The sequence below is a fragment of the Eubalaena glacialis genome, chromosome 9 (assembly GCF_028564815.1).
Source record: "Eubalaena glacialis isolate mEubGla1 chromosome 9, mEubGla1.1.hap2.+ XY, whole genome shotgun sequence".
NCBI lineage: Eukaryota > Metazoa > Chordata > Mammalia > Artiodactyla > Balaenidae > Eubalaena > Eubalaena glacialis.
In genome coordinates, this window is record NC_083724.1 from 114,165,717 (window position 1) to 114,298,185 (window position 132,469).

At 48.4% G+C, this 132,469-nt stretch overlaps 1 protein-coding gene across 1 annotated transcript; it reads right to left on the bottom strand.

Annotated features, from left to right (window-relative positions):
* Positions 1–9,321: 9,321 nt before the first annotated feature.
* Positions 9,322–119,805, bottom strand: SCARA5 (scavenger receptor class A member 5). Its single transcript, XM_061199444.1, has 8 exons — positions 119,691–119,805; positions 99,678–99,806; positions 57,172–57,846; positions 46,934–47,014; positions 44,764–44,862; positions 42,797–42,853; positions 19,968–20,162; positions 9,322–9,673 (listed from the first exon to the last, which is right to left on the bottom strand). Exons 1-8 carry the CDS (start codon positions 119,803–119,805, stop codon positions 9,537–9,539), a joined length of 1,488 nt encoding a protein of 495 aa, XP_061055427.1. The 3' UTR covers positions 9,322–9,536.
* Positions 119,806–132,469: the final 12,664 nt, after the last annotated feature.

Sequence of the window (132,469 nt, forward strand, 5' to 3'; positions counted from 1 at the left end):
CAGCAATCTGGACTGGGCTCTTACCATCTGGAAAATATCAGTTTCATTTGGAAACCAAGAAGATCATCTACCTCATCTAGAACTAGTTACTTCCCCAGCCAGGAGCGCAAGGAGGTCAAGGAGAAACAGGAAAAAAAAAAAAAAAATTCAGTTGTACAAAACAGCCATTTGATGCCCAAGGCATTTGGTAATCAGATGAATCTTCGGGCACCTCTGCCATCCAACCTGATCTCTTGAGCTCATCAGAGGAGGCAGACTAGGCTCGCATTGCTCTATCTAAGCAGCGTGGCCTTGGGCAAGTGATGTCATCATTAAACGTAAGAGCTGGAAAGTCTGTCTGAGCTCAGGTAGTCTATTGTTACAGACCAGGAAGCCAGATGTAGAGAAATGAAACATCTTATATTACTTACATTTGTGGAGGTGCCCACCTTCTCTCTTTGCCCTCAGGCTTCCTCACCTGTAAAATAAGGAGGTTGAACAAGATGACCTCTAATACCCTCTCCACCTCTGGCATTCAATGCCCTGAAAGTTCCCGAGAGCCCTGCTACCCGGCAGGTGGAGTGGCCAAGCAGTCTTGGGCATTACCCGGGAAACAGACCTGTGGAATCTTGGGTCCCAACCAGACCTACTGAATGAGAATCCGCATCTGAACAAAATCCCCAGGCGATTCATATGCACGTTAGAGTCGTCTTTAGAAATCTGGTTGATTTTGGCCCTAGACGGTGTGTATTCTTTCCCTAAGGCTTTCAAGCCTCATTCTCTCATTAGCCTGCAGGTGTCACCAGAGAGCCGGCAGTGATCTTACTGGAGAGGCGGGAACTGTGTAAAGTTTTTATTCCCCTTTTCTTTTGTGTATTCTACCCTCCTGCCCTTCAAGTTCCCGTACACTCTTTGGCCTGTTATCCAGTAAGCTGGAGAAATGGGCTGCAAAGTGTATTTTGCAGCTGTTCACACTACAGATGCTTCAGTGTCTGCCCTTCCAGAAAAGAACTGGACCTAGGGGACCTCTTGTTTCATGAGCAGACTCCCATGGAGTGATTTTTTAAAAACCCCAATTCTGTGTTTCCTTGACAATTCAGGCAAATCTGTGGCTGATACTCTAACAATGTAATACTACAATGAAGTATACTTTATTTTGGTCCCAGAATTTATTTATTAAGGTATTTGAATTGTATTATATTATCGATCAATTCTTACAATTTTAAATTATAATGACCATCTTTCCAGTAAACCAAAGGCTGAAGTCTTCCATGTTATTATATAAATGTTATTATTCGTATAACCCTTTAGATCTTTTTAAAAACACTTTTAATTTAACATATTTTTAAAAAATCCTTGTAACATAAGGTGTGTAGGATACTTCAATTATAGATGATGATCTGGAGGCTGGCGTTTCATCTTGTACATTGTGGAAATAAGACTTGGATCCAGGTCTTCTGATTCCATATTCTATAATCTTTCTACTTTACCAAATGGCCTCCCCTAACTATAATCAAATTTCTGCTCAATGAATGATGTCAAACTACAGTTGCTCAACACTGAGGTGTTTAATTGGGGGGATGTAACATTTTTACCTACTGATTTTTGTTTTTTTTTTGGCCGTGCGGCATGTGGGATCTTCGTTCCCCACCAGGGATGGAACCCATGCCCCCTGCAGTGGAATTGCGGAGTCCTAACCACTCCACGGCCAGGGAATTCCCCTACTGATATTTTTCTGAGCTGTGTTAATTCACCAGCAATAACTGATTAGATAATGGAATTTCCAAAGATCTCCTTATGCCTGTGGTTGGGAAGCTGCTATTGGGAAAAATGTACTTTAGAAATAATAATATCCCAAGTACCGTGGGATGGGGTAACAAAGCCAATGCCCCCTTGTCTCCTCAACCATCCCTCTACCCACCCCTCAACATACAAGTTCTCTTTCTTCTCTCTCTAGTTTAGAAAGGAGAGGGTTTTTCTTCCTGCCTCTTGCTATTCCTTCTTTTCTCCGATATTAAGCACCTAATATTTATCAGACCTTCCAGCAGCTGCTGATGACACAGTGGAGAACCGGTTCCTGCCCTCATGAAGTTGACAGTCTATTGAGGAAATCAGATACCAGACAAATAGGAGTAGTGATGTGAAAAGGAAAGAGCAGGGTACCATGAGAGTTGGTAATAAGGAGACATACCCTAGAGTGGGGCTCAGGGAAGACTCCCCCATCAGCACTGATATTTAGGTGGAGAGCTGAAAGACAGCAACAGTAAGCAGTGGGAGTGGGGCCGTGGAAGGAGGAACTCTCTCTGCAGAGGAAATGGCACACGTGTCGGGGCTGTCAGGTAGACTGGAGTGAAGGGGCAGGAGAGGGGCAGTGGGACAAGATGTGGTCAGAGAGATGGCCTGGGTTCAGAGAGTTGGCCTGGGTTCAGAGAGTCAAGGGCTTCATGGGTCCAAACACGGTACTCCCTGCTCCAAAATTATTGGTGATGAGTCCACCTGTTTATATATTTCAGTGGGAGCATCCTGCTACTATTCATATCTTTTGAGGAGCTTTAAAATATACATTGGGGGAATTCCCTGGCGGTCCAGTGGTTAGGACCCTGCGCTTCCACTGCAGGGGGCACGGGTTCAATTACTGGTCGGGGAACTAAGATCCCGCATGCCGTGCGGTGCAGCCAAAAAATAAAATAAAATAAAATTAACATTGGGATATAATATTTCATGTTTTTAAACATCAGAATTAAGAGTGTACCTAAAAGTGATCAGACATCAGAATGAGAGACTGCATGTTTACATCTCTTTCTGTCTCATAGTTATTCGTGCATTTAACTCATACTAATTCTAATAGCTTGTTCATATTCTAAGTTTTCTGTGTGTATATATGATCATGTTTTCTATGTATATCACCTGCAAATGCTTAGTTTTGTTTCTTCCTTTCCAATCCTCACACTTTTAATTTCTTTTTCTTTTCTTATTGTGCAGGCCAAGATGTCTGGCACATTGCTGAAAGGTAGCAGAGATGGCTGGCATTTTTAATCTTGTTTCTGATGTTTGAAAGGAAAGTTGCTGATATTTACATGTAAGTACCTTTGCTACATGCTGATATTTACATGTAAGTATATTTGTTACATGTCTTGTAAGTATATTTGTTACATGTCTTGTAAGTATATTTGTTCATGAGGAATTCCTATCCTTATTTGCAAAGAGTTTTTATTAATGAATATTGAATTTTCATTTATTGAGATAACCATTTACTTTTTCTCCTTTAACCTGTTAATGATTTACATTAGTAGATTTTCTAATGTTAAACCAAGTTGCATTCCTAGGATAAATCCAACTTGGCATGTTGGACAATGCTTTTTATATTTTGCTGGATTCCATTCGCTAATACGATGTTTAGGGTTTTTGCATCTATGTTGATGGCTGAGATTGGCCTATAATTTTTCCTTTTTCATGTGTTTTTTCTTCTTTTGTTATGGAGGTCATTCACGTTTCATATAATGAGTTTCATAAAATTATCTTTTTCTATAATCAGGAAATATTTGTGTAAGATTTCCACACTCTGTTCTTTGAATGTTTGGTACAGCTTATCTGTTCAACCACCTGCAGAGTCTATTTCTTTAAATGTCATTGCAATATACACTACTATCTATAAAATAGATAACTAATGAGGACCTACTGTATAGCACAGGGAACTCTATTCAATGCTCTGTGGTGACCTAAATGGGAAGGAAATCCAAAAAATAGTGGATACATGTATACATATAACTGATTCACTTTGCTGTACAGCAGAAACTAACAAAACCTTGTAAAGCAACTATACTCCAATAAAATAAATAAATAAATAAAATTAAAAAAATAAATGTCATTGCACTAATTCAAGTTCTTGGTGCCATTTTGGCATTTAAAAATTACCTGTGATTTCACCTCGATTTTCATCTAAATTTCATCTAAGTTTTCAAAAAATTCATAGACATAAAGTTGTTTATAATATTCTCTTATTTGCTTTTTATTCTCTGCTACGTCTCTACTTTGTCCTTGTTTACATTCCTAACATATTATTTGTTTCACCTCTTTTTCTTCTTGATCAGTTTTGCCTCAGATCTATCAACATTATTTGTCTTTTTAAACTTCCAGCTTTGGCTTTGTTCATCCACAATTATGTCCATTGTTCACAATTTATCTATGCATTCACCTGTTGCTGGGCATTGATGGACACACACACAAAAAATACATTTTTGTGTATTAGAAATAAAGCTTCTATGAACATTAATATATCAAGTCTTTGTGTGAACACGTGCTTTTATTTCTCTTCCAGAAAAACCTAGGACTGAAATGGCTAGATTGTATGGCAGGTATATAAGTAACCTTATAGAATTCTAGTACTATCATTGCTTGTGTTACGTAGAGTGTAGTGTTTAAGACTTCTTGGATTCAAGTCCTAACTTCTTCATTTACTGTGTGATCTTCTCAGTGCCCGAGTCTCCCCCACAGAACTGGAATGATTAGAACAGAACCAGTGGTTGTAAAGATTCAAGGAGTTCATTCTTGTAAAGCCTGGAGAACCTGTCCCACGTTAAATGCTAAAGGGATGTTAGCTATTGTTTCTGCTTATCTACTGCTATTTGGAATGAATGGGCATATGTACTTAGTGTTCAATCATCCTCATTTCCTATTTGTTGATTATTTGCATAACCAGAGCTACCTATGCTGTTGTTAACTCATTAGCAATGAAGATGATTTTTTTTAAAAACAATTGAGCTATTTGTGTTTTGTATAAGTAGCATGGCAGGCAACCACTGTCCCCTCACCTGGGCATTTCCTGTTGTTAGATATTATTGTTCTTGTGTGGTTAATGTTATACTGAAAGCCTGTGAAAAGGATATAAGAGCTAGAATGTAAACTCCCTGAGGGCAGGGACCAAATCAGTCTGGTCCTATATCTCCTATACCTGGTCTGGGCCTCACACGTGGTAGAGACTCAATAATTATGGATTAAGTGAACATGCAGATGAAGGAAGGGCAAGAACTTTGTCAGAACCATTGCCCTGGGTTTCCACTGGGAGAGAAAGGTGATCCGTTGTGCCTGTTAGTGATCTGTATCCATCAGCAGCAGCAGGATGAGGTCTTCCCCGGGGCCCAGAATGAGCTCTCAGTGACTGCAGGTCCTGAAGGCAACAGGGCCAGTGCACTCTTTTCTGCTTGTTGAGGAGAACAAGATGGGAAATGAGAAAGCACCCATGATGTGGACACAGGCAGGGGCTGAGAGGGAAGCGGACCAGGCAAGGAGCCAGGACATTTTTACCAGCTCTTGGGGACCACAACTCAAGCAGTTATTGAAGGATCTAAGACTTCCGTTTTGGAGACTTGTCTGTTTTAAAGCTGTTTGTCTTTTTCTGAAATTACTTCCTCGTTGCTCATCCTTAGTTTAACTGGGCCAAGTACTGAGGAGAAACATGCAAGAGCCCCGGGGAGCTGACCCTCGGAAGGAGTCTGAGCGGTCGGGGGCCGTGAGAGAATGTAACAGGGAGGCCCTCTCCCCACCTGGAGAGCCTCTTTCCAGAACTAGTCTCCGCCAGATCCTCATGTTGTGCTGGGTTCTAACCACGAAGGCTCTTCCCTTATGATTCTCTCCCACCAGAAAATACCCACAGGGCAGACTTCCGCTTTGGGCCGTGAGAGAGTCCTTACCAGAATTATCCTCCTTCTGTCATAACTAGAAAATTGTCCAAAATACTTGACAAAATATTTTCAGACTTTGGACCACAGGTAGCACAAGTCTGTACTCCTTGTGGAAAAGACAGCAAGTGAGGTGAGCCTCCCCTGGCCTAGGTTCCCTGCTGACTGCGGCCAAGTGGCAAACTCGCTGAGGTGAGGAGAAAGAGATAGGAGATTGGGCAGGCCAAGGTGGCTGGAATTTGCAGGGCACAGTATCTGAGAGTAGGGAGCTACACAGAGAAATTTCCAGAAAGGTGCATAGGGTTCCCTTGAGTTGTCCGCTGAATACCAATCTGTGTGAAGCCCAGGAGGCCAGCTAGAACAACTTCTGAGGAAAGCATCATTACCAGAGCTCATGCAGAGCTGGGAATCGTTTAAGTTCCCTCCAGCCAGGGTGGGAGGGTGACCTGGGGGACTGAGGGTCCTCCCAGAAAGCTCCTTAGCCTATTCTAACTGGGGGGTGAGCTGGTGGAGAGGATTCGATAACAAAGCTCCAGTCAGTCAGAACCCATCTCAGCTCCCAGAAGCAAAAGGTGGAGGAGAAGGAGAGGAAAAGGAATGGAAAGATGTTCTATGGAGGGTTGAAGGGAGAGCGCTTCTAAGAAGAGAAAGACAAGTGATTCACACAGCTGACATCTTACAGAAATGTTAGAGTAACTGTCAGAAAACAATGCAGCTGAAGAAACCACGGTGCCTATGGTGGAGAACGGTGTAACTCCTTTCCATAATTCAAACCCACTAGAGTGGTTGGCTTGACCACAACACACGAAGGAGCCAAAGGTCAGTTCTCAGGTATCTGAGACCAGGGAAAAGCAGTGCCTTGTAGACATTAGAGTGGAGAAGAAGAAAGGCCACCGCCCTTCTCCATGGGACTGAATATAGAACAGGAACCACAGTGATTTGGGGGTGGGTATCACCAGACTTTTTAGAGGAGAAAACCAGGATGCCTCCTTTGTGCATTTCCAGAAAGTCCACTTTTCTCTGTTGACTTCCTTTGGCAAATTTTTATGGCCTACAGGAAGCTGGGGCCATTAGGTTTTCCCACAGGTGCAGCTATGAGTTTGTGGCCAGCACTAGGCGGTGACGTGGGCCATCCCCACACTCGCCCCGGGTCCTGTGCCTGGGAGTTCATACCTCTCACTGGGTGATGAGGCCCAGTGACTTCACAGACCTTGTACCCAACTCTGGACGGTCTTCTTATCTGTGAATGGAACTCCGGATGAAAGCACATCCCCAAGTAAGAACTCTGGAGAAGTGAGGAAATAGGTGTTCTTTCCTTTAATGGCTATGAAAGCAATTCTCTTACAAGCTGGGCCGTGATTATTGTTCCGCTGCTTGGGACCCTTTCCTTAGGTTACCAAATAGGGCTTAAGACATCATGTGCCACCATGTTCTTGCTCTAGACTGTGTTTATTATTGTCCTCCGGAAGTATTAAGACAGCTTCTCATAAGCCACCCATTCTACCAATTCCCAATGAAAAATTATCAGACGATCCAATTTTCACCCGTCCTCCCCACGCTCACTGGGTTTTCATGAGAAAGAATATGAGGGGAAGCTTGTTAGCAACATGTTTTTAGCTTTATTGAAATTCTTTCTTATAAAAGGTCTGATGTATTTTAGGCCTGGCCTAATTTCCTTTAGTCCCTGAAATACAGGTCCATGGTTATTTCCATGTCCTCTTAAGTAGGAATGTAAACTAGTAGACTTTTATTTTAAGGTTCAAACACTTATCACCGTTGTTTTTCTTTGATGTAAAGCAAGACTTGTATTTTCCCGAATGAAAAGACCAAGTAAGAAAGTTATGTGGGTCTTCATTGGTAGGATAACTGGATTCTTTGCCAGAACAGACTTGGGAATTTATATCGTTCAACGTGACATCTTTCCACCTTGAGTATTTTCTTTTTTAATGCAAACTCTGTAGTGTGCTGAGCTATTTATAGTAAAGAGTGCTGTGTTCATATATGCGTACATATATTGGCTCTGGGAAAAGATGCATGAGTACGTGCGCGTTACGTAAACATAGCCATTAGCCAGAAGGAGAGTCTCTGATCATTAGGACATTAATGAATAACAAGCATATGGTAAGCAAAGAACAACCAATAGCACATATTGGTTTAGTTGTCAGCCAGGAACTTTGCTGGTCTTACACCCAGAGGGTCCCAGCTGTCACCTTCCCCAGGCAAGCGGTGCTCACCAGATAGGACAGGTGATTGTGTATCCAAGGCCTGACTGAGTTTGTGGCTCCCTCAAGGGGAGGGTCTGCACTCATTTGCTACCATGTAGGTCCCCAGGCCTAGAACACATATATGGCCCAATCTGACCTCCTCCTCGTGTCAAAAGTAGAATATGATCTCCCCATCACTAGGAAAGGGGTACAGATTGAGGACTTGCAAAGGCCCACGGCCTCTTCTTCCCCCAGAGATTGTAGGGAATCCTCATTTCCTTTCAATCTTTTTTTTTTTCTTTTAATATTTATTTATTTATTTATTTGGTTGCACTGGGTCTCAGTTGAGCCAGGCGGGCTCCTTAGTTGAGGCTCGCGGCCTCCTTAGTTGCGGCTCGCCGGCTCCTTAGTTGCGGCGCGTGGGCTCCTTAGTTGCGGCATGCATGTGGGATCTAGTTCCCTGACCAGGGATTGAACCCGGGCCCCCTGCATTGGGAGCACAGAGTCTTAACCACTGCGCCACCAGGGAAGTCCCCTCCTTTCACTCTTATAGGCTCCATCAGGACATGTGTTCTCCTGACCACAGGATGACACCCAAAGAGGCCTGGAAGGTTCAATATCATCACCTCCAAACAGCTCTGAGACACAGGCAACATAGCTTTAACCCTGACTGCCAGATAACTGAGGGTTGATCTTGGTTTAACCCAGACAGCCCCCATGTCACCCTCCAAATCAGCTTTCCTCCTGTGTGGATGGTTGCCCTGGAAGCCAGTCCTGTCTGACCTTGAACTCACACCCTGTGGGGTTTGGAGTATGTAACCTTCTAGTCACACCCGTCCTGCATCCAAGCTTCTTGCTTGAGCCTGGCGAAGTCACAGGAAAGTTCAGGTAGCGACAGCGGTCTCAGTCATTCTCGATCTGACTGATAGGCCAGGTGAAGGGGTCAGTTGAATGCTACCTGGAGGTGACATGGTACCCACACTAACATGACTTATAGGAATGCTGCAAAGTGATAAATGAATTTAGCACCCAAGATACTATGCAATAGCATATGTGGCAGTCACTCAGTAAATGTTCCTTTCACTCCTCTTCTCTGAATCCAGACTGGTTCCTGCAGGAGACTTGCATTTCCCTCTGGCTCCTACAGCTGGCCTCTCCTCTATGTCACTTCCCCCAACTAACAAACGCTGTGCAGAGGCAGAGTAAAGGGGGAAAATGAATCACTCAATATTGTCTCTGGCTGGTCAAAACTCTTGGCCTGAGGTTTGGGAATGATCTGCAGAGTAAACGATCTGGGATGCCTCCCTCCCATCTTCATGGATGCATTTGTGGCCAACATTTATCTGTAACTCACAGACCACAGAGAACATGGATACGGAGGCCTGATGCATGGTGTTTAGAAGACTCAGCAAAATGGCGATCCAGTTGACCAGGGCTCCATGCAGGAACCCTGGTGGAAGGGAGAGACAGGCAGTAGATCCCAGAGTTGTGCTTTGGAAAAGATGTCCAAGGGGAGGAGGATGACAGGCCACCATGGGTCCTGGGATGGGAATCCGGGGGTCTGGGGGTGCTGGGTGGGGAGGCATGGTCAGGGGAGCCCCGAGCAATGCCCCCACCCCAGGAATGCAGGAAGGAGGCTTGGCAGCTGGGTCCGGACCTTGGGCTGTGCCCACTGTCAGTGTCTCTTGCATGTCACTCCAGCATCCTCAGCGTGTCCGCAGTTTGTCACCCCCCATTTGGAGAAGCTGCAGTGGAAGATGCTTTCCTCCGTGCCCTTGCAGGCGACATCATCCATCCAAATCCTCCCTGTGCCTGTGGAGACAAGTCAACACGATTTCTTAGCAGAGATGCAGGAGGGCAGGACAGACAGGAACACTGCTGTCTGTCCTTGACCCGGCTGTCCCGAGCTCTGCTGTCAGTTCTCAAATCTAGTGGTTCCCATCTGCCTTCTGCATTCCACCAAGACCAAATACTTCTTTTCTAGGCTCAGTTTCTTGAGGGCAGAATAAGAATAATTGACAGTGGAGATGGTGGTATTTACTGAGTAGCACCTACATGTCAGCATCTCACACATACGATCTTCGTCCATTCTCACCATGGTGCTGTGAGATAGCCATGAATAAACCCTTTTCCTAGATGGGAAAACTGAGGTTCAGAAGGCTACTGGTGCAAGGTTGCTCAGCTTGTAAGTGGCAGAGTCTGAACTCAAGCCCAAGTCTTGCTGCATCCCAGGCCACGCTTTATATGAGACACTTCATAGCTTTTGAGATACGATATCTTGCGGCATTTGTTGATGAATATTCAGACAGGGCCTAATCAGAAGGACAATGTCAGACAGACCCTGGGTTGGACAGATCCAGTGCCCCATAAGTATCTCAAGTATGTCAGTACCAACATTACCTTCAATCTTCTGAAATTTAAAGCAGGTGGTCTATTTCTATGAGCTCAAAACAGTGGTACTTGGAATGACAGGGGATCCCAGAATTTAACATTATAACCAGACATCTATGTAATGACAGGCAGAAGCATCCCTAACCACAAGTAATTAGGTCAAGTTCCCAAAATACAAGGTCCCTAAGACAATCTAGCTGAGTTTTGCCTGTCTGTTCACTCAGCTCTTAAGGGGACCAGCCTACTGGTCTGAAGATGCCCATGCAGGAGAGCCTTTAGCTGGCTTTCCCAAGATTGTACCTGAGTCTCAAGAGACATAAACTCGGCACTGAGGTCCCTTACTGAATGTCAAGGGAATAGGGCAGCTGGGTGAGGCTCCAAGGGAATGGAGAGGGCTTATCTGGGGTCAGAGGGGTCAGTGGAGAGGGGAGAAGTCACCTAGAGCCCCCGCTGATGAACTGGCAGGGCCATCGCCCCTGGTTCAGGTGGGCCCTCTGGGCTGATGGCCAAGGAAGGTCTCCAATGGTGGGAGCTCACTTGGGAGCCCTCTGGAAGGATGCCTGAGCTTTAGGGCTCCCATCTCCCGTGGAAGCAGTAGCTCAGAGCTTCGCTACTCAAAGCGTGGTCCTGGCCCAGTAGCATCAGCATTCCCCAGAGCTTGTCAAAACTGCAGAACCTCAGGCCCCACCCAAGACCTACTGAATCAGAATCTACATTTGAAGCAAGTGGTTCTGCACTGAAGTTTGAGAAGCAGAAATAGGTACAGCAGAAATAGGGCTTTACAATAAGTAGAATAAATCTCAATTCAAGTCTCAGCCCCATCTAGGAAGACCATTTCAGTTGTAAAACCGGGAAGGGATTCCCGAAATATGAGACTTTTCGTGCTAAAGCTGGGTAGGTTCTGGGTAAACCAGGATGGTTGGTCACTCCAGCACCCTGACTTGTTAGGTCTACGAGCCAGCACCAAATATCATGGGGTCAAAGGTCATAAACTGGGTTCCAACATTACTGACTGGGTCAACCTGGGCAAATTCAATGAGGTAACTTGTATTCCTGTATTTTGTTTTTTGTGCTTTTTTGGCCACACTGCATGGCATGTGGGATCTGAGTTCCCCAGCCAGGGATGGAACCTGCGCCCCCTGCATTGGAAGGGCGGGGTCTTAACCACTGGACCACCAGGGACGTCCCAAGAGAATTTTTTTTTTTTTTTTTGGCCACACCATGTGGCTTGTGGGATCTTAGTTCCCCGACCAGGGATTGAACCCCGGCCCTCGGCAGTGAGAGCACAGAGTCCTAACCCCTGGACCACCAGGGAATTCCCAGTTCCTGTATTTTAAAGGGCTTTCAAATGCACCAAAACCCTATACAAATGGTAGCTCAGGGATTAGTACTGTACCCTGACTCTACCCCCATCTCCTCCCTGTCCCAACTCTCAGCAGCCAGACAACCTCTCCTTTTGGAGGAATTGTCAGGACTAATTATTAAAACCCTTCAAACTGGCACTCACCCTTGGATTGCATGGGAAATCCCTTTACAAAGAGCATCAAGGAACACCTAAACCATTTTGCTGCCCACGAAATCCACCGCACGAACCAAGCGGTTTGGACATATTTTTTATGCCGAGATTTTCAGCATCTGTTGTCATGGGAATACCAAGCAGTGAATTCAGGAACAGAGCTGGGAGGAGAGGCCTCCTTCTGCTGTCTTTCTGGATGTTATTTCTTCATCAGAGCCTCTTCCCTAGCCGGATACAGTGTGCCTCTTACACAATAAGCCTTTTGAGGCCGAGCACAAATTCTCAGATTAAATGTCTCCTGGAAAACACATCAGTTTACAAATTACCCTTCCTTGGGCTACAGGCCCAAGAGCTCTGTGGGATTAGTCACATCCAAAACAAATAAAGAAGCAAATGAAGGAGACCGACAAATACAGAACAGGCCCCAAGGTTACGAGCCCAAATGCATACATAGGATCACAAGACTCCAAACTCTAGCTGGTGTTTGGCTAGGGAGTTCTGGCTAACGTTCAGTCATGGAAAAGCTAATAAAATGAGAAAAGCGTTGTTAAATCAGCAGCACTGAATATCTACAGTTGCTGGGACATCGCTGAAGGGCCTATTAACCCGAAGACTGTTTCTGCTCCTTGCCATGTCAGAGGGGCTAGCACTGCCATGACTCCAGGTACCAATCATCCTTTTAGCTTTAGAGCTGACACCTGATACTCAACGTGTAGCCCAAGGACCAGGAAATCAGTATCACCTGGGAGGTTGTTAGCAACACAGAGTCTTGGGCCCACCCGGACCCGAATCAGAGTCTGCATCTTAACAAGATCTCCTAGATTCAGGCATGCATTCAGGTCTGAGAAGCCCTGCTCTAGGTTAGGTCTGCTGCTCTACACCAGTCTCTCTGTGAGCTCCATAACATGCCCCATCAGGTAAGCAGGGAAGGGGGTACTCTGCTCCCCACTGTACAGTCAGAAAAATGAAACAATAGGGTGAGGTTTTTACCTTGAGGAGGAAAACCTGGGACTAGAGGCCAGGTCTTCTGACACTTAGAGCTGTTGGAAGGTGATATTGTTGGGATACGTAAGTGGAGATTTTATTTTATCCTTATTCATTCATTCATTCAACAAGTATTTAAGAGTCTACTCCATGCTCAGCACTATTCTGGGTGTATGGACTACATCAATGAACAAAAAATGATTAAAGAAAAACACTGTTGGGGGGAATGTAAACTGGTGTAGTCACTGTGGAGAACAGTATGGAGACTTCTCAAAAAACTAAAAACAGAACTACCATATGACCCAGCAATCCCACTCCTGGGTACATATCTGAAAAAAAACAAAAACACTAATTTGAAAGATACACGCACCCCAATGTTCATAGCAGCATTATTTACAATTGCCAAGATACGGAAGCAACCTAAGTGTGCACCAACAGATGGATAGATAAAGAAGCTGTGGTATATATATACAATGGAATATTACGCAGCTATAAAAAAGAATGAAATTTTGCCATTTGCAGCAACATTAATGAACTTGGAGGGCATTATTCTAAGTGAAATAAGTCAGACAGAGACAGACAAATACTGTATGATATCACTTATAAGTGGAATCTAAAAACTGCAACAAACTAGTGAATATAACAAAAAAGAAGCAGACTCACAGATATAGAGAACAAATTAGTGGTTACCAGTGGGAGGGGAGGGGCAAAACAGGGGTGGGGAACTGGGAGGTACAAACTATTGGCTGTAAGATAAGCTGAAGGATGTATTACTGGGTTGGCCAAAAAGTTCGTTTGGTTAGTGAAAACGTTGTTCAATAAAGTTCTTTGTGAAAATGAAAAATGTGTCTTTTATTTTTTCTTAAAACTGAACGAATTTTTTGGCCAGCCCAATATGTAACATGGGGAGTAGAGCCAATATTTTCTTATAACTGTAAAGGGAAAGCAACCTTTCAAAATTGTATAAAAACAAAACAAAAATCTCTGCTTCATGGAACAAACACTTGAGCTGCTCCATGTTTATTTGAGTAATATTAATAGAAGGAATTGAGGTAGGAAGTAGATGGGCCCCTGGCCTGGACAGCTGGTGTTTGTCAAGGGCAGTAAAATTGAAGCTTTGTTTTCCCCCAGACACTCCAAGAACAAAGTTAGTGGCAAAAACTGAGCTCTGCTGAAGTAAAGAGATAAGATGACTACTCCTGAGGTTAAGAAAGACTCCCTGACTGCACAGGCACAGAAAGGCTCCTTGGGGGGTCAAAAAGGAGGGGGTGCCACCCCATAATAGGTGATGCCAAGACCCCCATAGGCCTCTGCAGTGGGATCCATCTTAGCAAAAAGTTAGCACGCATGTTGGGGAGAGTCCTAGGACAGGTCAGGTGTGGAATAAGAAACAAGAAATTGGCCAAAGGTAAACAAAGACCCGGAAGGACTGTCCTAAATAAATGATTTAAATCACCTTTTTCGTGCGCTCCTCATTAGAAGACGCCCACACCCTTTCTCTCCAGGTGTGTATTTCTGCCTTGCTTCAGTCTCTAGCAAACAAACTGTTTCTCTGTGTGCTCTCCCACTTGTGCTGTGTCTCTAATAATAAACTTTGTACCTGTTTTTACAGTTTTTGCCTCCTTGAAACATTCTTGCTTTCAAATGGGGGCAAGAGCCAGGGCCACTTAGCTTCTAGCCTCTGGCCCCTGGTGGTCTAGCGGCTAGGATTACTGGTTTTCATCCAGGCTACCCAGGTTCGGTTCCTGGGCAGGGAACTAAGATCCTGCTTCAAGCCACCAGTCACTGCTGTCTCTCTGAGATCAGAATGAGTTACGCTGATTCCTACAGGCTGCCATCTGAGCCTCACACGGGGACAGGCAGGATGGCTATCAAACAGATATTTAAGAGATAGGAAAACTAAGGCCCCAGAAAGGTTAAGTGACCTGTCCCACGACTATTAAGGGGATGAGATCATGACCCAGGCCTCTGACGTCCAGCCAGTCCAGTCCCCGTTCCTTATAGAACCACATACACGGCACACAGCACAGATCACTAAGCCAGGAGGCTGCAAACCCAATTCGACCTACTGCCTGCTTTTGTAAATAAAGTTTTATTGGAACACGGAGCCTCCCCGCCCCCAGTCTGATTACATTTTGTCTGTAGTTGCTTTTATGCTACAACTACAGAGCTGAGTAGTTGTGAGAGCGACCATCTGGCCCACAAAGCCCAAAATATTTACTCCCTGGCCCTTGAATGTTTGCTGACCCTTGCACTAAGCCACCTCCCAGTATTTGAATTTTATCTTAGAAAAAAAGGGCAAAAAGATGCTAATAATATAATTAAAAGAGAACACTCCCAATTCTGCCCACCCACTCCCACCTACAAATCTGTATGCGTTTGTACCCATCCTCAGCTCCTTTTGTCTGTCTCTCTGTCTCAAAGAAAGATTCTCTTGGCGGGTCCAGGACTAATTTCCCAGCGGTGCTATGGTGGTCTCACCCCCTCCATCTCCTCCTGGACCCTTGCGCCAGCCATCACCCTCCATCTTCCTGATCTGCACTCATTCCCTCTCCAACAGCTCTTGGACCAATTTAAAATTAAAAAAAAAAAATCTCCAAGTCTTTCTCATTTGGGTCTTTCCTTGCTTTTTTCCCAGGGAAACTGATAATTCAATTATTGAGCCCTGTCCAGGAAAACTTTTATGGTTCCAGACCACAGAGAGCACTGCCAGGGTGTGGCAGTTTCTTGTATGACTCTGGGGAGGACGCAGGTTTGGCAGGCACAGAAGTTCCTTCCTTCCTTCTTTCCTCGCCCCCTCCTCCTGTCCCTCCTCCCTCCCTCCCACATTTATCCAGTACCTATCACATCCCAGGCACAGTCCTGGGTTTTGGAGCTCTGCCCTCAAGGTGTCCCCACATACCTCAGCGATCAGGAGCGTGTGAGAGGTACGCACAGAAGATGCCATGGGAGCAGAGGGGGTACCTACATCACGGGCTGGGGTGGAGCGGCAAAGCTCCCCTCAGGAGGTGATCACTGAGCTGACTTTAAAAGCTGAGGGGGAATTAGCTAGGTGAAGAGGAGGGAAAGGCATTCCAGACCCAAGGAACAGCACGTGAGAGGATACGGAGCCGGGAAACAGCTGTGTGAGCTCAGAGACCACACGTGGGCGCACGCAGCTAACGGATGCGCCGCCAGAGGCGGGAGGCCTGTGAGGACTGGCCTTGGGCACTAAGCTAAGGAAACCAAATTTGATCCTGAGAGCAGGAAAGACCCACTGAGCATCGGGGAAGGGGAGTGACAGAGGCAGGAGCTCATTTTAGAAAGATCCCTGGCAGCCAGGAGGAGGAAGGCAAAGGAGGCAGCCTGGAGGGGGCCAGGGGCCAGCAGTGTGGGAAGCAGCTCATGGAGGACGCCCCCATCTCCACCCAACAAGCAGCAAATAAATGTGCACCGCAGGGCCTGCAATGTGCTAACTGCTCACCGTATGTGATCTCATTTCGAGTTTGCAATCATCCTGCAAAAGTGGAGGGACTGAAGCCTGGAGAGGTTAAGAAATCTGCGCCAGGTCACCAGCTAGTAAGTGGCACATATGGGATGCTAGCTTGGCTTTGACCCAGAGCTTGAGCTCCTAGCCACTGCTCTACCCAGCCCGAGCTCCTAAGGCAAGAGCAGGGGGAACAGAGAGGAGGGGACAGAGTCAAGGGACCAGAGACGTTGACACCGGTAGCATCTGTTAAGACTCAGGGACCCAGCAGATAAGGGACACGGGAGTGGGTGAGGGTGCGAGGAGGGACGAGTCTGCGGTCCTGGCTGGCAGGGCAGGAAGCACAGCCGGAAGAGAAACAGAATGGATGGAGAGCGGGGCCGGGGGCTTGGGACACTCCGTGAGGCTGAGGGTGAGCGGACCGGGATTGGGAATCGGGGCACCTGCATGACGGGAGGCTGTGGTCAGAGGGGCGTTGGGACCTGATGCAAACCCCACCAGCTGCCAGGAGAGGCGGGCTTCCCCTCCCTCTGCCCCCAGCTGCTAGGGCAGGATAGCCCTTCCAACAGTTTAGAATCTGTGAACATGTCTGCCTCCCCCTCTAAACTGAATGTGCTGAGGTCAGAAACTAGGTTGACTCAACTCTGTGCCCCAGCGCTGAGCCTAGTGCCTGCCCATGGAAAGTGCCAGAAGCTGCTGTGGGAAGAAGGGAGTGCAGCCGGGCTAGGAGGATGGGTGCCAGGCAAGCCCCATCCCTTCCCCAGCCCCCATTTCCCTCTGTGCACCCATGAGCAACACCTGGCCTGCCTACCTGTCCAGGTCTCGAATATCACGTGACCTAAGTTACTGGATGATGATGGAGAAGTACGGTGCAAATTTGATGCTGATGTGGAAGCGAGTCTGGCTTCCCACTGACTGGTGTAAAGACTTGAGTGGTGGGAATTCCCTAGGGGTCCAGTGGTTAGGACTCGGCACTTTCACTGCCGTGGACCCGGGTTCGATCCCTGGTCGGGGAACTAAGATCTCACAAGCCGTGCAGTGCGGCCAAAAAAAAAAAAAAAAAAAAATCCGGTGGCAATTGTAGAGCTTCCCTTCACACCATACAATACAAAAATCAAGGCAGGATGAAAGAGGTTTAGGCTAACCCTGCCCATGACATTCAAATGACCTAATGTGGCTTCACTAAAAGAGTTTATGATTTTTCCCCCCCAAAGGTTTACTTCCACTTATTAGGGAGAAGCCCTCATTGGAGCCAAAAAAGGAAAACGAGGACAGTTCCCACTGTTTCTCTTCCTCATGCAAACAGAAATGGCAGTTTTCCTTGAAGAAAACAGGCTGAGACCGAGCACAGAGCTTTAGATGCGAGGGAAGCGCTCTCCCCGAGTGGGCTGCCCTCCGTGGAGCTGGACCCTTTGAACTCCCCACGCGCTGGCCTTGAAGTCGAGAGGCCAGGACGCTGGGGTCAATCGGCCACTCTCCGCCAGCTGTCACAACACATTTCACAAGAGTCACTTCAGTGAGATTGTCTTGTCTGCTCAGACTGGGTGGCTTCTAAACAACAGACATTTATTTCTCACGGTTCTGGAGGCTGCAAGTCCAAGATCAGGGTGCTTGCATGTTCCGGTTCTAGGGGAGGACCCTCTTCCGGCTTGTAGGCTACCGTATGTCCTCACGGAAGCAGGAGGGAGCTCTCTGAGGTCCCTTTTATAAGGGCACCAGTCCCATTATGAGGGCTCTGCTCATGACATGATCACCCCGCAAAGGCCCCACCTTCTGATACCATCACATTGGGGCTGAGGATTCCAACATATGAATTTGGGGGGGCGGGCGACAAAACATTCAGTCTGCAACAGTGACTGAGGTCTAAGGGACAAGATTCTGAGCCAGGATTGTGGCAGTCCAAAGTGGGCGCGAGAAGAAAGGCAGCTGTGAGGAGCGGAGGGTTCCATGGCCAGTCGGGATGTGACCCGGCTCTATGTCCCCATCTGAAAAGGATGCCCCTCCTCTCACCATGAGGCCCTTTACCATTTAGCACAGTGGGCTGGGCCGCCATGGTCTCAGGTAGGACAGCAAACGCTCCATGACACAAGTAGCCTCCATAGAGGGGCCAGCGGTCCCTCCACAGGTCACCAGGGGACCTGGCAACTGAGTGTGAGTGGGTCAGTCCAAATCCCTCCCCGCACCTGCCAGAATGCAGGTCCTCGTGACAGGTGAGCAGTATTTCACATTCCAGGGGCCCAAGCTGGAAGGCACATCACAGAGTCTGTAAGCCCCTTTAAGTTATAGATGGGACACCAAGATCCAGGGTGGAGGGGCAATGAGATCACATAGCCGGGCGCAGCACATTATTATTATACAGGTGCAGGGAGCACAGCCTTCTAGCAGGTGGGACCATTGTTTTAGTTGTGAGTCAACACAGATTTCTCTGAGTTTGAGGTCCGATGAAGGACAAAGCATTTGTGACGGTGAGTATTTATATTTGAGTGTGAACGTGTGGTGTGCTGTGGATGTGTAGCTGAATTGTTATGGGCTAAATTGTGTCCCCCTAAAATTCCTATGTGGAAGTCCTAACCCCCAGGACCTCAGAATGTGCCTGTCTTCGGACACAGGGCCTTTAAAAAGGTGATTAAGGATAAATGAGGTCATTAGAGGGGCCCTAATCCAGCATGACTGGTGTTCTTCTAAGAGGAAGAGACACAGACCCACACAGAGGGATGACCATGTAAGGACGCAGGGGGAAGGTGTCCCTCTACAAGCCAAGGAGAGAGGCCTCAGGAGAAACCAGACCTGCCAACACCTTGACCTTGGACTTCTAGCCTCTAGAACTGTGAGAAAATAAATGTCTGCAGTTTAAGTCCTACAGTCTGTGGTATTTGTTACAGCAGCTGAGCAGACTAATACAGAGAACTAGCCTGAGGGGAAGACACAGTGCTGTGGATAGAGACCGGAGCTGGGGTAGAGCCAACCTCTTTGCAATAGGAAAGGGACAGATGGTTCAAGTCAGCCATCTGCCCAGGAAGGGTCTGCACCTCTCCCTCAAACTCTCTTGTACCGTCTAAGCCTGTCAAAGGAAAGCAACCAAAATGGTGAAGACTGCCGAAATCTTTTCCTCTGAGGATGAGATGAAGTGTTTGGAGATCTTCATTTGAAGAAGAAGAGACTCAAAGAGGAGCAGGGACAGCCAGCAGAGTGGATAAGAGAACGGACTCCCGAGCTACCTGCTTGGGTCTGAACCTGGGCTCTGCCATTTGCTAGCTGTGTGACCTTGGACAAGTTATCCAGCCTCTCTGTGCCACCGTTTCCGCATACAGAAAATAGGGATGATAGCTGTACCTGCTTCCTAGTGTGGTAAGGATTACATGAGTGAATATTTTTAACACGTTTAGAACCGAGCCTGGCACACAGGCAGTGCTATCTAAGCACTAAATAGTAACAAAAATGTAATCGGGACAAATGGGCGTGGGATTAGATAAGAGCCCTGAGATGCAGGGCTGAAAACGGGGGCCAGTAGGAGACCAAAAAAGAAAGGGAGTCAATTCAAGGGAAGGAAGAATGTTCTAATAAGCAGAGCTGTCTGAAGACAGACCAGCTCGCGTGGGGGCCGTGAGCATCCCGTGGTCATGGCGGGAAGGATCCAGGCAGAGCCCGGCTGACGCTGGCAGGACTGCCGTCAAGGGGATGCCGGACAGGAGGGCAGGCCTAGGCCTCCGGGACCCTCGCCCCACGTCCTCCCCCTCCGGGTGCCCTACCTTGTCCGAACTGAGCCGTCCGGTGCACGTCCTCGGCGCTGGGGAAGCCCAGCGTGCGGCACACCACGTCCCCATCCTTCTTGTCCCAGCCGTCATCGCACACGGTGCCCCAGCGCCGCTCGTGGTACACCTCCACGCGGCCCTGGTGTGGGCCCGAGCCGTTCACCAGCCGGACCATCAAGGCCTCCATGCCACCTGCCGGGAGCAGCGCAGGGTCAGGGGTCACTACCCGAGCTGGATACAGTGAGGCACCACCTAGGGACCCTCCCCGACTCCCCGCCACCACCCGGCATAGGAGAGGGGAGCTGGGGCTACAGCCGAGGCGGAGCCGGCGGCCAGCAGAAACCGTGGTGTCACCCCTGCCCGTTATCACTCCTGCCCGTCTTCTCTCCACCTTTTTTTTTTTAATAGACTTTATTTTTTTTTAATAGCAAAATTGAGAAGGAGGTACAAAGATTTCCCATAGACCCCCTACCCCCCCCATCCATGCACAGCCCCCTTAGCCACTATCCACACCTCCACCACAGCGGTAATCTGTGAACCCACAATGACACGTCATGATCACCCAGAGTCGACAGTTTACACTAGGGTTCACTCTTGGTGTTGTCCATTCTATGCTTTGGGCGAATGTCTAACGACATGTATCCATCATTACAGTATCATACAGAACAGTTTCACTGCCCTAAAAATCCCCTGTGCTCCGCCTATTCACCTGCCACCCCACCTCCTAACCCCTGTCAACCACTGATCTTTTTCCTGTCTCCATAGTTTCGCCCTTCCCAGAATGTCATATACTTGGAACCATACGGTATGTAGTCTTTTCAGATTGGCCTCTTTCACTTAGTCATATGCATTTAAGGTTCCTCCATGTCTTTTCATGGCTTGATAGCGCACTTCTTTCTAGCACTGAATAATATTCCGTTGCCTGGATGTACCACAGTTTAGTTATCCATTCACCCACTGAAGGACCTCTTGGAAGGAATTATGAATAAAGCCGTTACAAACAATCCTGTGCAGATTTCTGTGTAGACATAAGTTTTCAACTCATTTGGGTAAATACCAAGGAGCAGGATTGTTGGATTCCTCTCTACCTTTTGACACCTGGTGACCAGCAGTCAGGCCTGCCAGAGAGGAGGGTGAAGGGAAACAGAGGAAATCAAGGGATGGTCAAGGCTTTGTGAACAGGTGGCCCTGCTGCGTAGTTTAGTAGGTGGGGAGGTCCCCAAGGAGTGTCTCAGCCTTGCGCTGTCATCTGTGTCCACCTTCCCACTAGGCTGTCAGCACGAAAGTGTCTGAAGCCAGACAGACCTGGGTGTGAATTCTGGCTCTGCCCCTTACTACCTGTTAAGTGGGGGACAGTAATTCATCAAATTTAAAAAGCCGCTGTTTTGTAAGGCCCATCACTACTTTACATGCTACTAAGAAGGAAGAAGCTTTGCCAGTTACAGTGGCAGGCTATACATATTGCTACAGGCTTCCAGATTTCAGAGATGTTAAAATGTGTGTCACAGAATCAGTGAAATACAGCAATAGATGTAAAGAGCTTAGAACGGCGCCTGGCACATACAAGACTCTTCTTTCTACCTGAACGACCTTAAGAAAGCCTTCTAGACTCTCTGAGGGCATTGCCCCAACTGTGACATGGGGACAACGCATAGGGCTGTTTTGCAGACTAAGTGAAATGACCTGCATAAGGCTCCAAGCACGGTGCCTGGCACATAGTAGGAAATAAGCAAGTCCTGGTTTGCAACCCCCCATCCCCATCTCTGATGGCTGAAGCCCTGTCACGTTCATCTATAAACTCTGTTCAGCACAGAGCTTGGCTGCAGGAAATGTACAGTAAACATTTGCTACATCGATGAAAGAGTGAAGATTCATTCATTTGCATTACAAAGCAAGGCGTTACTTCTCCAAGGGGAGCAGCCGAAAAAAGCTTTTGGATCATCTCAAAGCCAGGGTTTGGCTGGAGAGTTACAGCGTCAGGGAGATACACACCATTAGTGCCAGAGCTGGGATGGCAGCTTGGGTCTACCGACGTGTCATCTAAGGTCCTTTCACCAACCTGCCTGCCATGCCATGAGTTGGGGGGGGCAGGTATCTTCGCCCCTCAGGGACCTGAGCTTCCTCTTGACAAGATATTGGAGTGGTCACTGAGTCTTAAGTCTGGCCACACATCAAAATCATTAGCAACGCCTGTGAAAAGGCAGATTCCTGGGCCCACTCAGACCTATTGGATCAGAATCTTGGTGGCAGGAGTTAGGGATCTGTATTTTTTACCAGTGTCCCAAATGACTGTGAGGTAATCTATGTTTGTGGAGTGGCCTCTGGGAGCGATGGGATTAGGTGATCTGTAAGGTTCCTTCCGGCTCCATGGCTCAGTGATTCCAAGACCAGGGACGAGGTCAAGGTTGCCACTTTTGCAGCCAGAAGCCGCCTGGACATGTGGGGTGGAGACGGGTACAACTGTGCTGTGACACAGTGACAAGTGGGTGATACGATGCAGGAAAACCCTTCCACGAACTGCCAGCGAAAATAGCAAACCTGGACTTCCCTGGTGGCGCAGTGGTTAAGAATCCGCCTGCCAATGCAGGGGACATGGGTCCAATCCCTGGTCCAGGAAGATCCCACATGGCAGGAGCTACTGAGCCTGTGCTCTAGAGCCCATGAGCCACAACTACTGAGTCTGCATGCCACAACTACTGAAGCCCGCATGCCTAGAGCCTGTGCTCTGCAACAAAGACAAGCCACCGTAATGAGAAGCACGTGCACCGCAACGAAGGGTAGCCCCCGCTCGCAGCAACTAGAAAAAGCCCGCGCACAGCAACAAAGACCCAACGCAGCCAAAAATAAATAGATTAATTAATTAATTTTTAAAAGTCCTTATCTTAAAAAAAAAAAAAAGAAAATAGCAAACCCAATCAAGTTCTGCTCCCAATAAGTACTGCACCCTTGGACTATGTTTTTGTCTTTCTTTTCCTGACCGGCTGGGCTAGGGGATTCCCCCTTCTAATGACTGTGACTTGGCAAAGACCTTTTTTTTTTTTAATAAATTTATTTTTTATTTATTTATTTTTGGCTGCGTTGGGTCTTCGTTGCTGCATGCGGGCTTTCTCTAGCTGCGGCGAGCGGGGGTTACTCTTCTTTGCGGCGTGTGGGCTTCTCATTGCGGTGGCTTCTCTTGTTGCAGCGCACGGGCTCTAGGCGCCCGGGCTTCAGTAGTTGTGGCTCGTGGGCTCTAGAGCTCAGGCTCAGGAGTTGTGGTGCACGAGCTTAGTTGCTCCGTGGCATGTGGGATTTTCCCGGACCAGGGCTCGAACCCGTGTCCCCTGCATTGGCAGGCGGATTCTTAACCACTGCGCCACCAGGGAAGTCCTGGCAAAGACCTTTATAGGCTCCTGGAGGAGGTGGCAGAATTGATAAACCCCACATCTGTGCCACATGGGAAAGGAGAGGAATTAGAACTAGCTGCGTGTCTGTTTTGAGTTGCCCAGGCTAGGAAAACCCCAGAATATTCTGCACAGGGGAACCAAAGAAGTCCCCAGGAGACCACACCATTCCCAAGATGCTGCAAGAGTACAGTGTGATGGCTGGAAAGGCCCCTGGAAAAGTTTAATGCCACTTTCTATGCATCCTTCATCCCTGACTATTCTCCCCACGTGGGTTTACAAGCTCCAGCCAGGTTATCAGAAAAGGCTGAGGATGAGCAAGAGAGTGCAGGAATCCTGGAGACAGAGAACACAGAGAGAAGCAGGATGCAGAGGCCAGGTCTGAGACAGGGACGCTCCCCTGGGAGCAGTCATGACAAGCTAACCTGGAGCCAGCAGCAGCAAAGGAGGCCTGGCCCCGAGTCAGGGGTTGGCCCTGGTGGGTTGGCCGAGGCTGAGATGTCAGCCTTGATTTCTCCCAGACCCGCCTCACCTCTGGCACCACCCTGTCACGGTGGCAGTGGGCCACGCCAGGCCAGGAGGCCTCCAACAGCAGCCTCCGTGTGGGGTCATCAGTAGAGGGAGAAGGGGCAGGAGGATGCTGTGTGGCCCAGAGCAGGCCAAGCAGAGTTCAGGGTCAAAATAACAGGAAGAAGCTGCGTGGAGTGTGGGCAAACAGGGCTTGATGTTCAGAGATTCCCCCTTAATCTCTCCACTCTGGCCAGCCTGAACTCACTCTGTTCACTTCTTTGTTTTGCCAAAAAAGTGATCATCTATTAGCGGCTTGGTCCTGTTCTAGGAACTATGGATACATCCATAAACAAAGTCTCTGCTCTCATGGACTAATATCGTAGTGGGAAAGACTAGCGATAAAGCTAGGAAACAAATAAAAATATAACTATGGCCACATAGTGATGCATAGATGGGAACAGAAGCACAGGAAGGGAATGGAGCTGGGAGGGGGCGCCATCTTGGACGGGGAGACAAGGAAGGGAACGGATCATGGCGGGGGCGCCATCTTGGACAGGGAGACAAGGAAGGGAATGGATCATGGCGGGGGGCGCCATCTTGGACGGGGAGACAAGGAAGGGAATGGATCATGGTGGGGGCGCCATCTTGGACGGGGAGACAAGGAAGGGAATGGATCATGGTGGGGGGCGCCATCCTGGACGGGGAGACAAGGAAGGGAATGGATCATGGCGGGGGGCGCCATCCTGGACGGGGAGACAAGGAAGGCCTTGAGTGGAGACCTGAATGAGCAGAGGGAGAACGTGGACCTCCCCCCACCCCCCAACTCAGAAGAACCCATGTCTGTACTCTGGCCTAAGATTTTCATGTCCTTTAAATCTCAGCTTGAATGTCACATCTCTCAGAAAGCCTTCTGTGGTTCCCCCATACCTGGCCACGGCCCCTTCTGTGGACATACTTATCACTCCATGTAATAATTGCCTGTTTACTCTTTTGGGACACTGTAAGCATTCTGAAGACAGGTCATGTGGCCTGATACAGTGCCTGGTACATCAAGATGCCCAAGCTGGGCTAAATGAAGGCATGCACGAATGAATGCACTCACATAGTACATACCCCAGTGGGCAAGTCCTGTCTAGTGGACACAGCTCCCCAGAGCCAATGGCTTCGGTGGGAGCCTGAGGAGAGTCAGCATCAGGGCTACCAGTGTTTCCAACACCCTCTTTACTACATCACACCCCCTTCTACTCAGTCCCCTCACTGATGGCTTCTTTCGGTGGGACGGTCCTGGATTCTGGACCCAGAATTCAAGCTATTGGTACAATGACCATACATTCCAAATGAGAAAATAAGGATGTGGTCTGTCATGTGATTATAGTGAGTGCTGAAGGAAGTCTGGAGAGCGTCACTTGGATGCTGAAATATTAGAATTCCCAGGAGGCTTCAATGTATATGGAAGTGGCAAAAGAATATTTGGAAACAGGTCAACTTCCAAAAATTAGAAACATATGGTAACCATAATTATGGAACTCACAGCGTCAATTTCAAGGATGTTCCTGGTCTATGCCCCATGCTCCCCACACATCAAGCAAGGTCATAGCCCCCATCAGTCCCGTGGCTATGTGTGTCCCCCGTGCCCCGCACACCCAGACCTCAGGGTTGGCTCATCAAGCACTACAGCCTGTTCCTTGTCACTTGTTCCCAGGTCCCCCCGATCCAGGGCTTCTCCCTGGATGGAGGCTGAGGACAGTTCCCTGCCCACGGGGTCGGCAGATGCTGCATGCCCCAAAAGAATCAATGAGGCATATCTTGGTCTAGCTCCATCTTACAGAACATGGCACGAAGCTGCAATTTTTTAATCCTTTCTTCCCCCTAACAAAAGCCCATCCCTGTGGATACCTCCCTTAGGAAATCCGTGGCTGAGATTTGACCTGATTATGACGCAAACTGCCCCAATTCAGGGAATCAGACAGTTTAAGGGGCTGTTCTAGGAACAGAATCTCTAGCCTGCTTTGCCCTGGAAAGCTACAAGGGGGCCTGGAGGCATCCTTTCCCAGGCTGAGCCATAATGCCACCTTCTGGAATGCACTTGCGGAATCACCCAGTGATGGCAACACTGACCCCCTCTCCAGCTGAGAAGGATGTCATGACTTGCTAAGAGGTTTGGGTTTCTGTGGGCAGAGGGTGTAAACTGTGCTTTTTCCCAGCAGTTTCTGCCCTAGAGCAAAGCTTTCCCACCAAGCAACCAACCACCTATGGGAAACGCTCTTACCCCACAGCTGTGTCAGCCCGACATAATCAGATGTGGTGTCTGGGAGGCTGCCTCAGCCTGGTACGTGCCCCCCACCCCCTTACACTTCTTGTAAGTCCAGGGAGCTTATTCCTTAGACACCCACCCAGAGTGCTCCCCAAGGAGTGTGCGGGGCTATTTGGGGTCAAGGAGATGCCTCTCTTTGCACATGACAGTAGAGGAAGATGGAAGGCAGGGGTTTTGATTGTACAAAGCCCAGGCACTCCCGGGCCAGTAGTCAGAGGGGATGGCCCAGGTGGGGGGCAGAGGACCTTAGGCTGTCACAACTGCATGTGACTTGCCCTAATAGCTGCCCTTGACCGACAGGCCTCTTTACTTCCTTCTTAACCTCCCACCTCGGTGAGCCCTGGGAAATCCTTCCCAAGCAAAATGTGGATCCACAACTCCACACAACCCAGTCCCCCAAGCGAAGCTCATGTGGATATCTGAGTTTGATTCATAAAGGGAACCCCCTGAGTGAAGAGAATATCAAACTCTTTCTCTTGCTCTGGGGTCCCTACTCTGCAGACTGGAATCTACCTGGACATGTGCCTACGGTTTGTAAGTGGAGAGGACAGTAGCGACCACTAGGCTGGCCCACACCCTGCTCTCTGCAGGAAGAGCCCTGCCCGCGTTCCATCTCTGGTCTGGGAGACCCAAGCTGAAGGGAAACACCAAACGCTGTTCCTCACCGAACACCTGGAGGATGAGTGGAGGGTTTCCTGACTTGATAGCTTGTCCCAAGTCCTAGCCCACTAAGTCCTGGGCACGAGTTTTTCCTCATACCTCCCATAGCAGGGACCCCCCGATGTTCTTTTTTCCCTGCTGCCCCAGATGTGGGGTCAGAGGTTCTCCCTTTTTATACAGAGAAGCAGAGAAGAGTCCCTTCCACCAAAGCCTCGACCAGCAGCATCACAGTAACTAACAGGGGAGGAAGCTGATGCGTGGAACTCAGGGCAAGAGACTGGTCCTTTCCAGCCGGGTAGCCTCCTTGCTCTTTCCCAGATCAAAGGGTTCAGTCATTTCACCAACAAGCTTCCCAGAGCATCAGTGGTTCTAATCCCTGCTTGGAGCTTCCTGCCTAGCTGCAGGGCCAGACCCCAGAAGCCACCTCCTCATTCCCTGACCTGCTCTGCTGACCCTGCCCATTACCCAGGCCACTCCTGGGACTGACCATGAGGCCCTCATCCACCCTCCTGCAGCAGGATCGCAGGTCTGCTCCAGTCCTGACCCGGCCCCTCAGTAAAGAGGGTGGGGCTGAGGCACAGAAGAGGTCAGATGGTGGAGAAGAACAAGACATTGTATCTGGATGAAGGAGCTTTGCATTTTCTGGAGATATCTCTAGCGACAACTTCCTCACGCTCAGTTGTAGGCTACAGGTGTCACCACTATTTGGTGCATGGAGCTACTTTTAGATAATCGTCACACAGTCTTTAGGCTTTTCTTTTTCCTTTTTTGCTGCACCGCGTGGCATGCGGGATCTTAGTGGTTCCCTGACCAGGGATTGAAGCCACTGCAGTGGAAGCGCAGAGTCTTAATCACTGGACGGCCAGGGAAGTCCCTGGGCTTTTCTAACCATCACAAATGATGGAGAAGCCTAGAATTTCCCAGCTGGCAGAGACTTGGAGATCATCATAATCCAAACTCTTCATGTGATACACAAGGGAACAGAGGCCCAGAGAGGTGCTGTGTTTGCCTAAGGTCATCCCACAGTCAGTAGTAGAAGAGCTGGGATTGAACTTGAGACTTCACATTGGAACCAGCTCTCCATCTATATCTTCCTTTCTCTCCAAGTCCTTCATTCTTTTTTTTTTTTTTTTTTTTGGCCACGTTGCGTGGCTTGTGGGATCTTAGTTCCCTGACCAGGGACTGAACCTGGGCCACAGCAATGAAAGCACTAAGTCCTAACCACTGGACCACCAGGGAATTCCCTGAGTCCTTCATTCTTCATGGGATCTCTGGGCTGGGTCCACTAAGTCGGCTTCACGACTTTGATGCAAGATGTCTTTGGATGGAGGAGTCCCCTTAAAAACAAATGACTTTAACTCTTGAATAGTAATGCTTCTACCCTAAATGCACAGAAACAATTTGTCTTCTCCTAAGTCTTCTGGGAGTTCCAAGATGGCAGGAATACCCTCGTGAAGCACAGCTACTGCTGAGTTTGTATATGAAAATGAAGATATTGCTGTTTCCAGTTGGGGAAAGGATAAACCTGTCTTAGCTTTCGAGAGAAGTGATCATATTCATTGACATCCAACGTGATTCTACTTCCATTGACGTCCAATGTGATTCTACTTCCTGTGCACAGATGCGGGGGACTGAAGATGCATTATCTTTATTAATTCTCTATACAATGTTATGTATTTCTTTTTTCAGTTACTCATTTACTTATCCATCCAGATGCGCTTATGAAATCCCTACGATATTCCAGAATTGTACTAGGTGCTAAGGATGCAAGGACGAATAAGTATTGTCTACCCTTGAGGCACTCAAATGAACTAACAGCCTAAAATGGATAAAACCACAGAATGTCAGAGCTGGTAGAGACCTCAGGGACTTCCCAGTCCAAACCCCTCGTCTAGAGATTAGGAAACTGATGTCCAGGGCTGGGACGCCAGATCCCTCTCTCTCTAGACCACTGCTCCTCCCAGCATTGGCATTTTCAGTACCCTCAATACTTAACATCATGCTTGGCCAGCTGAAGAAGCTAAGTCAATGTTTGATGGCTAGGTGGGATGAAGGGCAGATGGGTGGATGGATACATGACTTTGTCAGGGGGTCCGATCAGAATCCCCAGCTGAGTACCGCATGGTTCCTGTATCTCTCTGGTTCTAGTCTTAACCTTTGGTGCCCGGCTGTTCAGAATGGGTGCAGTGCCGACCCACTGAGCCCACCACACCAGAATGAAGACCGTGATGGGGGGCCCGGACCCCGGGTTGTATCTATTTGTGCTGATTTTCTGTAGATCATTCGAGACTCCCTATTACTGGTTGATTTCTAAACATGGATTGACCCAGCCATGGGGACACAGAGGGTTGGAACCTGCTTCTTCTCTGGACACAAAAATGCTACAAGGCAATTCCAAACTGCCCCTGCTAAGTGCCACCAGAGGGGATCTGGGGTGGGCAGTGTGGGGTAGGGAGGAGGGCGGTGAGCCAGGAGGAGGCGACTGGCAGGGGCCAGGCAGGGCACGTTGCCAGCATTCTTCTTAAGCCTTAGAGGCACTAGGACACTCTCTCTTCCTCCTTTCTTCACCTGTCACTCACTTCCCAGGGTGCTTGAGGGGATCAGTGACAAAGACCCTCTCCTTGACCAAACCCACAGTTTCTAACAGCTCCAAGCTGCATCCCTAGGATGACCCTAGCCCCCCGCTTAAAGTGCCTGCCTGAGAACACTCAAGGCTGCTAAAAGAATTTACTGTTTGTTCCAGCCACCATCTGAAGACAGCGCCCTGTCTCCCAGCCTCTGTGGGAGGGGAGGGGCTTAACTTGAACCAGTCCCAGTTAGCAACCCAGATGGGTTTCACAGGGACCAACCCCCTCCTGCTTTTAGTAATTTTTCACGTCCCTGACTCCACTGAGTCCCCACTCACCCCTCACCCCCTCACTCTCCCATTAAAATGCCCAGTCACCTCTGTACGAATCACAGTTGAATTCAATTCCCCTTGACCTCTTTGCCCCACTACATATAGTATATTACTGATTAAGATCTGTCCTGACCACTTTAGCACCCAGCTTTGCTTATCTTTGACATCAGGTGTGATAAGACTGGCATTAGATAAGCTAGTCAACATGTATGCCATGCTCACAGCCCGTGGGCACTTCCTTTCCCATGTGTAAGGCCATGAGTGATGGATGGGTCTGGCTCAGGAGTTCGGTCCAAACCACTAGAATGATGCAGCGGGATCACCCAGATTGTCTTAGGAATCTGAGTGGGGGGAATATGCAGAGAGCTGAGAAGTAGCAGAAGCAAAAAGAGGCAGGGACAGTGGAATTAACAAGCCATGTTGGACATGAGACACTAGAGTGAAGACATGAACCCCAGTCCTGAAGCCCCCAGAACTGCCTGGGATTCTGAAAGAACTTCCCCTTCCAGGCTCTGCAAGGCCCACTTGTATTATGAGCCCCAGTCTTCCAAAGTCTTCCCAGGTGTCCTTACCATATGACCCCATTACTTGAAGTGACCCAGTGAGTCCCTGGTCCTTGCTACCAAAAATGCCCAAAGAGAGCACCTGTGAAGCCCACGCACCCATCTGAAAGCTGCTTAGCTACTTGCCTCTTCTGCGCTCGGTGGATTGGGGAATTCGGATGGAGGAAAACATGGTGGCGGTGATCCCTGTGGGAGGCACCAGGGGAGAGCGGAATGAGGCTGGCTCTGGACTCAGGAACAGGGTTTAAATTCTGGCTCCACTATAGGACCAGATAGGACCTCTCTACACCTACCCTCTTCTTAAAATGGGTAAAATGGCGCTGGTTGGGAGCAATCGCACATGTCAAAGACTTGGCACACCACGGGCTCCACCCCCGGTGCACTTCGCCCAGAAACATGTGGGTCAGCTCTGAGACGCCTTCATGAATTGCTGAGGATGGCGTGGATACCAGTAGCCCCATCGGGGTGTATCCTTGAAAGCCTCATTGCAAAGCAAGCCTGCTGCCTGGGGAGCGGGAGCAAGGGGGGGGCTCATCCCTCCAATTGGATTAATCTCCTCCTAACTTCCTCTGTTCTCCCCAGGGCTCAGTTCCTGGCTTCTTAGCATATTAGCGGAGGGGGACAGGGGCATCGGCAGAAGACTGGCTCCTGCTGTCAGCAAGTTTCTGCTCACTAATGCAAGCTGGATGTGATTCGTTAAGCAAGGCCATTCCGGAATGGTCCAGGAATGTGAAGCCAGGGCTGAGGCCACTCTGGGGCTCCCAGCACATATCTAATATGTGGGGATTCTTTTCTAAAAAACAAATATCTTTGCTCTCTTTGCCTTGTAAATGTAGACGTAGGAAAAGCAAGGTCTTAGACAAAGCAGGCTGGGTCTGCTCCAGATTCCCCTGCTTTGGCGTTGAAGGCCTGAGCCCCAGAGCTGGAAGGGACTCTGGATGTTGGCCTTGAACCCCCCCTCCCACTTCAAATACAGGATTCCTCTCCACTCTGTACCAGGCCTGACACCTGCCCATTCTGCCTCTGGGGATGGAAGGGAACTTGACAGTATCTCTTGGGAATCCATTCCAGGATTTTAAAACCAACATCTGGTTTCACTCACAGGGCGCTGGCGTCTCTGGAGGGCTCCAGTGTTCTTTTCATCCAATTACTCCCTACCTTATTTTACTCTATTTGCTTTGGGTTTCAGGGTTATAATTGGGGGGCGAGATGCAGAATATCTTCCTCTTTCTCCAGCATCTGGTGGGAGCACAGCCGAGGGAGTGGCTGCATTATTCAGCCCCTCAGTGGGTCCGGGAGGACAGCTTAATGACCAGTAGCCACCATCTCGGAACTGGTTTCCAGGGCTGGGGCAGCCTTAGAACTACCCACTGCCTATGGGGCTTGTCTGCACCTGGCTCAGAGCCGCCCCAAACCCAGCACAACAAAGGCAGGTCCTGGGTGCTGCGCGGGAGAGATTTCAAGTAAAGGGCGGACGGTGAAGGGAACCCGTGTACACTCAGTCCCCACGACATGTCAGGCCCCGTGCAGACTGCTCACGCACGCCTTTGCTCACTTACTGTTCACAATAGCTCCATGAGTTAGTCATCATGACCCTCACTTAACAGAGGAGAAATGGGCCCACAGAAGTCAAATAACTTGCCTAAGGTCACACAGCTGCTCCGAGGTGGAGCCAGGGAGAGCAAAGGCCTTTCATTTTCAAACCACAGACCCAACTGTCAGGCTGAACACTTAAGACAAATATTTAATAACAGCCCACCCCATATGTAAAGTACCTTTCATCTATCTCCCAGCAGCCCCCTGGGGCTGTAGGAATTCGTGTCTTTAGGAGTAAGGGAAAGAGCCTGGGACTTAAAGCAGTGGTTCTTGGCCCTGGGCTTCATGCAAGAATCACCGGGGTGCTTCAAAATCTACCAGCGGGGAATCGGGGGAGGGACATTTTTGAACAGTTGGCAGGTAGTGGAAATGCCCAGCCAGGGCTAGAAGCACTGTTGGAGAGGATGGATCTGGGATCAAGCCTGGGCTACACGACTTCACAGTAGTCAGGTCACCTCCTCCAGGAGGGCCTCCCTGACCTGTGGCCCCCATATGCGCTTCCCACAGATGAGAAATAGTCCAGCACCGCTCCCTCGGCCAGCCCGCATGCCCCACCATTGGAAGCTCCCAGGAAGTGACAGGTATTCAGCATCCTTGTGGTTCCCAGTCGCAGCCCCACTTGCAGGCAGAGACCTAGCACATCGCCATCAACAAATGGTACTAAATGAGTGAGTGGTTGAGGGGCTCTAGGAACAGAACTGATCCCTAAATACCCCAGAACCTGCTTGGTTGTGCATCAGAAGGGCCCAAAAGCCCAGGGAGCTTTGCTTCTCAAGAGAAGAGAGGAGGAGAAACCCAGCATAATACTGAAACCTCATAGCTCCTTTAGGTGTATTTATCCTGCCTTCCAGGCCCTGCCAAAGCAAAACAAGTTGAAAGAAAGGAGGTTGTGGGGAATAGAAATAAACACATGGGGCTGGGAAAACAGGCTCTGATTCTCTGCAGCTGCAGAGTAGAGACCCAGTGATAATCTAGACCAGCTGCCCTTTAAGGAAGTTGAACTTTTCTTCTCCTGTGAAGAAAGAACTCCCCATGCCCCCAGCCAGCCTGGAGCACAAGGGCTCTGTGCCTGCCTAGACGGGGCACTGCTCTTTCCCCTGACATCCACAGGAAATGTGGTCTGAATGGGAAGGACAGGAGTCATCCCACAAACCTAAAGAATTTCTGGTCAGGCTGGAAAAGCGATGCTGCAGGGCATCGCTTTTAAAATGTGGTCTGGCCTGTGGGTGCACTTTATAAAATGCTATTTCCTAATGGCAATCTGCTCTAAATATGGTGATGTATGCCTCTTCAAAGAACTTTTGTTAGACGGTCTTATTTGATCTTCACAGTCCTCCTCTGGGGTGGTGGGCGTGATACCCATTTTACAGATGAGAAAGCTGAGACTCAGAGAAGGAAGGTGACTTTCTCAAGGTCACAGGATAAAGTGGCCACATCTGGGTCTCCAGCCCCACAGGCCACTGTACTGTGTCTTTCATTGGGAGTCACATGGGGGTACTCGGGACTTTACTGGACAGAAGGAATAGCAGAAATATCTCCCAATTATCACTGTACTTTTTATGCTGGATTTTTTTCCTTAACTGTTGACTCTCCCATTGGTCTCCCCAACTCTATTGCATATTCCTTGGAAACCAGGAGTTTGTCTTGGCTGATTTTGTTCCTCTAATGCCCTAGCCATGGTCGCCTGGCTCCTAGCAGGTGTTCAATGAAAATGTGTCTGATCAAATAATAAACGAAGCACTTTCCCTGCCCAGTCCTGAAGCAGAGGCTCACCCCATCACAGTGGGAGGATGTCGCTAATGCCCAGAAGCTCTGCTTGGAGCTGGATTTGTAGGAATTTACTGGGCGGCCTGGGTGGAGAGGTGAGTCCTTTGCCTTGCTTTTGCTCCTGGGCCTCTCAAAGGGCAGTGAGGGGTCATAGAGGGTCAACAGGCCTTTAGGACTAGAAAGAAATGCTGTAGAGCCGGGAGAAAGGCCATGATCCTGAACCCTCATTTTGTCACGGGTATAGCTGAGAGGAAGTGCTGATGTTTACACAGCATCCCTCTAAAGCCTTCACGGACCACTGCCTTACCTCCAGGGCTCATGACCAAGACTGGTGGCCTTTCCTAAGAAGGCTCTTTCACACCCTCTGGCTTCGTTCACCGTGTCCCCGCCCTGCCCTGTTTCCTCTCTCTTGGTTCTGCTCTCTTCCAAGTTCAAGGTCTGAGACCCCTGGCTGGGATGCTTCCCCACCTGCATATTCTAAACCCTTGAAGACATACCTGCTTGTATACTGGGTCCACCACTTTCTAGCTCTCCGACCTTGGGCAAGTAATTTAACCTCTCAGAGTAGTTTCCTCATCTGTTTAAATGGGATAATGACACATACCTTCAAGAGTTCTGAAATACAAGGAGCTCGGGGACCGGGGTGGTCAGTTCTCAGTAAATAGTACTGAGCTCAGTATAATTCCCAAGGATGGTGCTGGCCACTGCAGCAAAGGACTCGCCCAGCCTTTGAGTCGGTGAAGCATCAGCCGTGACCTCCCCCGAGCATAGCATCCACAAGACCTCCCGGGATGTCCACAGGCTTTGCCTACCTCTTTGTTCCATCAGAATTCCACAATGGCACTCTTTAGAAGAGCGGCTGAAATCCAGCGCTAGGGGAAGTAAGTCCATCTAGACCACTGTTTCCAAGTACACCCCGCGGGGGTTTTCCACAGGCAAAGGACTCGAGAGGAAGTGGAGCCATGAAGTTAATGCAGTGGCAGCTAACTCTGATCCAGTTACATCAAAAAGACTCGGCAGCGGGGACCTCCCGGATTTCATCTAGTGCCTGCAGCACGTTTACCACCCAACCTAAAATGAGTGAGTGCAGGGTCACGGGGATTACGAACAATTCCTGAGTTGGTTGAGTTGCTTTCTCAATAAACAGTTCAATCATTCCTGGTTTTAACGTACGTCTCAAAACTTTCCTCGTACAAAACGCACATCAAAGGCCAAAACTTCCATTCTTCAGTGGTTCCAAGGCATTGTTTTTGTAGAAAATGCCTCTCTCGCCCTCGATCTGAGGTTTGTATTCCTACAAGTTTTCTTTAGGGCAGATCCCAGAAACCGACGCCTGTTGGCCAGGGAGTGGAGGATGCTGTGGTCCTGCGGCCCCCGGGAGGATGGGCTGAGCAGTGTCAGCTGAGTGTGGGTCACGCGAGACGCGCAGATGGTGCTGACACGCTCCCTGGCTCACTCATCATAAAAAGAACAGGTGCTCAGGGGATGGACTGGTTACCTCCACCTACAAGAGTAATGCCCACCAGCCTAACAGTTAAAAGCAGCAAACCTCTCCAAGTGCCGCCCCAGCACTTGGCCACTCACTTTCGACATAAACGCCAAACACTGGCTTGTTCATTTTTCTCCCCCTGGCCCTCAGCGGGCTCCTGCGTCCGTTCACTCAGCATCTCTGTATCTAGAGTACAAATACTAGCAGGCCTGTTAAGGACCTCCTAGCATCCTCTGCTACTCGATGAGAGCGTGGATTCTCCAAGGGGGCTGCGTTGCTCCAGGGCCCAAGCTGCAGCTCTTCTCTCTCCGTTTTACAAGCCGGGAGTGTCTGTGGATCTTAGACAGCACACCTCCCCTACCGCACTCTCCCACTTCGCCCCCTGGCTTCTTAAAGGAGCCAGCCCTTGTGTTTTTCCAGGCCTTCCTGGATCTATTTGAAGCCATCAAACCAAGGTCGGCTTGGGTTCAGCGGAACTGAGCTGCTTTCTGGGCAGAGCGATTTGAAGCTCTCCTGGAAGGGGTCACTAGGAAGCTTTCAGGAAACGTCACTGGATTGGTTTTTGGAAGGCTTAAGGTAGGCTCTTGGCGAAGCGGGGCCCGATCCCATCCTCTGCACAGAACGGGGGAGAAAAGAGGAAATTGTGGCTGGAGAGGCTCAGCGAGTGGCCTCAGGGCCACACGGCCGGGTCAGGAGGGGACTCGGATCTCAGGATGGCTGCTCCACAGCCCGCCGTCCCCGCTTCTTCTCAGGAAACGGGGGTTTCTGAAAAACAGGACTTTCTCAAAGCAGAGCAGCTTGGCCGAGCGCAGGAGCAGAGGCAGCGGGGAAGCCCGGACCTGAACGCGGACCTTCCCGTCGGGGGAAGGGCCAGCCTGCCAGGTGCCGGATTTGGCTGAAGGACTGAGGGCCATCAGGGATGCCTGGGACTCCACTGTCACGGTCTGGGTCCTGGCTCTAGTCTGGTTCTCCACTTGGCCGGTCACCTCCCACTGTTGCCATGTCACACCCTGCTTAGAGCCCGCCCGGGTCACCCAGAGACCAAGCCTGCGTTCCTGCGCACAGATCCCTGAATACCCCTCTGGCCTTAGTGTTTGTTCCTTGCCCCTCAAACCTCTGCTGTACCAAACGCTCTGGGTTTATCAGACAGTGCTCTGCCGTTCCATGCGCAGTTCCCTTTACCTGGAGTTTCTTCACCTTCTCCAGGCACCGGCTGCACACCAACTTGCCCTTTAAGACTTGGGTCAAAGACACCTCACTGAGTGACTCCCTTTGTATATTCGCCTCCTAAAACCCTCACCATGCTCTCCTAGGATTGTCACCTGCCAGCCTGTGAGCTCCTCAAGGTGAGGCCAGGCCTTCCTCATCTGGGCTCCCCAGCCTTCAGCCAGAGCCTGATCTCCAGCGAAGCCACAGTGAACGTTCGCTAAATAAGTGAATAACCGACGCTCTCTTGCCTAAACGTTTCCTTCCTGCCACACGTGTACCTTTTCTCCAGGACAAAACTGAGGGCGGCCCCCTCGCCTTCTCTTGCCTTGGCCCACTTCCAAAGCCAGCTCCGTGCTGTGCCGGCCCGGTTTCTGATCCGCAGGCTTCAGGCCCCGCCTGCCCCTGCTCAGTTTTCATGTGGTTCCCAGTCTCATTTTCCACATCCTTGGGCTCATTTCTCTCTCTGGGGCGTCCCCCACTCTGCTCCAGCCAGCACTGGAGACAGTGTTTGCTGTGGGACAATTTTTCTCAGTGAGTCTTGTGTGTCTGTGTGTTTTCAGTCACCAGGCATAAGCGTAGGGGGAGAAACATTTAAAAACCACTTTTCCATCTCCACCCACCCTGTGATGTTTGCATCTGTCAGAGATTCGCTATGTGAGGATGAAAGAAGGGACGAAGGAAGGCACAGTCCCATAGTCACGAAGAATGCGAAACGCCCGCGATGGGGGGAGGCTTCACTGGCAGAGGCAGAGACCCCCATCCCCGGTGTGAAAACTTTAGTCTGGCCTATCCCAGAGCCACCAAGGCAGGGGAGGCAGCAGGGGAGGCAGTTAAGGCTTGGTGAAAGAAAGAGCGAACTCTGAGACGGGGAAAAGTCTCTCAGAAGTAACTGAGCATCTAAAAAATACAGCAAACTAGTGAATATAACAAACAAGAAGCAGTCTCAATGATATAGAGAACAAACCAGTGGTTGCCAGTGGGGAGAGGGAAGGGGGAGCGGTAATACAGGGATAGAGGATGAAAAGGTATTAGGTATAAAATGGGCTACAGGGGGCTTCCCTGGTGGCACAGTGGTTGAGAATCCACCTGCCAATGCAGGGGACACGGGTTCGAGCCCTGGTCCAGGAAGATCCCACACGCCGTGGAGCAACTAAGCCCGTGCGCCACAACTACTGAGCCTGCGCTCTAGAGCCCGCAAGCCACAGCTACTGAGCCCACGTGCCACAACCACTGAAGCCCACGCGCCTAGAGCCCGTGCTCCGCAACAAGAGAAGCCACCTCAATGAGAGGCCCGCGCACCTCAACAAAGAGTAGTCCCCGCTCGCCGCAACTAGAGAAAGCCCGCGTGCAGCAATGAAGACCCAACGCAGCCAAAAATAAATAAATAAATTTATAAAAAAAAAAAAAAACTGGGCTACAGGGATGTATTGTACAGCACGGGGAACAGAGCCAATATTTTGTGATAACTGTAAATGGGGGATAACCTTTAAACATTGTGAATTGCTTTGTTGTACACCTATAACTTATATGATGTTTTCTATCAACTATACTGCAATTAAAAAATCAATTTAAAAAAAGGGAGCATTGCTAAGGAAGTAATTAGCACTTTCATATTAAACCCACTAAGGATGGTAGCCCATGAGGACCCCATGCTGACCCCCATGTCAAAGGCCAGAGAGAAAAAAAGAATAAAAGATAATCCAAGATGGTAGCAGAAGAACTGGTAGTAGGCTCCAGGGAGGACAGACCCGACTTGTGTCCTGGCTCTGCCCCTGATGAACGCCGGTGGCTCTGGGCGGGTTCCTTATCCTCTACCCTCAGCCTCCTCACCTCTCCAACAGGGACATCATTATGCCTCCTGAATAGGAAGGACTGGTGAATTAAGTGAAATGTCAGGCACAGAGACTTTACTCCCCAGAGTACCGGGTGCAAGTTGGTGAGCAGTCTTGTGTGAGTGGTTAGTTTTTCTTGGAAGTGTGGTTTACTTTTAAACCATGTTGTTGCTGGGGCATTAAAGTTGTATAAGGAATAAGATGTACACGCAGTTGAGTTCATAAAGAAATATGATTATACATAAAAGGTCCAGTAGCTCTGTCTCTCAGGCCTGAAAGAATGTTATCTTCTGGTGCTCAAACAGGTCCCCTGGGGCACCCAGTGCCGCCAATTCTAGGGACAGGGATGGGCGGAAGGGAATTCACGGACTCCAAAGGACTGTCTTTGCATCCCTTATTCTCAAACAGAGATAGAAGGAATTTCGTGGCAGTCCAGTGGTTAGGACTGCACGCTTCCACTGCAGGGGGCACGAGTTCGATCCCTCGTGTCGGGTAACTAAGATCCTGCATGCCACGCAGCACACCCCCCCCTCCCCCAAAGTGAGTACCTGTTAAAACAGAGACAGAGACATCTCAGTAGCAATGGAAAAAAAAAAAAAAACTGTCTAGAAACCACCATCCTGATCATTTATTTTGAGCTTATACTGCATGCTGGGGTGCCCACTGGCTCCCCTCCCCGCCAAACACACACAAACCTACTTCCCTAAATACTGAAAACACACACAAGGTGTTAAACATTTTTCAAGTTTTCTGAGATGCAACTGATAGCTATCAACAAGCACTGGCTTGGAATTTACCCCTGGGTCATTCTGCATACTTTTTTCCATGTGAAACCAAATTGAGGAAACGTATTTACACAATCTGAATTTATATCCTGCTTGAAATTCATGCTGTGGGGCTTAAACAAGACTGGATCCTTTACCCACCCCTTAGCTGCAAAAATACTATTCATTTTTCTTGCAAATGGACCATATATGAGGGTAAAACAAATGTCTTTCTGTCTTGAGATGTGTATATGTAACTTTTTTTTTTTCCCCTGGGGAAACTCTCAAATGCCAAACATCTAACAGAATGACTGATATCACCCTTGCCTGAAACAAACAACAACAAAAAACCTTTACCTCGTATATAGCACAGGGAACTCAATACTCTGTAATGGCCTATATGGGAAAAGAATCTAAAAAAGAGGGGATATATGTATATGTGTAACTGATTCACTTTGCTGTACCCCTGAAACTAACACAACATTGTAAATCAACCATGCTCCAATAAAAATTAAAAACAAACAAACACCTTTACTTCTCATCAAGCAGAAATCAAGAGCTCTGTATTCTAGCCCCAATTTGGCCATGACCTAGCTGGGGGACTGTGGGAATTCTCTCCAGCTCTCTGTTCAGAGGACCGGTTGGGTGGGCTCAGGGGTGGGAGAGGAGTTGGTCTGAAACACCATCCAAACCCTATGACTCTAAAACCCTATGACTCCAGGCCAAAACATGGGTAAACAATTACAAGATCTTGTTCTGAAAAATATTTTAATATTTACTTAAAACAGGGGTCCTGAGAAGTCTTTTCTGTAACTCCCTCTTCAAAGGAAAACGCCTAATTTCCAATTCTGACCTGAGGCGGGGGTCTTTGTTGTTTTTCTCATCAATCCCTTTAATGTAGTCACATCCCCACCTGCTGGAGCTTTAGGATTTTGCTGCTAAAGGTGGAAGGTGTTTGGTAAAGGTTCCAGGCCTTAGGTGCAAACTGGGTTCCCAGAGGAGGGTTCCTCCTCCACCATATCCTTTTCTGAAGGAGGGTGGAGCCCTGTGCTGAGAACTCCTTCTTCCCACCCACTGGATCTCACGGTGGGGCTGCCCTGGGCCCAGGGAATGACTAAGAACCCCCCAGAAGCGGGCACTCAGCCTGGGTCAGAATTTCCGCACTTTTCTGAAAGATGATCCCTGGCTCCCTCTCCAGAACCTCAGTCCCACGGATCCAGTGAAGGCCTCTGGGACCAGAGTTCCTTAGAAACCTAACCAGCAGTCTGACTACAGTGGGTTTGGCGTGCGCAGAGGCAGGCCGGGGGCGGAGGCCATGGGAAGGCCCAGGTCTCAGCCCTGAACTGCTTCAGCGGCCCCCCTTCAGCCTAGGCCCTTCCATCCATACCTCCAAGTGGAGGCATCTCAAGGGGGTTTAAGGAGCCCAACCCTCCTCTTCAAGACCAGGGGCCTGAGCTCTCATTCCAGAATCAGAGAAGGCCGAGGCCTGGGTTTTCCGTCCAGCCTCTGCCTTGGGTGTCTCCTCTCCCCATTCCAGGCCTCTGAGAATGGGAGATGGATGGATGGCCGTCCAGCCTGGTGGTTCTGCGATCCCCATATGTGTCCCTTGTGCCTCCCACGCTGTGTACGGCCGCCTGTCGATGGGGCCGTCCCTGTCCCCACTTTCCAGCTCCATCACCAATGGAGACATCTTGGGGTCTTGTCAGGGGGCTGTTACGTGAGCTCTGGCTCCAGGGAGGGCACAGCATCTTCAGGGCAGTCCCCGAGGAGGGGCCATCCAGAGCTGACACGGGCCTCTTGCGGTGCAGTCAATAGGCTCTGGGGTCAAGTGGATTAGCTGCCCTTCCCCAGGCTCCCCACCCGTGCCTGGGGGAGTGCCCCCAGGTGGCTCAGCTCCCACCCCCCATCCCCCCCACCCCCACGCACACACACACTGCCCCTAGCCTCAGAGCCCAATCCCAGTGCAAAGCCCACCCAGCTGGGCCCACAGAGGCAAGGTAAACAGTGACGCGAGCATCCCTGGGGTGAATGGTGCCTGACAACCATCACCTCTCCCAGGCTCGGCTAGCTCAGACCACCCCATCCTCTCGAGTCAGCTGGAGAACAGCTGTCAAAGAGTCCTGACAAGCACCCTTGGGTGTATGGGCAGCGTTTCTGATTCCCCTCTCAGAGGAACTTATCTTTCCACAGTCCCTCCCTTCCTGCCACCCCATCAGGAGTTATTTATTTCACGCAGCTAAATGGCACGGTCCTTCTCAGCTGCATTGGCAGCATTCCGTCAGAAGCCAGTCAACAAAGAGCAGAAGGGCAGCATTCAAGAGACAAAGCACTGGTGCCCAGCCCTTAGACAACTGTGAGTCACATCTATCTCAGACATCCTAATCAGATCTAGGCTCCCTTCCCTTGCCTTCGAAATTTTCTTTTGGCTCCTGCAGGGTCCAGCAGATCTCATCTAGCCAGGACGCTCCCAGTTAAGCCCTTGGCTATCCTTGGAAGGGACTCTACATAATGCTAGAAAAGACGGCGAAGCACATAGATTGCTTTGTGGATTACAGCATCTAAGGTAAGGTGGGCATGTGGAGTCTGGGTAGACACAGGCATACCTCCTCCTCAGGTACACCCGTCACTTTAGAGCGACAGAGAGCTGTCACGTACACTTTTCCTGTTTGATCCTTAATCACTGCCCTGGGAAAGGAAAGGGTAGAGGAAGTAGGAGGCAAGTTAAAGTTTCAGGGACCTTGGAGAAGGGCACTACTCAAGAGCAAGGTCTCCTGGTCCTGCATGGCTGGGATGGAAATGTCATTTTAAGGACCCACTGAAACCGAAGATCAGCCTTCAAGAAACCCTCAATCTGGGTCCAAAGTGTGCATCTACAGTGGTATCTGTCCCTTTCCCCAGGCCCAGGCTTCTTAGGCAGCCCCACACCGGAGCCCAGATGCCCTAGAAGTGGGTAAACTGCTTGAGCCTTCACCCAGATGGCAGCATTTCAGAGCCCAACAGATACTATATGGTGGTATTTTTTGGAATCTTGGCTAGGAGACTCTATTCATTGAAACTTGGCTGGGAGGTTCGCTCTTTTCTGGCACTCCCTCCAAGGTTCTACATGTAGCCCTTTGTAGGGGAAATAAACCCTGGAAAAGAGTGTCATAACTAGATAAGCTGGTTTCCCTTGTAAACATTTTAGGAAGGACCCTCGTTGGAAAGACGCCCGTTCCTGGCCTCGGTGGTCTTCCAAATAATGAGATTTCCAGCATCACTGCTCAGTTAGTGGCAGAGGAGGAAAACAAACAGGATTCTGCTTCGCCTCTACATCTTTCCCCATGAGGTCTTGCTGAATTTCAACAAGGTCAGTAACTGAATTTTAGCAAGCATCTCCAATGATGTAAGTCTGTCTAAATTGGTGTATTACATAGGATAATAATAATAAACACTTACTGAGTCCTAACCACGTGTCCTAACCACCTGTTACATGGATTAACTCATTTAATTCTCTACAATGACTCTATGACATAAGAATGCTTCTTCTCCCCATTCTATAGATGAGAAAACTGAGGCACACATTACATAGTGAGGCAGCCGGAAGGGAGCCCATGCAGTCTGCCTCCAGTCCCTCCCACACAACCACTGGGTTTATACCATGTCTGGAAACGTGGCCTGTGCTCCTGGGGTATAATTCTCTCTTGCTGGATCAGCTGAGCCCTGGAGTGGACAGGGAGCTCCTTTGACACGGGAGCCCCAGCCTATGGCTCCAGCCTCCAGCCGCCGAAACTTGGGTTGCTTGGGCAACAGCTACACCTGTGCTGACACAGAATCCAGTGACCCCCAACAGAATTTCCTTACTGGCATCCCCTGTTCTGTCTCCTTTCTCTCCTTTCTCTCCTTTTGGGCCTCGGTCACCTGAAACAGAGGAGGAAAAAGGGCATTAGAAATGGAAATAGATCCTAATTGTAAATAAAGTCTTACCTGCAGGAAACATTAACCCAAGACCAGAGAAATCCTCAGGGAGGAGCCCGCAGCCCTGGAGGGCATGCATGGCTGAAAGGGTAAGAGCTTGGGCCAATTATGTTGCCTATTCTGGTTCCCCTTGGAAGTAGGGTGGTGGGCACCAAGCTGAGAAGTTTCATTCCCTCCTAACTAAAGCACAGAAGAGCAGCACAGCACAGACTAAAGGAGCACATGGTATCCCACAGGAAGAAGACAAAGCAAAGATATTCCTATTAAACAGCCAAAGTTTCAGAAGTCCAAATCCAAGGTTGTTCTAATAAGCACGGAAAGAGAAAAGGAAGGAGGGAGGGTCTTCAGTTACAAAGGGAGAGACATAGGTTCTATGTCAGGCAGATTTATCAGTGGAGGAGGCTATAAAACACGAGCGAGAGTTTCCAGGGAATTGTGGAATTTCCTTCCCAGGATATGGTTAAAACAACAGAGCTTTTTTCTCAGCTAGCATCTCACTCTACAAAGAAGTAGAAGGGTCCTGACACCACTCAAGGGGACATTAAAATGACCAGGGAATTCCATCCAATTGCCTCCAGAAAGATATCTGCAAATCAAAAGCTTATGGCATATTCTCTCATGAAAAAAAGCAAGCCAGCAAGTTCCAGGGAAGGATGCCTCATGTGTTCCAAGTTTTGAAAAAAACAAAAGCAACCATATATGTAAATACGAATGTGCTTGGAAAAGGGTCTGGCAGGATGTACTCCAAAGTGTTTACAGTGGTTATTCTGAAGAATAAGCGCTTAAGAGACCTAGGGGGAAGGCACTCACTTTTTACTTTATACTTTATACATTTCTGTATCGTTAAATTGTTTTCAATAAGCATGTGCTGCTTTTGTAATGTGTTTTAAGATCGATGTTTTTAAATGTGGATCATAAAAGGAAGGAAAACCTCAGCCTGTTTAATCACCAACCAGAAAGTAGAATAAAAGTTCCCAGTGATCCTAGATTAAGAGGTCATCCTAGATGTGGGGTGGGAATGATTAATAGTACTTTTCTTTTTCTTAGTTTTCATTTTAACAAGTGAGAGAGCCTGGGGAAAGAGTGTCAGAGTTCCTCTTCTTCTTCTGCAATGGTGCTAAGAGGTCTGGACACTCTTGAAATGAATGTGGAAAGACGGGACTGACTATAAAGTGGGATTCCCTGAAAATGAACAAGATGACTATTAATGGGAAGGAAAAAAAGTCAGAAGAAACACTATTGGCAATGGAAATCTGAGAATTGATTAAAATTCTAAATATTTGGGGAATAAAAAGAATATGAGGAACTGTGAGGAATGTGGCAGTATTGGGGGGAGGGGGCCATCCTGGGTCTGTGTTTCTCCTGCAAGCCCGCTCTCCTGGCCTGGTTTCCTCTGGCTACATCACCAAGCTGCAACCAATAGTAACACTCCCTTGCATTTCTACAGCGCTTTGGAGTTGACCGTGTTTTCACTCATATACATTCCACGTAATCCTCGTGACAGCCCTGTGAAATATGGTGTCACGAGGCTCGCTAGTTTGGGGATGAAGAAACTGATGCTTAATGGGAATTCCCTGGGCAGTCCGGTGGTTAGGACGCGCGCTTCCACTGCAAGGGGTGCGAGTTCCATCCCTGGTCGGGGGAACTAAGATCCCGCAAGCCCTGCGGTGCGGCCAAAATAAAAAAAAAAAAAAAGAAAACAAACTGATGCCTAATGAGATTAAGTGACTTGCTCAAGGTCACTCAGCTTGTCAGTGGAAGAACTAGAATTTGAACCCGGTCCACACTCCAGTGCCCACATTGGTGCGCAGGGGCTGGCGGTGAGTGAGGGTGCGCAAGAGATGCGTTGTTACCTTTGAACCCACGCATGCCCATCGGTCCCATGGCTCCCAGCTTCCCTTCATCGCCCTTGGGGCCAGGCAGTCCTGGGGTCCCTCTCTCCCCTGGTAGACCTGGGGAGACAAGAAAGTTTTGGAGCCTCAGACTCAGAACTGGAAGGGCCCCCAGAGGCCATCGTCTGGCTCAGCCACAGACCTCAACCATGCATCCTCCTGCTGTCCCTGCTTCCTGATTCTTCTCAGTTAAAGATGTTGCAGAGACAGTGTCCAAAAGGTCAGCACAAACCCTCCCCGTCAGCACCTTTTATCCAGTGAGGCTGAACCCCCAAAAGGTCCAATTCTATTGTGAGTGATGGTGGAGGTGCCAACCTCATTTGGGAGCTGTCTCTATACCTCTAGCTTTGCTAGAGATTTAGACTTGCAAAATTTTTTTGAGCCTTTTGAATGTGGCAGGCACTGTTCTGGGTGCTTTCCATTACGTATCTTATTTAATCCTCCCCATAAACTGAGGTATTATTTCACCTGTGTTACCAATGAGAAAACTGAGGCCCAGAGAGGTTAGGTAACCTGCCCATGGTCACACAGCAGAGAGTGCTGGAGGCAGGGTCCTATCCCTGGTTGGCTGGCTTCATCTCAGCTGGATGAAAAGGGCTTACTGGTACTTGGGGTAGGAGGAAGATTAAATCACTCCCCATCCTATGTAAGACAAAACCAGAAAGGTCCCTTCCTTGGGGTAAACACAGGGAAGTATAGAGAAGGGGAAGGTAGGCTGAAGAGGAGGCAGGAAGTCTGCAAGCTCAGTAACTGGGGCAGACAGGCTGCTGTCACATCAGTCCCCAGGGCTCCTGGCCACAAGGCCCCATGGCACTGGCTGCATGTCACCATGGAAAGCCGGAGTCAACAAATGGTTTCGCCCAGTGAGGCCTCAGCCCTGGAGGCCTGACCTAAGCCCACAGTTACCTCTGCAAAGCAGGGTACTCTAATTAACTAATTAATTGTACTTTCCTGCTTCAAATGTTAGCTGGTTTCCTTTGGCCTTTTTCCGTGACATGGAGAAATCTGTCTCGCACTTATGATTCCTCCGCCTTAAACATCAAACGGCTGGAAGAGGATGGGGGCCCCAAGAGGGTGGTAGCACCTCAGACGAGGGCTTGATTTCTTTATTTTTTTCCCTAACGCAACATTCCTGGAGCCCAACAGCCCTGCTGCCACGGCATTGTATGTCTCCTGCAGGATATGCCCAGGGATCCTGCATCCTGTCATTGACTAAGGCAGAAAAGGAGGTTCCACAGCTCTGGGAGCCCCTGGGCATCCTTGATTCTGAGTTTAGGGAGCTGTGCTGAGAGGTGGAGGCCAGGAGTGGAGGCCAGGCCGTGGGTTCTGCCTCCACCAGCCTCTGCCTCTTCTCCTGTTCTCAGCCTCCTTAGAGATTTAGGAAGGGGGTGGTTTGGAGGTATAATTCCTGACATAAATAAGCCGACACCTTTCCCCCGATAAACCTCCCCTTTTCTTACATCACTTAGAAGATTCTACACTCCCTTAGAAAAACGCTGCTCACAGCAGAGGCTCGGGAATGGACAGGCTGGGATGCAAAATTTGGTAAGGTAACAGAACGGGAACTCCTGAGACGAGGCATTTAAGACAAACATACTCTTTCCAGAAGGCCCCAAAGTACCCTCCCCGCCAGCTATTGGACCTTCGGGGCTGTCACTAGTGCATGTAGCAGGGTGGAGAGGGCATGAGAGGGCGGGTATCTACTGACCGGGGCAGGTTCCGCAGGAGGTAGGGGGTCAGGTGCTGGGGACTCAGGAAACACTGAGGGGACAGAGCATACTTGATGGGTTGCTCTGGATCAGGGGACACCCTCAATACCTTCCAATGGCCCTGGTCACAGGGACCCTGACTCCTGGGGTGGGCAGTGGCTTCAAGGAGTTGTGAGCCTCGTGTGTACCTTTCTTCTTCAGGTCCTGGTCCTCTCTATGGAAAAGGATTTGCTCCATCCTATCGTTATACCAATAACCTCTTAGTCTCTTAACGGAACAGGGCATCTGAAGCTGAGTTGATTGGGCACTGTCCCAGGAGCCCCATCACCGATACCAAAGAGAAAATAGAGGGTCAGGGATGGATAGCAGAGCCCCTTCCCTTCCTGGTATGTCCAGGTCCCTCCCAGGGGCCTCCCCATTACCTCGAAGTCCAGGTAATCCAGGGATTCCAGGCTTGCCTTCTTTCCCTTCATCCCCCTGATCGCCTTTGGGGCCCGGTGGTCCTGAAAGGGTTACAAACAGCACTAAAGTTAGAGGATGGCTTTCTGGAGTAGGTCACCTGCGGAGGAAACTCCCTCCTAAAAAGAGGAAGGGTCAGCATTATGCTTTGGAGGCACACAGGGCTCCATCTAGTCCAGCCGTGTGTGTGCATGTGTGTGTGTGTTTGCACTGGGGAGGTGGGAATCAGGGAAAGCTTCCCGGAAGAAGTAACATCCAAAGTGAAATTGCAAGGAGGAACAGAAGGTGGCTAAGAGAGGAGTGGGAGTGTGTTATGGACTGAATGTCTGTGGCTCCCCTAACCCAACACCAAATCCGTATGTTGAAGCCCTAACGTCCAACGTGCTGGTATTTGGAGACGGGGCCTTTTTGGGAGATGATTAGGTTTAGATGAGGTCATGAGAGTGGGGCCCCCATGATGGGATTAGCGCCCTTAAAAGAAGAGACCCCAGAGAGCACTCTCCCTCCCTCCCTTCCTCACGCTGGCACTGATGAGCATGCTTTCTCTGCCATAGGGGGGCACAGCAAGAAGACAGCCATCTGCAGCCAGGAAGAAGGCTCTCATCTGAACCCAACCCTGATCTCAGACTTCTAGCCTCCAGAACTGTGAGAAAGGAATGCTGTGTAAGCCACCCAGTCTGTGGTATTGTTATAACAGCCTTAACTAAGAGGAAAAGGGGAAAGTTCCAGGTGGAGGGAACAATCCCTATAAGAGCTTAAAGATAAGAAAGAGATCTGTGAGTCATGATGGGATTAGAAACTGGGGGTGGGGGTCCCATGATGGGATAAGAAGGGTGAGAAAGTGGAGGGTCCTGCAGGCCTGGTGTAAGTGTGTTGAATTTGACCCTGAGGGCACCAGAAGCCACAGACGGGGCCTGAGAGAAGAGTGTGGTCATACCTGCACACATGGAAGACTGCTCAGGCTGCAGTGTTGGAAAGGGATTGGAACAGAGGGAAAGCAGAGGCAGGGAGGTCAAGGAGGAGGCTGCACCCCAGGTGAGAGGTGGCGGAGCCCTGTATTAAGGAAGTAGCTGTGGGGAGGGATGTGAGTGGCTGTTAGGAAGTAGAAGAGACAGACCTTGGCTAAATTAGGTGAAGGCAGGGGAGGCGGCCAGGATCAGGTTCAGATCTCTGGCTTGAGCACCTGGACGGAAGAAGAGGTTTCTAATTGCTCCTTAGCGGGGCTTCCTTCCAGGGCGAGGGTTCAGCATCATGGCAGGGATTCTAGCTTGTGTGATCAGATTCAGTCCCCACATGCTGGGTGTTGAGGCTACACAGCCAACTAGCGAGTGAGGGAGCCGTGGTTTCAGCTCAGGTCTGCCCGGCCCTGTCCACCCTGCCTTGCTCCTCATGCTGGACCTCCTGCCATTCCCAGAACGCACCCAAACCTTCCCACACGGCAGCCTGCTGTTCCCAGACTGGCGAGCCAGGGGGGCCCTCCCTGCCAATCTCCTATGGCTACCTGCCCCTCAAGGATGCTCATGACCACCTTCTTGGCCAAACATTCTCTGATCTATCATTCCTGCTGCAAGTGGGCACGGCCTGTTTGAATGCACGTCCTTGGTGCCACTTGACGTTTATCTCACACTGCCTGGTCTTACAGTCACAGGAGTACGTGTTCTCTTTTTCCTAAGAAAATGGCCAGCTCCCTGAGACAAGACCACTTCCTTGACATCCCTGTACTGGCTGTGAAGATCCAGACTCTAAATTGCCCTGCTCTGGCTGCTTGATGAGAGAAAAAAGAGGACCAAGGAAAATGCCCAAACTGTATTGCACTGGGTGGAAGCGTGTCCCCTCCAAGTTCACGTCCACCTGGAACCTCAAAATTCGACTTTCTTTGAAAACAGGGTCTTTGCAGATGTAATTAGTTAAGATGAGGTCAGACTGGAGTAGGGTGGGTTCTTACCCAATGACTGGCATCCTTATAAAAAGAGAAAGCACAGACAGCTGGGCAGAAGGCCAGGTGACCATGGAGACTGAGACTGGAGTGATGTGTCTACAGGCCAAGGAACGCCAAGGATGGCTGGCAACATCAGAAGTTAGAAAGAGGCCAAAAAGGATCCTCCCCTAGACCTTTTAGAGGGAGTATGGCCCTGTGGACACCTTGATTTCAGACTTCTGGCCTCCAGAACTGTAAGAGAATAAATTTCTGTTGTTTTAAGCCACTCAGCTTGTGGTGCTTTGTTATGGCAGCCCTAGGAAACCAAAACACGTATACTCGCAGCACAGCAGTCATGTCTTGCACAATAAATATTTGATGAATGAATGAGTATATGAGATCAGAGGGTGTAAATACACACAAAACAGCCAGGTGGCCAAGATCAAGATGTACCGATACATTCCCAAAGTTGACACTGTCCGCAGACCCTAACCCAAGTTGACAGCTGTTTAAGAATTCAATGGCCTGTGCACAGGGAAAAAAGTAATCAACAATGGAAAAATGCACAAACATTACACAATGACTTGTGAGTTACACAAATCATTTAAGGAGGACTGGGGTTTGTAGTCATCTTCCTCTTTCCTAGGAAGAAAAGCAAAGTAAGACTGGCCATGTTGACCTCAGTTTTTGAACAGTAACTGCTGGGAACACGCCTAAGATTATACAGCAAAGAAAGACAGAGTACAGAAGCAAATGAGCTTTAACAATGCCCATTCCAACAATCTCCTGCCCAGGTCAAAGCTGCAGCAAAGGGAGCTGAGAGCAGTTCCTGGATCTCTGTACGTCATGGGCTGTCACTGGGCTGTCACCCTCCCCCTGTCCCCAGTCCACTCCGTCCCTTTTCACTCTTCTCTGCTCCCTCCCGGCCTCCCCATGGGAAACCCAGCACTCTGGGAATCAAGCAGGTCAAGGATACCATGGACCATGCCCTCCATTTGTTTTATTCGCTCTGATGTGGGCATGACCCAACATATGGACCTTCCCGGGAGTCATTCTGGCAAAGAGAGGATGCTGCCCAGTGGCCTGACCCTGATGGTAAGGCATCAAGGTGGCAGAGATCATTTGGAAGGTGAGGTTTGAGGATGGATATGGAAGATCTTAGATTCAGGTCCTGGTTCTATAAAATCTAAGTAAAAATCCCTTCCTCTGGCGTTTGTAGTGAGGAATAAGCGAATTCAGTGACGTGGTGGATAGAAACAGGCTTGGGAAGATTTGAGTGGCAAGGCCATCCCTGACCATCTGTACCTCACTTTTCGTAATGCTTCATCAGAACTATTTGGAGATGGTTATTCCAGGCTCTGAAATCACCCTGCCAATTCAGGGAGAGCCAGATCCAAAAAACATCCTACACATGGAGAGTTCTTAAGACATAACTAAGTGGTTAGTGAAGACCTTTACTAGAGATTAACTGGGAAGAAGCTGGGGTAGACAGTTAAGGTGGATGCTGATTTCCAAGCCTTAGTCATGTCCTCAGGTGGTACTGGCCCGGCTGACTCAGAAGAGCCTGGAATGCGGCCAGTCTGAGTCTCATGGGGCCATGCTGCCTGGAGCTCTGAGGACCAAGTGCTTCTTTAAAGCAGTGCTGCCCATGAGTGATGCACTCTTGGGACCTGACTTTTTGTCATTTCCTCAGGAATCCAGGTTAACAATCTGGAGCTTTCTTGGACTCCTCCCTTTCCTCTGCCCAGCCCCCTTCAAGGCTGTCATCCAGGTGATTCCCATGTCATGTGTCTAATTCCTTCCTCACTGCCTCACTCATTGGGGTCCTCCCAGCCTCCCTCCTTGGCTCCAGCCTCTCTCTCCAGCCCACTGTTGCTGTCTGATTAATCTCATCAGAATCAAGTGAACTCAGAGCCCTTGGAAGCCCTTCACACCATGATGGGCAGCCCCCTCTGTTGGAGACCCCCTGAAAATCATTCCCAACCTGACCCCTTCTTCTGCAAACTCACAGCCTGATGCTTCTTGACACAAACTCTCTTCCACCTCAGCAAAAACGTTCTCCTTATGGTGTCCCCAAATACTAGCCAAATCTTTTCCTTTCTAAGAGGCCCATCACTCTCAGCCCTGAAGCTCACCTTCACACTCATCCCTCCCATCTCTGAGGGCATCAGGGCGGAACCCCCAGATCTCAGAACGGGAAGGACCCTCAGGCATCACCGTGTACAAACTCCTCAGGGGAGCACCAGAGCCTGGGCAGGCCGCCCTGTGCCCACACGCCAGCCACTGTCACTCTCCTCGGACTGTGGTCCCCAAGGAGGACAGGCCTATCTAAAGGGCTGGAGCCCCACTCTCTGTGGCCCTGGGCCTCACGTAGCACCTGGCACACAGGAGAGATTTCAAGGAATGACTTCCGGGCAGTCCTGGAAGCTGTTATGGTGTCAGTGGTCCCAGTGGTCCCCAGATGAGCATTTTTTAAAATTTTTATTAAAGCATAGTTGATTTACAATGTTGTGTTAATTTCTTCTGTACAGCAAAGTGACTCACTCATATATATATATATATATATAGATATATATACTCTTCTTCATATATGGCTTATCACAGGATATCGAATATAGTTCACTGTGCTATACAGTAGAACCTTGTTGTTTATCCATCCTAAATATAATAGTTTGCCTCTGCTAATCCCAAACTCCATCCCTCCCACATCCCCCTCTTGGCAACCACAAGTGTGTTCTCTGCAACTGTGAGTCTGGTTTTGTTTCATAGATACGTTGATTTGTATCATATTTCAGATTCCACATATAAGTGATATCTTATGATATTTGTCTTTCTCTGTCTGACTTATTTCACTTAGCATGATAATCTCTAGGTCCATCCATGTTACTGCAAATGGCATTATTTCATCTTTTTGATGACTGAGTAATATTCAGACGAGCTTCTGAGCTTCTCAGCTTACGCCATCATGTCTCACCTTTTCCGCCACTGGAGCAGGCCAGGGCAGAGGTGGGCTGGGACAAGGGGAAGCAGACTCCACTTCTCCTCAATCATGGAAACAGTCTAGAGCCCCTCTGCTGGGCTTCCGGTCCTGGGTGCCAGCCCCTCTCTCCCGCCACCTCCCACAGGGGGCACTGGGAGTGGGAGGAGGTGGGGAGGGAGCCTCCTGGCCCGGGGCCCGGGTCCCCCTCGGAGCCTGTCCACTGGTCTAGCCCACCCCCCACGCCGCCCCCAGCACAGCTCTGCCCTCGCTGGGCTGCCGTGAGCCGCTCCTGCTGGAAGCATCTCCAGCACAGAACAAAGGATTTGGGACCGAGCATTTGGGAGAAACACCAGGATTCTTCTGGGGACCAGCCAATGGGGAGGGGAAAGCAATCCGCTCTCCCTTCCCGGATCCTGGAACGAGAGACGGGGTGGGGGACTCATGTGTGCTGGAATCCAGACAGGGACCTGCCAAGAACAAATGATCATGACAGCTGATGCCTCGGGCCCGAAGCCAGCAGAACCGTGACCAAGCTCGTAATGTAAACACCACTGCGGAACCACGCTAATCCTGGGGTGGCTGCCAGAGGTCGGGTCCCTGCTTCCATTGCCCTGATGTCACTGGGGCTCTGCATTCTCAGTGCTATGACGTTTACAGTATCAAGAGCTCTCTCACTTCATTTCATGCATCCTCTCTGGGACCCTGAGCGCGTGCATGGGGCCGTGGCCCAGCCTGCAAAGCCAGCTTTCTTCTGAGCCTCAGAGGCAGAGGGCTGGTGGGCAAGGCTGGGGGCAACTGCTAATTTCCACAGCAGGCGCTCCATTCCCCTCCCAGCAGAGCCCCCTGCAGCCTGCCCCGCGGTTGGGGAGGGCGGCACCAGTCCATGCTTCCTAGTCCGTGGTGGGATAGAAACACCTCCGTTCACAGAGGTGCCCACCACCTTCAAGGATGCACACCCCTGTGCACCAGAGACCAGGGCCCACCGTTCCAGCCTGGAACCCAAGACCCCATTCCCATTATGAACATTTGTTGAGTGGGACTCTCTACTCTACTAGATGGTGTTTTTTCTCAAAACAGCAGCCCACAGATAAGTTTGCTTTGTCAATTTGCTTTCATGAATTGAGAGATGAATCTTCTAGCCCAGCCGAGGCACTGGCTGGGGATTTGATGTAGGTAAGTCATTTCCCCTCTCTGAGCCTCAAGGGCCTCAACTACAAAATGAGGGGAGTGGACTAGGTGATTTCAGAGCCCTATTGTCACTCTAACCTTCTGTGAATCTATAAACACCCGTGTAGCGAACTGAGGCACCTGCATGTGGCTGGGGAGTCGTGCCTTCAGGCCTTTGCTCACACACTGCCCCCTCCTGGGATGCCTCCCCTCTCTGGTTAGCTTTCCCCCTCCTGGGATGCCTCCCCTGTCTGATCATCTAAGTTCTCTGCTTCTTTCAGAGCCACAGAGAGATTTCAACAGACTTGATAAATGCTGAAAATCCAAAGCAGAAAACAGAAAGCCCCACTGTGAATGTACACAAAAGACAAACCCAGAGACAAAACTCATAGAAAACTGTGTAACAAAGTGAGAGAATGAAACCGTTTGGGGTCAAGCTCAAGAATAACATAAACAAGCTCATATTTGAAAAATATACATAGTGGGGTATTTGTGGATTCTGAGCCAGGAAAGGGCAAAGTGCGTGTGTGTGTGTGTGTGTGTGTGTTTAAAGACTAAGAGAGGAACTGAACAAAACTAGTAAAGAAAGGCCACTCAGACAGCAGTACAGAAATGCAGGAAAGCTTATCTGGTAAAACATCCCTTATCTAAAAGCCAGGGTAGAGTTTTGTGCTGTTGAAGTTGAATGGTAATTACATTCAGATATACCAAACAGAACTCTCTTTAATCATACCAATTGGGTCCCTAACATCCATGAGAGAGGGAAATGGGAAGGGGAGACACCAGCCACAGTGGTGGTCCTGGGAGATATAGGGGCCGAATGGTGTTTATCTCTGAAGAGCCAGCAACCCATCAATAATGCCAAGCCTGACGACTGGAAGGCAGGTCTGGGCAGAACCGAGATGAAACTTCAGTTCAAGGGAACCAAGTGTGAAACTTAGTTTCAGAACCAAAGAAAGACTGCTTAGAGGATTCCACCGGAAGAACCATGGCAAATGCATGACCCAGAGCCGCTTCAGCCCAAGCCAAGGAGAGGGACTCAGAAATTAAAGAATCAGGATGCGAAATGTTCGGTGAGGCCAAAGAGGCTGCACCAGCAGGAAGCCTGGTGATGTGTGTTGACCACAAGAAGAAGGAAGGGAGAGCGCCTGGTAGGGCCTACCCCCCAAATACAGGAATAGACCCGAGGGACCACGCTCCCTTCTCACTTCATGGCTGCCAGCTGGTCTCTCCACCCCAGAAAGCACCACGGTCAGTGAAAAAACATGGTTTCTGAGCCAGAAAGACCCACTTTAAATCTTGGCTTTGTCACTTGCCAATTGTGTAAGAAATATTGGGAAAGTTATTCGAGTTTCTCAGCTATAAAATGGGTTCAATAATACCTTTTTTGCAGGATGTGAGGATTAGCACTCTTTAATGTCTACTTAGAGAATAAATGTCGACAAAATGTCTGGCTTGTGGTAGGTTATGATGCGGTGTCGCTGCTATTATTAAGTACTGAACAGACTGGGCAGGTCAAGGAAATGAAAAGATGGGAAAAGCTAAGACCCCAGGGGTGTGGATTTGGAAGAAGACACGCTACCGCCTGCTCTCCTTTGATTTCTGAGACATGAAACCAAAGTGACCCAGGACAAGAAAACTGATCCTCTGATGGCACGGGTTCAAAAGATGTAACAGCTGTTCCACAAACATTCCTCGAGTTCCACTCACATGTATCACACTGTTAGGTGCTGGGGGACACAGGGATGGACAGCTGAGGGTGACTGGCTGTGAGAGATTGAGCACTGGCATTGGGTTGAAAGTCGTGGGCTGGCGACCGAATGGCACATTTAAAATGGGTGAATCCGACAGCATGTAAATTACACCTTATTAAAGCTGTTGAATACAAAAGCCCTGGGTTGGATCATTTCTAACTGTGTGTCCTGGAGTAAGCCTGGTATTTTCTCCTGCAGCCTCAGTTGCTTTTCTGCAGGAATCCTACACGCTTTCCATAGTGAAACCTGCCTTCAACCAAGCTCATAGCTGGTGATGGGGACCCACTTTAAAACAAAATAATGTTCTATTATTATTAACTGGATCTGGAAAGTACCATGCAAATATAAGTCTCCATCATGACTATCTTCTGCTCTGATAAATACAGAATCCCAGAGAAGGGAGACTTCAGTGAGCTAGAGAGGCCAGCGGGTTCCTGGAGGAGGTGGGTTTGACTGAGATGGGAAGGATCAGTGGGATTTGGATCACGAGGAGGAAAAAGGAGGTTTTGCAGTGGAAGGAACCGCTGGAGTAAAGCTAAGGCAGTGGGAAAGGTGGGCTGTGTCTCTGGGGCAGGGACAAGACGTGTCCCACTGGACTGGATGCTTCACATAGGGCAGGGGATGCAAGATGGCCATCTGTGGACCATGTATGACCCACAGATGTGTTGTATTTGGCTCACAGAGTTAAATAATTAAAAATTTCTAGAACATTCCATGTTTCCAGTTTCTCTGGAAAAAATGGGAAGACCTTATTATCAATGCCAAGCCAAAACGGGCTGGACCTGCCATAGCCCCTACTATTCCCCTGACACCAAAGTCATTTTAGGCATTGACATTGCTCGACTGCCCCTGCAGACAGTTCTGTTTGTAACCCCTGGTACGGGGGACCAGTTAGAGGAGAAGGCAGGAAAGACAGGATGGGGCCAGGGATGCGATGGAAGGCACATCAGCTCTGGGATCAGAAGAGCTAGGGTTCAAGTCCTGGCCCCATCACCTCCTAGCCCGCAACTTCCTGAGCAGCTTCCTGAATCTCAGCACATTCATGGTTGTTTTTAAAAGACACCCTGTGAGATACACTTGGCACGGTACCTGACATAGTTGGTGTTCAAAATGGTATTATCATTGTCTACTGTCAGCCTAAGGAGTTTTTGGTGAACCTGGCAGACCTGGGTTCTGAGCAGGGGTTCATGCAGGAAGAGCACATTTCATGAACACTCTGACAGTGACACGCAGGGCAGACAGCAGGCGGAAGGAATGGGGGAGAGAGGAGCGGGGGAGTGGGCAGTCAGGGGTGCAAGAGAGGAAGGTTGGCTGTAAAGGTGCTGATGTTTGTGGACCCCGAGCGAGAGACCGAATGGAGGCCCGTGCATTTTTGCCATTATATGCAAGAGTGATAAGTGAAGCCAACACATTGTTAAAGAAAATAAAACATGTTCTTCTACCTGGATGAATATAGCTTTATAACAGCCTGGAAGGCCAGGTTCAAATTTGGAATTTTCCAACTTTTTGTGGCTCCACCATGTGTACGGTCAGGCCACCCAAGATGGCTGTTCTCTTGCTCTCTGTACATCCCCTGCCCAACGAGTGTCTGCTTCACCTACACCCTAATCACATGACTCATCTTCCTACATACTTGCCTCCACCCCAGCTAGTGACTGTTCTTATCAAAGGGGCCTTGATGGGCGTGACCCTCTGCTAGTTTCCCTGGTAACCGATGAGCCCACCTGACATCAATTCCCAACTGGCAATCTCCCCTTCCCCCCCACCACCGCCCCACAGAGAAGACTGCCGCCTTGTCCTGCCCGCCCGTCCGACGCACACGGTGGGGTCACTCCAGGACCTTGCTTCAGACGTGTAAATTCCCCAATCCATTAAACCACTGATGTCTCTGTTGCTGACTCCAGGCTCTTTCTTCTGTCTTAAAGCTGGGCAAGTGCAGGCCTTGCAGGCCTGCGGGGTGCAGCCCAACATCATGGAACACCATGCAAGGACCAGGACACTGGGGGAGCGCCTCCCTGTCTGGCCTGAGCCCCAGCTTTCCTCCCCAGCCCCAAACTCTTGGAGGCTCCCGCTGGCACATCCAAGCTCTGACCACCCAGGTCCCCAGCAGCCATCTTGGCCATTCTCATGCCCAGGGGTGCAGACAGAGTGCACTGTCTGGGGCGGGGGGCAGCAGGGAGGAGGTTTATCCTGTGCGGGCCTGGAAATGGGCACAGTCCGTTTGGGCAGAACACTCCAGGGTCCTGGAGGGCAAGACTTCATGAAGCGGGAGCGGGTTCCGGGAGGGAGGGGGGCTCCCGGACCTTGGGGAGGCAGGTGCGGGAAGAAGGCCTGAGCGGGAGGGCCCAAGCAGCCCCCGGGGTCCCGGGCGGGCGGGGGTACCTTTGGCCAGGGAGATGTTGCGCAGCGCGATGGAGTGCTCCCAGTCCTTGAGGCGCAGGTCCTCGGTGACGCTGTTGAGCACGGCCAGCTCCTGCTTGAGCTGCAGCTCCAGGCTCCGGTGCACGAGGCGCATGCGGCGCGCGTCCTCGCTGGCGTTGCTCACCAGCACCTGCAGGTCCCGCAGCCGCGTGCCCTGCAGGGCCACGTCGTAGGACAGGCTGAGGTTGAGGCCGCGCAGGGCGCCGCCCACGTCGGCCAGCTCGTCGCCCAGGGCGCCCACCCGGCGCGCCAGCCCGTCCAGCAGGCCGGCGTGGCGCCGCAGCAGCCCCTGGCTGCGGTTGCTCTCCACCTGCAGCTGGTAGAGCTCCAGCTGCGCCGCGTCGCTCTGCTGGGCCGTGCGGTCGCGCAGCAGGGCCACCGCCTGCTCGCTCTGCGTCGCCTGCGCCTGGAGTCCCCAGAGCGCGCCCTCCAGCCGCTGCACCGCGCCCGCCAGCGCCAGCAGCCAGTGCGACTGGTTCTGCAGGGCGTCCTGCGCCTTCCACACCTGCTCGCTCAGCTCGGCCTGCAGCGGAGCCTGCGACAGCCGCAGCTGCAAGTCCCGGAAGCTCTCGTTCAGCCGGTTCACGTTCCGAGTCAGCGCCTTCAGGTCGTCTGGCGAGCTCCGGGGCCTGGACACTGCGGAGGAGGGGGAGGAGGAGGAGGGGGGGGAGGGAGAGATGAGGCGGCTGCGCAGGCCCCCGGGGCCCAAGAGGCAGGCCCGGACAGAGCCCGGCAGGCCGGAGGTGCTCAATAAACGACAGATGAAGGGAAATCAGAGGTGGCCAAGGCTGAGCGCCTCAATACGTCCCCGGCACTGTGCTCAGCCAGTGGTCCCCAAACGTGTCTGCCCATGAGAATCACCTGGCCAGGCATCCCACCTGTCGAAATTGTGATTGGATGGGTCTGGGAGGTGACCCGGGCTTTGGAATTTTAAAAAGAGCCCGAGATCATTCTAAGGTGCGGATGAGTTTGGGAACCGGGGGCTCATTATGGACGAGGTTGATCCATAAGACATTGTCTTTTTTGTATTTTGGAAATGACCAGACATCAGCGGTTCCACGTGGCTCACCCTACAGTATTGCGTGTCATCCTCTCCACTTTAGGAGGGAGGTACCCTTATTTATCCCCTTTTAGGGCAAGAGCTGTTAAAGTTGCCCCAGGCAGAACAGCGAGTAAGAGGTGGAGCCAGGATTCCAACCCAGAGGGCTTGCTTGCGCCCGAACCCAGACGCCCCCCTACAGGTCTGCTAGGGAACTGCCTGAAGGGACCACGGCAGCGGCAGACTCAGCCAGGCTCTGGGCAACACTGGTAATTCCCACTCCTGAATTCTGGGTCCCATTCCCTCTGGGCCGGTGGAGAGGCTTTTACATCCATACCCTCCCTTCTCTGCCTCTGACTTCTTCTGGATCTCCTATTTCCCTCCTCAGGCAAACAACCCATCTCAGTGATTTCCCACCCTTTCCTCTTGGCGAGGTTTCCTTTTCTTGGTTATAAGAAAAGCTATTTCACAATACGAAGGGGAGGGGTGTGCATCTTAATCATTATAAGCTAGCATCCGGTGTCTCCTGGAAGCTGGTGGACTGCACTCAGGTACACTACAAACCCTGGTGCATCCTGGGATGTCTAGGGATGCTTGTTTGTTTGCTGTGCACTATCCGCAGCTGTCTCCCGCTCTGCTCTGCAAACCAGAGAAATGGAAACTAGTAGTGGGGGGGAGGGGGGGAGGGTAGGAGGCGGGGCAAATGAGGCACAGAGGGAGTTGTGCCTTGGAAATCTTGGAATGGAGAGAGCCGGGGAATTTGGTACACAGCTTGTTCAAGCAATGAGAAGATTTGGAAGGGGAAGGTAGTTTGGGAGGGTGCTGGGGCTGATGCTTCCGGAAGTGCACAGCATTGATGGTGGCCACTCTGGAGGAGATAAGTCATTTCAGATTAGATTCAGAGGCTCACAGTGCTAGCTGGGCATTGGAACCCCACTTCACATTCTCCCTCGGGACTTCCCTGGTGGTCCAGTGCTCCCACTGCAGGGGGCAAGGGTTCGATTCCTGGTCGGGGAACTAAGAGCCCACATGCCGCGCAGCATGGCCAAAAAACCCCCCCAAAACAAAAAAAAAACCGAAAACCAAACAACAACAACAACAACAGAAAAACAAATTCTCCCTCACTCAGCGCTTTAATCTCCAAGAAAAGCATATGCCCAGCCTCTGCATATACCCATCTCTCCACCTTCAGTTAGTTCTAACTGTTCAAATGTTCTACATTCCGTCCAGACTTGAAAGTTGCCTCCCTGTAATTTCTATCCACTGATCCTGCCCTCTGAGATCACATAAAGCAAGTGAATTTTTTTTTTTTTTCCCACAAGACAGCTCTTCAGCATCTCAAAGACAGTTATCACATCCCTGCTACGTAACAATGTTTCTGGTTTAAATCTGTAGTTCCTTCATCTGCTGTCTCACAACGAGCTTCTAAGCCTCCATGTATCCTGGCTAACCTCTTTTGCACATACTCAGTGTGTCAACATCCCCTTACAGGGTGGGGCTTGATCTAAATTTGGTTTTTCCATGGTGTGGAAAGACTGGGCAAAGCATGGTAGAAGGATCGTCAACTTCATTCTGGGCATAAGACTCTCTCTAATATGGCCCAAAGTGGGTTTTTCAGACTTGCATCATAGAATTTAGGTCTACGCAGTCATCTGTAAAAAGTTTCCCCAATTTACAGATAAAAAGACTGAGGCCGGGAGAGTATTCATGATCTGCCTAATGGCATGCTTCCTGACTCCTGGTCCAGTGGTTCCCTCCATTGCTCCGCTACTCTGGAAAATCAGCTAAAGAGTTGTCAATACAAGGAAAGGTTCTGGGGAAATGAATCCATGAACCAGTCACAACCCAAGTAACCACAGGAACTGTCTACCTAAGAAATCATTGCAGGCCAGGATTAGATCATGTGTTTGTCCAATATTCGACCCAGATTGCTTGACAAGTATTAGAGACAGGGCAGTTGGAAAACAGAAAGCCCAGTATTTTAGTGGCAGTCTCTGCTCTTGATGCTGCAAAGTTCAAAGGGATACCGCAGCTTATCAGAAGTAGTAAAACACTGTGAGTCTTGTTAATTCTGGTTTTAAAATTGGGATTGTGAGTGCCTAAGAGTAACAGTGCAACTACTTGATTTAAGACTCCATTAGCTCAGGCCGGCCAGAGGCAATGCCATGAAGGAGGCAATTTCCCTTAAACTCACTCTCTGCCAGCTCCCACCAGCCCCTCCTTCTCTCTTCAGGTGGTCCCCACGCCCAACTGGTGCCCTGTGCCCTTGGAGGCTCCTGGCCTTGCCCATCAGCCCCCTCCTTTCAGAACCTACCAGCTTTAAGACCCCTTCTCTCTGTCCAGAAAACTGGACTGAAACTTGCCCGCATGGTAAAGGCTGACAATCAGCTACCCCTTCCAGGAGGGTTCATTTGGGTCTTTAATTATTGTTTATTGCACAACCAATTTTAGCATAAATTGAAATAAAAGAAAAAATTCTTCCACCATCCCACAACCTCCAACAAAGCCCACTGGTTTTCCTTCCATTTTCTTCTTCTAGTTCCATCCATGTGCATACCCAATCTTTACAATTTGATTTCTGGGTTTTTTAAATTTGTGAATGATTATTTTACAAATATTCTCCCATCTGTCATTTATAATTATACTTTTGATGGCTGCCTAAGAGTCTGTCAGGGAGATGTCTTGTAATTTACCCATTCTCAATCATGGAAAATAAACACAGAAAGGTCCCTCCTTCTTTTGAAATTTTTCCTACCAGTAAATTCCCAGAAGGTGGATTAGTAGAGGCAAAGTTATAGACCTTTTTATGACTCTTGAAAATTCCAACCCAATCACAAGAAGAAAAAAAAAAAAAGAATAAAAAAATTCCAGCCAAATCGCATCCCCAAAAGTTATACCTATTTATAGGTATATTATAGATTTTTAAATGTGCCAGTTTCAGTGAAACCTCAGTGAACTCTTACAATTTTCATATTGTTAATTTCACAGATACAAAACGATACCTTGTTATTTTATGTTAGTATATTTGCATTTAAGAAATGGCTTTTTCAAGGCAATGCATTAGCTCAAAGGAATGTTAACAGGCATTTTAGGTACTCCAGCTAATCAGAACAAAATTATTTTGAGGGGTTAATACTCTTCAGGCATCCAATCATGCCGTAGAAGCCCAGAGCAGCCTCCCCCTTTGGGGATCACTTACCTACCTCAGAAGTGAATTATCTCCTTCCAACAGTCACAGCGTGTTCTTAGCTCACACTACCCCCACCCCCTCTCATCCGCCATTTAATTCCTTCCAGATGTTCGCTGTCCTCAACAGGGAACAATTCTTCCTTGAGTGTGACTCTCTTAATTCATGTTTATGCAAACAGTTCATTTATCTCTCTGCCTGCTGTATTTACGTTTAATGTGCTTTAACTATGCTTCAACGTTCATACTTTCACAAGGGGAAAATAAATTACAGAGTAACAATAATAACTGGCATTTCCTGAGTCCTATGTGCCAGGCACTGTTCTAAGTGCTTCCCGTATTAATACGCTTAATTCCATAACAAGCCTATGAGATAAGCGTTGTTATGACCCTTATATTCCAAACGAAGAAACTGAGGCACACAGAGGTTGAGTAACTCACAAGGTCACCCACTGGTTGACGGAGGGAGGAGACTGACTTTGGGCTCAGGCAGTTTGGGTCCAGAGTTGCCCTTGCGATACTGCCAAGACGGTGGAAGGCACAGAACAAACTTTTTAACAGAGACACACAAATATGGAATAAACCTTGAAGGTAATGAGTTCCCCATCATTAAACCCAAGCGGGAGTCAGGCTGCTTGGCAGGAATCATGGATTCTAACTGGGATTCTGATTCAGTATTAATTGCTGAATACTAATGAATGTGTTAATATACACTTTATAATAATATATGATTAATGTATTAATGTCTGTCTCAGGCCATGCCCGGGGCTAGGTGGTTCGCACAGACACGTCTCCTGCAGCCTTCCTACCCACACCCCAGCCCTGAGATGTCTCCCTGTTCCGTAACTGTCTTCTATGTTCATTAAAAAATGATCACATGCTGGTTAAGTCAAGGTGCTCCAGATGTCACTGACCAGAGAGGCTGTCTTCCACCAAAACATCAGGCACACCCACAGTGCCAGCGAGGAAGGGGACGTATGTATGAGTTGGGAGGAAGAAAGCTAAGTGTTCTGTTTGAGGTTTGGTCACCTAAACCTTGGGCATTGGTGTTAATAACCCTTTATCTCTGTATAAAATTTCACATCCATTACCTCCCTTCATTTTCACTATAACTTATTTCGGGAGGTAGGAAGGGCAGGTATTCCTAATCTCATCGAAGGGTGAAAAAAAGAGGCTCAGAGAAGGCAAGAGATGCCAGAAGCATGAAATAAGGATGTGATGGGGTCATCTGTCCTTCAATCCAGTCTTCTGTCCTCCACACCTGCTGCAGGGAAGGTCAGTCCCATACTGAACTCCAAAGTCTACATGGGGAAGCAGGGCAGGAGATGACATTTATTAAGCACCTACTGTATACCAGACTCGGTTCTAGTTTCTTGCTAGAAGTGGCTTCCTTTCCTCTTCCCAGCACACTTGTGAAGTAGGAATTCTGCCTGTGTTCAGATGAGGAAGCGCGAGAAGGTGGCAGAGCATGAAAGGAAGCTCAGGCTGCTCGGTCTCTGAAGGCCCTGCTGGCCCCCCCTTACCCCCCAACCCCCTTACACAAAACAGCAGAAGGCATCTGCCTCCCTTTCTTTCCAGACCACCTGGGCAGAGGCCCTGCACCGGCCCAAGAAGCAGGAGGGACTTGTTAGAGACTTGGGGAGGGGGGTGGCACAAAGAAATAGCATCCAAGTTTGATGGAGGCCCTTGGGCAGGTAGATGCTAGAACACTGCCAAGGGCCTTACAATTCTCCTGTGGTCCTCCCAAGCCTACGGGCAGACGGTATCACCATTTCACAGATGAAAAATGGAAACTCAAGCGATGAAGTAAGTAACTCAAGGCCATCTGTGAGTAGGAGGTGGACCTTCCTGGCTCTTTCACTGCCCCATGCAGCGGTCCTGCCTTGTCTTCATTTAGGCTGACAGAAGGAAGGCGGGTACCAGAATTCATAGAGCATCACATTAAGGGCAGAGATGGGAAAGGATGGGGCTGAAATGAAACTGCACGGTAAGCACCTCAATTTAAGCACCAAGAAAAAGACAGAGGCTTTCTTTCAGGAGGTCTGCAACACAGGGATGGATTTCCTGAGATCTGGACACATGTGACTTTAATAGAAAATTAATTTAAAAGTGGAGCATAATATTCATTCAGAATTGCATAACGAAGAGGTTATCAGTAGACCTTTAGCACTTAAAGTGATGCACATTTTCACTAGGGCCCCCCTGTTTGCAAGAGGTAGGAGGAAACCAGGGCCAGCCTCGTGGTGGTGTTGGGGCTTACTGCTCTGCGGTCACTCTCTTGAAATTTTGCATAATTTTATCTTCGAATGCGTGTTTTGTAAGTGAAGGGCTGAGGCAGGGGAAATGAAGCAGATTGGGGAGGGAGGGTATTAGGGGACACTCATAAGGACCCAAAGAGGAGGGCAGCAGATTGGTACATTTGGGGTGAGCTTATTTCCTTATTTGTTTTTAAGAACCACATGCCCTCGTTCCTAGCTCAGCAGGATGTCCAGGATAAACATTTATAGTCTGGAGACTGACTTCTCCTTTGTCTGTGGCCTCACCAGCCCCTGCACTCACACAGGAGGGGGCCGGGAGCTTGCAGCCGCAGCTCAGAGCATCAGGAGGCCCTTTGAGAAGGAAGCCAGACAGACGATCCGTCTTTGCACAGGTGGTCTGAGCTTTTTGATGCCCGGTCCATCTGAAGACTCATCAACCAGTGGCTCCCAGGGCCACAGGCTTTGGCCACATAGGTGTGCCCTCCTGAGTGCCTACCTGCAGTGGCCTTTGTCAGTTCAGAGGCTGGTAGGGCTCCCTAAGTAAGCAAGCACAGGTGGCCAATTCTCGGTCTTACAGGCAGGATCCAACAAACAGGCATGAAGGATGCAGACTACCTGCCCCCTGGAATGGTGGGTTGGCTGCAGCCCAGATACCCATCCTTTACACATAGACCCTGACTCTGGCCCATGGATGAGCACAGACTGGTAGCTGGAGGGTGCGTGGAGCGCAAGCGGACGGGAAGCCAGCGGACAGCCGTGGATATCCACATTAGGATGGCCTGGTACAACCTCAGAGGAAGAAAGACCCCACCAACATGTTGATTACTTTCCTCAGAGGTGTGGCTGGATATTCCGCGCTCCTGGCATAAGCATTCCCTTTGGTGGTCCAAGCAGATGTAGTCTCTGATAATTCACTGTTGATTACTGTGCAAATGGGATCCAAGACAAATTATAACTCAGAAGGCTCCTCTTGGAGAACCTATCCCCAGGATTCCCATTTCAGAGGCTAAAGGATCTGAAATCATTACCAGCAATGTCAGGAAACCCAGCATTTTGATGGGGTGCATACGTCTAATAGGAAAGAGACCAATTCTTTGTGAATTCGCAAATGGAATTAGGGACTTGTTATTTAGACTAACATAGTGCCTAGTGCAGAATCTTGCAACCTGGTAGCTGGTCAGTAAATAGCTATCAGATGAATAAGTGAATGATTGATAATGGAGAGTGGTAGGAGGCACAGAAGTGCCCGCATCTCTTCTTAGAAGAGCTTGGAGGACTTCCCTGGTGGTCCAGTGGTTAAGCTTCTACTGCAAGGGGCGCAGGTTCGATCCCGCAGGCCATGCAGTGCACCAAAAAAAAAAAAAAAAAAAAAAAATGCCTGGACCAGCGGAGGAGACGGGGGCAGCCCTTGGGCCCAGCCTCGCTCTCTCTCAGCCCACCTTTTACTCTGGCCAGGGCTACAATGACCAACTTCAGGTGGGTGTAACCCGGCAACACTGCACTTCATCCGCACCTCCGATCTCTAGCTGTCTGCCCCCAGGGCTTCTGTGATTTCTCAGAACCATGGGAACCATCTGGACCTCATCCAATGCATGGCCTTGCCACTCAGGGTAACCCCGACCTATGCAGGAAACAGCTGGTGGATAAACACTCTCCACGGACAGACAAGTCTGCAGCTTTTACTACATAGCCCCTTGGAAAGTCCTGGAAGGACTGAGCTCTAGCAGCCACAGCAGAGACCGGCTCAAGAACACATCCTTGTAATTGTTTTCCCTCCTTCCTGATCCCTCTGGTCCCCAACTCCTGCTTCCCAGGATCACTTTTCACAATAAACTACCAAGCCCGTGTCTCTGGCTCTGATTTCCCAAGAAATTCCATGCTAAGACAAGAAGCATCCCTTCTTCCCTAAGCATAAAGAGGCCAGCTCTCGTCCCATCTCCCTTTTTTCAGATTCCCAGTTCACATCCTGATTCCCTGTTGTCCTAAGAGCTCACAAATAAGTTTGAATTGGGGACATTCATTTGTTCATTCATGCATTAAGTCATTCAATACATGTCTGTGAGGTACCAACTCACTATAAGGGTTTGGGCAGCAGTAAATACACAGAAGTCTAAAATGTAAGCTTTCCTATCAAGAAATTTATCATTTACTTAGGGAGAAAAGTACACACAAAAGAAACCTGTTTTCAAACTCTTCTAATGTGTTTCCAAATGTTCTTTGGGAAAAGAAAACCCAAACTCAAGATTATCTGAAGAAGCTGAATGCAATGAGTGTAATCTCTGCCAGCGGTGCAGAGAGTGAACTGCAAAGAACAGGACCTGGAGGAGGTTTGGAAATGCAGTAGGAGGCTGTGGTCCTGGTGACAGGGGAGGGCCTTGGAGCAGGGCCACACCTGTTAGGACAGAGAAGAGGGACATACAAGACACGATAGAGAAGTAACATTGTTAGGACTCAGTGGCCTCTTGGAACTGGAGGTTGAAGAATAGGAAGGCTGTAGTACTGTTGAATGATATGGTATCATCCTGGAGGAATCAAAATGCTATTTTGTGGGAGGCGGGAGGGGGTCCACTTTTTTAAAAATTGAAGTATAGTTGATTTACAATGTTGTGTTAGTTTCTATATAGTTTCTGAAACTATATGGTCTTTTTCAGATTCTTTTCTGTTATCGTATATGACAGGATATTGAATATAGTTCCCTGTGCTATACAGTAGGTCCTTGTTGTTTATCAATTTATATATAATAGTTTATATCTGCTAATCCCAAACTCCTAATTTATCCTTCTCCCACCACCTCTTCCCTTTGGTAACCATAAGTCTGCTCTCTATGTCTGTAAGTCTGTTTCTGTTTCATAAATAAGTTCCTTTGTGTCCTATTTTAGATTCCACCATATGATAAGTCATAGCATATAGTATTTGTCTTCCGCTGTCTGACTTACTTCACTTAATATGATAGTCTCTAGCTCTATCCATGTTGCTTCAAAATGGCATTATTTCATTCCTTTTTTATGGCTGAGTAATATTCCATTGTATATATGTACCATGTCTTCTATATCCACTCATCTGTCGATGGACATTTAGGTTGTTTCCATATCTTGGCTATTGTAAATAGTGCTGCTATGAACATGGGGGTGCATGTATCTTTTCGAATTAGTGTTTTTGTTTTGTTTTTTTAAGATATATACCCAGGAGTAAATTGCTATTGTTCTATTTTTAGCGTTCTGAGGAACAACCAGACTGTTTTCCACAGTGGCTGCACCAACTTACATTCCCACCAACAGTGTGGGAGGGTTCCCTTTTCTCCACACCCTCTCCAGCATCTGTTATTTGTAGACTTTTTTATGATGGCCATTATGACTAGTGTGAGATGGTACCTCACTGCAGTTTTGATTTGCATTTCTCTAATAATTAGCAACGTTGAGCATCTTTTCATGTGCCTATTGGCCATGTGTATGTCTTCTTTGGAGAAATGTCCGTTTAGGTCCTCTGCCTATTTTTTGATTAAGTTGTTTTTTTGTTATTGAGTTGTATGAGCTATTTGTATATTTTGGAAAGTGAGCCCTTGTAGGTTGCATCATTCGCAAATATTTTCTCCCAGTCCATAGGTCTGTCTTTCTGTTTTGTTTATGGTTTCCTTTGCTGTGCAAAAGCTTATAAGTTTGATTAGGTCCCATTTGTTTATTTTTGCTTTTATTTCTATTCCCTTGGGAGACTGACCTAAGAAAACATTGGTACAACTTATGTCAGAGAATGTTTTGCCTACGTTCTTTTCTAGGAGTTTTATGGTGTCATGTCTTATATTTAAGTCTTCAAGCCATTTTGAATCAAATTGCTGTAGATAACCAACAGCCGATGCAAAGCTGGCAAGAGTAATATTGTAGATGACAAAATCAAAACTCAAAATTATCTTAACTGATGTGAAATCTCAGCTGAAAGCAAGAGGATTCCATATAAAAGGGATAAATGTGGTATATTGCATTTACAATCAGACTCTCAAAGCGATCCCTGGATTCAACATTAGTTAGCTCACCCTTGTCAAATTCTTACCGACACCTCAGACATTCCATGTACCTGTGCTACTTAATCCTCAGAACGACCTGTGAAGTAGGCATTATTTATTATCCCTGTTTTAAAGTGAGGAGAGCTAAAGCTCAGAGAAATTAAGTATATTTCAGAGGTCTTATAGCTAAGAAGGGGCAAGCCAGAGTTGGGAGCTAGGTGTTCTGATGCCAACTGCAGAGGCTCTCCATCAGACTCCTCTTGGCTTCACATCATTGTGGGGAAAAAAAAAGCACTCACCATGAAAACAAAGTGGTGTGATATTATAATCAGGGGCTGTAAATAAGATGATTTCTTGTGGTTATTCTAAGCTGTACCTGTAATCACCCTGCCAAGCTTCAGTGGGCCGTCCAGGGAGAGGCAGGTCTAAAAACCATTCTACTCATGGATATGCTTGTTGTTATCATTGTTTCTTTCCTTTTTTTGGTCTTTATTTTTTATTTCATTTTTTCCTTCTTCTATTTATGCATTTTTTAAAAGACAAATAAGTGGTATATTAGTTTGCTTGGGCTGCCATAGGAAAATACCACACACTGGCTTCCCTGGTGGCACAGTGGTTGAGAGTCCGCCTGCCAATGCAGGGGACACAGGTTCGAGCCCTGGTCCGGGAAGATCCCACATGCCACAGAGCAACTAAGCCCGTGCGCCACAACTACTGAGCCTGTGCCCTAGAGCCCGTGAGCCACAGCTACTTAGCCTGCATGCTGCAACTACGGAAGCCCACACGCCTAGAGCCCGTGCTCCGCAACAAGAGAAGCCACCGCAATGAGAAGCCCGCGCGTTGCAAAGAAGAGTAGTCCCCGCTCGCCACAACTAGAGAAAGCCCACGCACAGCAATGAAGACCCGACACAGCCAAAAATAAATAAATAAAATAAATTAATTTAAAAAAATACCACAGACTGCATGACTTAAACAACAGACATTAGAAATTAATTGTCTCATAGTTCTGGAGGCTGGAAGTCCAAAATCAAGGTGTTGGCAGGTTTGATTTCTCCTGAGGCCTTTCTCCTTGGCTTGTAGATGGCTGTGTTCATCCTGTGTCTTCATGGCCTTCCCTCTGTGCATGTCTGTGTCCTAAAATCCTTTTCTTATAAGGACACTAATCATACCGATTTAGGGCCCAACATGGTGACCTCATCTGACTTTAATCACCTCTTTAAAAGCCCTGTCTCCAAATACGGTCACATTCTGAGCTACTAGGGGTTAGGGCTTCAAATTATCAATTTTGAGGGGTACACAATTTAACCCATAATAAGTGAGGGCCTTTACTAGAGATTAACTGGGAAGAAGCTGGGGTGGAGAGTAAAGGTGGGTGCTGATTTCCAAGCCTTAGTCACATCCTTAGGTGGTACTATCCTGGCCAACTCAGAAGAGCCTAGAATGTAACCAGTCTGAGTCTCACAGAGCCAGACTGCCTGGAGGTTTGAGGACCAAGCCCCTCTTCAAATCACTGCTGCCTTTGGGTGATGATGCACTCTTGGGATGTGACAGTTTCATTTTGAAACAAAAATCTAGTGGGGAATCTTCTCTATACTTTAATGGGGCTTGTTGGTCCTTTATTGCAGTTATTTCTACAAAGTAGGCCTCAAAGACTTACTAATGGAATATAGTTATAAATAAATAAAAACCTCTCCTGACAAATTTAGACCCTTATTCTCAAACCACACATGGAAAGGAGAGTCCCATTTAGAGAAAAGTGACTTGCCCCATGGTACATGCTCAGTGATTTTCCCAGGCACCTTTCTTTGGCATTTAAGCTGGAGTCCCACTTGATATACAATATAATAAAACCCCTAAGCTATAATGAAGCAATCCATCAAGAAGAAGGGGTCGGGGTGTAAGTACTGCTCTTTTAGAGCCCAGAGTTGATCTTATCTCCAGCAGTTTTCATTCTATTTGAAAAGGAAAGTAAAACAACAACAACACGAAAGAAAATGAAAAAAACCTAAAACCTAACTTGCTGGATTTCACTTAATGCACGGCCCTTCTATATACATGGTACCCACCCATCATAGAGCATAAACTCCTCTCTAGACTCTCATGTCATCACTGGGCTAGCAAATGGACCATTCACATTTTTTAAAAGATACAAATAAGTGTTTGAATGTTATTAAGACATGAGACAGTTTCATTGGGTCATGAATAATTCACAAGAGAGGAAACTTTCATATTCAGCACTTATTGATTGCTGGACACTTGACCACGTGTGGAATATCGGATACCCATCCCAATCTTTTTTTTTTTTTTATAGCAGTCCTCAGAGTTAGATGCTGTGGGGAAACTTAGGGCTTTGGTCTACAGGCAAGATACTTACATCAGTGTGGAAATTAAATGTATGTGGTGGAATAGGTACTTTTGTGCTTCACCACCTCATATGCACTGTCCCTGCTCCCTGGCTCACCAAGGCTGGGCCCATGGTTGGTTACTGGGGAGATTAACTGTGTGGGCTCTAAAGAGATGGCCCAGCGTGGGCCATCAGAGCTGGGCTCTGTGCTCAAGGGTGTGGACAATCTCTTTTTCAATCTGGCATCACGGTTTCAACCTCCAAGGCTGCCTTTTCCATGCCCCGCAGTGGGACCTCTTGTCCCGTCCTTCCATCCCACAAAAGTGCACTTCCAATCTCAGCAGGAATCAGACAAGAAAGTGGCAACATCGGGCCTTAAAGGTACCTTGGCGACCATGTGGATGCCCCTCCCTCTTTCACAGATATGAAAACAGAGTCCTTGACAGAAGGACCCTCTTGCCCCAGGTCACACAGGTAGACAGAGGTGTAGATGGGATGACTAATCCCATGGTCCTTCCACTTAACTGAACAGAAGAAGAGAGAAAACTAATATTAATGACTGTCCACTCAGTATCAGATAGTGGGCTGGGTGTCATGTATTTTATCTCATGTGATCCTTTGAGATCGTCGTTCGTATGTCCAGTTTCACAGATGAGATGTGTTCTGTATTGTATCTGTGAGTATACATACAGGTATGCCTTGTTTTATCATACTTTGCTTTATTACACTTTGCAGACACTGTGTCTTTTACAAATTCAAGGTTTGTGGCAACCCTGCATCAAGCAAGTCTATTGGCACCATTTTCCCAGCAGCGTTCGCTCATTTTGTGTCTCTGTGTCACTTTTTGGTAATTCTTGCAATATTTCAATCCTCCACCTCCCGGCAAAAAAGATTACAACTCTCTGAAGTCTCAGATGATGGTTAGCATTTTTTAGCATTGGAGTATTTTTAAATTAAGGTATGTACATTGTTTATTTAGACATAATGTTATTGCCCACTTAATAGACTATAGGATAGTGTAAACATAACTTTTATATACACTGGGAAACCAAACAATTCGTGAGACTTGCTTTATTGCAATATTCACTTTATTGTGGTGGTCTGGACCCAGACCCACACGATCTCTGAGGTATGCCTGTATACATAATTATTTTCTGTATATTATGATGTTTTGACTTCTTAAGAAACCTTTTTTGGCTGGGGAGAGACAGCTCTTTCTGAAGCTAGCCAATTCTTAGAGATGCAAAGGATCCAGCGGAGAGCATCCTTTACTATCCAATCTGGAGCCATACCTCCTCTCTCTGGCCCCAAGAGGCAATATTCCTCTGCCTTAATCATCCCAGGGCCAGGTAAAAGGCAACTAGAGACCACCTCTATAGCCCAACGTCCACTAAAATTATTCAAACTAGCTAATCCTAAATTGTTTACCCTGCCCTGCCTTGTCTTTCTCACAGAAACCCCGAGAAAGGCCGTGGCCTGTTCCCCTCACTCCTGTCTTCTGCTTCCTGATGCCCCTGATGCTTCCCCATGTGGCCCTGTGTGGCCTTCGTGCCTCCCGTCTCTGGGACCTGTGAGTACAATACACTTTGCCTGAGCCTCTGTCTCCTCTTGTGGCCACACGTGCCTGGCCATTTCATGAAAGAATATATGACATGTTCGTATCCCCAGTTCTACAGATGAAGCTCAGAGAGACTGAGCCGCTTGCTCAAGAAAACACTATGTGCAAATGGCAAATCCAGATTTAAACCCCGGACTATGTGACTTTTTGCTCTACCCCATGTGCGGTCCATCCCTCTGGTGCCAGCAAGAGCCTCCTGATGCTGGGTTAGAGGGGCCCCCTCCATCTCTCCAGTCCGCCTCCCAGCCACAGTCACATGAGGCCATAATCTGAAATCAGGGAGGGCAGCGAGCATGTTTCTGTGTTTCTATCTTTCTGGACAATTTGTTCCATAAGTGCTTGTTTTCAAACAGCTCAATATCAGGCCCCTAGGGCTTCCATGCAGCTTTTGGTTGGAGTTCTGTGAGCTCTCCCCATTGGCTGATTTTCTCAGCTCCATCTTTCTTCATTTCTTGAGTCTGTCATAAAGTATTCTGAGGAGGTTGGAAATTATTCTCACCAATAAACATGTGAGGAATCTGAGCCAGACTTGCCAGGAGTCTTGGCACTTACTGAGTTTCTCCTTTTGGAACACGAGGTTTGCAGCCAATGTGTCAAATCTCTTATATCTTTGTTCTTCAGAACTCGGACTCGTGGTGCAGTTAGATCATGGATGCTTTGAGCTAAAAGTGACCTTAATAATCATTTACTCCTCAATTTCAGATGAGGAAATGAAGGCTGAGAAAGGTGATATGAAAATGTCCCAGGTCATCTAACCATTGGTGGCAGAATCAGGGCTAGTACTCATATATCTTGAGACCCAGTTCGCATCTCTTTCTACTATACCACACTGTTGTCCAGGAAATCAGAATAAGGTATCCACCCATCCATCCATCCATCCATCCATCCATCCATGTGAATCATTATCAACAATAATGCAAAAGCATTTTCACCCAAACAGGCAGAGTTTTTCGAACTAAAAACATTTACACCAAGAGTAAGAGTTACTTTGAAATATTAATTGGTCCCCAGAGTATCTTGCATTATTAGATTGGATATTGTTAGTATTACAAAAATATTTACTACTGCAAAAGAGTCATATGAAATTGTGCCAGTGACAATCAACAATCACGATGTGGTATTATGTGGGTTCAGCGCCTTTTCTACAAAAGGGAAAAATTTAATGACGACTTTTAACATACTGTAATTAAAAAAACAAAACAAAACACTGCATGTATCTCACGTGTACAATTGTTCAAAAACTGACATCTTGGTGTGAAGTGCAGATTATATAAAGGAAGTGGATTTGAGAATGTCATAGACTCTGAAAATTGGATGGGTCCTTACACGTAGATTAGAAAGGAAGGAATATCGAACTTAGAGTCCAAAGATCTGAGTTCAAGTCCTACCCACCACTTCACTTGCTGCTCTTGGACAAGGGAATTCATCATTCTGAGTCTCTCCCTTTTCATCTAAAAACAGAATTAACAACATCTATCTTGGGGGGGGGGAGGGGGGCATTGTGAGGACTAAAGAAAAGAGTAAACTCTAATTGAGCACTTATTATGGGCCAGGCACTGTGTTGTGTTTTATGTAGATGTTATCTCATTTGAGGAAATCAAACATGTGGGAAGAAAACCCCAGCTCTGTCTCGAAGGCCTATTCAAATTCAAACTATTGGTGTTCAGGTAACCCTCTACTCTAGGTGCCTTCCCTTCCTTCATTGATTATCGGATTAGTTGACATGAATATTCATAATGGTACATCGAAGAGTTATATAGAGCTTTACATAATTGTATACTTTTCACCAGCACTTAATCACCATTTACATTAGAGGAAGAACTGAGGGCAGGGAAAAGAAATGGTTTTTCCACCATCAGCCAGTGACAGCCAGGCCTTGAGATGCAGTCCCACACACATTTATCCCTCATCTTCCTCCCGTTTGTGACTCTCTGGGGTCCCTGGGGGTGAAGAGGGTGAAGACCACCCCCCACCCCACTCCTTCCCCTGGGACCTGGTATCATTGGGTACTTTCCAAAGAGACCCAAACACTGATTCCCCTCTTTTCTACCACCGCTACCAAGCTTGTCGGCTCTCCCATCAGGAGGGGACCTGCCACTGTCTTCAATGGGCAGGTTGATCCTAGTAACTCGACCTCCTCCGTGAGCCCTCCTCTGGTTACGCCTGAATCACTGCTGTGCCCGGATTCAGACCTGCTTTCAAATGCCCAGGCCTCTGGGGAGTTTTCCTACTTTATACTCATCAGTGACAAACCCCGGGTAGCTGCATCCCCCTCCTTTCCTTGCTTTACTTCTTGGACCCCGTAGAAGAAGAATTGTGCTGACTTGGCTCACCCTTGTGCTGTTGGAATACACCTGGAGTTGAACTGCCTTGAGTGGGATGGTAAGCTGGAAAAAATCCCCTTAGCTGCTATTCAAAACTTTCTTCATGCTCCTTGACGCCCAAGCCTACTTTATCCCTCATTCTTAGAAGTAACTCTGTACGTACTTTACCAAGGATATGAAAGCCATGAACTCTATGTCCTCTGCACCTCACAGCCCTGCATGCACATTGTTTCCTCTAAGATCAGGGAATTCCCTGGTGGCCCAGTGGTTAGGGCTCCACTCTGAGGGCCCGGGTTCAATCCCTGGTCAGGGAACTAAGATCCCATAGGCCATTCGGTGCAGCCAAAAAACAGAAAACACATTGTTTCCTGTAAGATCAGAGTGAGAAGCATCCCTTTCCCTTCCCAAGGTGACCCGCTGCCTCTGCCCTCCGTGCCACACCCCTCAGCTCCACACAGGAAGGTCAGTGGTGGGGACGGAACGTAGAGTGCCTGTGATTCCTTCAAGGGCTCAGGCACGGCTGGAGCACCAAGTGGGGAGAGAGGTGTTCATGGATTTCCTCCTAAATAACGAAGAATCCGCACAAGGTAGTCATTTTAATATTTGAAGACAGATCCCCTTTCCTTAAAGTTTCAAGGCCCATCACTACCAAAACCATTCTCCTTTGAATGTGTTTCAGCTTGTCTGCAATTAGCAGTAAATGTTTAACAACTGGTTCTCCAAGGGAAAACCAAAAATCCCTCTTTGTAGCACTTGCCAATTTCTGAGGTGTAAATACTCCCGCTATGGCCGACATCAAGCTACCGAGAGGACATCACAGTTCGGAGCTGGGGAAAGACACCTGTAATTGAAGTCGGCCTCAGCACTCCAGGGTCTGTGTCCACCTGTAACTCTAGTGTCACTGAGGTGGGCTAGGAAAAAACACCATTTTATGACCAGCTTTGTGATAACTGATTCAGGCAATAATTATCAGTGGATGATAAAAATCACTGAGTGAGAGACTGTTGGGAAACAGTATATCTACACAGTATCAAAGAGTCTCCCACAGATCACTTCTTAATTAGAAAGGAAATGAAAGGTACCTTTACAGTAGATGAAGACCTCAACCAAGTGATCACATTTAACATCATCAGTAAAGGAACAAAATGACATAATATGCCCCTGATGCGATTCACTGAGCAGGATTTATGAAATAATTCTGCCACAAATGTTTAACCGATATCTAATCACAGGGAAACAAACAAACTCAAATTGAGGGACATTATACCAAGCAACAGACTTGTGTTCTTCAAAAATATCGTGGTCATGAAAAACCATCAATGGCTAGGAGTTATTTTAGATAAAAGAATGACTAAAGAGACATGGTAACTGAATGCGTAATCCTGGCTTTGCAACTGTGTACAAGCCCCTGTGTCCTTGCCTTTTGAAGTAAAATGCTGACTCAAGAGTAATGATTGGGAAATGTGAAGATGGAGAAACAGAGACTAGCCGCTGGGCTGGGGAACCAGTAACAATTTAGACTATAAATCTGCCACATCGCAGAATCACTGAACTCCCAGTTCCCTGAAAGATACAGATAAAGGCCTGACACACATTCCTAAGTTGTTTGTACAGGAAGCCAACCCACCAGATGAAAACTGCTGACCACAGGAGCATGGACCCCCTAGACTGGTTGAAACCGGAGGGTTGATGATGCTTGAAACTTCACCTTGATGCCAACCAATCCGAGAATGGTCCACGAGCTGACCACGCCCTGCTCCTTGAACACTATAAAACTCCTCACTACCCCCCTCCAGGGTGGGTCACACAGTCTTGAGGGTATTAGCCCGCTGTGCTTCCCTGTGCCTGCTGGCAAAGCAATAAAAGCTACTCTTCTCAGGCTTCCTTGGTGGCGCAATGGTTAAGAAATCGCCTGCCAATGCAGGGGACACGGGTTCGAGCCCTGGTCCGGGAGGATCCCACATGCCGCGGAGCAACTGAGCCCGTGCACCACAACTACTGAGCCCGCGTGCCACAACTACTGAAGCCCGTGCACCTAGAGCCCGTGCTCAGCAACAAGAGAAGCCACCGCAATGAGAAGTCCGCACACCGCAACGAAGAGTAGCCCCTGCTCGCTGTAACTAGAGAAAGTCTGCGTGCAGCAACGAAGACCCAACGCAGCCAAAAATAAATAAAATAAATTAAAAAAAAAAAAAAACGCGTTTCTATTCAGCACCAGTGAACAGAGGCTGAGTTTCAGCAACAGCTTTGATCCTGCAGCAGGTTAAAAAAAAATGCTATGGAAGCAAGTTAATTATGGACGATATATTTACGATCGTATTGTACTACATTAAATTTCCAAATGTAAAAACTCTAAGTGGTGATATAAGAGAATTTCCTTGTTCTTGGAAATCCATACTAAAGTATTTAGGGGTGAAGTTTACAACTTACTTTCAAATGGTTCTACAACAACAACAACAAAAATAATACTAATAATGAGAGAGGATAGGAGAGAGAGAAAATGTAGCAAAATGTTAACAATTGAGGCACCAAGATGAAGGGTATATAGACACTCATTATACAATGTTTCCAACTTCTCTGTAGGTTTAAAATGTTTTTCAAAATAAAAAACTGAAAAGACAGGAAACAAGGACAAAGGGGAATTGCGGAGTTGTCTAAACTATGTGGACCCAGACAGTACTGTCACCTCCCTTATTCTACACACTGCACCGCTATTAACATGACTCTGATGGCAATAGCTTTTGGTGAGCAGCTGTATTATACAGTTACTCGTTCTGCCAACCTCAAACCCTGAATCTCCCTTTAAAATTCCTGTCAAGTGCACCTTCCCTGTGCTGGAACACAGGACCTCATGCTCATCCAAGGAAGATTCTCAGTTTTGGGCTATCTCTCTGGGTTTCAGGCTCATTTTGGATTCTGAGCCTGCATTCCTTTGAATGGAATACAGATCTCTGCGAACTTCAAGAAACAGAAACATGTTATCTGGGGTTGAACTACATGCAACAAAATTTACCGAGCACACAAAATGCGCAAAGCAGTGGACGGGGTACAGAGAAATCAGCAATAACTAAATAAGATGTGATTGTTGATTTCAGGCTTCTGCAAGGTAAGAACTAAGCCTTACGCACCCTTGGTCACCCTCTAGTATTCCCGGAGCATGTAGTAGATACTTGATAAATATCTGATGTGGCCTCACATAGGTAAGCAGGAAAAAGGCTTAAAGAGCCAGTTTCTTAAGAGGTGCTACAATTAATAATCAAATGTATGAAAAACTTTATGAGATGATTAGTTATCAGAGAAATGCAGAATAAAACAAAATGAAGTCTCTCTAAAAATAATGGGACGGTGCTACATCATGCTGGCAAAACTATGGTGAAAACTTGTGCGTTTATATATTGCTGATGACAATATCAAATACTTTTGGAAAGCAATTTGCCAAAATGTATCAAGAGCCATAAAAATGTTCACATCCTTTGTCCAATAATCTCACCCCTGGGAATTTACCCTAAGGAAACAGTCCAAAAGAAGGGAAATGGGATAGCACAAAGAAATTCATTGTATCCTTGTTTGTAGGGGTGAAAAACTGGGGAAAGTCATGACTGAACCATTTAGGAATAATTAAATGATCATACATCCACTTGGTAGACTTTTGATGAAGTCCTAAAAATGACAGCTATGAGGTCTATTATGTAACAATGTGGGAAATGCATATGCTTTAATATTAAGCAAACACACACACACAGATCAAGACTGGGATTCTTAAAAATAATTGATTTGGGGGGCTTCCCTGGTGGCGCAGTGGTTGGGAACCTGCCTGCCAACGCAGGGGACACGGGTTCGAGCCCTGGTCCGGGAGGATCCCACATGCCGCGGAGCAGCTAAGCCCGTGCGCCGCAACTACTGAGCCTGCGCTCTAGAGCCCACGAGCCACATGTAGTGGCTCTGAGCCACTACAACTACTGAGCCCACGTGACACAACTACTGAAGCCCGCGCACCTAGAGCCCGTGCTCCGCAACAAGAAAAGCCACCTCAACAAGAAGCCGGCGCACTGCAAACAAGAGTAGCCCCTGCTCGCCGCAACTAGAGAAAGCCTGTGCTCAGCAACAAAGACCCAATGCAGCCAAAAAAAAAATTGAATTTTTGTGGTGGAATTATGAGTAATTTTTATTCTATTTTCTGATGGTATTATATTTGAGCAAAAGAAATAATTTAAAATAATCATCTATTGAATAAAGGAGGAAACGATTGTGTTAGGGGCTAAATCGTGTCCTCCCGCCCAAAAGTCATGTGTTGAAGTCCCAACCCCCGGTACCTTAGAATGTTAACTGTATTTGGACGTAAGGCTTTTAAAGAGGTGATTAAGTTCAAATGAGGCCATTGGCCTTGATCCAATATGACTCGTGTCCTTATAAAAAGAGAAGACACCAAGGGCAGAAGAACACAGAGAGATGACCTGGTCAAGAGGCAGCAAGAGGGCAGCCATCTGCAAGCCAAGGAGAGAGACCTCAGGAGAAACCAACCCTGCTAACACCTTGATCCTGGACTTCCAGTCTCCAGAACTGTGAGAAAATAAATTTCTGTTGTTAAAGCCACCTGGTGTATGGTATTTTGTTATGGCAGCCTGAGCTAATACAGACTGTTGTAGACAACCCAGCCAGGCAGGGGTCACTGTGCTATGACAAGAATCATAGAATCTTGGCAAACAGAATCTGGCAAACAGAAGACCAGATGTGATGGACTGGTCATTATCGACACTCCAAGTGTACCCAGGACCACAGAGAATCTCACGAGGTCCCTTTTACCCACTTTAGCCCAGTGGGTAGAATGTGTAATTTGCAGGCAGTGGCTCTAAAACTTGCTGCGAATCAGAAGCACCCAAGTCACTCTGAGGTTATAGCCTGGAGATTCCGATTTAGGAATGGGCTGGGCCCTGGCAAGCTGCATTTCTAATAACAACCCTGTCCCATTTCTGTTTCAGTGACATTGCTGTGCTGAGAGCTGTGGGATGATGAAACTTTATTATCTCCTTAGCTTTTGGTTTTCTTCTCTAATTTCCTTCAACCTCTTCTCTCTCTCCCAGCAAACAGAGGGCCCAGGTGGTCAGAATGTCCTGCTGAACTTTCAAGTACAAAAATCCAAAGGGCAAGCAATTTGCACCTCTGGGGATACTCCCAATAGAATCGAAAACATGGACTCAAATAGATATTTGTACACCCATACTCATAGCAGCATTATTAACAACAGCCAAACGGTGGAAGCAGCCCAAGTGTCCACTGATGGATGAATGGATAAACAGAAAGCAGAATATATATAGACACACACAAAGGAATATTACTCAGCCTTAAAAAATGACAGCAGTCCTGTCACATGCTACAACATGGATGAGCCTGGAGGACATTAATTATGTTAAATGAAATAAGCCAGTCACAAAAGGACAAATACTGTCGATTCCACTTATATGAGCTTCCTAGAGTAGTCAGATTTGCAGAGACAGAAAGCAAAGGGTGGTTGCCAGGGGCTGGGGGGAGGGGAAATGGGGAGTTGGTGTGTAAAGGGCACAGAGTTTCAGTTTGAGAAGAAGAAAAGTGTTCTGGAGGTGGATGGTGGTGATGGTTGCACAATGCGAATGCACTTAATGCCACTGAACTGTACGCTCTAAAATGGCTAAGATGGGGACTTCTCTGGTGGTCCAGTAGTTAGGACTCTGAGCTTCCATTGCAGGGGGGCACGGGTTTGATCCCTGGTCGGGGAACTAAGATCCTGCAAGCTGCATGGTGAGGCCAAAAAAATTTAAAAATAAATAAATAAAATAAAATGGTTAAGATGTAAGTTTTACTTTATGTCTATTTTACCACATTTAAAAAAAAAATTCTAAAGGGGAGCTAAAGAGGAGAGCTGGGGTGGGGTAGATGAAGCCTCGCCTGGGTCTGGGGACTGATCCCCTAGGGTAAGGGCGGGGCTGAGGGGCGAGTCTGGCTGGGTCTAAGCATGCACCCCAGGCAAGCATTTCTCAGGCTCTGCCCAGTCCCACCCAAGGCCAGATGATAAATGGGCCAACAGGGAGCCACTGATGCAGCCCCAGCTCAGCTTTTACAACTGAAGTTTCAGGAACTGGCCTGGGGCCCATGGGCTGGAATCGTTTTCCCTTCCCCCATCTTCTCTGCCATCAAACGTAAAGGAGGAGGGGCCTGGGGCCGGCCCTGCTTTGGGGGAGGTCAGGACCCTGGGCCAGCTTTTTGGCTCATTGGGAGAAAGAGTGCAGCCTGGGGCCCGTGTGTTTGGGGTTTGTGTGCCTGGGGACTTGAAAGCTCTTCAAACTGCCTATTCCTCTGGGGTTTGGTGGGTAACCTTCCCAAGTCCCGCTCCAAGGAAGAAAAACAAACAGCTGAGAGCAGGCGGCTCCGGCTGTGGGACATTTTCCAAGATTGAGAGGAAAAAAAAAAAATTATTCCAGGCCAAACGCCTAATTAGATTGAAAGCAGTGGGCTGCGGAAAGGAAAAGGAACGTCTCCATCACACCCTGTTTTATCGAGAAAATTTAAAAATCCATCCTTGAGAATTCGTGCGTTTTACTTTCCCATTTGCGATGCTTTACAGCCCTTTTTGTAGATCTGTTTGTATAATGTGTGCTAGAAAAGCAGACATTATAAAAACCCGCATGGCCAGGCTGTGTGAACAGACACAAAGGGATGGAACGGTGGATTGGCTTGGAAGTAGCCTTCTTTGTGAAAAACCACCCCCCTTGTCCCTCACGACCAGGTGCCTCAGTTTCTCTACCTACCTCTTGCCCAGAGGCTGTGAGCTATGGGAACAGAGATGAGGACCTGAGCCCCAGGCCTGTTTTCATCCTGCCTGGCCCAGAGATCTGCTTCGAAGCTGAGCTGCATTCCCTTGCTGGGGGCCAGGTGGAAACCATGTGGACGCTGCGCAGGCGCGTGGGACGAGCTCTTGTCTGGAAAACCCGAGTCTGAGCCCAGCTCAGACCCCAACCATGGGTGCCAGTTAAACTTCATGAACACCTATTCACCTGTGGGAACCAGCAATCTCACTGGGCCTTGATTTTCTCATCTGTAAATGGGGATAATGGTATCTACCCCACCAAGTGAAATGGTGGATGGAAAATAGAATATGACTGTGATGTAATGGTGGCCGGGGTGGTGAAGGTAGCAGCTGCCATGTGGCAAAGTGGGGGACTCGGGCACCACCAACTGGGCAGCTGGGGCATCAGGCCGTAGTTGCCACGGGAGAGCTCAGAGAGCGCGGAAGGTGAGAAGAGGGCGTAGCAGTGATACGTTAACTCACCCCCAGCCGACCCGCTTCCGCCTTGACCACAGCCCCTTAGAGAGCTCTTCCTGGTGGAAACTGTTATGCTCATGGTGGCTGGAGCCAAGTGGGAGCACCCCTGCCTGAAGCCTGACCGTGTTGCAGGTCTGCATCCTCCACTGCAGGCGGCCTGGGCGAGGACGGCTGCTGGGCACAGGTATGGCTCCTGCAGAGGGGCTGGGGGCGGCGGCGGGGTGGGACACTGCCCCAGCCGAGGAGAGCAGAGCTGCTGCAGGAAGAACCAGAGCCGGAGGCAGCAGGCTGGTCCCGGGCAGGTCTGGGGGCACCAACGGGGTAGATACCAGGAAGGCGCAGCGAGTATGTCTGAGCATCCTTCCTCCCTGCGAGGCCTGGGCTGAGAGCAACCCCTCCACCCACCCACCGCTGGTTGCCTCTGAGCAGAGTCCCTGCAGCCAGGGGAGGTCCAGAACCCCCGAGGAGGGGACAGGCTTAGCACATGGCCACTGCCAACTGGAGGCCAGCCTTGAGGTCGGAGGTAGTGACACCAGCACATTCGCAGCCATTAAATCACCCATGTCTGGGCTTTGGTGAGAGCCAGAACTTGGAGGTGCCAGGAACACGTACGCCTCCCCAGAACCTGGTCCAGGCCCATGCCTGGTGAGAAGACCCTCACCCTCCCACCCCTGTGCGGTCCTGCACCACAGCGGGCCTCACACCCATGCCTGGGGTCACTCCAACATCCAAATTCCACCCTCCCATCCCCCCAACACCTGCAAACAGCTCCTGCTTTGCCACCCTCTGGCCAGCAATATGATTTGTCCTCAGCAAGACGGTCCAAAAGCCCTGGAAGAGAGCTGGGCCTTCAGGGCAGGAAATTCCCCAGCACCAGGTCCCTGGGGCAGGGCCCAGAGGGAGGGGTCAAGGGCTCCAGGTGGGTATGTTCTCTTAGTGCCGAAGACGTCTCGCCTTGTGGGATCGAATGTGGTGGGATGAGGGACTGAGTGGGTCCCTCTAAAGTATGGGGACAGGGCAGGGGCTCCAGTCCAGGTGCCTGGATCTCAAAGTGGCACTAACCTTGTCCATCTCAGCAATGCCCAGAAACCCCGATGCTGACTCTTTCCCTGGAATATAGGTTAAGAGATACCATGGGTGCACCCACTCAATCTATCCAGCTGAGATCTGTTACAAAACACCTATTTGAGTGCTCAGCTCCAAGAGAAAAAAATAGGTTAGCGTGCACTAAACAGCTTATTCTGTAGCCCACACCAAGAATTACCGTAATATATGGTGTACTGGGACTCCTTCCCAAGAGGAATGGTGGGCACTTAAACACACTGTCTCGTTCAAGGATCACCACATCACTCGGAGGATGGCACTAGAAGTGCCACTTACTGAGAAGAAAACTGCAGCTCCAAGAGGTTAAGTAATTTGCCAAAAGTCACAGAGTGAAAAAGAGCAGCTTGGGACCGGAGCCCAAGACCGTATAATTCCAAAATCTATGCCAATGTGGATGATACAAAGGTATTCGCATGTGGCCCCTGCCCTCACAGAGGGCACAGTTTAGTGGGGAGTCATAGAAACCACCAGCCTTAATACAAGAGTGAGATGAAAGATGGGCTAAATGGATGCAGAAGGGGGACACCAGGGGACCTTTTCTGAGCTGATGGGACGTCGAAGGTCTAGTCCAGAAATTATCAACCTGGAGTCCCTGATATAACCTCTAAAGAGCCTCAGAGTAGAAATGGGGTCTCTAGGTAGCCAACAACTGGTAACCATCCGTGTGCCAAATGATCAGGTCTCCAGGCTTCCAGGCCACACAGCTAGTGGCAGTGCTGAGGCCGAGAGCCAAGGGCCGGACCACCAGTGTGGAGACCTGTCGTCCTGGGGCAGCTGCTGACTTGCCCACGGTGTCCCGGTGAGGCGGAAGACAGAGCCCACTCTAGAATGTGAGTGCACCCCGCCAGCCCCCCGAGAATGCTGCACTGGTGTACATGAGCTGGGAGCAAGGAACCCAGGTCCTTCCTCTTTCCCACAGGAGGGTGTGTATTGTATATGTGTTTAATTTTCTGTATATTACAATGTTTTGACATCTCTTCCTGGCTGGGAAGCCCTCCCTGGCTAGCCAATGGGCTAGCCAATTCTTAGAGATGATAGCAAGAGCCCAGCCTGACGCACTCCTGTGATTTGCAGACTAACCAACCCAGAGCTACACCTCCTCTATCTGGCCTGTGCACCCCAGGAGTCAATTTTCCTCTGTCCTAATCATCCCAGGGCCAGGTACCAGGCAACTAGAGGCCACCCCGATAGCCCACAGCCCACTAGAATTATTCAAAGCAGCCAGTCTTAAACTTTTTACTCTGCCCTGTCTTTCCTTTCCTTGAACCCCAATACAGGTCATGACCAAAGTACTCCCCTCACTCCTGTCTTCTGCCTCCTGACCCCCCTGATGCTTCCCCATGTGGCTCTGTGTGGCATGTGTGCTTCCCGTCTCTGGGACCTGTGAGTACAATACATTATGTTTTCCTCAGCCTCTCTGTCCTTTCCTCTTGTGGCCGCACCTGACTGACCATATCATGAAAGAATATGAAATAGGGAGTTTCCCTGAGATTCAGCAGAAGAGGAAGCCCAAAATGTTTTCTTTCTTTCAATGCTTTTCACCAGCAATGACTTCAAATGTACTTCCATTCCCTGGTATACTGGATCGAATAGCATCATGTCTACCCAGAACCTGTGAGCTGGCCTTATTTGGAAAGTAGGTCTTCGCAGATATAATCAAGTTAAGGTCATACTGGATTAGAGTGGGCTCTAAATCCAATATGACTGATGTCCTTACAAGAAGAGGGAATTTGGACACAGAGACACAGGCACACAGGGAGAAGGCCACTTAAAGATGAGGCACATATTATAAGATGCAGCTACTAGCCAATAAATACTAAGGATTGCTGATAACCACCAGAAACTAGAAAAGACAAGGGAAGATTCTCCCCTAGAGCCTCCAGAGGGAGTACGGCCCTACCTGCACCTTGATTTTGGACTTCTAACCTCCAGAACTGTGAGAAAATAAATTTCTATTGTTCTAAGCCACCCAGTTTGTGGCACTTTGTTAGGACAGCCCTAGGAAACTGATAGACCCGGGGAGTCATTTTCTGATCAGCTCAAAGTTGGAATATGAGGGTCGGGGTAGAGATCCCAGTTTGTATGGACCAAGTCCTTGGAAAGGTGGAGGACAGTGGACTCTTTCTGCCTTCACTGCCATCACCTAAGGGCATGGGCTGCAGACCCAGCAAAGCACTGCTTCCCTTGGGTCCTGAGTCCTCAGCTGGTTACCCAAAGGGCAATTAAGCTACTTCCTCTATTTCTCACAAGTAACAAGACCTTTCTTGTAGACCCAACAGTGACAAACCATTTATACATAGTTAAGACAGAATAATTAAAAATCTTGTCCTTCCATGTAAATTGGTGCAATCTTTCCATAAAACCTTAAAAACATATATCCACTGTGACCCAGCAATACCACCATCAGGAATCTATCCAAAGGAAATCATTGGACCGTTATGATTTACTTGCTATATGGACAATGGCTTATGTGCCAGCATTATTTATTATAGCAAAAAACAGTGGGACAGAATGGATGTTTTTCCTTCTCCCTTCACCCTCTTCCTCATTATGACACACACCCAACTCCTTTTGGGACCAAGAAAAGGCCAAGCTTGGGTTAAAAAAGAAAAGGGGTCCTTTGTAAAAGGCCACAAAGAGAAAGAAAGGTGACAGGAGTTCCTTTTTAGCACAATAGTCCATGGGGAAATTGCTTAGAGTAGGTCATTTTTGCAGAAGGTCTGATACGCATAGATATCTGACCCTGAGGCAGATCCCGTGAGGGATGTTTTTCTTCATTCTTGTTTTGGACTGAATTGTGTCCCCTCCAAATTCATACGTTGAAGCCCTAACCACCACCACACCACCCCAACTGTGACTGTATTTGGAGATAGGACATTTAAGAAAGTAATGAAGGTTAAATGAGGTCATAAAGTGGAGGCCCTAGTTTAATAGGATTGTGGCCTTATAAAAAGAGAGAGACACACCAGGGATGTGCACATAGAGGGAGGACCATGTGAGGACACAGTGAGAAGTCGGCCGTCTGTAAGCCAAAGAGCGAGGCCTCAGAGAAAGCAAACCTGCCGCCACCTTGATCTTGGACTTCCAGCCTCCTATCCGTGAGAAAATAAATTTCTGTTGTTTAAGCCATTCAGTGTGTAGTATTTTGTTATGGCAACTTGAGCTGACTAATACAATCCCAGTCCCTCTTTCTGTAGTCTAGCCCAGAGGGAAGCCAGATGGCCTGAAGGCTGACATCCAGGACCAAAGGCTGTGAGAAAGTGGTAGGATGGGGTGGGGTGGGATGGCGGAGGAGGAGAGGCCCATTGGGCCAGGTCATCCGAGCAACCGAGCAACAGGGAGGCTCCTTGAAATGTCAGGAAAGGGATGCTTGGATGGCCCCAAAGTCCAGAGCGAATGGGCACAGGTGACATGCTGCAGAAGCCCTTTCCTCTCCCCACCTGGGGGAGGACCTGGTGGGCCATTGGACCCTGGGCTGAAAAGGGCAATCCCATGCCCTCGTGAACTCTGCCAGCCACAGAACAATGTCACCATTAATCAACTTTTGTGTCCTGTCCCTCATGCAGAGTTGGAGACATTAGCATCCAACAATGGGAATTTGGTTAAAGAAGTAATGGTACACCCATAAAATGGGCTTCACATCTTAGATGGTTATGTTATCAAGCAAGGTGAGGAATAAGGGAGGCTGGGATAAGGAGAAATGGTGAGTTTGGGTTTGGGACTATTGACTCTGAGGTGCCTGGGTGCCCTCCATGCGGAGCTCTTTAGAAGGCAGTTGCCTGTAAGGAAGGAATTAGGGGCTCAGGGTCCTCAGAATGTGCAGGAGGTGCTGGAGGCTGTGAAAGTGGACACATGTTAGGGGACACGGGTCACGGTGCTGAGGCCTGTTCCTGGCGTGGAAGGAGGTGGGCGTGCATGGGGGGGAGAAGTCACAGAGAAACAGATGACCTCATGCACTGCTGGTGGGAACGTAAAATGGTACTGCCGCTATGGAAAACAAGTAAGGAGATGCCTAAAAAAATTAAAAATAGAGCTACCTTGTGATCCAGCAATCCCACTTCTGGGCATATATTCAAAGGAAATGAAATCAGGATCTTGAAGAGATATCTGTTTATTGCAGCATTATTCACAATAGCCAAGACATGGAAACAACCTGAGTGTCTGTGGATGGATGAATGGATAAAGAAAATGTGGTATATACATACAATGGAATATTACTCAGCCATAAAAAAGAAGGAAATCCTGCCATTTTCAACAACATGGATGAACCTGGAGGACGTTACACTAAGTGAAATAAGTCAGAGTACTGTATGATCTTACTTATAGGTGGAATCTAAAAAAATTAAACTCATAACAGCAGAAAGTTAAAGAATGGTTGCCGGGGCTAGGGGTGTAGGGGACGTGGGGAGATGGCGGTCAAAGGGTACAAAGTTGCAGTTATGCACAATCTAAGGTCCAGCATGGTGACTATAGTTAACAATACTGTTACAATAGCCAAGACATGGAAGCAACCTAAATGTCCATCAAAAGTGGAATGGATAAAGAAGATGTGGTATATATATACAATGGAATACTACTCAGCCATAAAAAGGAATGAAATAATGCGATTTGCAGCAACATGGATGGACCTAGAGATTATCACACTAAGTGAAGTAAGTCAGACAGAGAAAGACAAATATCACATGCTATCACTCATATGTGGAATCTAATTTTTTAAAAAATGATACAAATGAACTTATTTACAAAACAGAAACAGACTCACAGATTTCGAATACAAACTTATGGTTACCAAAGGGGAAACATGGTGGGGAGGAGGGATAAATGAGGAGCTTGGAATGAACATGCACACACTACTATATATAAGATAGATAACCAACAAGGACCTACTGTATAGCACAGGGAACTCTACTCAATATTCTGTGATAACCTATATGAGAAAAGAATCCAAAAAGGAATGAATATATGTATAACTGAATCACTTTGCTGTACACCTGAAACACAATATTGTAAATCAACTATACTCCAATAAAATTGAAATAAATTAAAAAAACAATACTGTACTGTACACTGGAGATGTGCTAAGAGAGTAGGTCTTAAGTGTTCTCACCACACAAAAAAATCTTAACCATGTGAGGTGATGGATACATTAATGGCTTGATTGTGATGATAATTTCATAACATATATCAAAACATCACATTGTACACCTTAAATCTATATAATTTTTGTCAATTACACCTCGATAAAGCTGGGCGGTGGGGAAAGCTAAAAGCAAGAAAAAAGAAAGACAGTTTAAATGGAAACTTGGAGCATTTGATTTTATTCCCAAAGGAAGTAGAAGTTATAAACAAACAAACAAACAAAAGTTAGCCAAGCAGAGAGCTTTGAGAACAAAGGGAGGCACCAGAAAGCATGTGTCTGGCTCTGGATGAGAGCTGGCACCCCTGAGGAGGCTGCACGGGAAGACAGGGCTTCCTGGGGGACCAGGAGCTTGGGGGGATCTGGAGCCTTGGATGCAAGTCTGCACGGAGACACAGAGGCATGGGAAACCCTGAGCCAGACACCCCCTCCCTGGGCCTCGGTCTCATTTACAAAGCTGAGGTCAGGACTACCCCTTCCCAGCCCTGGTTTTATTAAATCACCAACAACATTAGAGGAAACTGAGAAAGAAGAATGTGTACCAATAAGCCTCACTCTACCACAGTTGTTTTCATTCCTCCAAGTTCCCTTCCACCCTTTCTCCTTGTATATGCACATCTGCTTGCACAACCACCCTGGAGCCTACACACGCAATTGGGCAGTCTTTTCTCCCTTGACATGATTTCATAAACATTTCCCCATGTTGCTTCATAGTTATCATTTGGAATGGCTGTGTAATATTCCTTTGTGTTGACTTACCAAAGTTTAGCTAAACAATCCCTTAAGGCTGGCATTTAGGCTTTTTTCCAGTTTTGAGTAACAATAACATTGTTAGGAGTTTTGAGTTTTTGTCTTCCTTTGTAATCATTGTATTGAGTCAAACGCAGTAGGATTTCTGAGCCAAAGGGTACTAACTGCTTTTATAGACCCTGAAAGGACACGATGACTTCCTCAAGGCAATCTGCTTGTTTATTCAGGCTGGAGGGCCACTAATGGTCAGGGGACAGGTGTTAACTGGTAAATCAGAGACACCTTTCCTCAATTCCTCCCAGAAACATGTGGTTTTTCCAAAACCTTGGCAGATGATATGCTGAAATGTTACACAGAGGACAACTGACCAGACCCTGTCGTCGTTGACAACAGCAAGAAGGAGAAACAAAGAGCTTTGCAGAAGGACTCCCTTCCAGAGTGACTCAGCACAGCTAGGGCTCTGGATGATTCCCCAGCTTCTCCACCCTCGGAACTGGCACCATCGCCTCCTAGAAGTCCCTTCGGACACCTTCACTGCCCTCCCTCATGTTCACGCAGGTGCTAAGTTGGGGTGGAGGTTCCAAAGACCCCACATAGAGATGGGGATCTTGTGAAAAGGAGGGCTGCCTCTGGGTAGCCCCCCTAGATGACAGCTGAGCCCAGAGTCATGCTCTCATCAGAGAGGAGTGCGGCGAGGGACCATTGGGAGAGGCCACCCATGTGCCCTGAGCTGGAGCAGAGCCTGGGCCTGCCTCTCTTCTGGGATTTCCTGAGGAGGGGAGGCTGTGGAATGAGACCACCCCAGCAGGATGAGCCGGGAACACGCCAAGGGGGCACACCCCACCCCCTGCCCCAGTTCCCCACATCCCTTGGTTTGCTCTGAAAAGGATTTTGGGGAACGTGGGGCTCCCACAACGGAGCACAGAAAAGGACAGGAGCCCAGGGATGCCTGCAGCCATCAGGCCATGCTGGGCTGCTCAGGTGGAAGGGCAGCTGAGGCCAAAACACTCGGTTTCCCAACTCTGAGGGACTTCTTAAGGATGGATGGCATGGACCCCCTGGTATAAACCAGGCATTGTGCAAGGCATTTTATGTGTTATCTCACTGAATCCTCATAATACTGATAAGTGATCATTATTATCCCCAGTTTAATGTTTTTTTAATGAGGGTTAAATAATTTCCCCAGATCACAATTCATAAATGATCAAGCTGATATTTGAACTCAGGTTTGCCTCGTTCCAAAACTTCTGTTTCTTTGCTCTATACTGTGTTTTATAGTTTATCTTTGCATATCTGCTCTTCCAGTTGCTACGATCTTTATGGCAGGGGCCTCTCTTCATTCCTCTTTGTATATTGCTGTGTCTAACACACTGCCAGGCACGTTGCTGGCACTCAACAAGCGTTTGTTGTTTTGGATTTGATGCGAGAGGGCTCCAAGCCCCTGGGCGGGGGCAGACGAGGCAAAATGCCTAGGATCATTGCAGAAATTCCAAGTTTATAACTTCTCTCCAAAAGAGCAAAGAATGAGAGCTTGTTAGTGGCTCAGCTTCAATCCCAGGCCACACTCAGAGCCATCAGTTAGTGATGAGATCTCTATGTGCCCTGATAGCTAAGGGCACATAGAGCAGAAGATAGAAAGCAGAAGGAAAGGTAGGTTTCACAGGTGCAAAGGCTGAGCCATGAAGAGGGAGTTGAAAGCTGCAGAAGGAAGCAAGAGCCTAACTCAAGCCCATTCCATCTTCTTTTCACTTAAATAAGAAAGCTCTTTTCTTAGCAAGACCTGGGTGCTGTGTCCACAGTGCCTCTAAAATTTCTTCCAATCCTGGCTTCTGGGAGAGAAATCAAAGCAATTGACAAGACTCTCTTGCTATTTTCTGTGTAGATATGGACGAATGAGGGCTGGATTGTGGTACGGTTGATGGGAGTTGTTTTTTGTTTGTTTTTTGTTTTGTTTTGTTTGGCCGTGCTGCACGGCTTGTGGGAGCTTAGTTCCCTGACCAGGGATCGAACCCAGGCCCTTAGCAGTGAGAGCACGGAGTCCTAACCACTGGACCGCCAGGGAATTCCCCAGTTGATGGGAGTTATCCTCGATTACAATCACCTAACAACACGGATGATACTTAACTACATGCCACGGACTACCGTAAGCAGTCCACACGGATGGATTAATGTAATTCTCACCGCAACACTTTGAACTGGAGAGTGTTATCACTTCCACTTTACAGACGGGAACACTAAGACTCAGGAAGCTTGAATAACTTGCCCAAGGTCACGCAGTACGTGGCAAAGCCAAGATCTGTACCCTGGCAGTCCGACTCTAGCTCCCATGCACTTAGACGGTGAGCGGTAGATAGTACCTCCAACTGGAGTCTGGGGTAAGAGAAGTCCCAGATTCACACATTCCCACGGTCCTGGTCCAGGCTCCCCCTGCCTCGCTGCGGGACCACAGGCGGGCACAGGCAACTCCCCCGAGCCTGTTTCCTCATCCAGATACTGTGAACTCTTTTCTGGAGTCCTTCGATTGTTAGAAGGATTAGATGACATCATGTATGTGAAAATTCTTTGAAAACTGTGAAGCACAACCCAGAGGTGAAAGATTAAAGGGTTAATTAGTGGTTAGTACAAGCCTGGAGGGGGAGCTCGGCAAACTTCTTCTGTAAAGGGCCAGGGAGTAACTATTTTAGGCTCTGCAGGCCATCTGGTCTATGTTATAACAACTCAGCTCTGCCCTTGTAGCAAGAAAGCAGCTGTAGACAATACACAAATGAACAGGCACGGCTGTGTGCCAATAAAACTTTATTGACAAAAACAGGCAGTGGCTGGATCTGGCACTTTGTCAAGAGGAAGGATTCTAGGGGATGTAGCTGAGATAGGTCCTCTGTCGTGTCCTATCTAATTATTGTAACAATTTGATTGAAGACCCAGAGAGCATATTGTCAAGTTTGCAGGTGACCTTCCCCCGTGCCCACTTTTCTCATTTCAGGGGTGGTTGGAAGCCTCCATCAGAGTCAGAGAGATATGAAATGTCTCCCATGCAGGGCAGTGGAATATTTTGTGGAGAAGTCAGGATGTCAAATTTCCTTCTTCCTTTTCCTCCCTCTGCCCTGGCGCTAAGGTGAGGCTGGGGGTACTTCTGGGGGAGCTCTTATTGGGGGGGGGGGAGGCCCACACAGCCAAGGTGGGTTGCAGGAGAAAGGTAGTTTCTTAGGTGGGGTTGGTCTAGGTTTAAGGAAGAAGGCTGGTGGGGGTCTGTGAGGTGTCCCCACCTCGCCTCACAGGACGGTAGAGCGTGTGCCTGAGCTGGCGTGCCTTTGGTCATGTCCTCCTGGGAACCGTCCACGTGGCGGCAGGCTGTGGGATGGGGATCGGGTTGGGATGCTGGCTCAGACACGATTGATGACACAAGACTGAGAGGAAAAGTTAAGTGACAGATGTCCGAGTCTGGATTCAAACTCATCCAACAGGCTGCAATACTTGGCAGAAACCTGTGTGATGACATGGAATTGGGATCACTAACAAGATCTGCGTTTAGGTGAAAGCAACAACAAAATCAACCAAAAGCCAGTTGTACTGATGTGGGACAAAGGAGCCGTCGCGAGGCAGTGTTTCTTTTGAGAGAAATCTGGGCTTGGGGTGGGTGGGCAGTGGACATGATTATCAATGGCTGCCTAGTATTCCATCATTTCGATGTGGTATCATGTGTTACTATGAGTCACTGCTGGGAAGGCTTATGAAAATTTAGGCTACATCTGGAGTGTCCAGATCAAAGTTCGTCTGGGAATTCCCTGGTGGTCCAGTGGTTAGGACTCCAAGCTTCCACTGCAGGAGGCACGGGTTCGATCCCTGGTTGGGGAAATAAGATCCCGGATGCCGCATGGTGCGGCCAAAACAAAAACAAAAAATGAAACAGATCAAAGTTGGTCACAGCCCAGCAAACCCCGTCCTGGCCAGGCTACACCAGCAGTCCTGTGTCTATTCTGTTTACCACTAAAACCTGGAGCTCATTGAGAGGGGCTGGGAGGATGTCCATTATGTTGAGGTGTTCAGTTTAGGCCACACATTAAATGAGCATCTACTATGTGTAGGACATCCCGTTAGGCACTGGGAGTACAAAGATGAACAAGACACGGTGCTTTATCGTGAAGAGCTTTCTTTTGGACTAGGAGGGGAGCAGGCACAGAAACCGATGACTTCAATAGAATGTGGCAAGATCAGGGCATCTCACAGAGGCCCCCAAACCAGGTCTCCCAAGCGACTGTTGCTGAGCCTGCTATTTTCAACTCACTGAAGAATAACCATGAGGATGAGGAGACAGCCTTGTTGTGAGCTGTTCCTGCCAGAGAAACTAGAAACAGCGTGTATGGGACAGTCAGGGATGATTAGGCAGGAGTTCCCGGTCACTCGTGGCTGTTCTTCCATAAGAGCACCATACCTCTTCTGTCTGGGGAGTCGGGAGGGAGGTTCCTGCCCTGGGAGGGAGGTTGTTCAAGGCGTCCCCTGAGGCCCCTTCCAAGGCTCAGCTCCCGAGTAGCACCGCAGAGCTGGCTCGCCCGCAGTGCTGGAAACACTGTCTTGTTTCTTGGCACCCTGTTCCCTGTGCTGCCACAGTAAGTGCAGGATCCCTCCGAGTCTCCAGGCTTCCCCTGTCCATTTATTGGAACCATGTGGGCTCTGAGCACATCCCCTCCCACTGCACCGAGCACGCCTAGTTCCCTCTGTTTATACACAAAACCACTGGGTACTCAGGCTAAATGAGCAGGTTTCTAATCCTTTGCTATTCTGACAGAATGTGCCGGGCACGAAGAGTTTTCATGCATGGATTAATTTCATCCTCACGACAACCCTAGGGGGCTAGGTACCATTGTCATCGCATGCAATAGGTGGGGAAACTGAGGATTTGAGAGGTTAAATGATTTGCCCCAAGATTACAGGAACATTCAGAGGCATAGCCAGGACTTGAACCCAGAAATTTACTCTCAAAACCCACAAGCCAAAGAGAACATAGCTACTCTCTTAGAATGTATGAAAGACACATAGAATAATAGAGCTATCATTTAGCCCACTGTATTTCAGACTTTGGTTTGTACCCCATTCGTGGATCATGAAAAAAATGTGTGGGTTGTGACCATTTTTTGTTAAATGAACAGAATAGAAAATCATCAGCATTCATCACACATTTAAGATTATTTCAGTTATGAGTATATGTGTGAAATAGTTGTCATGTAAAATGTATTTCTTAATGTAGGTCATGGTCAAAAAGTTTGAGAAACACTGATCTAATCCAACCTGCTCATTTTGTAAATGAGTGTACAAAGGTTCAGACAGCAAAGTGATTTCTCCCAAGATTACAGGGTGTTAATGGATGAAGTGGGACTATAGACCCAAGTTTTTCTGACTCTCAGTTTATGTTATCAAGCTTAACTGACTGCAAAGAAAACCAAGAAAAAGCAAAAGTCATAATACTGATAGTAGGCATAGTACTACTACTATAATAACAATAATAGCTACTACTTTTACCATGTTTAAGGTGTGCCAGGTATTTCTCTAAGCGCTTTAGATATATTAACTTATTTAACTCTCATAAGAACCCAAAGAGGCAAGTACAATTACTTCTCCCATTTTCAGATGAAGAAACTCAGGAAGAAAAAGTTCATGTCACTTGGTTAACATCACATAGCTGGTAACACAGAATGGGGAATTCAAACCCAAACAGGCTGGCTTCAGAGTCCGTGGTGTTAACCAGCATAAGGTACTACATGACCCTCTCTATCCTAATATTCTCCCTAAATGCTGTAATGCCAATACAGTAGATACCATGACGTGTGTGTCTTAATATAATTAATTACACACCTACTTCTTCTATTAGCCAAGGGTACCTGATGGTGAGTCCATAATTACCATGTCATTTAGATATTTGGCTAAAACTGAAATCATCATCTTTTTTCCACAACTAAGATCCCCTCTAAGGTACCTTGTCTCTATCATTCATTCATTCATTCATTCACATATTTAAAAAATCATGCACTTGCAGAATTGAATAGAGTAGGCAGAATTATTTTTAAAAGACAAAACTGGGCATAATACCCTTCCTTGTTCCAAAAAGGATTAAGGCAGTTTATGAGGATACATAAAATGTTCTAAAATAACAGTAGATGAGAACAAGATAAAGGAAGAACAAGTTAGAGACACTAAATGAAGGTAAGAATGAGATTAGCAGAAAAACATTTTCCTGGAGGTCAATACACTTGCTGTGGGTGGACCAGAGATGTCTCCAGGTTTCCATTTTAATTGCCTACAAATTCACACATCTTACAAAGGGATGACAACTCGCTCTCAGTTTGCATTAACTACCTTCCCGAAAGTGATTTTAATGACTTTCAGATCCACAGTCTCCTTCACGTGAAAACAAACTAATTCCTCAGGAACAGTATTTCTCCTTGTGAGACTAAGACAGAAAATACTTTCTCCACGGGTCCTCTTAGTTGACTTTATGTAACAGAACAAACAATGTCCTCAAGGGTACCCCCACAATAAGCACAGGATGACATCGCATGTGCTGTTTCTGACAGAGTGTCCCAGAAAAGGCTGAGGGCACCACGCTCTAAATTCCAAGACGCACGATGGTATCAGTAATCTGCCGTATCAAGGGATGTGGGCTCTGAGCACGCTGTTCCCTGATTGCAAAGTCGGCGACAGACCTCCTTGAAACAACGTGATCTAAAAAGGGGTGCTCAATTTAAACAACATTTGGGTCACTTGGTGTTCAGCTCTCCCAGGCTGAGGCTGCCCCGACCCCTCCAGCTCTTGAGAATCAGGCTCTCCTTTGCAGAATTTGGCACGGAGCCTTAGCTACATCACACTGTCCTAATGTGTACGTGTGTTAGGATTTTAAATCCTCCCAGAGCAGGAATTACATCTTTTATTCCGTAGCTATAGACTGAATGTTTTTGTTCCTCCCAAATTCATATGTTGAAATCCTAACCCCCAAAGGGATGGTATTAGGAGGTGGGGCCTTGGGGAGATAATTAAGTCATGAGGGTGGGGCCCTCAGGATGGGATTAGTGCCTTTATAAAAGAGACCCTTGAGAAATCCTTAGCCCTTTCTTCCATGTGAGGACACAGCAAAAAGACAGCCATCTATGAACCAGAAGTGGGCTCTCACCAGACATGGAGTCTGCCAGCGCCTTGATCTCAGACTTCCCAGCCTCCAGAACTGTGAGAAATAAATACTTGTTGTTTAAGCCACCCAGTCTGTGGTAGTTTGTCATAGCAGCCTGAACAGACTAAGACACCAGGGCTTGCTCTGTTGTCCTAAACCCACTAAGCACTCATGCACAAGTTAAGTACTTATTGAGAATGCTGATGGCAATGGCTGACTGCTATTAAGAAATGATTAAATTAAGGCATGATAGGAGCCCCTAGTTCACCAGGAGCTCTCCCTGGTCCAACTCTATAGTCTGGATTGCTGTAATGCTCCAGCTTTCTGCCAAATTAGATCCCCAGATGTTGATACGTCCCCTTTCTGCTGTTTCATGTCACAGTGGGAGTTCAAATTCTTCAATGGAGCCATGACAGGCAAGGGGAGGAAGAGGTAGTTCCTGATGACCACCTTTGTCACCACAGTGATGTCCCACAATAGTCATGGATAAGGTTGAACCTCCTCTAACCCTTGAACTCCATCACAGAGGACATCTTCCATAAAGTGCTAGATGGAGGACCTCCTGACCACATGACCATCCAATCTCAATTCTCCTGTTCATGAACTTAAGCCTGAGAGTCTTTACTGTCCCGCAATGAATGCTGGAACAGAACAAAAACATAATAGGAAACCATCAGTCCAGGTAAAATGGGTTGAAGACATAGAAAGGCTTAGAGGAATTTGGGAAGAATGGACCGATGCTGCCTTCTTGGGAGATGATGGAAGACTGTGGGCATAGAACCCAGTGATGGTGTGGGAATATCAGAGGAAAGCTCCCAAGAGGATGCTGGTCAGGAATGGAGAGTTAGGTGGTGGGTAGAAAGCCCAACTGAGTACATAGTTTGGGCAATGGCTGGATTAACCTGAGAGGGGATGCTGAGATGCTGCATAAACACAGATACAGTATTTGTCTTTTATTTTGAATACTTGGATAAAGAAAGGAATCAAGAGAAATCCCATGAGAAATTCTATGAGTAATATTTTTATGCAGTGAGACTATAGTTCGGTAATATTGAAGTAAGAGCAGGCATCTGTACCTCAATCAGATGTTACCAACCAGGTATTCAGACATGGCACTTGGTTGCAGTGGTTAATTTTGTCATCCAGTTGTCAGATGTATAAGCTTTGTGTTGACGAGGAGGTTTTGAAGTCTAAGAGTGGTTCATACAGAACTCCTCTTGTCTTAGCTAGGGCTGCTATAACAAGGCCCCACCCTCATGACCTAATTAGCTCCCTAGTGTCCCACCTCCAAATACCATAGGCCGGGTGGCTTAAACAACAGAAATTTATTTGTCACAGTTGTAGAGGCTGGGAAGTCCAAGATCAAAGTGCAGGCGGATTTGGTTGTTGGTGAGGACTCTCCTCCTGGCTTCAGATGGCCCTTTCTCCCTGTGTCCTCACATGGCAGAGATCTCTCTCTCTCTGTGTCTCTCTCTCCCCTCTTCTTATATGGCCACTAACCCCATCATAAGGGCCGCACCCTCATGACCTAATTAGCTCCCTAGGGCCCCACCTCCAAATAGCATCACACTGGGGGTTAGGGCTTCGTATATAAATTTTGGAGGGGACACAATTCAGACCATAGTACCTCCTATGAAAGGTGACCTCAGTAGGGCACTGGAGAGCAAGTTCTGCCCCAAATGAGGAAGCAGCCACAGCAGGACACCTAAGAAAAGGCCAGGCTAGCTCTGGTTTACACTGAACCATGCATCTCCCCACCATCTTGGTATTTTTGAAAAGGAGCATCCCTGGAGGTCTTCAATCAGGGTAATCTGAAGAAACGTCCTACCCAACGTCAGGCAGGGCCTCTTTGAAGAACCCTGGACTCATCCACCACATTCCTAAGTCCCCTCCCTAGGGAAGGGGCAGCCGGTTACGATAGTTTTTCATTGGCTACCCTCCTCAAACCTCTCCCAGAGGCCAACATGATTTTCCGGACAAGAAACTGGGAAGGTGACAGTGGCCAGGCCACAGAGCCAAGAGATAAAGTCTGATGCTCTGTTTCATCAGATCAGTTCCATTCCACCCCAAATTTTCATTCCACACAGGCAATCTGGTACTCATAAACTTCAGGTTCAAAGGTAATTATGATGATCAAAATCCTCCCCAGATTTCCACATGGAATAATAGGAAGCAAGGCAATGTTTCCATTAGATTAGGAAACCATGCTCCACCCTCCTTTCTGAAACTTCCAGAACATCATCATAAATCCCATTCGACCTCCAAGCCAGGAGAAAAGCCTCTCTGCATTGTGCTGGGTACCACTTCTTGTTAGAAAGTCTCCTCTATTTTGAATGGGAATTTGTCTCTTTACAAAATCCACCCATTCACTTAGTTCTACCCTCTGAGACCACACAGAATATGTCCGTCCTTTTCCCCATGGCAGCCCTTCAGACCGCGGAAGAGAACTTTCATTCCTCTGAAACCCAGGAGATGATGCCCTTCCAGGCCTTCCAGGCCTCCAGAGACCTTCCCCAGGGTCCCCACCAGCCTGGCTCTCTCCTCCAGACCCTCTTCTGTCACCTAAAAATTCTTGTTCAGCAGAGTAGTTGTAATACCATAGCCCAGCTTTCCTGCTGGGCCGAAACACTTTCCAAAAATTCTGGAAATTTGTTATGGTCGTGGCTGCCAAGCCCACAAAACCCAGATCCCAATCTCTCACTGAGCAGCCCAAGAACATGCTCAAAAAATCCTCTGGCTGGACATCATCCCTTGGACGAATCATTAGTTTCTCTCATTGTTGCTGTTGGCTGCCCCCCAACCAGGGTCAATGGTTGATGGGACAGACACCACCCCTAGTGATGCCCTTTGCCCCGAGTGTGGGAATCTGAGGGCAAAGGCAGCATTGAATATCCCATCACCGGGCCCAAGTGACTAGTCTCATTTGACAGAAAGTGACACAAGACCAGGGATTTCTAGTGAGGGGTCATCCGCAAGGACTTGGCCTCCATATTCCTAGAGTTAAGGGCAGGAATTAAGAGTTAAGTCAAGGACCCCACCCTCCGCACTCCAAGTCAGATCTGTCTGGCCAGCAGCCTTCCTCTGACTACATTCCCCGTACCCCACCCCGGCCCCTCCATGCAACAGCCACACTTGCTCTGTGTGCATCTCCTCTGGGTCACCACAGCACTTGTGTGTCAACATCAAAGGCCCCACCATAGTCCCTGTCACATTCTGCCTTGAGACAGGGCTCTACCTCTGTGTTCCCACCTCCTCCCCTAGACTGGAAGCTCCAGGAGGGGAGCCCCTGGGCCTTATTTAGCAGTGTCTCCAATCCTAGCATGGAACCCGGCACAAAGTAGGCACTCATGTAAGATGAGTGATGCTGAAATAAACTGATCCCTTGGCCTCACTTTGTCAAGCCTTATATACCTCCATCGAGATAGGTGGGGATTGAGCCTCTCTCCCTCTGGGTGGGAGTCAGGAGAGACCACCACGGTCTCTGTCCCTAGCTGCTCCACCATCTCCATCACGGTGGTCTGACCTGTGTGTGAGCTGGGCTGATCAAAGCATGGGATCTTCCATCTGATCCCTTCCTGGGTCCATGAGCTCTGCTTCTGGGCTAAAGGACATGGACCAAAGTCCAGCCTGTCACTAGCCTGTTCTACAGACAGAAACTGGGGAGAAGAGCCCGGCTGACCTGGGGCAAACTCATCCCACCCCCAGTAATCACAAAGGGGCAGCAGGTTTACCATGACCCTGATTAGCCTCAGCAACAAAGTGTCTCATAACTTTGAGACACATCCCAGGACAGGGGGCCCAGCCTGCTCAGTATTTTCATCACATCCCAGGACAGGGGGCCCAGCCTGCTCAGTATTTTCATCACATCCCAGGACAGGGGGCCCAGCCTGCTCAGTATGAACCATAGTGCAGAGCTCTAGGGAGGCCCAGTGTAATGCACAGCGTCACACTATGAGGCAGGACAAGGCAGAAGCCACCTGGAGCAGCTAGGTCTCTACTCCTGGACTCAAGAGATTTCCCATGCTCATATAGCCCCTGCCAGCTCCTCATCCCACACAAAACAGGCAATGCTGCTCAGAGTCATGCCTGGTTGGAAAGACCAGCCAGCTTCCTCCTTTGTGGTTTCCATGGTGAGAAAAGCAGTGTTTGGGTTCCTGACTGTGGGAAAGAAGAGCTCCAGCTCCCCAGTTTTCCCATCTGCTCTCACTTCTTGCTCACCTCCTTAAAGGCCAGGGTGGGAAAGGATGCTCTTACCTGCTAAGATGAAGATGCCCACGAGAATCAGGAAGACCAGCAGGTAGAGCCCAAGGACTGCGTGCTTCAGGGCCGACAGGGAGCCCAGCTGGGTGCAGCAGCCACCCGCCCGTCCTTTGTGGCACGGACCTAGACAATAAGGGTAAGAAGAAGAGGAAAAAAGACATTTGAAAATCCCCAAAGCCCTTTTTCTCTTTTGGTCTCATCTCTCCCTGATGCATGCAGATGTTCACATGGAACCTCTCACACAACTTCTGCACATCTGTAATGCACCTGGAATGGTGGGAAGCATTTCTGAATCGTGAGAAGTTTTTCTGCTTCTATCTCTCCTCCCACCCTCTGTGCTCACGAACTAGACAGACAGGCATGCCCACAGCTCACGAGGCCACGCAAACCCGCCTCCTAGAGCCAGTCCAAGTCACAGAGAAAGCTCAAATAGGCTGGAATATGTGTCCTTTATAAAGTGCTATTGTCCCATGTGATTAGGAGAAGATGGAGAGAATTTTAGAAAGAGGTTGCAAACTCCAGCTTCTAACAGTGGCCTGGAAGGGATGTGGGCCAGGTGGGCCTGGGGAAACCAACAGTGCATGCCCAGTCCAGAAGAGGTTGCCATGCAGGAAGAAGGGCCGGGCGTCGGCGGATCCAAAAATCACTTCTCCAAACCACTTCTGGCTTCAAGACAAGTCAGAAGTGATTTGGAGAAATCTCCCTTTTTTTAAGTGTTGACAACTAATTAGAGCAAAAAAAAAGAAACCACTAGGGAGCGTAAACAAAACAAAACACATTTACATGCCAGATCCAACCACCAGTTTACAACCTCGGGTTAAGATTTACAGGAAAACATAGTACCTAACTTCATCCTGTGAAATTACACAAGGCTCACCAGGTTCTGGCCAAAATGGAACAGCAAAATATCAGAGTTCAAATGGAACTTACGGATTGTCTAGTTCAACCCCTTCTGTTTACGGATGAAGGACATCAAATGTTAGTGACAAACCCTGGGTGAGGACCCAGGTGCCCTGACCCTCTGTCCTCTTTCCACTGGACTTCTCCTTCGAGGCAGCCTTCAGATGGCCCGTGCAGAGGCCAGCAAGCTCACCAATGTCCACTTGCTCTGTCAGCTGACAATGGAGAGGAAGGGATGCCGTCTCGCCCTGACCCCCAGCATGGCAGGTAAGAATCTATGGAGGGGGGACTTCTCTGGTGGCGCAGTGGTTAAGAATCCACCTGCCAATGCAGGCGACACGGGTTCAAGCCCTGGTCCGGGAAGATCCCCCATGCCGCGGAGCAACCAAGCCCGTGCGCCACAACTACCGAGCCTGCGCTCTAGAGCCCGCGAGCCACAACTACTGAGCCCGCACGAGCCTAGAGCCCGTGCTCCGCAGCAAGAGAAGCCACTGCAATGAGAAGCCCGCGCGCCGCAACAAAGAGTAGACCCCGCTCGCCGCAACTAGAGAAAGCCCACGCACAGCAATGAAGACCCAACACAGACAAAATATTAATTAATTAATTAATTTTTTAAAAAAAGAATCTATGGAGGGCAGTTTTTTTTTCAAAGGACGCATGTCCCTATCATGCTAATTCTCTGCCCCCTGCAATGTAGAGTATTGCCAACTGGAGAACATTGCGCATGGAGGCACGGGTGGGAACCGGAAAAGGCTGACAGCAGATGTTGAAATAATTGAGAGTCAGAAAACATTTGAGGTGCTTCGGGGGCTCCTTATCACCTCTCAGGTAACACTGCCAACTGCACGGCCTTCAGAAGGTTTGGTGACCACAAGGGAAATGGCGGTGACCACGCTGGTGCCCTGGCTCTCCAGAGGTATTGTTCAGTGAGGAACATTTTCCCACGCATTTACTCCATTTTATTGAAAATGTTGTTGTTAAAACAGCTAAGTTGGACTATTACATACTATTTCTGTAAAACATCGGGTACGATTTGGAACGAGTTGTCGAGAAATACAAATTCAGTTACCATTCTCATCAACACTTAAATGTTAGCAGATTTTCTAGACTTAACCTGATTTTCCACAAAGACTTGCACATCTTTCTAACTCACCCTAAATCTTCTTTTCCAGAATTTTCTATCTCTTTCCACACAGTAGGATCTATAACCTGTTTTGCTCCTACATACGCAAGCTTCTTGTAGCATTTTGTCTTTTTTTTTTTTTTCTCATGAGAGCCACTGGCTGTCGGGTTGCAGCTCTTAGAGAAAAGTTTTTTTCCCTCGAGAGTCAAAGCGGTAGGCATAGCATAGTGTATTATACAAATATTAGTATCTTTAGTTAGTACTTTACTTTTTGCAATGGTTGTTCCAGCTCTCCTCATCCCTGCTTTTCTTGACATAATGATGAGAATGATGGCAGCCTAGCTACTGGGAGGGGTCAGAAGATACCCAGGCTGAAATGCTATTGTCCTTATGTTTATCCCCAATCCACCTTGGGCTTCTTCATTTGTTGCCTTTGTTTGACCCTCTTCTTATTTCCCTTGAAGGTTTAATTAAGTTCAACCATATGCTGTTAACTGTTCCAGTTTCACTGAAATGTTCTATTTCTTGTTCATTACAAAAAGAAATCGTTCTCTCAAAAAGAAGTTGATGTAACTTTTTGCACGTAACTTTTTTATTGAGGCACAAGACATTATATTAATACTTTGCCTGAGCTTGAGGCAGTCTGTTTAGTAAGCCGAACATTAATACAGTAAGGGATTAAGTGCAAACAACACACATTCACGGATTGACTAGTGAGGCTACTTACGATGTATAAAGTGCTAGATTAGTGCTAATTGTCATTCAGTTTGAAATTTTTCACCTTGGGGAGGAAAACAAAGCAATCAGGACCCCTTCCTTCCTTTAGGAATGAAAACATTTTCCTAAACCAATCAGTCACAAGAGCAAGGGCTACTTTTCCTTTACTCCCACTAATTAGAGCATCATCCCTTTATTGTCAAGTCTGTACTAACTTTCAATAATTGGCAGAATGGGGGAGGAAAATCACACAGCCAAGAAGACTGCTAACTTGCATCTTGCCCTGTTGCTTGCACGTGTATTGCCAGCTCATTGTAACAGTGGGGCGAACTGCAATGATATAGTTCTATTTTTTCCCCATCAAAAAAGAGTAGTTCCCTTCTCCTCTACCTGAGGCTTCTGTCTAATAGCAAGCACCCCTGGTGACAGATCCCTTCATCAACTTACACATACAAAATAGACCTTCCTCTGAGAGAGCTCAGTTCTTTTAGCAAGACTCAATTACCTTGCACATTACACAAAATCCATTCTAGATAGAATATAACAAGGGTTTCAAATAGAGATTTTCCAGAAACATTCAGTGAAGTTCTGTTCCACAAGCGGAACTTCACTGAATGTTTCTGGCAAGATGGCTAGAGAATATGACTGTAAGGGAAAGAAGACAATTTAGGGAAAGACAAGTTACTAAGTCTGCCCAAAACACTTTTATTGACTTTTTAATATAACATAGCAGCAGCATGTTAGCTGAGTAGACCATTCAAATTACTTAAGCTTCGTGGAAGATTGGAAACACTCCAAAACAATGCAATCAGTAAAAACAGTATGCTCATTTATTTTTTAAAAAAAGTAAAAGAAATGAGCCATCAAGCCATGAAAAGACATGGAGGAAGCTTAAGTGCCGATTAGTAAGTAAAAGACACCAATCTGAAAAAGCTACTTACTGTATGATTCCAGATTTATGACATTCTGGAAAAGGCAAAACTATAGGGACAGTAATAAGATCAGTGGTTGCCAGGGGTTGGGAGTGGGGAGGGATGAACAGGTGGAGCACGGAGGACTTTCAGGGCAGTAAAACTCCTCTGTATGATACTGTAATGATGGATACATGTCATTATACATTTGTCTAAGCCCATACAATGCTCAACACCAAGAGTGAGCCCTAACGTAAACTATGGACTTTGCACGATAATGACATGTCAGTGTAGGTTCATCAGTTGTAACAAATGCCCCTCCCTGGTGGGGGATGTTGATGATAAGGGAAGCTGTGCACGTGTGGGGCAGGGGGTACATGGAAACTCTCTGTAATTTCCACTTAATTTTGTTGTAAACCTAAAACTGCTCTAAAAGTTAGTCTATTAAAAAAAAGTAAAGTTTTTATAAAAAAATATTTATTTATTTATTTGGCTGCATTGTGTCTTAGTTGAGGGATCTTTGTTGCAGCACTCAGGCTCCTCTCTAGTTGTGGCGTGGGCTCTAGAGCGCACGGGCTCAGTTGCCCCGAGGCATGTGGGATCTTAGTTCCCCAACCAGGGATCGAACCCACGTCCCCCGCAGTGGAGGGCAGATTCTTAACCACTGGACAACCAGGGAAGTCTCAGTAAAGGTTTTGACTTATGGATTGTTGGGGTAAAAACTCTAACAGACTTTTATTGAACACCCACTGTCCTACTGTGGTAGCCCTACTGTGGTAGCCAGCCTTCAAGATGGCCCCAGATGATCCCAACCCCTTGTATAGTCTTCTTCTGCATTGTACCAGGATTGGCTTGTGTGACCAGTAGAATATGGTAGAAGTGATGGTGGGTCACTTCTGAGATGAGAGAAAAGACACTGCAGCTTCCTTCTTGCTTACTCTTTCTCTCTCTTGAAATATTCATTTGGGGGGAAGCCAGCCACTATGTCATGAATACACTATGGAGAGTCTACATGGTAAGGAACAGAGGCCTTCAGCCAACAACCACATGAGTGAGTCTGGAAGCAGGTCCTCCAGCCAAATCAAGCCTTCAGATGACTACACCCTGGCTGAGATCTTGACAGCAGTCTCATGAGAGACCCTGAGCCAGAACAACCCAGCTAAGCTGCTCCCAGATTTCTGCCAGATTGGACTATCTGTATATACATATTTTCTGAGCAGAATTTTGGATCTGAAAAAATAAACAAAATCTTGGATTTCCTTGCACACCCATGGCTTCCTCAGAAATGGAGTGAGATAACAAATTTTGTTGTTTTAAGCTGCTAAGGTTTGGGGTCATTTGTTACGCAGTAGATAACTAATACACTATGGTAGACATTGGGAAATACAAAGATAACAAGCTGTGTGAGGGAGAGATTTTGTCAGTGTCATTCACGTCCAACTTTCCAGTTCCTAAACCAGTGCCTGGCACACAGCAGGCACTCAGAAAATATCTGTTGAATGAGAGATGAAGATACAATCACTGCCTTTCAGATGCTCACACCCGAGGGGAAGAAGACATATAAACTGGTAACTATCACACAGGTGTGAATGAAGCAGGTGTAGAGGGGCGATATGGCACAAGCAAAGCATGGCACTGCAGAGGCAGTGAGTCCTTCTGTGTTGCAGGTCATCTCAGGGTCTGCCTTGAAGAGGCAGCAACTCAGCAGGGCTTTGAAGGACAGGCTTTTGTAGATGGGCTGAAATCCATTATCTTTCTCTCGAGCTTTATCGTCTGATTTATAGCTATTAGAAATTTGAGAACTGTGACTTGAAGAAGAAAACTTTCTTCCTCCGTGTGAGAACTGTTCTGAGGAAAGTACCAGACCAAGCTGTTAGTTATTAAACATAGTCGTTGCTTGCAGACACGGTCACACACAAAACCAGATCGAGGGGGAGAATGACACCAAAAAAACAAAACAAAAACTCTTCCAAGATCTGGAAGAATCAAGGGAAAGGGTTTTCATCTTGCAGTGGCCTCCAGAAAGGCGGGTGACATCTCAGACGATCAGGAAGCCAAGAGAAGGAGGCTCAAGAGGCTTGGAGAGGATAGTGACTCCAGAAGGGCAAATAGGAACTAAAAAATAAATACAAAGTGACTTGCAGACTGGGTTCCGAAGGCCAGGCTGGGAGATGTTGTGTGGAGCCGTGCTTGCTGATGAATGGCTAGAAGCAGTCCGATGGGTGGTTTCCCCACCTCTAAACACCCATCTACACGTAGCTGCACAATTTTCCCATAGCTGAGTATCCCTGGGCTATTATTTTCTTTCTCACTCCACTTTTCTTTTTAAACTTAAATTTATGTAAGAAGGAAATTTTATATCATCCTCCTAAGTGGAAAATTAGTATCTTCCTATTCCATTATTATTAATGGAATAAATAAATGGTAGTTATTCCTTTAAAATAAATATCTAACTATTAAAATAACAAATTCACACCCATATGTCACCTTGAATACCACTGTCGTATATAGTCACATTCTGAGAATCATTGACTTTATTAAAAGTAATTAAATCACAGTTCAATGCAAGTTGTGGAGAAAAAGTTGATGCTCTCCGTAGAAGAATTCACTTATAGAGAAGCAAAACCAAACTTTTTAGATGTTCAAGATTAAGAATAATCTAGAAGGTAAAATGTTAAGGATTAAGTGCCATTGAAATAACCACGTCAGAACCTTGCCCTCATCTCTGATACTAACCTCATTATTCACAGTTGTCGATTTCCATCTCTCCCTGCCCTGCTTGTCTAAAGGTCCTCTGAGACTCACCCATTTCCCTACCCATCAACCAGCACACAGCAGAACTGCAATAAGGTTCTTTGCAAGAACAAAGATATGTGGGACTTCCCTGGTGGCAAAGTGGTTAAGAATCCACCTGCCAATGCAGGGGACACGGGTTCGAGCCCTGGTCTGGGAAGATCCCCCATGCCGCGGAGCAACTAAGCCCAGGCGCCACAACTACTGAGTCCACGTGCCACAACTACTGAAGCCCGTGCGCCTAGAGCCCGTGCTCCGCAACAAGAGAAGCCACCGCAGTGAGAAGCCGCACACCTTAACGAAGAGCAGCCCCCGCTCGCCACAACTAGAGAAAGCCCGCACACAGCAACAAAAACCCAACGCAGCCAAAAATTAAATAAGTAAATAAATAAATTTATTAAAAAAACAAAAGACATGTGTAAGTCATTTATTTTTGGTGCAAAGACTGGTTCTTACAGTTGTTGTATGCAAATAGTTGACACATTTTTGTTGGCTGAAAAACCAATTTTTGAGCAAAATTTTGGCCTGAAAAAATAAACAAAATCTTGGCTTTCCTTATTCACCCATGACTTGGAGTAGCCACTTAGTGCCCACGTAGGTGAACTGTGGGAGCAATTCATTGGAACTGAATTGGCACTTAATCCTAGCTGAGCACCATCATCACGCGTGGTGCTGATGATGACATCCAGAGGCCTAAGCCACAACCCTGGACATTCTTGTTCTGATTCAATGATGAAATCATGCACCTATGGCATCGAGGTACCCAGTTCTGGAGTAAGGCATTTGTCATATCAAAACAACATGAAGACACATTTTTGGAAAATCAATTAAAGTCTTTCTATTATCAGAGCTTCGTTTAATTTTTTTTAAACTTTGATTTCTCTTTAATAGGACACACACAAAAGGAGGTTGCCTCAAACTATTGTATTATTCCCAGAGGTTAAAATTGTGACGGGTTCCTTTTAATCATGGGAACAAGAGTACCCCCTAAAGAGCTTTTGCTAAAATACTGCTTACTGAGGGTGGTGAAGTGTTTGGGAGCAAGGGTTAAAGAACAGAAAAGGAAAGTTTATCTGAAAACCACTTGGTCCCAGACAGCTGAGCTGAGGCTGAGTCGTGAGATGGTCCCCCAGTGTTAGTGGGGGCATCAGAACCTCTGGGTCTTTGTTTCCCTGTACGATATTAGGCAGGTGAGGGTCCCTGACACTCTCACAGGGGGACAAGCATGGTTTTGGGGCTCTGTGCAGACAGATTCAAAGCCTGCCTCTGTCACATATTGGCTGGGAGACATGAGAAAGCATTCTGAGTTAGCCCTTGCATCAATTTAGCCTTTCTTTACAAAACTGATTTTTCAATTTCTTAACCATAATTTTAAGGCATTTGGGGAGTTATCTGTTTGAATTTATTTTCCTTCCATTTGAAAAAATACTCACAAATTGCATCATCTGATAAAAGTGGGTATCTACTTCTTTCCAAAGAACCTGGGTCTAAACAACATTAAAAATAAATAAATTAAAAAAAATAAAAATAAAAATAAAACAGGATGAAATGATTCAATTGTCACCTAATTGAGTTTTACCAACAACAAACACTCAGCCATATTTTTGTCGTTGTTGTGGTTCTCTGTGGTCCCATAGCTCATACACAGCAGGTGGAGATAAGGTTTTATGGCTGGGAGGGACCTTGGCGCTCATCCCATCCAAGGATCCTGTTAAACCCTCCCAAGGTTGACTTCATCATCCTCACTCTGGTTACTCATCACTCACATTGTTCACTGTAATAGGCAGCCCCAAATAACCTCTGTCTTTGAAGCTGCCACCACTTTCTGGCTTTCATGGAGACCTCTGTTTACTTTTCCTCAATAAAGGGAAGAGGAGGGTGTCAGGCAGGGACATTGCAGAGCAGTTTCATCTGACCTGAGTCTAGGAGGGTCCCAAACCACCAGCCGGGGTGGGGTGAGCACCAATCACCTCTGCCCTGTTGGACCACACACCTGAGTCTTCAAGGCAGACCACTGAGGGCGCCAGACAAAGGAGACTACAGTCCTCTGCATGATCCAATGGGATCCCATTTCTAAGAAAAGGAGAGGGAGGGATGGTGGAGCTAATTCAATCTAGATGTTATGATGACCTAGGACAGTTTCTCCAAGTACTTCTAGAGATATTTTGTAACTTCCCTGCAATACTTGTTATTTTTTCCGTCCCTATCTATTTCTCAAGTTACTCTGCATAAAAATTCTTGAGAACAATCAGGGGCTTGTGTGCTTATTTATCAGCAGTGGGAAGGGACTCTGGCTGGTGTGCATATAATTTTGCAGCTGGGGCCGAGAGATGAAGAGAGAAAGCCAGGTGGGAGGGGATAGAGGGCAGTCAAGGTGAGTTGGCTGATCACTCCAGCCCAGGAGGAGGGGAGAGGCCAGGGAGTCCCAGGAAGAAGAAGCAGGTCCTGGGGCTGGGGGAAGATGCCCATACTCTTACCCAACATGGGCAGTGCATGGATTGGAAGAAATGCTGTCTCAATGCAGAGAGACTCAAAACAACAGTGGGCTCAGGGTTCGGCCTAAATAGGGGCCAAAGACCCTCCTCCAATAGAGTGGCTCTGGCTCCCTTCCAGAAAGATTCCCAGTTCCTCTCCTGGCGCCTTGTCAGAGGAAATAAATCATCTGATGATGTGTTAGCCATGTGGAGGCCAGGGCTCAGCTATTTCCATGTTTAAATCATTACTCTTTCCAGGCTGCTAGACCAACCTCCCGCCCATGCCCTGGTCCACCTTGGTTGGATGAATTGGTTTATCCTCGGGGCAGGAATGGATAGGTTTAATACCCTCCGCCCCACCCCCGTCTCACTCCCCCAAATCCCACCGCCAATTGAGTTGGAAGGGCCACCTGGCTGTTTGGTTTTGAAGACAGGAAGGCTAAAGTCTCAGCCCATGCCACCTGTAAGGGAGGGAGCTGGGACTGTCCCTGAAGCCTCCAGGCTCAGAAGCCTCCAGCTCTGGCCTCTGCACGGGAAGCAGTGCAGGCTGGGCCACAGGTGGGAGTTCAGCAGATCTGAGCAAAGATGATGGTCCTCAGACCCACTGAACCTCTGTCACCTGCTAAGGCCTAGAACCAACAGCTGTCAGGTATAGAGCTTCATTGGGAAATCATGGCCAATAATGGGATAGTTCATAATGAGAACGGAATTGCACCCATCAATCAATGAATAAAAATACACATTTGTCGAGGGTCAGCTCCCAGAGAACAGGGTCTGTGATTCATCCCTGGATCCCACACGTCCTGGCATATAGCAGATACTCAATTAACATCAGTTGGCTGTTTGTAGATAAGTGAGACTAATAAACTGAACATAGATTTACTGGGCCTTCCAAGCCATCGTTTAGGCTTTTGTACTAACCATGTATTCTAGTTTCTGTATTTGATGCTTTGACATCTTGGAGCCTTGGGATAGGAAACATCCTCCTCTCCACCACTCAATTCACCTTGTATCCAGGCGTTGTGCTGTTTCCTTTGGTGATGGAGTTTTGCCCCTCCAAGAGAGGTTCATCAACTCCTAGAACCTAGGACCTAAACTAGATACAAAGAACTTCGGGGCTTTGAAAACTTACCTAGAAATAGTAGCTGGAACAACCATTTTTATATTCCTGGTCACAAACAGAACACTTTACCAGGAGGGCCTTTCTCAGAGGGCAGGGAAAGGACACACTCAACAAGCTGAGAGTCCTGGGGCTGCCCTGGACGTCCCGAGGTAGGCAGGCTTTTCTTACTTCCACCCACTGGCAAGACAGTGCCCTTTTCACCGTCAGTCTGTCAGCATCCAGGGACCACCCCCGCCCCCAATCCCCATAAACCTACATGTGAAAGGCAGCTCCCCCTGGACACACTGGAAATGCTTAGAATACTTAAGATGTCATATTTACATTTTAATAGATGCTCTTAGGTCAGGGTTGGGAGATCATCATAGCTCCAGAGGGAAGAAAGGAATTCCTACATAATATACTGAGGTCAGAATGGGACCAGAGAAGCAAGATGCCCAGATAGAACTTTCCGGGCAAAGGGACAAGATCAAGCTCACTGTTACCAGTGCACAAACTATGAGATCATTTGCAAACAGAGAAACTGTTAAGAGTGAATAGTGCTCTAGAATCAACACGCAGGGAGAGCCGAGCGCCATAAACCAAACGGTTCCTGCAAGCTTCAGACAGGACACTTGTCCCAGTCTCCCCTGCCCTCTTGATCCTTTTCAATCTGCCCCTCCCAACCTGATCGCTGCCATCTGCCGCCTTCAGGTCTCTGGTACGTTCTATCTTCCCAGTCCCTCCTCCATTAATTGGAGAAACTCATCCACACGGAGCGTCAGGAGAGGAGGCCAGTAGCCAGCCCCTCCCTGCAGCCCCCTCTCTTAACAGGACTTCCTAAACACATGGCTTCTTCTGCCCGCTATGAACATCTTGGGTTATCTTGACTTGAACTCAATCTCAAGCCAGATAGCAGGAAGTAGGAAGGTACCAGGGAACAGGTGGGCTTCAGGACACTGTGCGGAAGGCTGGAACCATCACGGGCCCCCATCGGCTCTGTGGCTGGGCCTTAGGTTAACCAGCATCTGCGTCTGCAGGGCAGGGTCCCGGCCAGCCCTACCCTGCTGGGCTCCCTCTTCATGGCCATGTTTATATCTTCCGAAACCTACTGCTGAACTCTGCATATGCAGTTTAGACTCCAGCCCAGAAGCCCCAGGAGATGGTGGGGGGAAGGGGGAGGATGCTGGGGAGAGAGGGGCATTTCTCTGACCTAATGTCTGTAGAGGATAGTGTCCCACCCAGGCTTCCCTCTGAAGCCATTTAAGACCCCGTCCTTGTGCTCTTGTCCAAACCTATTTGGGTTTATATCTATTTCCTCTTAGAATAATTCATTCCATCTCTCTCCTGCAACAGAGCCATTTATTCCCACGGCCCCGTCCTAGCTTTGTCATTGCCCAGGACGTCTCCACCTCTGAAACCTGAAACTCCAAGAATCCACTCTCAGCCCCTCACCACCAGCAGCCTAGCTCTTGAAAGTCCAGGGTCTCCGAGTCCTGGAACCGCAGTGAACAGGGTGAGCTACGCTGAGGGGCGGGGTTTAGGGACCAGGCAGATGTGGATTTGAATCCAGGCTCTGCCTCTGACTACATGGGTTACCTTGGGCAATTTGCTTCACCTAAGATGTTACCTTCTCAGCGACAAACTGGGAATAATAATATGTCCTGAGATACTTTTTTTAATTTACCTTAATTATTTTTTTTTATTGGAGTATAATTGCTTTACAGTGTTGTGTTAGTTTCTGCTATACCACGAAGTGAATCAGCTATACGTATACATATATTCCTTCCCCCTTGGACCTCCCTCCCATCCCTGGCCCCCACCATCCCACCCATCTAGGTCATCACAGAGCACCAAGCTGAGCTCCCTGTGCTTTGGAGACAATGTATTGAAGCCCTGAGCACAGCCTGGTGTTCCATCAAGGGCAACCACTGTATCATGATCGCTTGTATGTATCACATCGTATCATCACTGCTACAGGACCCCTGCCCCCTTCCCTCCACCTCTCTTGGCCTCCCCCGATCTCCCTGCCTCCACAAGAGCCAAAATGATCTCCAGAGCTCCTGGCGCTCCAGGACAAGGCCCCCCTCCACTGGCCCACACACCACAGTTGGGAAGGGGGCGCTGGTGCCCTAGGGCTGTGTGCTCCTGGCAAGACCCCTATCACCAACACTCAGTCTTGCCAGCAGTTCTGCCCTGAGACCAGTACCCCAACCTCACTGAGTCCTCGGTCCCGACTTCTATCAGCCCCACAGAAGCCCCAGGGCTCCCCATCACCCACCATAATCCCCAGACAGCCTTGTTTCTTCTCCTTTGACATCTCCATCCCCATCTGCTGAAACCTTCCCGCTGTGGCCCAAGATGTCCCAGCCAGTCATCCAAAAAACCCTGATTTCCCCAACCTCTGCTCGAACATTTCCTTTTCTTTCTTCTTCTAACTGAACCCTGCTTCCCTTGTCTTCTCAAGTATGGATTTCTCTCTCCCACATTCATGCAACTGACCTAAGGGTGCGGTAGGTGGTTTTCTTTGCTCCTCATTACTTCCAGAACCTTCTCTCTCTTCTCCCTAAAAATCCCAGCTTTCACATCACACGACTGTACACTTCTCCTTGTTGCTAAGGGACACCTGCTCCCCTCCCCATCTCTGCGCTCACTGTGGCTCTCTCTCAATCTCCAGTTCTGACTCTTCCTTATCTTCCCTCTCCTAATGGCACGTCCTCCCTGATGCACTCGAAATGTGGGCAAAAATGAGACGGGCTCGGAATGCAAAATACACACCGGATTTTGAAGGCTCAGCCCGAGTAAAAATGTATAAATATCTCCATCACTTTTACAGTGATTACATATCGAACTGATACTATTTTGAATAAACTGGATTAAATCAAATATATTCCTGTATTTAAATTCGGTTCATCTGTGTCTCTACCTTTTTGTGTGGCTACTAGAAAGTTTAAAATTGCACATGTGGCTCACATGACATTTTGATTGGCTCTACCAATAATCAAGGTCCTTTCTTAATCCCAATTTCACACGTCCCAGGTGAGAGCTACCTCTCAGGTTTTCCTGGTGCCCTCCATCCAGAACGCCAACTCGGCATTCCCTGACCTCACCAGGACCTACTTAACCATGGACCCCACCACCGTCTTTCCACCACCCTTCCCATCTCCCATCCAGCCTTCCCTTCTTGTCCGACTTGCATTCCATGATTTATGTTATCCACTCTCTCCCACAGCCTCCCCTCTCTCGTCCCTCTCTGGCTTCCTCTCACTGGGCGGCACTCGGACCCTGGTTAAACCTAACTCTGCAAGTGCACCGCATCCACAGAGCGGAGCATCGCTGGGAAGGGAAGGACACGCCTCCACGCTCCTGATTTTGCAGGAGAGAACTTCCTTCCTTCCCAAGGCAGACTGCGGAACTCTCCCCTCTAAACTGCACTTCCATTAGAAAATGAATCACATTATAATGCGGGGTCTGTGTCTTCTGGGGACTTTAAGCTCCTTGAGGGCAGGAACCAAGACCTATTATTTCTGCACTCACCAGCAGCACCGTAAAACCCCGTCCTCTTTAGATGAAGGAGGTCCCAGGTCCTTGTGTGGACTCAGGTGCCCGGGGCGAGTGAGGCTGTGTGTAGTCTGCACCAAATGCCATCCTCCACCAGGAACAATGAAATGCACCCCTCGACTCTTCTGGTAGCCAACCTCAGGGACCTACTGTCTCTGATGGGGGTCGGGGGGTGGACAGACTCACACCTGCCACCGAGCCAGGTGCCCTCGGGACCCAGAATATTTCTTACAGATCCTATTGTACTCTTTGGGGATTAGGACTAAAAGAACTTGCTTGGTTTCCTCTAGTATTTAGGCTTCACGAGGAAGTCCACTAACCAAAACTCTGCTTTCTTTAGCAGAAGGAGGAACCAGCCTTAAAACACTGTCCAGGGGCTTCCCTGGTGGCGCAGTGGTTAGGAATCCGCCTGCCAATGCAGGGGACACGGGTTCGAGCCCTGATCCGGGAAGATCCCACATGCCGTGGAGCAACTAAGCCCGTGCGCCACAAGTACTGAGCCTGCGCTCTACAGCCCGCTAGCCACAATTACTGAAGCCCGCATGCCTAGAGCCCGTGCTCCGCAACAAAGACAAGCCACTGTAATGAGAAGCACGTGCACCGCAATGAAGAGTAGCCCCCGCTCACCACAACTAAAGAAAGCCCGCACGCGGCAACGAAGACCCAACGCAGCCAAAAATTAATTAATTAAATAATAAATTTTTTAAAAAACAACAGAAAAAAACACTGTCCAGGCCAGGGGTCTCTGAGAAGTGGCGTGGGTGCTTCCTGGGAGACCCTGGGTGGCAGCAGCTGTCCCTGACCTCCCTGTCTCCCCCTGTCCTTCTCCATTTCCCCAACATGTGCAGGGGACTCCCCAAAGGGCAGGGAGGTGAAATCAGTGTGTATCGAGGGTGCACTGTGTCCAAGGTGCTCTACTCGGGTTATATCACCCGATTCCCCCATGGGTCCTGTGAGTTGAATAACATTATTCCCATTTTACAGATGGGAACACTGAGGATGAGAGGGTCAGGGCCTCAGTGAAACAGACGGCCCACTTAAATTAGGAAATGTCATAGAATTTAATAAAGGGAATATATGCAAAGGTGTGGCCAAGGGTGTAAGATGCCCACAAGGGCCAGAGTGGTGTCCTTGGGCTGTAACCACCTCGGTTACAAAGCCCAGGAAGGGAGCAGTTACTGGAGCCTAGAAGGAGAAAGCCCGAGCGGAGAGCGTGGCTTACAAGGGGCTGTGACCTCGGGTGGAAGGACGCAGTGGCCCAAGGTGACCCCATAGGGCAGGAGCTGGGGATAAACACGCAACCTCCCATCTTCCATCCTCCCCGTCCTGCCAGGGCGGCTCCCTCCCCACAAGGCAGAGAGCGGCGAGTGGCAGCGGGTGGGAATGGAGGGGCAACAGAAGACACCCCGCGCCGAGCCCAGACCTGCCAAAGTTCAACATCTTGGCACCTCCCTGGGCTGTCCCCCCTCTTGTGGAGGGACAGTCCCTGGGGCCCAAGAGATCCAGGATCCTTCCTGGCCACCAGCCCCCAGTGAGCTGGGGGAGCTGAGCGTACCACGGCACCGCATGAGTTAACATCTCTGCTATTCTCCTGCTTCAGTGCCGGATTCTCCAACCTGTAGAGGGCCGGACCCTCTGTGAGGCCCCAGCCAGACCCTCCCAGGAAATCCACTCCCACCCTTGGGCAGCTGCCCGGCAGTCCTCAGCTACGCCAGATGAACCAGGGAGATTTGATGGATGAGAAAGTAGATGTGGGGACTCCCTTAGGAGAATAATTTAGTTTTATGGGGCAGGGACGCAGGAATGGGGAGCTCAGGCCCTAAACTCAGCAAGCGGCCTGGCTTGCAGGCGTTGGGCGCGGCCAGGAGCATGTGTAACTCATTACCTCTGCGAGCCTCCCATTTGCAGACGATGGATGATGCTGGGAGCGTGGTGGAGGGCCCGAGGCCACGGGGTGAGCGTGACTGCAATATTTTTCTGACACTAACACCTCTCTCTGGCCCTTGGAGAGGGCCATGGAGGAGTCAGGCCCGGCTGAACACCACCCACGCCCACCCCTCCGCCTCTGGGCGCCAGACTGCAGAGGCTTCAGCTGTCCGGGCGGGAAGAGAAAGGCAGGACCGGGGAGGGGGAGGGGGAGGGGGAGGGGGAGGGGGAGGGGGAGGGGGAGGGGGAGGGAGGCACAGAGGAGGGGGGGTGAGGAGGGGTCGCAGGCCCAGACAGCCCGTTTGGGTTTCTGCTCCAAGGGAGGTGTTGGTGGGCCCTGAGGTCAGAGGGGGCTTGGCTGGAAGACCTTGCAGGTCGCGTTCTGCCACGAGCCCACCCAGCAATTCCAGCCACACAGGTGCTGGAGCCCGGGAGGTGAGGCGGCCCCTGCCTGGGCGTCTTCCCACCCACAGCGGGGCTCAGACACAGGAAGGAGGCGGCGGGGTCCTGAGAGGTGGTCCAGCCAAGGGGTGCAGAGGATGGAGAGGTCCCAAAGGTGTCACCATGGAGCAGGGGTGCGAGGGATAGAGCCCTGGAAGGATGTGGGTGGCACCATGCGGGAGAGGGGCAGGGTAGCCTGTCATGGCGGGCGCGTAATAGCCCCTCAGCTTCCTTCTCACCTGGCGCATGAACAGAAGGGAAGGGATGGGGGCAGGTAGGAGGAGAAGAGAAGACGACGGGAGGGGAGAGCAGAGGAGGGGAGGGGGGAGGGACCTGTAAATAACACCATGTTTACACCCTGTCTTTAAAGTCCCACCTGCGTTAAGGCCTGAGTCATACCTCAATATCTAGGCTGCAGTTTTGCAGCTTTGCTCTCCCTGATCCCAAGATCCCCGGGGCCAAGAGGAGGCACCACCTCGCCTCCCATCTCCCCGCTTCCAAGGGGAAAATCCTGGGAGGGACTTGCAGCTCCTACAAGGCCTAGCAGACAACACTGCTTTCATTTACTCAAGGCCCGGAGCGAGGGGGGGGGCGGGGGGGGGGTTGGCTGGCAGGGTCCCCACCTCTGTCCACCTCTGCTTTCCCATCAACCTCCCTCCGCCCCTACCAGCCCCACCCCTTCCCCCCTCTCCTGTTACTCTGCAGAGATGAGGATCAAAGCAGCAAAGTGCTGGGGAAACAGATCAAATCTGGCTTGAATTTCCCCAAGTCGGAGCTCACCATTTTCCTCTTAGAAATGAGAGGGAAGGGGAAAAAATCAAACCAGAAACCTAGGAGCCTTTAGGTGGTGATTTCATCTCAACACTCCAGTCTTTCCGGGGTCTTCACGGCCGCCCCTCCACCCCCGGCCCCATGTCTGGCGTCCAGGAATGAAGCGTGGAGGAGACCCAGACAATGTGGAAATGAGGTTTAGCATTTATTTGTTCTGCCACCTTTAGATTTCAAGGACCCCTGTGTTTGCTCAGCCACTAGTTCGCTCATTCAGTCATTCAACGAATATCGATACTTAGGAGCACCTGCTGTGCACCAGGCTGGGAGACACTGATGAACAAAACAGAGATGCCTGTGCTGGTCCAGCCTATGTTCTTCCCATGAGGAACAGAGAGTAAATGATAAACATGATAAATAAGAAAATGATATAGTGTGTTGAGGAGACTAGGACTAGGTGAAAAAGGAAAAAGAGAAGCAGGGAAATGGGTGTGCAGGGGAGGACAGGAAGCCCTGACACAGAGGTGAGATTTGAGCAAAGACCAGAAGGAGGTCAGGGGGACGCCTGGAGGGTCTGGGGGCAGTGTACGTCGGGTAGAGCGTGCCAGCAGGTCCACTGTGAGGGTCAGAGCCTCCTTGGCCACAGTCAGTGCCTGGATTTTTATTCCCTTCAACGTGGGAGCCTTTGCTGGGCTTTACTCCAACTTAAGTTTTAAAAGGACCACACCGCAAATACAACATCCAAGTCTGTTTCTGTGCACAGAATTTTAGGACTGGATGGGAGCTCAGAGACACCCCCTCTGCCCCTGTGGAGCACTGAGATGGAGACACTGAGGCCCAGAGAGGGGACGTGCCCATCAGGTCACATGCCCGGGGCGGGGACAGGGGAGGGAAGAGTCAGCCTCCAGCCTACATCTTCCGACCTCTGCTGTCCACACTTCATGGGGTGCTGTGGCTCAGGTGACCCCTGGGACACTTGCTGGCCTGGTTCTAAACTGCCCCCTGACCAGATCTCCCCATGGCTGGGGTTACTGTTATTTTTCAGTCCTTCTGGTCCAAATGGCCTTTTTTTAAATCTCAGGTTCAGAAAAGGGGAGGTAAGATGAGGTCAAGAGAAGGGGGGACCATGGCCCAATGACACTCCCCCAGGCCTCTCCCCACCCCTGGGGTCCCCCTGCCATGCCCTTCCCCACTGGCACCCCAGGATGGCCCTGGTGGTCCTGCAATTACCCCTCTGAGCTGTACCCCAGTTCTTTCTTGCCAAATCAGGCCTCTTTACTGATGGGCCAGTGGGGAGAGGGTGGATGAAGGATGTGAAAGCCAGCTTGGCTTTGCTGATGTACTGATGGGGAAGAGCTGAGCATTGGTAGTGACCCAGCTCCTTTCGGGCCTTCCTCTCTTCCCAGGTGTCATTAACTTAACAGAAACACTGGCCTGTCTGGTGCAACTCAGCTGGTAATACCTTTCCCCAACTACCTCTTCTCTTACAAAATTGTATTCAGTCTTTAAGGCCTTTACCAGAAAGCCTTCGCCCTGCTTGACTTTAATAATCACACATATTTTTACCTCCTTTACATGGTGGGTAATTGTCCCCATGCCAGTCCCTCCCACTGGGTTCAGAAGCTCTTGGAGGGCAAGGATGGTTTAATTTCTCTCTGGAGCATCTCTGGCACCTAACCCATAGCTTTACACATTGTGGGTCCTCAAAATGTGGTGGTCGACTGGAATTCAGAGGAAGGGCTCTGATGGTGGGTAGTTTACTAGGGCAGGTGAAGAGCCCAAACCTCCTGTCTCCTCTCCCTCCTGAGACAATCCCTAATCCCTGCCTTTCTGAGCCACCCAACTTCCCTTCCTACGCTCAGCACCTCATGGGAGGAAAGATGGGGTTGAATGAGGGGGAGTCATTTCTAATTTTGAGTAATTTCAAGACAAAGGCAGTTGGCAGAGTGGAGCACAATGAAACATGGTGCTTGAGAAAAAGGTTGCATAAAGGCATCTGGGATGGTTAATTTTATATGTCAACTTGGTTGGCCATAGGGTAACCAGATTAAACATCATTTCTGGGTGTCCATGAGGGTGTTCTGGATGAGATTAGCTTTTAAATTGGTGCAATCAGTAGAGCAGATTGTCCTCCCCAATGTGGGTGGGTCTCATCTAATCAGTTGAGGGCCTGAGTAGCACAAAAGGTGGGGGAATTCACTTTTTGCTTCCTGCCTGACAGCTGGAGCTGGGACATATCATCTCATCCTCTCCAGCCCTCAGACTGTGATCTACACCATTGGCTTCTCTGGTTCTCAGGCCTTCTGACTCAGACTGAACTATACCACCAGCTTCCCTGGGTCTCCACTCTATAGACAGCAGATCGTGGGACTTCTCAGCCTCCATAACCATGTGAGTCAATTCCTCATAATCAGTCTCTTTGTGTGTGTAGACATCCTCGTGCTTCTGTTTCTCTGGAGAACCCTAAGACAGCCTGTTTCCATCTCATTGACCATAAGTTTTTACAAAACTCTCCTGTGAGTTTCCTTCTACTCATCTTTGAAGTGGGGATGAAGCTCTCATCTCCTATACTCACTGCAAAGAGGAATGTATTCATTCAGGCAATAAGCATTTATTAAGCACCTACTAAGTATCGAGCTCTGTGCTGGATGCACAGGAGTTGGCTGTTAGCAAGGTGCTCTGAGCTCCTCTAGAGGAAACTGCATCCGTTGAATCTCCAGAGTTTTAGCAAATAACCAGCCCCCAAAGGTGCAGTGCTGTCTGGGTCACTAGGATGGGGCCCCTTCCTGTGCCATGACCTGAGGCCTCAGTCCCAGGGGAGGATGGGCACCTGGAGAGGTGCGTTCCCTCCTTGCAAACGCTTTAGGAAGTGCATTGGAGGTTCGTCACCCGAGAGGGTCTGGGCTTCTTGGTTCAGCTGCCTTTTGCATGACCCCAGCCTCATCCAGAGGAGAGGATGGCAGAGAGGCAAAAGGATTGCCCTAGGAGTCAGGAGACTCAGTGCTGGGGCCCCTCTATGACCGACGAGCTGTGTGATGCTTAATGCTTTTCTCAGTTTCCGCTAGCTCATCTGTAAAATGCATCTCATCTTGCTGGTCACACAGGTGTGTTGAGATGCATGAATGAGAAAACACACAGAAAAGACCTTTCCGAGCACGCATTTCAACCTATGCAGTATTATGTGTGTGTGTGAGTTGGGAGGGGGGGCGGTCACCAGCACCCTGGGGCAATGCCAGGATCGGGTGGAGGGGACAGGGCTGATCTCGCGCCTAAGACCGAGCCAGAGGCACTCACCGTCCTCACACAGGTTCAGCTTGGACAGGCTCCTGCCATCAAAGGGCTCCTCAAAGATGGAGCCAGAGTCACGGTCGCTCACGGTGGCGTGCAGGTACATGGCTTTGTTCTCCATCGCGTCCTGCAGCAGCAGCAGGAGAGGAAGGGAGGACGCAGGGGGGAGAGAAAGGACATAAGCTGTAGGTGGAGACACAGATGAGTGGTGACCCTGAGCCTGAACACTGGGAGCCTCCCTCATCAGCAGGCATCAGCCACCGGATCCTTAGGACCCCAATTCCCCCTCCTCAACTTCCTTGGCTTGGGGAGGCCAAGGCCCTTTGGACCTTTCTGACCATGGGATCCGTCCCCTCCCTTTCATAGGTCTTGGTGGGGCTGGAGCCCTGCGCTGGGGGACACCGAAGGCCATGCTGGGTGAGGCTGGGAGGAGCCAACCCTCTTGACCCAAGCAGAGTAGTTTCCAAGATTCTGGAGCCCTGGGCACATCAGGGAGACTTGGGCTTCTGCTCTGTGTTGGAAATGGGGGGAAACTAGACATAAAATGGGGTACAGGGACCACCAGCCAACACAGCTAAGACCAGAACTGCTCCCAAACCTGGCCGGGCTGGCATGGTTAGAAGGGCTGGGTTCAGGGGACCATAGCAGGGATTCACCCCCATGGGAGCCCAAGGGGCAGGTGGCCTCGGTGAGGTCCCCCAGACACTAAGTTCTGGGCAGCCTTAGACTGGGGAGGGCCCTGGTGTCCGATGGCCTCCTGAGGCTGGATCGCTGGGGCTTGGAGGGGACCCCATGGAATTCCAAGAATGTCCCATCAACATGGGGAAATGCTGTGTATGCTATTTGAAATGAACCAGCCCCGTTTACACAAGTGTGCACAATGTGATCCCATTTTGTAATATCTACGCATGTCCCAAGTATGTGATGGGAAAGATGATATTCAGAGATGTTCCGGGTTTCCCTGGGTGAGACATGTATTACAGGACTCTGGTTGGGATGGTGGGAATTTGTGCTTATTTTTGTTTGCTGGATTTTCTGGGTTTTCTATGATACGTTTGCATTCTTTGTGTAATAAGAAGAAATCATTTGCGGAGCCAGATCACAAAGTATTTATTTACATAAAATACTCAGTATCCTTTTCCCACATGTACGCTCGGTGACTTTGCAAGTGACTCTACACTTTCTACTCAGTTCTAGCCATTGATTTACGTTGACTTTCGGTTCTGATGCTCTTTGACTATCTGGATATTGAACCCCAAAATCCACTTTTAAAAAGTGAATTCTTTGGAAGATAAAAGCCCCCGGGGAGGATGGATGGGTCCCAGGCCCAGCGTGAAGCCAACTCAACCCTGAGGCCCAGAGAGCCAAGCCAGGCGTCTACCGCTGTGAGAAGGGGACAGGGCCTGGCAGGTGGCAGTGGGGGGACAGTGGCCACTGACTGAAGGGAAAGGAGGCACCCACCCTGTTCCAGTAAATAGGGACAATGGCCAGACCCCCCTGCCAGGCACAGCAAACGCAAATCCCCTATTTTCACAACCTGACTTTTCTCTCCAGAGACCTCTGACCTCAGGGCTGAGAGGAGGCCAGAGCTGACTAGGTGCCATCCCCCTGTCCTTCCGCTGGCCCAGGAGGGATGGCTGGGGCTTCTGCTCTTGACTTCAAGTAATGAGATGCCGTCTGCCCCGCACACATGGTCACGCATGCACACACACACACACAGGCACACACACTCAGGGTGTTCCCAGGCCCTGTGGGCCTTTCCTCCAGCCAGCGGGAGGGAAGGGTGGAGGGGAGCCCGCAGCCCTGCCAGCATCTCTCTTGCCTGCCCTCCGGGGTTCCTGGAGAGATGGCTCCCGGCCCCGCTTCTCCGGGCTGCAGTTGTGCCCAGTTTGCGAGTCTCCTGACGCTGGCCCTCCGTCTAAGTCCTCCACCCAGGGAGGGCCTCTAGGTGCGGCCCTGGGCAGCTCCACTGCTGCTAAGCTACGGGGGACCCTCCCTCGTTTCACAAGCGCTCGTGCGGCACCCCGCCCTCTGGCCTCAGTCCTGGGGAGCTGCAAAGCAGGAGGCCGGTGTCTCCTCTGAGAGAGAGAACCCTCTCTCTGCCAAAGGCAACAGCAGCTGCCGTCCAGAGCCCGTGGGGTCTCCGAGAACCAGGGGTGGAGGTGTGGAGCCGGGCTTGGACCAGCTTCCCTCTCTGCCCATCAGCTCCTGGATCAGAGCTGGAATGCCCAGCGCATTATCTGGAATGTGTCTGTAGGGCGGCCCCTCCCGACCCCTCAGCTGGTGGAGCAGGAGCCCTGGGGAGCCTGCTGGGGAAAGGGGCTGAGCTGGAGGCCAGATGCCAGCGCCATGAGATTGGAAGTGCTCAGCCGGCGCTGCTAATGTTTGCTACTTGGGAATGAAATCGAAGTATGTTCTGTCTGCCCCAGGTTTTATCTGGGGCTGCTTTTCTTTCTTGGGGAATGGCGGGCAGGAATTTGGACCTTCCCGGCATTGGTCTTATAGCCTTTGGGCCGAGCCTGTGCAACTAATTGCCAAGTGCGGTGACGACACAGCAATACCTCCCAGCCCCACACCCGTGTGCATGCGGCCCCCGCAGTACAGACCCTTTGCCTTTAGGATCTCTCTGCTTCCCAGGAGCCCTGTGAGGGAGGCAGGTGGCATCGGTCTGTCATATTCCCATTCTAAAGATAAGCCAACCGAGGCCCAGAGGGGAAGAACCGATGGGTGTCAGAGAGGGTGAGGCTTCCCACCCAGGGCCCTGGCTTAGCGCGAAGTTGCTCTGTCCAGGAAGCATGTGTCAGTCCCTTTTGGTGGCCCCCTTTCGGGCCCAAAGTGATGCAGTGAAGAGGGCCAGGTTAGGTGACCTGGAGCCAAGAAAGCTGGAAGGGAGGGGACCAGGGCCACAGAAACACGGGCAGGGTGCAGACACCAAAGGGACCTGTGGGGAATGTGGGCTCAGAGGACACGGGGTCCCATCCCGGCTCCACTTCTTATCGTTGGGGAACTTGGTCCAATCAGCTGAGCTCGTTCAGCCTCAGGCCGTCACCTCTGTGATGGGAAGAACACATCTGCTAGCCACTTGGTCCCAGCGAGCCTCATGTGGGACAGGGCATGTGGGAGGGCTGTATGGACAGGGGCATGCAGGGAGTTGGTGGTGGAGTCTGGTGAGAACCAACAGCCCCTCAGCATCTTCTCATCCTGCCAAGCAGCCAGGTACAGGGGTCCCTGGTCTCCTGAGGCCACCCTCCCGCCTAGCCAGTCCCACAAACAATGCCATTTGGATCCCTTTGCGAAAGGCAATCACGAATGCAGACCAGAGCTGAGAGCTGGAGCCTGATGCTAAAAGTTCCCCTCTGGGCAGCAGCAGGACACAATCAATTCTTCCTGCTGAGGGGGTGGCCCAAGCCTTGCTGCGTTCCAGCATCTAACTCTACAGGGCTCGTAACGCATCACAACTAAATAGAGATCACCCTGAATGTGGCCCTCTCTGGAGACAGAATCGCTAAGTCGGTTTTAAGCCCTTTCCTCCTCTAACGGTACTTAGTTCATCTAAATTGTAACCCAGACCTGGAGAGGCACAGATGGTTTATAAATAAGCTCTGCCTTCATACATTCCACCACTGGACACACCTGCAGGCACGCACACACACGTAAAGGGCCTGTCACCTGTCCCATCTGCTCCCTGAATAGGCTCTGGAGCTGTGACATGAGCCTGGCAGAGTTGCCACTAAAGCAATCGCTTCCTCTGGCTCCCAAATGCGGGCTCACACCCACCAGCCCAGGCAGCTGGATGAGGGCCCAGCAGATCCCCCAGGCTGACAGCTAGGACTTTCCCACCCAGCGCTAGCACCTCCATGCTCCACATCCTGGGGATGCTCAAACCCAGCGCCCTGTGTCCCCTGGCTGCCTTTAGGAAGCTATGCCCAGGTGCTAGGACAGAGTCAGCACCAAGACTCACCTGAGGGCCCCCAGTGAGGCTGCAGCGACCGTCCCCTCAGTTCCTGGCATTTGCCATGGTGGCTGGAGAGCTGGCTGCTGCCACCACCCCGAGACCCAGGCAGCCCCTCAGAGGTCGTTCCCACTGCCAGCCAAATCCAGATGGAGTCATAGAAAGAGGCTGCACCGTGCCCAGGGTCTCGGGGGTCACTTCTCCAGGAGGATCAGGTCAGGAGGCAAGACTCAACCTTGTGCCCAAGTGGGAGTCCCTGTCTTGGTGCCCCGCCTCGGTCAGCCTTGGGCAGCGCTCGGGAGATGTTCTGTGGAGGCACCAGCGGCTCTGCTAGGTACTGTCTGAGCTGTGAACTGCAGCTGCTCTGGCCGCCGGGCTTTATGAAGTTCTTGGAGCAGTTGCGAGGCTCCTATGGGGTCTGGAACGCGTCCCCCCTCTAGTGGCCAATCTGAGCATTACAGCCCCACGCAGGAATACCCGCTGGGTCCAGAGCAGCCTTGGTCTTGGGGACTCCACCCGCTTGTTCTAAAGGCCCTGCTCAAGGCATTTTGGGAACGCTTCTAGCGGAATGGCAGCTAGACCTGGCTTATTAGCCGCGCAAGAAAACCAGCCTTGTAAATTTATTTATAGGACGGAATTGGCATTGCTCGGTTCATTCACCAAACTTAGCTTAGAATTACTTTCTGTGTTTTCCTGGAGTCACATCCACCCATAAAGGACACAGATTGCCTGATTCAGAAGAGGGTTCTGGGAGTGCTGAAGGAACTTCCCAAAGTCAAGTTCAGTGCAACTCAGTAAGGAAGCCAGCATTTCTGGAGCACTGACATTGCACAAAGGTCGGGATACAGAGGTGAGTGAGAGGAGCCCGCTGGCCTCAGGGGGGTGCAGTCCAGGCTGAGAGGTGGGCTTGGGCACAGATAACTGTAAGCCTAGTGTAAACCTAAGCATAACTGATTACGTGTAGAAAAGGAGATTTCACCAAAATGTTAAGGGGGTAATTACCTTCAGGTTGAGGTGGTGATGGCAGAGGCATCAGGGAAATTCCCAAAATAGTCTGAACCAAGGCACATGGTCAGTTTATGTGTACGCCGTCCTACCCCCCACTGCCTGGGGGACAGAGCTCTGAGGTGACATTCACGAACACGCTCCCGTTTATTGGTTACGAGCTCAGCCTCAACCCCTGAGGGTCAGACCTCGTACAGGAGAATAGTTTGCCAAGGCTCAGCTCTCCCCACCGTGCAGCCAGCAAACCACAGCTGAGTCACAAATGTCTTCTTAGTCATTTGCAGTGACTGCGCCTTTTGACCGTCCCTGGCAGGCAGCTACAATGTGAGGCTCCAAGACTCCGTTTTACAGGAAAAAAACCCCAGTAATTATATCATAATGATGATGATGATAATAATAATTGGAGAAGGAAGAGGAAGAAGGAGGGGAGGGGAGGGGGATGGGGAGAAGGAGGAGGAGGAGGGGAGGAAGAGGTGAGAAAAAACCACTTCATAATATATACACTGCGCTAGGCAATTCCAAGTGCTTTTCATATATTAACTCATTTAACCTTGACAGTAGCCCTATGAGGTAGGTACTGCTATTATTCCCACTTTATTGAGACAGAAGAACTAAGCAATATGTCCAAGGTCAAGCAGCCTGTAAGTGGCAGAGCTAGATTCCACTCCAGGCAGTTTGACTGTAGTCTGTGCCCCAAACAACTCCCCTAACTGCCTCTGATGAAAAAGAGTGTGTTTTAGTCACCCATCAAGTCACCAATACTCCTGGGAATGTAATCTTACAAATAGCAGGAAATGTGCTCAAAATGTTATGTCCAGGGATCTCACTGTGGAGATGTATATATTAGCAATAAATGCCCTGGTTGGTGAGACCCTGGTGATGTCCTACTTATGTGAAACAAGGCTTTTTTTTTTTTTTTTTTTGAAGTATAGCTGATTTACAAGGTTTCAGGTGTACAGCAAAGTGATTCATTTATACATACATATATATTCTTTTTCAGATTCTTTTCCATTATACATTATTACAAGATGTTGAATATAGTTCCCTGTGCTATATAGTAGGTCCTTGTTGGTTATCTGTTTTATATACAGTAGTGTGTATCCGCTAATCCCAAATTCCTAATTTATCCCTCCCCCACCCCCTTTCCCCTTTGGTAACCATAAATTTGTTTTCTATGTCTGTGAATCTGCTTCTATTTCGTAAATAAGTTCATTTGTGTCATATTTTAGATTCCACATATAAGTGATATCATACGGTATTTGTCTTTCTCTTTCTGACTTACTTCACTTAGTATGATAATCTCTAGGCCCATCCATGTTGCTGCAAATGGCATTATTTCATTCATTTTTATGTCTGAGTAATATTCCATTGTGTATATGTACCACATGTTCTTTATCCAGTCATCTGTCGATGGACATTTAAATCGTTTCCATATCTTGGCTATTGTAAATAGTGTTGCTGTGAACATTGGGGTGCATGTATCTTTTTGAATTAGAGTTTTTGTTTTTTCTGAATATATGCCCAGGAGTAAGATTGCTGGATCATATGGTAACTCTATTTTTAGTTTTTTAAGGAGCCTCCTTACTGTTCTTTATGGTGGCTTCACCAATTTAATTCCTACCAACAGTGTAGGAGGGTACAAAGCATTTTTTTTTAACACTCCTATACTGGTGTGTCCTGCCCATAGGGGAAAGGAAGGATGGGAACCCAAATGCAGCCCAGGCTATTGGCTGAGCCTCTCCTTACCATTGGTAATTGATGATACAGACATGGAGGGGTCTCGTTCTCTGCATGTGAGACCCACGAGTGGGTACAGAACTATTAAACTCTAAAATTGCAGGAGGAATAAAGCTTAGCCTTTTAAACTCAGTAGCTTCAGGCAAAGGACATGACTTTCTCTCATTAATTTCTGATTTATTTCACTTCTTATAGTGATAAGATTTGTCCATATCAGTGCACATAGCAGTAGTTTGTTCTCTGTATTTTTCTTTTGGCTGAGTAATACTCCATTATATGCGTAGAGCACAACTTGTTTATCCATTCTCCTTTTGATAGGCATTTGGGTTGTTTCCAATCTTTGTCTGTTATGACTAAAGCTGCCCAAACAGGCAAGGAGACATTTGATAGCAAAGTATAGGAATGACCTGGGAGGCATGTCTTCTAGTGGATGAGAGTCTTTCTGGCAGCTCATAGCTCCGACAATACCTTCTTGCCACTTGAAATCAGCATGGTCCAAAAAGCTTGCTTCCATTCAATGGCAGAAGGCATCTATAATAGGCATTTTCCACCAGATGGTATTATGAAACTGTGATTACATTGAAGGAGAGTAGAATAAACTTCTGCAATAGCTGCATCTATGGATGTGGAAGCCAATGAGGCACATCAGTGTGCTCAAGGGCTTCCTGCTTTCTTTGAATGATTTCATTTGATTGTCCCAACAACTGTCTAGGGTGGAGATGGGGAGAGAATTAGCATCCTCAGTTTTCATATGGAGAAACCCAGCAATGCTGAAACTGAAGGTCACGACGCCGGGCTCTCGGATGCAACGTCCACAACTGTCCTCTACCTCTAGAGCCTCTACATCTGCAGGGATTCCTTCCATACATTCAGTTATTCATTCAACAAACATCTGTTATATAACCTTCATGCAGTGTATTCCAAATGTTTCTACAAACATGAATTAGACCCAGCCCCTGTCCTTCGGGATCTCGGTCCAGGGGGAGAAAAGGTATGAGAGCAGAGAATCACAGCCCAGCACCCCTCAAGGGGCTCCTCGTGGCTTCAGGTTGGATGAATCTCAAACCTTCATCCTCAGGCCAGGTTTTTCCCCCAAAAGACTTTTTTCCCCCCAACAAGTGTCTTTTTAAAAAAACTCTAAAAAGTTTAACTTCTTTTTGTAATCTCAGGATATATATATGTGACTGGGATGAAAAAGACACAGAATTTTTTAAAAAGTCCCCAGGCAACCAAAATAAAACTCTAAAATGAAACATGGGGAAAAAGATAGGGGACGTCGTAATCCAATTTGTACATTCTTCACAAACTGAATAGAATCCAACACCTGAGTGTAGAGCAGAACATTCCAAGCACCTCAGAAGCTCCCCTCGTGCCCCTTCTGGTCCCTAATCCCCCCAAACCAGATAACCACTATCCCATATTCCATCACCGCAGATGATTTTGCCTGTTTTTGAACTTCATGTACATGGAATCACTCACTGCATGTCTGGCTTCATGTTTGAGACTGTTCCCTTGTGCTTAGCAGTAGTTCATTCGTTCTCATTGCTATAAGTACTCCATTGTGTGAATATCCTTTCTACTGTGGATGGCCATTTGGGTAGGTTCCAGGTTTCGACTGTTGTAAAGAGTGCCGCTATGATCATTCAGTGCCTGTCTCCTGGTGAGCAAATGGGTGCATTTCTGTTGGGTGTATACCTTGGAAGGGAATTGCTGGGTCCTAGGGTGGCCTGTGTTCAGCTTCAGTAGATATTGCCCAAGAATTTTGCAAAGTGATTGTACCAGTTTACCTTCCTCCAGCAAAGCATGAGAGTTCCAGTTGCTCCACGTCCTCGCCTGTGTTAGTGATGTTTATCTTTTGTGGAGTCATCATATTGTGGTTTTAATTTACATTTCCTTGACGACCAGTGAAGTTGAGTTCCTGTAACTATACTTACTTAGTTTGATTTTTTTACCTGAACTCTGGACCTGAATTCCCAGCTGTCTGTGCATCTCCGTCCCTGCCTGATGAATTTGTGTTGACTGTTCCATCTGCCAGGAGTGGTTCCCCCACGTTTGCAAGGTGAAATCTTGCCTCCTTCCAGTCTTTTCTCAAATGTCACCTTCTCACTGGAGCTGACCCCAAGAATCTTGTTTAAAATCGCTCTCCAGGACCTGCCTGGAGACTCTCCTTACCCTGCTCCACTTCTGGTCTTTTTTTCCCATTATCCCAATAGACTTAACTTACCACATAATAAGCTACGCTTGCAAATGATTACTACTATATTGTTTATGGCCTGTAGAAGGCCAGCTCTATGAAGGCAACTCACTCATGCATCCCAAATGCCTACACCAGTGCCTGGCACACAGCGAGTGCTGCACAGATATGTGTTGTGTGAAGATCTGGGTAAAGAACGTTCTACGCACAGGGAGCAAGTAGATTCACAGACCCCAGTATGGAGACAAAGTGGACAAGCTAGGGGGGCAGACAGGAGGCCTGCGAGGCTGAGCACAGAGAACACAGGAGGAAGGACCCGGATTATTCTGAGCACAGTGGGAAGGCCCAGGCCACTGCCCTTCTCGTATCATCCTCTTTTTCCAGCAAGCACAAAGGTCCGTATCATATATTTAGTTTTTTTTTTTTTACATATATCTTCACTATAATTTGCTATTTATTTATTTTTTTAATTGAAGCATGGTTGATTTACAATGTTGTGTTAGTTTTAGGTGTACAGCAAAGTGATCCAGTTTTATACATATATATATATACACACACACATATATATTTGTATATATATGTATTCTTTTTCAGATTCTTTTCCATTATAGGTTATTACAATATATTGAATATAGTTCCCTGTGCTATACAGTAGGTCCTTGTTATTCATCTATTTTATATATAGTAATGTGTATTTGTTAATCCCAAACTCCTAATTTATTTTTATTTTTAAAATAAAAAATTTTTAATTGTGCTAAAATACACATAATATAAAATACACTACCTTGACTATTTTTAAGTACATAGTTCAGTAGTTAAGTATATCCAAAGTGTTGTGCGACCCTTCTCCTGAACTGTTTCATCTTGCAAAATGGAAACTCCGTACCCATCAAATAATAATCCCCCACTCCCTTCCCCCAGCCCCTGGGAGCTCCCATATACTTTGTCTCCGTGAATGTGACGATCTAGGTATCTTGTTATTTCTTTATTAGTGGCCTGCTCTACAAAAATATATTCTTCATTAATTTTTACTTTTAGTCTTTTCTTCATCGTTTGTTTTTAATCTGGTTCAGGTGAAATATAAATATTAAAATACAATTTTTGTCCATGGTTCACAAACCAGTGTTTATCTTTTTCTGTCGTTGTAAGCTTCATAGGAATGTCCTGGTGAAAAGTACATAATCTCTCAAAACCCAGAATTTACATTTACCGTTTTAAAAAAGTAACTATTGTTTAATTAGACAGTGAATTTCGTCAGTTTAGGTCTTGTTCAGGAGAGTTTTGGTAAAAAGTAGTTATTGTACACATGAAATGATGTAGGAATTTGGCTTGCGTGGTTTTATACAAGTTTGTTTGATCAATAACATAAATGCTTTCTGGCTTGTCATCTTATGGTTTATCTCAAAGCACCCATCTGATCTTAACTGAAATCCATCAACCACCTCCAGCCACTAGCCCCGACGCCCCCTGCCAATAAGAGCTAAATGTGAGGGGAGGAAGAATGTACCCAAGGAAAGGGGCTTCTGAATCAGAACAGCCCAGGCCTCTGGAGAATCTATGTCTGATCAGCTTTAAGTCATTCCTAGTGAATTTTATTTCCTCCTCCATAACTTTCTGTATCCACCCCACCCCCAAATAAGTATGTATACTTTGTTAATTAGGAAAAATACAATAATTGTCTTCAAAAGATGATTCAGGGTGGTACACTGGTTAAAAATCCGCCTGCCAATGCAGGGGACACGGGTTCAAGCCCTGGTCTGGGAAGATCCCACATGCCGTGGAGCAACTGAGCCCACAAGCCACAAGTGCTGAAGCCCGCTCGCCGCAACCAGAGAAAAGCCCATGCACAGCAACAAAGACCCAACGCAGCCAAAAATAAATAAAATAAAATAAATAAATTAAAAAAAAAAAAGATGATTCAGACACTGTACGCCTGACTTCAGACAAAGCCATAGACTCATAGTGTTGAGTCCAGACTTTAATCTGAGGATTCCTACTTGCATGTCCTTGGGCAAAACACTAAGTTCTTAGTCTCAGCATTCTCACTGGACATAAAGATAATAACCCCTTCTCACAGGGCAGTTCTGAGGATCGGATGGGATGAGACAGTGACTGTGAGCCCACTAGTTTCATGAGATGTTCGTAGGAGTCCCTTGAAAAAGGGTTCTCTGGTCAAAGCAAAAGTGTCCTTTTATTGTAGGACTTATCAGAGCCTTTAAGATGCTATTGAGCATGGTGCTTCTCCAAGAGGGGGATGGAGAATTAAGTTTTCTCCCTTTTTAAGTGCACACAGAGAACAGGGCTGGTGTTCTACAGCTCATGCTGAAGGAAATTCTGAGCTATAATAGTAAAAAGACTTTGTTTACAATTAAACCAAAACAAATTTTAGAAAATTGTAAGTCTTATTCCTTTGAGTGCCAAACAGTAGAAGATGTCTCGTGCTACTGGCGTGTGGGGAGGAGGCATTCATCCTGCAAGGATGTAAGATAATCCTGCCTGTCACCTTCCTGAAGGAGGGACCACGTTCCTCTTTTTACTGCCACCCCAGGCTGCAGCACAGCCCCATAAATGTTCTTGAGCTGGACGCCTAAAGCCTGGGTTTCACCTCCTTGCTCAAGGCCAATGGCTGCCACCGGCTCACCCTCTCCATCCTGTTTTCTTCACCTTGACCCCTACTAGGCCGGTCCCTTCTCACCCCTCCCCTCCCCACTCACACCCACCCACTGCCTGGCCCCCGCCCCCATCTCCCCAGACTTTCCAACACAGCTCACCCTGCAGGACCAGCCCATGCCCTGCCCCTCTCCTGAAGCATCCTGCACCCAGCGGGCCTCCTCTTCTCTCCATGGCTCTTGTGCTCAGAGGCTGCCCCACCTGCTCAGGTGCCTGAACAAAGTGCCATGGCTTGCTCTGAGCTCGTGGAGGTCAGGGTTCACGTGTCATACTCTTGTGTGTACCCCCTCCAGCATCTAGCCCAGCAATAGGCCCAGCGCAGTTGGTAGGTCAACACTTACTGACCTGACAGTTGGCTTCAGAGATGCCTTGTGGTGAGAACACTGCAGGCAGGATGCCCCACCTCGCTTCCAGCTCCACCCTCCCAAGCGCTGGGGCTGTGGGCAAATCTCCGAACGTCTTCAAATCTTGGTTTCCTCATCGGTCACACTGGGTTGCTACTCCCCGGCCTTCCCATCTCAAGGGTTATTACAAGGGAGAGCAATGCTGAAAACTCAGAGCACTTTGCAAATGTTAGCCATTGTTACCATTTTTCAGAGTTGACAGCCCCTGACAGATGGAGTATTCACTGTGACGTGGCTCTCTCTTGTGTCCAGCTGCTGACAGCTGGCACGGAGTCCGAGGCAGCGGGAGCAGGGGCCTCCACCTCATGGGTTCCCTGCTCCGCGTCCAGTATGGAACCCACCCAACCATCTGATCTGTCCTCACATGCTCGGCTCATTTTCATTCATTTCCCAGAAGATGTGGGGATGGATGATGGATTACAGGAGACAGCTCAAGTTTTCTGACACTGGTCCAGGGTTGTAGGCAGTAAAGGCCATGAATCCCACTCCCCATCATAGGCACAGGCCAGAGACCCAAGAGGAGGGCTGGCCTGGACTTCCTCCTATTGTCAAACTCGATGGCCCAGGGGATCCAACATGGGTCATATAGTGAGGGGCTTGAAGGGGATCTGTCTTGGAGCTGAGGTGATGTAAATTTTGTTTAGGAATTGGGTGATGAAGTAATTTTAATGTGAGCAGTTTGTAATTGGGAGCCAAACATGTTCATTCAAGTGAATCATAAGGAACTTCTCAAAACAGGGTGAAAATTGGGGCCAAAACTTGGAAGAAGAGATTTAGTGGGATAAATGTGAAAAAGACAGCAATGCTGGAAAAACTCATCCCA

Bases quoted from the DNA above. Each gene is read 5' to 3' on its own strand.
- SCARA5 (XM_061199444.1), bottom strand. From the start codon at position 119,805: ATGGAGAACAAAGCCATGTACCTGCACGCCACCGTGAGCGACCGTGAC. The intron at 47,015-57,171 runs GTACCCCCGCCC...TAACCCTTTCAG, and splicing joins CAACATCTCCCTGGCCAAAG to GACCACCGGGCCCCAAAGGC. The intron at 20,163-42,796 runs GTAAGGAAATTC...TGCTCCCGGCAG, and splicing joins AGACAGAACAGGGGATGCCA to GTGGCATGGAGGCCTTGATG.